We start from the raw sequence: 133,919 nt of genomic DNA, 5'->3' as shown, positions 1-133,919 counted from the left end.
ACCTTGAAAATAATCTCCAAGGCTTTCCTTGCCAGAGGAAGCCAAAACTTTGTCTGAAGTTAATATTAGCAAAACTGATAAACACTTATCCGAGGTCTCCGTCCGAACCTGCCTTTCCTCATATGCCTACATCCATTTTCTTGTTTAAGGAAGTACCAGGAGGGGGCTCCACGAACCCCGTGGACCAGTGTTACCAGAGAATTGTTGCACCGTACTGGATAATCTGCAGTGTGGATAATCAAGGATTAGACAAACCTGTTGAGAACTTGACATTATTCGTTTACACAGCCTTAAAGGCTAGATGCTGAACTGCAAACGTGAGGATCAGATAGCAGCTTAGTTATAACATGTGATTCTTTCTATAAAGGAATTTATCAAAAGTATCCCCTTGCAAAATAGGTTTTTAGCAAGAGTGAGAAAGGCTAGAAGAGTTAGGTTTAGAAAATAGGTACAGGAATGTTATTATACTTCAAATTATTCTTACCAGTGGATGTGTAAGCATAAAAACAGACACGTTCTCAATCTGCTACCAACCTCCCCTCAAATTTCTCCCTTTCTCGTTCCAAAACTCTTTACAAATAATGCAGGATAGTGATATTTATAATACAGGCACAGCTCTGATATACCATGAGTTCAGTTCAAGGCCACCACATATAAAAGTTATTTGTACTGTAATCTGTTCAGTGTGCAGTTGCTATTGTATCAAAGAAGCAATGTACATACCTTAATTTTAAAATACTTCATTGCTAAAAAATGCTAACCAGTACCTGAGCCTTCAGTGGGTCATAATATCTTTGCTGGAGGGTCTTGCTTCGATGTTAATAGCTGCTGACCAGGGTGGTGGTTGCTGAAGTTTGTGTCATTTTCTTAAGACAACAGAGTTTGCCACATCAGTTATGTCTTCCTTTCACAAAAGATTTCTCTGTTGCATGTAAGGCTGTTCAGTAGCATTTTACCCACAGTTGAACTTCCTTCAAATTTGGAGTCAATCTTCTCAAATCCCATGCTGCTCTATCAACTAAATTTATGCCCTGTTCTTAATCCTGTGTCGTCATTTCACCAGCCTTAACGTTATCTTCTCCAGGAGGAGGTTCCATCTGAAGAGACCTTATTATTTGCTCATCCATAGGCAACTCCTCCACTAAAGTTTTTATCATGAGGTTTCAGCAACTGAGTCACATCTCGAGGCTTACCTTCTAATTCTACCTATGTTGCTGTTTCTACCACATCTGCAGTTATTTCCGTCACTAAAATCTTGAACCCCTCAAAATCATCCATGAGGGTTGGATTAAACTGCTTCCAATTTCTTAATGTTGGCATGTGGACCTGTTCCCATGAATCATGAATGTTTTTGATGGCATCAAGAACTCTTCCTAGGTTTTCAGTCAACTTGGCCCAGATCCATCAGAGAACACACTATCCATGGCAGCTATAGTCCTAATAAGTTTATCAAAAAATTAGACTTGAAAGTGGAAAGTCCTTGATGCATGGGCTGCAGAGTGAATGTTGTGTTCATCTCATTGTACAGCTTCCATCAAAGTTCTTGGTTGACCAGATGCATTTTCAATGAGCAGTAATATTTTGAAAGAAATCCTTTTTTTTTTTTTTCTAGCAATTGGTCTCAGTGATGGGCTTAAAATATTCAGTAAACCATGCTATAAATAGATGCGCTGCCATTATAGAGCACAGGCAGAGTAGATGCAGATGTTAAGGACCCTACGATTTGTGGAATGGGAAATGAGTGTTGGCCTCAACTTAAAAGTCACCAACTACATTAGCACCTGAGAGTCAGCTTGTCCCTTGAAGCTTTTTGAGACCAGGTATTGACTTCTGTTTAGCTAGGAAAGCCCTAGATGGCATCTTCTTCCAATATAGGGCTGTTTACATTGAAAGTCTGTTTAGTATAGCCACCCACATTGGTTACCTTAGCTAGATTTTCTGGATGAATTTGCTATTTAGCTTCTACATCAGCACTTGCTGATTCACCTTGCACTTTGATGTTATGGAGACAGATTCTTCCCTTAAGCCCCATGAGCCTACCTTTGCTAGCTTGAGTTTGTTTTTTTTTTTCTGTAACTTTCTTAGCCCTCATAGAATTGAAGAAAGTTAGGGCCTTGCTCTGGATTAGGCTTTGACTTAAGGAAATGTGACTGGTTGGTTTTCCTTCAAGAACTTTTCCCTCGGAATCACAACTTGACTGACTGGCATAAGAGAGCCAGCTTTCAGCCTGTCTCGGTTCTTGACATGCCTTCCGCACTACATCATTTCTAGCTTTTTATTTAAAGTTCAAGTGACTTCCTTTCACTTGAACACTTAAGAGGCCACTGTAGTGTTACTAATTGGCGCGATTTCAAAATTACATCTCCAGGAATAGGGAGGCCCAAAGAGTGGGAGAGATGGAAGCATTCTTATTGGCGGAGCAGTCAGAACACGAATCAAGTTTGCCATCTTTTATAGGCACAGGCCATGGCACCCCAAAACAATTAGAGTAGTGACATCAAGGATTGCAGATCATCATAACATAAAACAATGAAACAAATACTCCAAGAACTACCAAAATGCGACACGCAAAGTGAGCAACTGCTGTTGGAAAAATCATGCTGACAGACTTAATGCATGATTGCTACCAACCCTGAATTTATTTTTAAAAAGTGCAGAAAAGCGAGACGCAATAAAACAAGGTATGCCTGTATCTTTTGAGCCTCTTTTCCATTGTCAGTATACTTTCATAGCATAATTTAATGGTTGCAGTAATACTGTTTTATGGCTATTCCATACCTTAACCATTTTCTTTTAGCGGGTAAATAACTATAGGCAGTGGAGCATTGATGAAATAGGAAAGGACATTGAGAAACCTAATAAGGAGATTCCATTTAATAAAATTAAGAAGAATTGTTCTCTTTAAACTGCCAGCCTTCCTCCTTGAGTATCAGAGAGTAGTTATTCCCAGTAAGTGTCTTCAGCTGACCACATGAAATAGTTGAAAGTTATGAACATGACATTTTCTTGCCATTTGGGGATTTTCTATGCTGTTTCCATATTAATATTTTATAAGATTAATAATGGTTTATAAGAAGCATTTGCACACCAGTGCAAGAGTCCTTCCGTATCGCTTGGCTAGGTATCTTGAACAGTAAACAGAGCTCAGTGATCAGAGATCAGGATTGGAAGGCAAAAGAGGAAAACAGTTGGAGAGGAGCTACGTTTTTAGGCCCTTGAGGTGTTTTTAGAGGGCTCATGGGAAATGGAGATGTTTGTCACCTGACACCTAACAGAGTCCTTGCTGCCTTTGTAATTAAAATTATAAATCTTCAATTTTGCAAGAGCATGTGCAAAAATACCTTATTAAGTATGAAAATCTTCAGAGCTATGACACTCAGCTGAAAACGCAGCAGTGAAAAACTGAAAAGAACTGGCTTAATAATCTTGCTCGTTTAAGAAGAGACAGTAACAATACTGTAAATCAGCATACTTCAATATTTCAATAAACTAAAAAAGACAACAAAGGCCAAGATTATATAAATCTTTGTTCAGTGCCTACCAGCAACATTTCAATATTTACCTAAAGCATCTAACAGTGTCATGCATGATTTACTGCATGTTTTAATTTTGAACACCAAGATGGGAAAAATCACCATCTTAAAGGATGCACAAAACCTCAAAATACAGAGATGACCTATGCCGAGACAGATGAGTTCTGTTAAAGTGGAATATTCTTCTTGGTATATGTGCTGCTGAAGCAACCACGGAATGTTCTTGGAGAAGTCAACAATAGCCTCTATTCAAAATGAAAATTTGAGGTTGTTTTTAAAATGTGATCCTGGAACTATATGAATATAATGGTTATTTAAAATGAAAATAAATTATAGGCATTTCTCTATTTTAAAACACTGAGGTTCATATCTATTCCATGACATTATGGTGGAATTTTTTACAGGATCTTTTACTGTAATTTCAAGGGAATTACCAAAGGCATTTTAACAAGAGAGCTGAGTAGGGTAGAGGTTTCAAGTCTACTTGACTCATAGATGGAAAATGCTAACGTATGGAAATTAGGCATTGTACTTTAAAGATAAATCTAAAACAGAGCTAAGATTTCCACAAAGGTTGAGGGAATACTTGATAGCTTATGGACTTCACTAATGTTAAATATCTGAAAATTACCTAGATATAAAGCCTGTGAGGTTCAATATTGGGTGACAATTTTTTAAATATGAGTAATAAAACTAGGAAGAAAGAGCCAAACCTACTACTCTTAAGAAATTGTTATTGGAATTCTTCGTAAAGTAAGATTTTCTGAAAGCAAGATCACAGAGAAAAACTGGAGAGATGGACCGTTTCATTTCTTCCACACTGGTGGAGTCTACTACAAGACCTTACTGTAAATTTTAAAAATTTTGTGTGTGAAAGTAATTATGTGGGTTTTCTCTTAAAGAGGCTCTTAAAACTACTTTCTTGCTAGTGGTAAGGAACCCATCAGCCAATGAAGGAGATATAAGAGACGGGTTCAATCCCTGGGTTGGGATGATCCCCTGGAGGAGGAAATGGCAAACCCCCCCACTCCAGGATTCTTGCCTGAAAAATCCCACAGACAGAGGAAGCTGGTGGGCTACGGTCCATGGGGTGGTCGCCAAGAGCCGGACATGACTGAAGTGACTTAGCACTTCAGTTAAGGACTTTTTTCCCCTATATTGATAAAAACCAAGAATGGACTGTGAGTGGGTTTTTGGTTGTATTTGGATTAAAAAGAAACTTTCCTTTGTTATTCTATACACTGCTGAATATAAACTTCGAAACTGCACACTGTCACCCAATGGCATGGCTGAGAATGTTGCTTTTAATTCTGGTAATTCCAGTTATCTTGAAGCCGGACATATCTTCCGGGTCTCCTGGGTACACAGATGAACGTTCTCAGAGAGCCACCATCTCACTGGAAGTGAAAAGAACAGGCTCCAAACATGTCTAATTTTCCTGGCCTGTTCCCTGTGGCTTTTCTTGAGCCGCATGAAAACCAGTGAGATCTTATTTTCATGTGACTGTGGTGAGCACTCGAGTCAGAATCATATTTTATGTTTTCTCTTCCCAAGCAAGTGATGCCTAGTACTTTTTGGAAAATATGCCCTCAATCAAAGATTCTATTTGTGGTCAAGGATGACAGAAATGTTTCCTTTACTTTTACTTTCTTTACTAGTAGACAAGTCTTTCTAAAGGTTCTATTCCATTTTCCTCGATGTTTTCAGCCCTCTCCCTTCAGCCCTCGCGCCTTCCCTTTCTAACCTTCCCCCAGGAAACAGCATCCTTCTGCGATCCTTTGCACTGCACCTGCCATTTGGGCACCTGTAGGTAAACCCTGCCCAGGTGGCTCAGTAGTAAAGAGTCCTCCTGCCAGTGCAGGAGACCCAGGAAATTCGGTTTCAATACCTGGGTCGGGAAGATCCCGTGGAGGAGGAAATGGCAACCTGCTCCAATATTCTTGCCTGGAAAAAATCCCGTGAACAGAGGAGCCTGGCGGCTACAGACCATGGGGTCACAAGAGTTGGACATGACTGAGCGTGCACACACACAGAGGTAAACCATTCCAGGTGAAACATGGAATCAATTGAACTGCAAGTCTCTCTCTGCTGCTGCTGCTAAGTCTCGTCAGTCGTGTCCGACTCTGTGCGACCCCACAGATGGCAGCCCACCAGGCTCCTCCGTCCCTGGGATTCTCCAGGCAAGAACACTGGAGTGGGTTGCCATTTCCTCCTCCAGTGCATGAAAGTGAAAAGTGAAAGTGAAGTCGCTCAGTCGTGTCTGACTCTTCGCGACCCCATGGGCTGCAGCCTACCAGGCTCTTCCATCCATGGGGTTTCCCAGGCAAGAATACTGGAGTGGGGTGCCATTGCCTTCAAATCCAAGTTAAAGGACTGAAGGGAAGTGGGTGTGCCCCCTTTTAGAGGTGATTTTTGACTGATCATGGCTGATTTTCAGTCATTTCCCATGTTTTCCTGGTCAGGGGGGAATTGCTCCTGGACTAGGCCTGCACAGCCTATTTTCCAGCTTTGGACTCTATTTCACTTCCAGCTCTCTTATTATCTGGCTTCGATAAAGGGCATCTACTGCTATGCTTGACAGATTATCTACTTTGAATCTCATTTTCCTCACTTCCATAAAATGGAAATGATTTACCCACATTCAAGTAAGAAACTAAGACCTGGAGACACTGTGAAATCATGTTCCCTCCTTGGCAGTATCCTTCTTGTTCTTCCAGCTCTTTGTAACACCCAGCATGACCCTGAAAGAAAATGTTGAGGTGCTGCTGAGAGCAACGTGAAGTAAAAGTAAAGAACCTTCAGATTTTAAAGCTCGACCTTTAATTGAGTGACCCAGTTAGTACAGAGTGAACTCAGGTGCATAATCTTTTTTTTTTTTTAATAAATTTATTTATTTTAGTTGGGGGCTAATTACTTTACAATATTGTAGTAGTTTTTGCCATACATTGACATGAATCAGCCATGGGTTTACATGTGTTCCCCTTCCTGGACCCCCCTCCCTCCTCCCTCCCCATCCCATCCCTCTGGGTCATCCCATTGCCCCAGCCCTGAGCATTTGTCTCATGCATTGAACATGGAATGGTGTTCTGTTTCACATATGATAATATACATGTTTCAATGCTATTCTCCCAGAACGTCCCTCCGTCAGAGTCCATAGACTGTTCTATGCATCTGTGTCTCTTATTCTGTCTCGCATATAGGGTTATCGTTACCATCTTTCAAATTCCGAATATATGCATTAGTATATTGGTGTTTTTCTTTCTGGCTTACTTCACTCTGTATAATGGGCTCCAGTTTCATCCATCTCAATAGAACCGATTCAAATGTATTTTTTTTAATGGCTGAGTAATATTCCATTGTGTATATGTACCACAGCTTCCTTATCCATTCGTCTGCTGATGGACATCTAGGTTGCTTCCATGTCCTGGCTATTGTAAATAGTGCTGCGATGAACATTGGGGTACATGCGTCTCTTTCAATTCTGGTTTCCTCGGTGTGTATGCCCAGCAGTGGGATTGCTGGGTCATATGGCAGTTCTATTCCCAGTTTTTTAAGGAATCTCCACACTGTTCTCCATAGTGGCTGTACTAGTTTGCATTCCCACCAACAGTGTAAGAGGGTTCCCTTGTCTCCACACCCTCTCCAGCATTTATTGCTTGTAGACTTTTGGATAGCAGCCATTCTGACTGGTGTGAAATGGTACCTCATTGTGGTTTTGATTTGCATTTCTCTAATAATGAGTGATGTTGAGCATCTTTTCATGTGTTTGTTAGCCATCTGTATGTCTTCTTTGGAGAAATGTCTGTTTAGTTCTTTGGCCCATTTTTTGATTGGGTCGATAATTTTTCTGGAATTCAGCTGCAGGAGTTGCTTGTATATTTTTGAGATTAATTGTTTGTCTGTTGCTTCGTTTGCTATTATTTTCTCCCATTCTGAAGGCTGTCTTTTCACCTTGCTTATGGTTTCCTTTGTTGTGCAAAAGCTTTTAATTTTAATTAGGTCCCATTTGTTTATTTTTGCTTTTATTTCCAATATTCTGGGAGGTGGGTCATGGAGGATCCTGCTGTGATTTATGTCAGAGAGTGTTTTGCCTATGTTTTCCTCTAGGAGTTTTATAGTTTCTGGTCTTACGTTTAGATCTTTAATCCATTTTGAGTTTATTTTTGTGTATGGTGTTAGAAAGTGTTCTAGTTTCATTCTTTTACAAGTGGTTGACCAGTTTTCCCAGCACCACTTGTTAAAGAGATTGTCTTTTCTCCATTGTATATTCTTGCCTCCTTTGTCGAAGATAAGGTGTCCATAGGTGCGTGGGTTTATCTCTGGGCTTTCTATTTTGTTCCATTGATCTATATTTCTATCTTTGTGCCAGTACCATACTGTCTTGATGACTGTGGCTTTGTAGTAGAGCCTGAAGTCAGGCAGGTTGATTCCTCCAGTCCCATTCTTCTTTCTCAAGATTGCTTTGGCTATTCGAGGTTTCTTATATTTCCATACAAATTGTGAAATGATTTGTTCTAGTTCTGTGAAAAATACCATTGGTAGCTTGATAGGGATTGCATTGAATCTATAGATTGCTTTGGGTAGTATACTCATTTTCACTATATTAATCTTCCAATCCATGAACACGGTATATTTCTCCATCTGTTTGTGTCCTCTTTGATTTCTTTCATCAGTGTTTTATAGTTTCTATATATAAGTCTTTGTTTCTTTAGGTAGATATATTCCTAAGTATTTTATTCTTTTTGTTGCAATGGTGAATGGTATTGTTTCCTTAATTTCTCTTTCTGTTTTCTCATTATTGGAGTATAGGAATGCAAGGGATTTCTGTGTGTTAATTTTATATCCTGCAACTTTACTATATTCATTGATTAGCTCTAGTAATTTTCTGGTAGAATCTTTAGGGTTTTCTATGTAGAGGATCATGTCATCTGCAAACAGTGAGAGTTTTACTTCTTCTTTTCCTATCTGTATTCCTTTTATTTCTTTTTCCACTCTGATTGCTGTGGCCAAAACTTCCAAAACTATGTTGAATAGTAGTGGTGAAAGTGGGCATCCTTGCCTTGTTCCTGACTTTAGGGGAAATGCTTTCAATTTTTCACCATTGAGGATAATGTTTGCTGTGGGTTTGTCATATATAGCTTTTATTATGTTGAGGTTCAGGTGCATAATCTTATTTAATCTTGACCACAGCCCTAGAGGTAGGAAATATTATCTCCATTTTGCAGAGAAAAAGAAAAAGCTGAGCCTTAAGAATCTAAGTAACCAACTTAAGATAAAGATTTAAAAAAACCAAAATCTAAAGGCATTTTCAGGAAGATTTTGTGGGAAATGTCTCATGAGTTTCTTGCAACTGCAGCATGAGCATTTTTCACGGAACGAGTGGTCCTCTAATTCCTGGGCATGCCAATCGAAAAATTTCAGCAGCGCTTCTAAATATAATCGGGTTCATTTGTAAATATTCTCAAACTATCATGAGCATGAAGGACTGGGACTGGATTAAGGCTCCACGTTTTCTTTTTTTTTTAATTTTATTTATGTATTTTTGGGCTGTGCTGGGTCTTGGTTGCTACATGGACTTTTCTCTCACCAGCAAGCGGGGTCTACTCTCTAGTTGTGGTGTGAGGGCTGCTCATTGCAGTGGCTTCGCTTGTTGGGGAACATGGGCTCTAGGGTGCATGGGCTTCAGTCATCGCAGCACGTGGTTTCAGGAGTTCCTGGGCTCTAGCACACAGGCTTAGTGACTCCGCAGCATGTGGGATCTTCCCGGACCAGGGATCGTTCGATCATCTCCTACAGTGGGGATTCTTCACCACTGAGCCACCAGGGAAGCCCGCCATATCTTCTTTCAAAATTGATTTGTGGGCTCAGGCTGGGCACTAAAGTGCTCTGACAAGCAAATGGAATGTCAAAATTGGCTGGAACTGTAGTCAAACCAGAATTTTTACTTTAGGTTTTTAATTTCTCCTTTAAGACCATAGCCATGAGCAGATATTGGCCCAATCAGATAACTGTTGACCTTCTGAGGAATTAGTCTTTCCAGAATCATGGAAACTTTCCTTTACTTATAGTCTCTTAGTATGTAATTTGCTTTGTCCTAGAAAGAAAATTTTTTTAAATGGGAGAGAGGTCTCATCTATTTTATTACCATGTGATGCCTTTTTTTTTTTCCTGGACCACGTTTCAACCCCCAGTTGCTTTCCCTTTCTGACCCTCTAATTTTTACTGCTTTTTCACGGTTTACAGCTTCCCCAAAAGCTATTTGAATCAGTCTGCTGAGTTTTAATTCTGAATCCAGTTTCTCTGACTTAACACTGTGAGTGCTAACCACTAAAAGTGTCCTAATTGAGAAGAGGGTTCCATTTTTAGGGATGTGTTTAAGAGATTTCATTTGCTGCCAGATCCGAGACTTGGGGGTCGCATTTGCTTCCCCCACTCCCCTTGTCTGAGTGGGCTAGCCTCAGCTTCACCCTTTACATCAGGGGCTTTCAACCTCAGCACTGTTGATATTTGAGGTTGGGTAACTGGGACCAGAGGGTGGGGGGTGCTGTCCTGTGCATTGTTTAGTAGCATCCCTGCCCTCCGCCAGTCAGATGTCAGTTGTACACACACACACACACACACAGTTATGACAATCCAAAATGCAGTCACACATTGCCAGTGGTACTCTGGGGTGCAAAATTTCCCCTGATTGAGAACCACTGCTTTTTTTTTTTTTTTGATAATTTCATTCTGTTGGAGAAGAGTTGATTTACAACACGGAGTTAGTTTCAGGCATACAGCAAAGTGAGAGCCACTACTTTGAGTTTATTAAATAAACATTCGACCAAGCCCTCATTTAGCCCGTCAACTTGAGGATGTTGACTTACTAGGCATTCTATGGGCAAGCGACAAAAAAACATTTTTAAATGGCTAAAATACCCATTGAGTTCCTTAGGGTAAGTGTGCTACCAAATGTCCCAGGCCAGAATACTGGAGTGGGTAGCCATTCCCTCCTCCAGGGGCTCTTCCCAACCCCAGGGATTGAATCCAGATCTCCTGGATTGCAGGCAGATTCCTTACTGCCTGAGCCACCAGGGAAGCCCCATTTTATATACAGTCACATTTAATCCTTATACTCTGTCGGGGAAGAAGCTCCCCGCCCCCCTTACAGAGAAGACCACCTCAGATGGATGTACTTGCCAAGGTCACACGAACCGGCATTCGGCCCAGGTTGGTGGGACTCTGACACCCACGGTCTTCACCCCTCTTTGTTCCGTGCCCTTGCCCTCCGGCAGCTGACATTCTAATTGAGACGCCACAGTCAGTCAGCTAGCCTTCCTGAGTCCCAGGCCCCCTTCTTATAGGGCTGTCTCACCCTCTCCCGGTCCTCCGGAGGCCTCTCTGCAGCCAGGCCGCAGACGACTGTTCCCCAAGGGCTGGCTTGAGAGCTAACCAGACCAGCCCTGGACCGCCCTCACCACCGAGGACACGCTATCTATCAACCTGGCAGCTTCTTCAGAAAACTGCCTCAGAAGTCTATTTGATGAAAGACACTATGTTCTTTGTGGAACAAACAACGAAGAGCTAAGCTGCCTGCTTAAGAATCCATGTTCTGGGTGCCAAGAATTTTTTTTTGAAAACTTAGGACCTGCACCTCTCTGGGAAATCTCATTTTTCTGTGGTTTTCCCATCTGTCCCTGGTCCTGTGAAGGAAGCATCACCTCCAGGCCTCAGTGGGGGAGGTAGGGGGGTACTTTGTGGGATGCTGTCTTACCTTTCTTTACCAGGGTTTTGAGAGGTATCCCTAGATCACTCGCTCCCCATTATCAGAAGATGGAAAAAGTCACCCAGGCGTGAGCCCTGGGTCCTCTTCGGCAGACCTGTACCCAGAGTCTCGGGCATGCTGTGCGGCTTCGAGGCCGTCTGGAGCTGACCCCTCAGGACATCCTCACCCTCCAGGGTGTGATGTTCACACTGTTTTGATCCGGCAAAGCTCCCCAATAGACTTGTCAGTGTATTGCTGAGATCTTGAAGAAACCACTAGCTCATCTGCAAAAAGACCAGAAGCCACCACCAAGGGAGTACCTTCCAGATCTTTCCCTCTAAGAACAAACACCCTTGAGCCGGCATTGCTAATTCTATCTGAACCTTAGAGCCACCCCAGAGCCCTTTGAGACACACCTCCCCCTTAAGGTCCCAATTCAGTGGGTATGGGGTGGGCCAGGTGAGGCTGCGTGGAGGCGACGGAGTGGGGGTGTTCCCTGGGGGTGGGGGTGTTACATACACTCTCCTGCGCGAGCCTTGTTAAACCGCAAGTCCGAAACCTCCCTGAAGCTTTGTGTTTACTCTTGATCCGTGAAAAACCTGCATTTTACAAACATCTTTATTTGATAACTGAGGCTCTGTCGCTCAGTCGTGTCCGACTCTTTGCGACCCCATGGACTGTAGCCCCACCAGGCTCCTCTGACCATGGGATTTTCCAGGCAAGAATATAGGAGTGGGTTGCCATTTCCTCCTCCAGATATTTGATATTAAAATATCTTAAATTACTAAACTTCTCGCATACACTTCGAAGAGTGAAATCGATGAGCCTGGAAGCTGTTTTTCGTGTATCACATACCTTCATTTGAGGCAGATGGGATCCGGATCTTTACAGTCCCTTCACGCTCTTACTGTGTGCAAAGATGTATCATGAGAGAAATGAATGACTGTTGGCCCCCTTACTTGGGCCTCTGGGAACCCCCTTCCTCATTTGAACCAGTGCCTGGACTTCCCCAGGGTCAGGTTCTTGATTCTTGAGGGCTTCCAAGGCTGCACAGGTAAAAGAGGAACGAGAAGTTCTGCTTGGGTAACAAACATATTTTGACCAGGAAAGATGACACAGATGGGGAAAACCCTGACTGTACAGCCAGGGACCCTGAGCCCCGAGCCAGGGAGAGAGGCTTCCTGCTCCACAGTCCGCACACGCAGGGCTCTGGCATCTCACTCAGTGCCTCACTTTCTTTCCATTCATTCCAGAACGAGTTCCTTATATATTATCTCTGAACCTCCTGCTGGTCCCAGAGGCAGGGCGCAGACCCAGTTCTGCAGAAGAGAAGGGAATGAAACTCAGCGAAGCTTCCAGAACTGGAGAGCTGGAGGCTCCAAGGCCAGAAGCAAAGCTTGGGGAAGCCACGCCCAGGTAGCACATTTGGTTGGAACCACCTCCCATGGTGCCAACCCAGAGCCTTCCTCTTATTGGGACGTTTGCAGCGTCTAAACGCTCTCTGTATTCACCACTTATATTAATTATGGTAAAACAGAGTCCCTGGGTGGGAAATACTTTCTTAATTAAAAAAATACCTGTCTGTTCTGCAGTGTTCATAGCAATAGACTCTCCTGGACATCCGGACATCCATCACTCCACGTCACTGAGCCCTGCAAGGACAGGGCGGGTCACACAGGACAGGACGTCCTGTCACCTGCCTGGGTGGGGCTGGCCCCCTGGGCAGGTTCAAGCAATAGAGGAGACCCAGGTTCAACCCCTGGGTGGGGAAGAGCCCCTGGAGAAGGAAATGGAAGCTCAGGGCAGACTCCCTCCTACACCATGGCCCTCCCACCATCCCCACAAGAGACCCTGTATTTTTGACATCCTGGAGGCCCATTAGGTCCCTGAGGAGACCCCCTATCCTGCCTAGATGCAGCAGGATAGGCCTGAGGATGGCACTCTTCAGAGCTGGGGGGCAGGCTGGGCGGGGTCCTCTGCCCCCAAAATGAAGCGGAGCAGGGGGCTGGGCACGTGGAGCTGTCAGCGCGCAGGGAGCACGGCCAGCCCAAGCCCTGCGTGAGTGCGGAGCGGGACTCACGTGCCATTTCACAAAAGGGGGAGGCCGCGAGGAGAAGAAAAATGTATCCATTCTGAGACTCCCCAGGCAGAGACGTCAAGAGAAAAAGCCGACCTTCAGCGCCACAGTCCGGGTACTTGATGGAAAGAAAGTTCAAGTATTACGTGTCCGCCAGTGTTCATCGCAGCACTGTTTACAATCGCCAGGACATGGAAGCAACCTAAATGTCCATCGGCAGACAAATGGATAAGAAAGCTATGGTACATATACACAATGGAATATTACTCAGCTATTAAAAAGAATGCATTTGAATCAGTTCTAATGAGGTGGATGAAACTGGAGCCTATTACACAGAATGAAGTAAGTCAGAAAGAAAAACACCAATACAGTATATTAACACATATATATGGAATTTAGAAAGATGGTAACAATGACCCTATATGCGAGAAAGCAAAAGAGACACAGATGTAAAGAACAGACTTTTGGACTCTGTGGGAGAAGGCAAGGGTCGGATGATTTGAGAGAATAGTATTGAAACGTATATTACCATATGTGAAATAGATCGCCAGTCCAGGATTGATGCATGAGACAGGGTGCTCAGGGCTGGTGCACTGGGATGACCCTGAGGGATGCGATGGGGAGGGGAGTGGGAGGGGGGTTCAGGATGGGGGACACATGTACACCCATGGCTGATTCATGTCAATGTATGGCAAAAACCACTACAATACTGTAAAGTAATTAGCCTCCAATTAAAATAAATAAATTAATTTTTTACAAAAAAAAGTTCAAGTGTTAGTCGCTTCAGTCGTGTCTGACTCTTTGCAACACTGTGGACCGTAGCCCACCAGGCTCCTCTGTCCATGGGATTCTCTGGGCAAGAATACTGGAGTGGGTTGCCATTTCCTTCTCCAGGGGATCTTCCTTACCCAGGGATTGAACCTGAGTCTCTTCTATTGCGGGCAGATTCTTTACCATCTAAGCCACCAGGGATCTTGATGGAGGGTCAGATAAAGAGAGCAGCTCGGTTCGATCAACTTTCTGACCAGGGCTGGGGGTTCTCATAAGGAGAGAGGATTAAAGGTCCCACCTGCAGCCATGCTCCCAGGGCCCATAGGACGAGGCCAGGCGAACAGTGCAGGCGGCAGCTGAAAACTCGGGGCAGGATGAGTCCTCAGGAAGAATGCCTCCACCCTCTCCCCAGGCCCACGGCCCTCCCACTGACGTGTGTCAGCTGGGCCCGGCTTTGGGCCTGGGAGAAAGTCACAGAAAACAAACATGTCCTACTAGCTGGGTCTTCCCCTCCTGCTCAGGTCTCCCCTAGAATTCAGGAAACAGGACTTCAGTGCATTCTTCTGATGCTGATTGAATTCCTTCCTTCTGGGCAGCTTGGTGCACTCTTGGCACAATGGGAAAAGGAGTCGGAAGGCTTCAAATTAGCACACAACTCGCCAACGGGCCCTGCCAACATGGGCTAACTATCCCAAACCAAAAAATCCAGGTGATGCAATTTGTTGCAACTGTCTCTGGCACAGATTCGGGTGTGGCCTGCATTTTTAAGAGCACACATGTTCACCGGGTAGAATGGAAACAAACCAGTGCAAATGCTGCTACAGGCTCTGGGGTCATTGCAGCATGTGGTTGCAAGTCAGACTGTAACCCCCTTTGGTGTCCAAGTAAAATGTGGCTGTCACCCACTCCTGGCCTCAGGTCTCCTCAGGTGACGCATGGTCATTGGGTGCCATTGGAATCAGCTGTTTCTGGGAACCGGACACTATGACACCCATAAAAGGAAGCCACTTCCTGCGGCTGTTCTTCAAGGCATGTTGGACAGCTTCTAGAGATGGCTGTCACAGGCCAGTCTCCTGGTTGCAAACAGTTTACTGGAAACACATGTCCCTCATGAGTAATCTCTTCTGAGACTTTTGAGAGGGCCAGTGTCATGAATACAGAACACTTATTTACAAAGACCAATTTTTAATCACTTTATTAGTTACTCTGTCTGTTATAACAAAAGAACAGTGAACCATCCTGGACTAGGTCTCCGGACAGTCCACTAGATTCACTCCATAGCAAGTGAGTAACTCAGATCTGTGCCCTTGCAAAATGGCAAATACACCAGTTGAGGACCTTCCAGGAATGGCTACAAGGCCAGCTGTACAAATGCCAAGGATCTACAACAGTGTTGTCATCAAACCAAGGGTCTTAATCTGGGATGAGAATAGGGTGGCTACACCTGCGCACAATCTGCCTGCAATGCAGGAGATGTAGGTTCAATCCCTGGGTCGGGAAGATCCCCCTGGAGGAGGAAATGGCAACCCGCTTCAGTATTTTTGTCTGGGAAATATCATTGATGGAGGAGCCTGGTGGGTTATAACTCAAGGGGTCGCAAATGAATCAGGCATGACTTAGCAACTTAACAACAACACCAGCACACACCTTCGCTCCCTTTGCCTTGGAGGCAAGCAATCAATGTACCTTCTCAGGATGCACTGGAACTGGCCAATTTTCATATCTGAGTGACGCTGTCAAAACATTTCACAGCTATTACCTTCCTATGTGACGTGGACAGGGCAGATCTTGGATGGATGAGAAAAGCATCAGAACGTGAAAAGGCTTTTTGCTCAAAATCACATAATTATGAATTAGTTGAAGCTGGAATTAGGAATTCCAGTCTTCTATCTGACATCCTGCTGCCTCTTCCTTTTTGTTGGGTGGAAGTGTTAGTCTCTCAGTCGTGTCTGACTCTTTGCACCTGGCTCTAATCCCCCTGACACACCCTCCCTGGAAAGTTCAGTCACAGGAAGCCACCTGTCAGAGATAGATGCCTAAATTCCACCATTAGAGCTTCATTTCTTTTGCTTAAGGCATGAGTGTGAATTAAAGTGCAAATGCTCCTGGAAGGAAGGTGTCTCAGGTATCATCACACACTTTCTGTGAAAGGGCCAGAGTATAAATATTTTAGGTTTTGCAGGCCACACAGTCTTGGTCACAACTTTTCCACTCTGCCACAGTAGCACCAAAAGCAGCTGTGGACTACAGAACAAATGAACAAATTACTATTTATGGACACTGATGTTTGAATTTCATATGATTATCACATATCAGAGAATGTTATTCTTCTTTTGAGAAGCATTTTACACTGTTTAAAAGTGTGAAAACCATTCTTAGCTCACAAGCATGCGAAAAATAGAGCCAGACCTTTGCTCTAAGGTGTCCCCCGGTCAGGGCTGTGCTTTGTGGGCCAAGACTCTGCAGAAAGGATTGGGGGTTAGGGAGCAGGAGGTGACCAGGAGACCCCCGAGTGCCTCAGGCAAGGAAGGGGCTGGTGTGGACAGATCGCTGCCGTCCGCAGTCTGTCCTAGTGCAGTACCCTGGGCCCATCTAGAAGGAGGTGGCTGCCCACCAGGCTGTCTGAGCAAGCCCTGCATTTTGATCACCGCTGGAGCTGCAGGGAGCTGACGAGAGTGGTGGTTTTGATGCCGGGGTTGGCCGGCCCCAAGGGGGAGCCGGCTGTTCCAGTCTCTGGCGCACAGCTGCACAGATATTCGGTTTTTTTTCCTCTCCCCACCACGAGGAGGCTGAAAGGTCAGATTGCTCCATGGTACTGTTACATTTGAGGGCTTTTGTCACTGATTTAAAAAAGAAAAAATGCAAAAGTCCATCAGAGATCACTGCTATGGGCTGACACTTTGACCTACCACCTGGTAGACATGAACTATGAGATGCCATCGTCCTGAAAGCGCTTCCTCTTACAATCCTATCTGGTTCTCCTAAGTGGAATGAACAGTGAGATGTAATTACCACCATTTTACAGATGGAAAAGCTGAGGCCCAGAGCACTAAACTGACTTTTCCCAGGCAGAGCAGGGGCACCAGGGGCAGGGGCATCCAGGTCTGAGTCCAAAGCCCTGACCCAGTTTCCAGGATGACCTGAGGAGGGATGCATGCAGACCGGCAGCCTCGCCCTGATCCAGAGCAAGGAGGTGCCATTCCAGTCTCCTTGGGTATAGCCTCCAGCCTCAGCCTCCCTCTCACTTGGGCACTTACGCCTAGCAGCCCCTCTGTGGTTCTTCTGCGGCCTGGGGGCTTCCATCCACCTACAGGGCGCGCTGCCTGCCCGTCCTCACCCCACCCAGCACCACAGTCTCCAGGGAGGCCCACGGGAGCCCCAAGACCTGTCTGCCATATATCCCTTTCACTGCATTTTCTTCTTATATGTTTACTATTTTATTGCCTGACATGCAACCAGCACTCAATATTGATTTGCGCTAGAGGTGTGAATGAGTTAATACTTCTTACCTTCAGATACCCCAGGAACGCCAGGATATGATTCTTCATGATTAGCTTTCAGTGGAATGACCCACAGGAATTTTTTTAATTTAGTTATTTTGGATCAGCACATAATAAGGATTCAAGGGAGCAGTCGAAAGACTCGGCACTACACACACATTCGCTTCATTCTCGTGACCATCTGCACTAGGCACCCTCATCACCCCATTTCACAGATCAAGGAACTGAGGCTCAGCGTGGGGCCCAAGGGTCTAGACCCTGGTCTCACTGGCTGTCTCCACACCGGCCTGATCTGGGTACCAAGCGTGTAGGTCAAGGAGGCTCCATAATCTACCTTGAAGTTCAGGCCCCAAGAGGAAGAGGGCTGGGGAAGGAAGGATCCCCTGGTCCCCATACCCCCATCCCTGTTAGACCCCCTACCCCCTCACCCAAGCAGGGCAGCACCTGCACAGGTGTGTCGAGGCTGGGCAGGAGCCCAGGACAGCCTGTTCCCTTCCCTCCAGCCTGGGTACCTGAGGCTGAGATCTTAACACTTTTCACTGGCAGCCCGTGTAGACAGGTGCAGAAAAGTGCCCGCACAGTGGGCCTTCCCTCACATGGCATGATTGGGGTCCAATGTCAAAGACCCTGACTCTTAACTGCCCAGCCTGTGCTAGAAATCCTGCCCTGGATGTGTTACTGCTTCCAACTTCCAAGCATAGAAAAATGCTGTGGGGAAAAAAAAAAAAGAAAAGAAAACTGGATGTGAGTATGGGTGGGAGGGGGGTGGCGCGGGGCAGAGGGCCGGGAGGGCTCCATGGCCCGGCCACCGGATGCGGGTGCTAGACCAGCCTCCTGTCCCTGACCCTAGGCCTAACTAAGGGTGTGGAGGGGATACAGAAGCAGCAAGTGGCCCGCCCCCAGGGCCCCCGGCCCCTTCTCCCAGCTCCCTCCTCCCGCCTTCCCCTCCCAGCCGGCTCAGCCCATCCGGACTCTGACAACAAGAGCCTTCAGCCAGCGAGACCCACCCTTCTGAGAAGGCAGCAGGGGTCCTGTGGCACATACATTACCTTATTGAAGATCTGAGGTCAAAAGCTAGGGCGAGGCCTCACAGAACCCATCACATCTCTCTGACAGCAAAGCCTGGGCGACCCGGGCCAGGTCCTCGGGGTGAGGCCAGCGGGTGGGCTACAGGGCTCTGCTCCCCACCGCCCCAGGCAGCCAGGCGGTTCTCGCCCAGATCTTCCCCTCCTTCTAGGGTGTGCTCAGTTGTGTCCAACTCTCTGCGACCCCATGGACAGTAGTCCGCCAGGCTGCTCTGTCCATGGGGATTCTCCAGGCAAGAACACTGGAGTGGGTTGCCATTTCCTTCTCCAGGAGAACTCCCTTACCCAGGGATTGAACCTGCATCTCCTGCACTGGCAGGAGAATTATTTACCGCTGCACCACCTGGGAAGCCCTTTCTAGATGTAGCTGAAAAACCTCCGACGAGGGGATCCACCTCTGAGGGGGACATCTGGGCCGTGGCGGGACAGGGGGTAGGGAGGCTGCCACTGGTCTTCAGGGGGACACTTGTCTTCCACTGCAAGGAAGGTGACCGGGCAGCGGGGGCCTTCAGAGCAGGTCCCCTCAGGCGGTGGTCATTTCTACAGAACAGAGGGTCCCAGGCCAGCGGCATCACCTGGGAACCTGCAAATTCTCACATCCCACCCCAGACCTCCTCAACCATACCCTCTGGGGTCTGTGTCTTTACAAGCCTCCCAGTGACTCTGAGGCTCGTGAAGTCTGAGGTCAGCTGTCCTCAAACTCCTGTGTGACCCACTCTTCCCTGGGGGCGAAAAGCTGTTTACAAGCTCTCATTGCTTTATTTTATCAATGATGGTGAGGTACTATTCTATCATATTATGTACAAAGTAAAGCATCCAAAAAAGATTTTGAAGGACGAGATACAGCTGAAATTAACAGTATCTCGTAACGCAATATATACTGGAGGCAACATTCACCATGAACCGTTATGGATGCAAAGTCTTCTGGATAATTTCAATTTTGTCCAGCTCTTGGTCAGATCTGCTTAAAGTACATGGCTGACGATGAACTCCTACCAGCGCTTGGGGATGGGTCAACTCAACTCTGCCACCAGGAACTGTTCCCTGTGATTTCCATGTTAGTGTCAGCTCCACTCCAAGTTTCCTTTCAACAATGTTTTAATGTGCTTAATCGCTCAGTCATGTCTGAATCTTTGTGACCCCATGGACTATAGCTCCTCTGTCCATGGGGATTCTCCAGGCAAGAAGACTGGAGTGGGTCGCCATGCCCTCTTCCAGGGGATCTTCCCAACCCAGGGATCGAACCCAGGTCTCCCACATTGCAGGAGGATTCTTTACCATCTGAGCCACCAGGGAAGCCCAAGAATACTGGAGTGGGTAGCCTATCCCTTCTCCAGGGGAACCTTCCGACCCAGGAATCGAAGTGGGGACTCCTGCATTACAGGCGGGTTCTGCACCAGCTGAGCTACCCAGAAAGAGGCCACTTGTTATTTTCATGAGAGTTTGTTTACTCCAAAAGAAATAACAGGATCTCTCAGTTCCCCTCAGTGGACACATGTAAGTTACAATGTGCTGAGATACCCCCTCCCCAGACAGGGCCCCCTCCTCCCTCCTCCAGGACCCCCTCAGGCAGATGCCCCCTGCCGTCCATGACGACCCAGGAGGCCAGAGTTCATCAGCACTCAGCCTTCCTAATGTTGCCAGACTTTCTCTTTTGCTTTTGAAGTAAACCATCAATCCAAATAGAGGGACTGTTCTTTTCTTTCCTCAACCCCATAAATCATCTTCCACACCCTCTGGGGTGCATGTCCCCCACCTTGCCAGACTGAAAATAGCACCTCTCCACTTCCCCCCAAAGCCGGTGGATGCCCCTAACGAGCCATCCTCTGTCAAGAGAGCCTGCCGGGAGCTGCCCAGGCCACCAAGGGCAGGTCGGTCGGGGTGGTCTCAGGGCCACACGCCCCCTTCGCTCCAGCACCTGTTACCCTCCTGGAGCCGGAGTCTCCCCAGGGCCAGCCTGGGTGGGCCGCGCTTTTCTGGGAGGGGCCGCTGCCCCCACCACAGCCCCTCTGTGGCATTTCTGAAATCTCATTTCCTGTCACAATTCAGAGGCAGGTGTTTCTGTTTTTAAATCCGTCTCCAGTTGCTATTCCGGTCCATGTGAGTCGCTCGTTGTTTTTTTTTTTAAGGGACCGAAGTGCTATTTTTTCCCCCTGGGGGAGGCACAGTGAGCAGCCAGCCCCCCACCTTCAGCCACCCACCCACCCGGGTCAGCTGTGTGGCGGAAGCCCCTCCCAGAGACCTGAGGACCCTCCAGGGACAGCTGGGGGCCCAGCGGAGTGGAGCCGGAGCCAGTCCCCCCGGGGCAGTTAAGAGCCATTTGTGTTTTGGTTGAATTTCAGATGTGCAAGCCTTCTGGCTCCAACCAGGGAAGGCAAAACAAAAACAAGCCAGGCCTGCACCTTAGGGGGAAGCCGGGTCCCACAGGATTCAAGAGTAGCTGGAGGCAACAGCAAGAGAGCTTCTCACAGGACACCCAGAACCTCAAATCCAGGAGTTTTCAAACTGGGGTCTGCCAATGATCCAAGAAGCACCTCCCCTCCACTCAGGGGGTCCGTGACCCCCACTATGAGAAGTTTGACTTTCATCTGGATGGAAATCTTAAAAATTAATGTCAACATGTTGCATGTCACATGAAAGATTATCTCATGGGTAAATATTTCTGGAGACTTCAGGACCAATTACTATTTCTAAAAAGAACAGAGGCTTTTCCTCATGAACATCGTGGCATCCTACCCAAGGGAAAGGTGTGTGGTGAAGTCTTCACCTTCCAATGCAGGGGGTACAGGTTCAATCCCTGGTCAGGGAGCTAAGATCCCAAGGCCCAAAAACCAAAACTTAAAACAGAAGTAATACTGTTACAAATTCAATAAAGACTTTTAAAAAAAGAGTCAGCTAAGAGGAATTTCAGCAGCAGCCTCATAGGGACTTTCTGTATTTCATTTGCAGGCTGGCTTGGGTTTGAGAGTCATGTAAGAGCTATTAAGCATACATAGTTTAAATAATTCTGTGTCCAGACTTATTTAAGTAATATTATAAGCAAAATCATTTAAATCAGCCCTGAGGGAGCATAAGACTTTTGGTTTCATTTGTTTGAAAGAAGTTTGTACCTGACTCAGAATTTAAAATTACCACTTTGGCGTTTGAATCAAATATCCAGAGTTACCTAAAGCAAGGGTTTATGCGGGGAGAATTCCGGAACAGTCTCTTTAGGGTTTAGGACCAACGAAGAGAATGAGCCTGCAGGAGGTATGTGATCACTTGTGTGTTACCTGGGAGCTCAGTTTAAGCAGGGGCTGTTTATTACCATCATCGTTACTTGGGCCTGAAATCTTAAATTCTAGTGCTTTGTGGTTAATGAGTAAAAAGTGAATTTCTTGTATGTGTTGTTGCCAAATGAAGCACGCGCGATGCGATTTGAACACTCAAAATCTCCAGAGAGCAGTTGCAGGCAGGTGAGGTCACCGCCCAGGGGTGAAGCCAGGGCCTTGCCTCCGCCCTGGGAACTGAAAGACTCCCTCACCTCCCCTGCTGCTGGGTTGAGGGTTACCAGGTCAGGTCTGGCTGTCAGGGCCAGGAGAGCCAGGGCCACAGCTTGGTTCGGGTCATTCTCAGACTTCCCAAGAGCCCTGGTGTGCACAAGAGCAAAACAAGAAATGCAGCCGTGCAGGGGGTGCTAACGAAGGAGCCCACAAGGCAGCTGTGTCTCTGCCACTGCGATGTGGGGAGCCCGAGGGCAAGTCCAACCAGCGGCCCTGCTTGTGCTCCCCTCACAGCCAGGATCTCAGATCCCAGGTCCCCTGGGTACAGAACTCCAGCCATGTGGGCTCTCGGCCCCTGAGACAAGAACTTGCTCGAGTCTCCTCACTGGGAAGAGGGTGGTTGGTAAAGGAAGATGAAATAAGCGTTGGCAAACAAACCCAGACACAAAGAGAGGGAAGGAAGCCCGAGACCCCAGGACAGGCAGGGGTGGGGGTGTTTCCCAGGAGGACAGAGGTTCTCAGCATCACCTTCCCATCAACCAAGAGAGGGTGTGAACCCAAGTGTATTTGTTGGCTAAGGCCACCATATCAAAGACCCACAGCCTGGGGGCTTGATAGGTATTTACTCCCAGTCCTGGGGGCTGGAAGTCCAAGATCGAGGCCTGCGCAGGTTTCGTTCTGAGACCCCTCTCCTTGGCTTGCAGGTGGCTGTCAGCTTGCCCTGGTCTCATGCAGCCTTTCCTCTGGGCATCTGCATCTCTGGTGTCTCTCCCCCTTCTCATACAGACCCCAGTCCTACTGGATGAGGGACCACCCATCTGACCCCACTGACTTCATTACTCCTTGTCTCCAAATATAATCACATTCTCCAGTATTGGAGTTCAGACTTCAACATACGAAATCTGGGGGGACACCATTGAGTTCATGGGCTTCCCAGGTGGCGCTAGTAGTAAAGAACCCACCTGGCAAGGCAGGAGACATAAGAGACACAGGTTTGATCTCTGGGTTGGGAAGATCCCTGGAGGAGGGCACGGCAACCGGCTCCTATATTCTTGCCTGGGAAATCCCACAGACGGTGGAGCCTGGCGGGCTTCAGTCCATAGGGTCGCAAAGACTTGGGCACGATTGAAGTGACTTAGCACGGAGAAGGCAATGGCACCCCACTCCAGTACTCTTGCCTGGAAAATCCCATGGACGGAGGAGCCTGGTAGGCTACAGTCCATGGGGTCGCTAAGAGTCGGACACGACTGAGCAACTTCACTTTCACTTTTCCCTTTCATGCACTGGAGAAAGAAATGGCAACCCACTCCAGTATTCTTGCCTGGAGAATCCTAGGGATGGCAGAGCCTGGTGAGCTGCCATCTATGGGGTCGCACAGAGTCGGACACGACTGAAGCGACTTAGCATAGCATAGCATAGCATAGCACGCAAGATTCAGTTCACACCACCAAGAAATGGCTTTGTGTGAGGTGTGGAGTCAGACCTGAGCTGTGCCCTTGCCAGCGAGAGTCCTGCAGAGCCCCCAGCTTCATTCAGTCCCAAGAAGATGAGGCCGGAGCTCCAGGAATGGCCTCCCACCTTGCCTCAGCCCTGGCAAGGGCAGCCTGACTCTGACCCTTGGCCCAGGTCTTTGAACATGCACTGAGCTCTTGCTGTTTCCATCTTTGTGAAAGTGGAACAAAGAGTCTATTTTCGTACTGACCTGTAGAGGCTGGGGAGGCCCCCGTGGCACCGGGCCCTGGGCTCTGAGCCCAAACCTGCTCAGGACCGCGCCGGCCACCTCGGATGCCCTTTGGGATTGTGTTTATTCAGGGAGATAAGCGCTACGTGCAGCTCCTAGGACCGGCAGACACACCCCCCCGCCCTGGAACAGCGGCCCCTGCTGGGTCTGTGAGTCACCCTTCCCAGACACCACAGGTGTTTAAAGCTGCTCCACAGGCTCTTTGTGACCCCATGGACTGTAGCCCGCCAGGCTCCTCTGTCCATGGGATTCTCCAGGCAAGAACACTGGAGTGGATGCCATGCCCCCCTCTCTATAGGCAATACCTGCCCTCATCCTTGCCCAGTGGGTCTCCTTTGAGTACAGTACAGTTGAGAGCACCACTTCCACTGCCATTAATGACAAAATAAGTAAATCAGACCAGTTGTTTCATCAAGGACAATGGAAAATCAGGATTAGATATAAAAATCTTTGAATGCATCAGAGAGCTAACAGGAGAGTGAAAAATTACCGGGCCAAGATCTCATGGAGACCAGAAACTCAGGTTGGTGAGAGGCGTCCAGAGCCTGGGTGCATTTGCTGATCCGCAGAGAGCAGAAGAGAGACTGAACATAGCTTTTCAAAGCTTATAGACTATTGGGTGGGCTACCCTGGTGGCTCAGACAGTAAAGAAACTGCCTGCAGTGCAGGAGACCCAGGTTCGATCCCTGTGTTGGGGGGATCCTCTGGAGGAGGGCATGGCAACCCACCCCAGTATTCTTGCCTGGAGAATCCCATGGACAGAGGAGCCTGGTGGGCTACGGTCCACAGGGTCACACAGAGTGGGACATGACTGAAGAGACTTGCAAGCACAGAACAGAATATAGGGCAGGGATCCATAAAAATAGTGTATATCAGAAACAGAATAAATGGAATTAAGGTTTTTCTAAGGTATTCATATTGTCTAAAAAGCGGTAAAAGTACAAATTTCTTTTAGAATTTAATAATGCAAAAAAAGTACTGTAATCTCTAAGTTTGACCACTAAAAACCATATATTTTTTAAAGAACTATAACTACCAAACTAAGAAAGGAACAAAAAAACAAAATAATTTTAAAAGAACTAAAGAAGGCAAGAAAGTAAAAGGAAACATAGACTAACTGGGACAAAGCGAGAGCAAATAATAACATTGAAGCCCAAGTGAATTAGTAATTATATTAAATGGAAATGGACTAAATGCTCCAATTAAAAGATAGTCTGACTTGATAAAAACAAAACCCAGTTAAAAGCTGCTAATAAGAAGCACACCTAAAATAAAAGATACAGAAAGGTTAAAAGTTAGAGTACTATAAAAGATAAAGCAATCAAAAAATCTAAAGAAACTCAGAGTAACCATATTAATATCAGAAAAAATAGGTTTAAAATCAAGCATTACTGGAAGTGACCCAGTGTTTCAAAATAATAAAAAGTTTGACTCACCAGAAAGATCTATCAGTAACAAATCTAAATTTGTATGTATATGATAAAATGGCCTCAAAATGTAGAAAGAAAATTTGGCAAGTTAAAAAAAAAAGGCAAATCCAAAATTGTAACTACAGTTAAGAGATGGTAACATATTTCTCCCAAAAATTTTGGCGAAGTCTGAAAGGAATTAAAAGGATAACCACTTAAGTTACCCCAGATAACCAATACCAAGACATATTCTAGTAAAATACTGGATTTTAAAAGTAAAAAGGAGAAAATAAAAGGAGTATACTATGTATTAACTATTTGTCATTGTTGTTCAGTTGATAAGTTGTGTCCAATTGTTTGTGACCCCATAGACGGTAACACACCAGACTCCTCTCTCCTCCACTGTCTCCCAGAGTTTGCTCAAACTCATGTTTATTGAGTCAGTGATGCTATCTTGTCATACGGGATGGAAAAGAAGCTACAAAGACTCAGGAGCCAAGTAGAACTCCAAATGGTCAAATATGGGACAATGTGAGCATTAAGGATAATTAATGGATGAAACACATCAACTGGATTTTATTCTCTAAGTAGCACTAATTTATATGCATAAAGAGCAACCCCAAGTTGTGGGGAGCTCTCGATGGACAAGTCCACGTGAGGCACCGTGAGGAGTTGTTGGAAACCGAAACCTTAGCCCAGACCTCACCCTAACTGTTAGGGGAGGAGTGGGTGCAAGGGAATAGCAGGAATTAGGAGAGTTAAGGAAAAGGTCCTACCCAGGGACAAGATACACTTTCTGGTTTGGGGGGTTTTGCCTGCTTGCCATGTTTTATTTGTTTTATATTATGTTGATCTGATTCAGAGAGCTTAGAGCTCGGTTGGGGAGATATATATTTGTGAATAAAGATCTAACAATTCCTCACTGACAGGTGAATCTTAAAAAGACACTACTGGGAGTAGAGTTAGGGAGGGTGGGTAACGGGAGTGGAAAGACTCTGGACTCAGACAATTCAGGTTTACATCCTGCTCTGTGTGACCTTGGAGAAGTGCATTCCTCTTTTCTGCATCCTCATCAGTAAGTTGGCAAAGGAAGACTTGGAGGTTTGCACTGAAGCTCCTGGTCAACAGGAAAGCAGGCCCCTGAGTGAGGACAGCCAAGTTTCCAAGCAGGCTGGTAGCGGGCAGGAGAGGGGCAGAGGCCATGGAGACACAGCAGAGGAGGAGAAGAAAGGCCAAAGAATCAAAAGCTCCAAGAAACCAGAAAGGAGCAGACAGGGCTTCCTGCCTCTGGGAAGGGGACTTCTCTTTGCCCCAGGCTCCCACTGGGAGCCAAGATAACCTTGTGGCTGGCAAGTCACAACCCCTCCCCACTCCACCCACCTCCCCACTTAGATCTTCCTCAGCCTCTAAGCAAGGAGGCCACAGTGAATTCTGTGTTCCTGTGATGGATCTAAGTATTTCAAGAAAATTCCAGTTTAATTAGTTCTAAATCATCATCCAGCCGGGCATTGTCTGCATTTATTGAAATCTGGACCTGGAAGCCTGCTCATCCAGACGGATGCTTGCACAGTCTGATGAATCCAGCTCTCACGCTGCCCTCATTTTCCAAAGTGACTGACGATAAAGTGTTTTGTGTACTCATCAGCAAGAAGGCCTGGGAGGAGGGACGGAAGGGGGATGCTTGACCAGAAATCCTGAAGACACACAGGGTGGTTGTACAAAATCCCATCCATTTGGCTTCTCCTTTCCCATTCCTTTTTCTTTTTTAAACTGGAAAATCTGATTTTGAATTTGTGGTTTGAGTCCTGGCTATGCTGCCGGGCAGGAGCTCTGGCCACCACAGGCTTCTGCTTCCTAATCTCTCTTGAGAGTCTGAAAGGCTGTATCATGGAGAGAGAGGCAAGATGGTGTTAGAAAGCATTTTGTAAACTCAAAAAGTGTTAGACATTCTTAGTTCACATACCAGACTTTATTTTCTTGGGCTCCAAAATCACTGAGGATAGTGACTGAAACCACTAAATTAAAAGCCAAGTGCTCCTTGGAAGAAAAGCGATGACAAACCTAGACAGCATCACTTTGCCAACAAAGGTCCCTACAGTCAAAGCTATGGTTTTTCCAGTAGCTATGTACAGATGTGAGAGATGGTCCATAAAGAAGGCTGATAGCTAAAGAATTGATGCTTTTGAACTGTGGTGTGCTGGAGAAGACTCTGGAGAATTTCTTGAACAGCAAGGAGATCAATCCTTGAATATTTATTGGAAGGACTGAGGCTGAAGCTGAAGCTCCAGTACTCTGGCCACCTGATGCGAACAGCGATTCACTAGAAAAGATTCTGATGCTTGGAAAATTGAAGGCGAAAGGAGAAGGGGACAACAGAGGATGAGATGGTTGGAAGGCATCACTGACTCAATGGACATGAGTTTGAGCAAACTCCGGGAGATAGTCAAGAACAGGGAAGCCTGGCATGCTGCAGTCCGTGGGGTTGCAAAGAGTCAGACACAGCTTAGTGACTGAACAACAACAAAGCTCATGTCTCTGATGGACCCTGCAGGGCCACCGAAGGAAACGTTTGCTAAGCCAACGAAGGGTGTGGCCCCCCGGGCCGGGAGGAGAGAAGAGTTACACAGAAAAACATCCTCTCCCACTTTGAAAGATCTGACCTCATCACAAGTCATTCTTACTCAGGGCTTCCCTGGATGTCCAGTGGTTAAAAATCCACCTGCCAAAAATCCCACATCTACGGGGCAACTAAGCCGGTGTGCAACAACTACTGAGCTGGAGCTCCCTAGAATCCAGGCTCCACAGCAAGAGAAGCCACTGCTACACTCCCACACTGCTACACTATAGAGAAGGGCGCATGCAGCAACGAAGATCCGGCACAGCCACAAATAAATAACGAATTTTAAAAAGCAATTAACTAATCCTTAATCAATTCTTCTCCCAGGTCACCCAAGAACCCCTGATTGGCAGGGGTCACACGTCGCCAGACATGTATTGGAATGTCCCGTAAGAAACACCCTGCGGCTAGACTCTTCCACAACTTCAGCTGGGAGCCTCACCCCAGAGTCTTCCCACGCATCCGGCACTTTTTGGTTTGTCTGTGTAATGAGCCTGGTTTCCTGACACTCCCTGGAAGGCAGGCTTCCACAGTGGTTGCTGAACTGTGTGGTCACAACTCACTCCCTTTTTGTCCTGGGACAAGTCACTCACCAGAAACCTCTGGGTGCTCCTATTTGTCATCTATGCAGCCTGCGTGCATGCAAAGTCATTTCAGTCGTGTCCAACTCTTTCTGACCCCAGAGACTATAGCTCGCCAGGCTCCTCTGTGTATGGGATTCTCCAGGCAAGACTCTTGGAGTGGGTTGCCAAGCCCTCCTCCAGGGGATCTTCCCAACCTAGGGATCAAACCAGAGGTTTTTGCATCTCCTGCTTTGGCAGGTAGGGTCTTTACCCCTAGTGCCACCCAGGAAGCAGGGAAATGATAATGCCGTCCTCACGGTGTTTCCCTGCAGATGAAATAATTCACACAAAGCATTGGACAAGGCCTAACACTCAGGAAGTCTTCACAAAATAATAGCTATAACACTCAGGAACAAAAGTTCAAATGCTAAGTGAAAGGCTTCTTTCTCAGAGAGGCAGAGAAGTCTAGAGAGGCCCAGGTTGTGGGTTTTCAGAGACAGGTGCTCCAAATGGAGGAGACTTTGTGCACCAGGCTGCTCACTTTACACACATTTAGACATTTTATCAAGCATCCCAGAGCACTTCAGCTGACCTCTAGCCACCACCTCCCTGCTCCAGGCGTGATTCGGTGTTTGAGCTTATTTATGGGAGAGCGTGAGTTCATTTCAAAATGTCATATGCTCCCTGGTGACTAATGGTCCCTGCTGTGCTCAATATCTTCACAGAGGTTGTCCTTCCGTGACCCAAGGGCCTCTGCACTTCAGGAACATCCATCTGAGTGTCTGCCACAGGAACTACTGCGTCACAAAACCATCCAAAAAATTGGGGAGCCCAGGCCTGCTGGGGTGAGCACTCAAGGAGTCAGCCAGAAGGCACAACCTCAGGAGTGGGGATGGTTGGAGGGTGAGGACCTATAAATTCCACCACCCCACTGGACAAGTGGACCTCATGAGATGTGCCCAGAAAACAATTTTATTATGTTACAATTCTGGCTTACATTTTTCACCCATTGAAACCTGCTCTGATCCTACCCCATAAATGACTCTCCAGTAGATTCTGTGCCTGTCCTGTTCACTCCCAATTTCAAAAAGTCCTCTGGTCACCTCTAAAAATGTATATTATGAAGGGACTCCCCTGGTGGTCCAGTGGTTGAGAACCTGCCTTGCAAGGCAGGGGACTTGGGTTCTATCGCTGCTCAGGGAACTAAGATCCCACATGATTCAGGACAATGAAACCCAAGTGCAGCAAGTCCAGAGTCTGTGAGCCACAATGAACGGATCCCTCGTGCTGCAACTAAGATCTGATACAACCAAATAAATAAATACTTTTTTTAAAAATTGTATTTTGGAAATTTTCACACACCTCCAAAACTAAGGGAAATGGTATTATGAATCCCCATATACCCAATCACCCTGCTTCAACAATTATCAACAGTCCTACTTGCTTTATCAGTTCCCATTTCCCCACCCCAACCCTCCCCCTGACAACATACACACTTTGTCTTCGCTGAAATATTTAAAGCAAATCCTCTGATTACTTTCAGAAACAAAAGTAGCCTTAGTTCAGGAAAGAGTACCCTGTGCAGTGCAACAATCAAGGACTTCAAAACTCCATTTCAATTTCAAGCTCATTCTCCTATCCAGTCAATCCAAAAGGAAATCAGTCCTGAATATTCATTGGAAGGACTGATGCTGAAGCTGAAACTCCAATACTTTGGCCACCTGATGCAAAGAACTGACTCCTTGGAAAAGACCCTAATGCTGGGAAAGATTGAGGGCAGGAGGAGAAGGGGACGACAGAGGATGAGATGGTTGGATGGCATCATCGACTCGATGCACATGAGTTTGAGCAAGCTCTGGGAGTTGGTGATGGGTCAGGGAAACCTGGTGTGCTGCAGTCCATGGGCTCGCAAAGAGTCAGACACAACTGAGCGACTGAACTGAACTGAACTGAACTCCAACCCAGGGTTGCTGCTGGCTGGAAGACTGCTTTTGGGAAGGCGGTGTGGTGGGGGTCTTCTCTGTTCCCCATCTCAAGTTTCCTCTCCTCCCACTCACAGCTGCCTCTGGCTCCTTCAGGGTTCACACTGGTGAGGTAAGGGCTGGGGGAGAGGTTCCCAGTGGCTCTCAAGGCTAGAGGTGGTGGTAGGCTAAACACCCTGAAGTGGACACTCCGTCTCTCCTCTGCAGGGCTTGCCTTCCCAGAACGGGTCCCAGGGCTAAGGGACCGATGGTGGAAACAGACAGCTGCCTGGGGTGGAGAGCAGTGCATGCTGGGTAAACGGAACATGGCGTGTCTGTCCGTCACTGTGAAGATGGTGTTTCATTGGGAAGGAAAAATCTCGTCAGAGGAGGGGAGGATATACACTGTTTCCCCCCTCCCTTAGGTGACCTGGCATCTCACTTGGGAATGGGGGATGAATAGTTGGCACCTCTTGCCTCAGAGCCTCACTGTCCAATATGGCAGCCACTGGTCACGCGTGGCTACGGAGCACATGAGATATGCCCTAAGCTGAAACACACACTGGCTCTCCATGACTTGGTATGAAAAATAATGTAAAATATCTCATTAACACTATAAAATGACCAAAAATATCTTATTTTCTATATTAATTACATGGTGAACTGATACTATTTTTATATTACATTAAGTAAAATGTATTACCAAAATTGATTTCAACACTTTCTTTTAATTTTTTAATGTGGTTATTCAGTTCAGTTCAGTTCAGTTGCTCAGTCGTGTCTGACTCTTTGTGACCCCATGGACTACAGCACGCCAGGCTTCCCTGTCCATCACCAACTCCAGGAGTTTACTCAAATTCAAGTCCATTGAGTTGGTGACGCTATTAGAAAATTTTAAATTATATCCATGGTTCATATTATATTTCTGTTGCATGGGGCAGCGTCAAGGACTCAGCTAAAACCATGAGTGAAATTTGTTGCATTTTAATTCTGTGTTATGAAAACTCCTTCTCCTCCCCCACCTAAAGCCAAATTGGTCTTAAAGCCAACAGAGGTTTGATCTGGATAAGTCTCTAGGTGAGGGTCTGCCCATTTTACAGATGGTGAGACGGGGGCCTAGAGAGCAGTGACAGGCCTGGCTCGAGGTCACCAAGTGTCACTGCAGAGCACACCCGCCATTTCAAGCGGCTCCTGTGAAACCGTGGGAAAGACAGGGACCAGACTTCCAGAAAATCCTTTAAACACGTGTGCCTCAAAGGGATTTCCCCAATGGCTCAGCGGTGGAGTCTGCCTGCCATGCAGGGGACACAGGAGACTCGGGTTCGATCCCTGTGTCAGGAAGATCCCCTGGAGAAGGAGATGGCAACCCACTCCAGTGTTCTTGCCTGAAAAATCCCATGGACAGAGGAGCCTGGTGGGCTATAGTCTACGGGGTCGCAAAGAGTTGGACACAACTGAAGTCACTTAGCATGCATGCCTCAGAATGGAGTATTTTATAAGTCAGACTGAGAAACATAAACACTGGGTGGTATCATTTATATGTGGAATCTAAAAACACAACAAATTGGGAATATACCGAATATAACAAAAAAAAAAGAGGCAGACTCATAGATACGGAGAACTAATGGTTACCATTAGGGAGACGGAAGTGGGGAGGGGCAAAGCAGTGGTCGGGGGTCGAGCAGCACAAACTATCAGGTGTAACATAAGCTACAGGGATGTATTGCACCACACAGGGAATATTGCCAGTACTTTGTAATAACTATAAATGGAGCATAGCCTTTAAAAAGTGTGAATCACTGTGAAGACCTTACTATATTGTACACCGTTAGCTTATATAATATTGTACAGCAGCTATACCTCAACAAAAGTAAATAAATTTTTTTTTAAGTAGTAATAAATAAATAAAATGCAGTATTTCAGTGTCTCATAGCTCAGAGTGGGGAGCACAAAGCCGCGGACCTTTGCCCACTGCCGGGGGAGAAGGCTGGGTTCCTGCCCGCAGACATGCAGTGCCCGAAGAGGTCTGGGTCTGAGGTCAACGAATTGGCGGCCTGAGGCCTAAATCTGGCCCTCTGACCTGTTTTGATTGGCCTGCGATGTTTGACAATTTTTTAAATCATTTGCCAACGTTCCAACTTTAGGAAACATCAATAGAAATGCGGGTTCCCACTTCTCCTAAAAACTTAGATCTGGTGACAGTGGGCTCATGGTCCTGCTTAGCAGCCGCCTGCCAGCCCCATGGCCACAGCCCCTTCGGGTGTGGGGTCTCACCCTCTGTTCCCTGTGGTCTTCGTGCCCTCTGGAGGCCCAGATGTAATCACCGTGACCTCTACTTTCCTTAGGGCAGAGGTAAGAGGCAAGTGGGGCTTCCCAGTGCCCCTAGTGGTAAAGGACCCTCCTGCCAATGCAAGGAGACCTAAGAACCGTGGGTTCAATCCCTGGGTCGGAAAGATCCCCTGGAGAAGGGCGTGGCAACCCACTCCAGTATTCTTGCCTGGAGAATCCCATGGACAGAGGAGCCTGATGGGCTCCTGTCCATGGGGTTACACAGAGCCTCACACGACTGAAATGACTTAGCACACACACACACACTCAGTCACATCCAACTCTTTGTAACCCCATGGACTATAGACCTCCAGGCTCCTCTGTCCATGAGATTCTCCAGGCAAGAATACTGCAGTGGGTTGCCATGCCCTCCTCCAGGAGATCTCCCCCGACCCAGGGATCGAACCCAGGTCTCCTGCTTTGCAGGTGGATTCTTTACCATCTGAGCCACAGAGGAAGAGATAAAAGCCACAGAGGAAGAGATAAATCTCAAGATGGCATCATGTTTCAGGGGGGAAAAATCTTTTTTACGGGCTGTTGCCCCCGTTTGCATCACCTCCCTCCTCAGTGGGGACACCTGAGTTTGCCGTCTGATCTGATCTACTTCTGCTGCGCCCCAGGACAAAAGGGAAGGCGGCCGTTTCACCCATTTTCCAGGGGGAAACAGGAACCACCCACTGAGTACAAGGAGCTGGCTCCAGAGCCCGCTCCTGAGGGGCTCCTTTCCAGCTCGCCAGCATTCCGAGGCCAAGTTATCCGGGTCTGTTGGCCCCGGGGTGCAGCTGCCTCCTATCCTGAGGACAGATAACGTACCTCTAGGGGCAAATTCCGTACAGTCAGCCTCCCCAGGGCTCCTCCCAAGAGCCAGATCCTGGCACAGGAAAGAGAAAGACACAGCTGTACTGAGGTCAGGAAACAACAGAGAGGCTGTCCCTGCTGGCATTTCTGCTGCTTTTGGGCAGCAGTATTCTTGCCTGGAGAATTCCCATAGACAGAGGAACCTGGAGGCCTGCAGTCCATGGGGTGGCAAAGAGTCGAACACAATTGAGCGACTAACATCATTCCTGGTATCAGGCTGCCCTCCCTCCGTCCCTGATGGCATACTGCTGTCAGGATCCTGGAGCCCATGCCTGTCTCCCAGGGCGTGGGGCCAGCCACGCCCAGACTCCCCCAGTGTTCAGAACCTAGATCCAGACAAGGCTTGCCCTGAGGGGGTCCCGGCACCCTGACTGGAACGGGGCAGCCCCGGGGACCAGGGGTGCCTCTCAGCTTCCCCACCAAAGGGCTTGGAAGCTCTTACTTGTCCCAGGAGACCCATGGATTGGGATCGTTTCTTTAGCCACATGCACAGGCAGGAGAGGGCAGGCTGCCTTGGTAGGAGAGGAGAAGGGGGGTAGGGGGTGGTAGTTGTAATTAAGGCCGCTATTGTGGTTCAAAATTTGGGGGATGGGGGCAAGCCGGTAATGACAAGGGCACAGCAGAGAGAGGCCCTGGCAGCTGGCAGAAACCCATTCATGTCTGTCCCCAAACCTCGCGAACCAAGAAGCCCACAGATACCTGCCCAGCTCTGTGGACTGGGCCACAACACCTGCCAGGTAAATGGCAGAGAATGGGAGCCCTTCATTTCCCTAGGAAAGGAGGGGGAGAAAGATGGGGAGTGGAGGGAGGTTGGCCTGGACTCTGCCAGCCAAGCAGGCCCCTGAGGGCTCCATCCGAGTCTGCTGGCTGTGTGGGCAGTCACAGTATTGACACGTCTATGCTTGTTTGGGTTTTCCCCTTTGTTTGCGTGTTTGTTTTGGGGAAAATGTATCATGCAGGGATTCAGAAAGATTGCTAAGTGGAAAAAAAAAAAAGCAGAAACAATTCATTTAGCTCCGTTTCTACAGCAGAGTGGAGAAAAATAAGAATCTTCCTCAGGCTTGCTTGGATTGACCCCAGGAAATCATGCAAGGGGACACTAGAAGCAAACAGAAGTGGCTGCTGGGGGGCAAGGTACAGGGACTGTGTCTCAAATTGTATGTTTAGAAAATAAAATGAAACTTAAAATGAAACACCACAAACAACTTTAGAATTTAAAAAGCAGATGAAGGGCACGTGCCCTTAATTCTACTGCTGTCAAAGCACAGACGCATTCATTCCTTTGTGCCTGCCTCCTTCCTGCTGTTATCCACATGCTTTTATCTTTTACATAAAAGACACAATCACAAGACACAGAAATCTGTCACAATCACAAGACACAGAAATTTGTCTCCTGATTATTTCACTGTACATCATCAGTGTTTTCCAGGTTGCCGGGTAGGATTCGTTTGGGTTGGACACAGAAAATTCCATCACCTTGGGACTTCCCTGGCAGTTCAGTGGTTAAGACACAGGCTTCCACGGGAGGGGGCCTGGGTTCGATTCCTGGTTGGGGAACTAAGAGCCAGCACACCTTGTGGTGTGGCAAAAAAAATATATTTTTATTAAAAAAAAAAAAGAAAATTCCATCACCATTCCTGCTTCTAAAGACCCACTGTGTCTATCTCTCTATTTCTAAAGTTCACCAGGTTGATTAGCTCTGAAGTTCATCACCCAGCACAACTATGGCTGCAACTAATGGCGCTAGTGGTAAAGAACCCGTCTGCCAATGCAGGAGACATAAAAGACATAGGTTCGAGCCCTGAGTCAGGAGGCTCCCTTGGAGGAGGGCACGGCAACCCTCTCCAATATTCTTGCCTGGAGAATCCCATGGACAGAGGAGTCTGGTGGGCTATAGTCCATGTGGTCGCAAAGAGTCGGAAACGACTACAGCGACAGCATGTAATGTTGATGGGAGAGCAAAACGGACATTTTCTTCTCCCCGGACACAGGCAGGAAAACACAGCCAGGACCCATGCCTCCCCTGCAAGGCAACTATGACTGTTCATTGACTTAACATCGGAGCCCCAACAAAGGCTGTTTTTGTCCTCTCAGAGCTAAGAGCCCTTTAAGATCTGCTTACTCTTTATTTTGAAATAATTACAGACTCACAGGAAGCTGGAAAAATAAGACAGAGAGGTCCCAGGTACACTTCACCCAGTTCCCCCCAGTGGTGATGTTTTACATAACTATGTGCCAAGTCACTTCAGTCCTGATTCTTTGCAAGCCTATGGATCATAGCCCACCAGGCTCCACTGTTCATGGGATTCTCCAGGCAAGAATAATGGAGTGGGTTGCCATTTTCTTCTCCAGGAGATCTTCCCAACCCAGGGGTGGAACCTGCATCTCTTTTGTCTCTTGCATTGGCAGACAGGTTTTTTTTACCACTAGCACCACCTGGGAAGCCCTATACATGTCTATACATAGCTATCAGTCAGTTCACTTCAGTTCGGTTGCTCAGTTGTGTCCAACTCTTCACAACCCCATGGACTGCAGCACGCCAGGCCTCCCTGTCCATCACCAACTCCCAGAGCTTGCTCAAATTCATGTCCATCGAGTCGGTGATGCCATCCAACCGTCTCATCCTCTGTCGTCCCCTTCTTCTCCTGCCTTCAATCTTTCCCAGCATCAGGGTCTTTTCCAAGGAGTCAGTTCTTCGCATCAGGTGGCCAAAGTATTGGAGTTTCAGCTTTAGCATCAGTCCTTCCAATGAATATTCAGGACTGATTTCCTTTAGGATGGACTGGTTGGATCTCCTTGCAGTCCAAAGGACTCTCAAGAGTCTTCTCCAACACCACAGTTCAAAAGCATCAGTTCTTTGGCACTTAGTTTTCTTTATGGTCCAACTCTCACATCCATACATGACTAATGGAAAAGCCATAGCTTTGACTAGACGGACATTTGTCAGCAAAGGTAATGTCTCTGCTTTTTAATATGTTGTCTAGGTTGGTTATAGCTTTTCTTCCAAGGAGCAAATGTCTTTAAATTTCATGGCTGCAGTCACCGTCTGCAGTGATTTTGGAGCCCAAGAAAATCAAGTCTGTGCTATAGCTATAGTAGATCAAATACATCAACGCTAGGAAATTGACATTGAGACAATATGCGTGTAGTGCGATGCCATTCACCACATGGACAGGTTCCCATCACCACCACCCCATCGAGACAACCACTCCAGCCTCACAGAGGTTTCCCTCATGCTACCACACTTACACACCTTTATCCCTAACCCCAGGCAGCCAGCAATCTCTTCTCCATCTCCCTAATTTTCTCATCCAAGAACGTTGTATAAATTGAAAAGGGTGTATTTGAGACTGGCTTTTGACTATTCCAAATAAACTGTTGTGAATATTCATGTACAGGTTTGTGTGTGGGCATGCACCTTCATCTCTCTAGGATAAATGTCCCATTGCTGGGTCATAGGCTAAGTGCTTGCTTACACGCGTGCTCAGTCATGTCCGACTCTTTGTGACCCCCATGGAGCCTGCCAGGCTCTTCTGTCTATAGGATTCTCCAGGCAAGAATTCTGGAATGGGTTGCCATTTCCTTCTCCAGGGGATCTTCCCAAACCAGGGACTGAACCCGCGGTTCTTACATCTCCTGCATTGGCAGGCAGATTTTTTACCATTGAACCAACCTAGGAAGCTTAAGTGCTTAGTTTTTTGAGAAATTGCCAAACCATTTTCAGAGCATCTGTACTATTTTGAATTCCCATCAACAAAGGATGAGAAACTTAGGTTTTCCATGTCCTTCCCATGGTGTGGGTCTAAGCACATCATAAGAGTGGCCCAATCAGAAACCCTCCCAGATGTCAGTCAGTGATGCTGAGAGACAAGTCCTTTACAGGGTGGCTAGCTGTCAGCTGTACTCACTAGGGAATTTTTTCTTAACTTTTTGTATTTCTGATGCTTTGACATCTGGGGCCTTGCTGACCCTGACAAGACTGCCTCTCCCAGGGCTAGCCAGTTCCAAGAGATTGTAAACCAGCGTGCCTTTCATATGCAAATTAACCAATCAGGCCCTCCACCCCCTTCACCAGCTCTTACACTCTGGGGCCTTGTTGTCCCTCTTCTAATCATCCCAAGGATAGGTGTCAGACATCCAGGGGCAGCCCCTCTAGTTGAAGTTATTCCAACCAGCCAGTCCTTGCTTAGCCTGCTCACCCCACTTGTCCATTCCTTCCCACAAACACCAGAACACAGGCTCTTGCTCTCACGTTTGTTTTCCAGCTACAAACAGGGAAGACACTGCAGAGGCATCTTCCTGACCCACTGTGATTCTTCGCCACGCGGTCCTATATGTATGGTGCAGTCAGCCCCCTCCTCTTGGGAGCTGTGAGAAACGAAGTATCTTTTCAATAGCGATTGTGTCCGCATCTGTTGCCTTCCCATAGCCAGTAATAAATCCTACATTTTATTTTTCTTATTGGAGTATAACTGCTCTACAATGTTGGGTTAGCTTCTGCTGTACAATGAAGTGAATCAGCTCTGTGTATACATATACCCCTTCCCTTCCACACATACCGCCCTCTCCAGCCCTCTAGGTCATCGCAGAGCAGTGAGCTGAGCTTCCTGGGCTTTATAGCTATTTTATACGCAGGAGTGTATATGTGTCAGTCCTAATATCCCAATTCGTCCCACCCTCCCCCATGTCCATGTGTCTACATCTGCATCTCTGTTCCTGCCTTGCAAATACCTTCATCTGTACCATTCTTCTAGATTCCACATGTATGTGTTAATAGACATGGATGGACCTAGAGTCTGTCATACAGACTGAAGTAAGTCAGAAAGAAAAAAACAAAGCTTATCTTTTAAATGCAAGGACAACGTGAGCTTAGAGTTGCAGGTGGTCCCCCATACCTCCCACATGGAGAGCCCACCTGAGGAGGAAGCCCACCTACAGAAACACAAAGGAGAGACAGCGACCCAAGGGGATCTCTTCACGCCCTGGATCCACCTGTGCCTGAAAGGCACCTTAGGCTCCTTGGTACAGGAGCAATAGTCTCTTTTTCTTTTTTCCTTAACCTATTTTGAGTTGGACTGTCCATCCCAAGTCTTCCCAGGTGGCACTGGTGGTAAAGAACCCACCTGCCAATGCAGGAGATCTAAGAGACTCTAGGATTCGATCACTGGATCGGGAAGACCCCCTGGAGGAGGAAATGGCAACCCACTCCAGTATTCTTGCCTGGAGAATCCCACGGACAGGGTGTCCATCATAAGCACCATGACTGATGCACAGCAGGCCACGGTGACCTTGCCCAGGTGCTGCGTTTCAGCAAGACCCAGTCCCCCAGAGTGCTGTGGAGGCAAACCTAACGGTTCACCAAAGAAGGAGCTGGTGGTGGGCGTGAGGCTGGAGCATCCACACAGGGGCTGTGGGGAGAGCAGCTCTCTGGGCTCAGATTGCTCACCTATAGAAGAAATGATTAGGCTTGGTGTCCCTGTGGCCGCTCTGCTCATGTTCCCAAATTCTCTTAAGTTTTCATTCCAAAGGAAAAATAACACTAGCCAGCGCTCACAGAGCCCTCAGCACAAGTCAGGCACTGCGAGGTGATTCACACACATGAATTCATTTCAGCCTTGTAACAGCTCTCCAAGAGGTATGACCATCCCCATTCTACAGATGAAGAAACTGAGGCACAGATGCTCGAAGGTCAAGCTTGTAAGTGCAAGAGCTGGGATGAGACCTGAGTTTCCCTGATGGCTCAAGCGGTAAAGAATCTGCCTGCAATGCAAGAGACTCAGGAGACATGGGTTTGGTACCTGGAAGATGTTCTGGAGGAGGAAATGGCAACCCACTCCAGTATTCTCGCCTGGGAAATCCCACGGACAGAGGAGCTTTAAAAAAAATAAAATAGTGGCAAAATATACATAAAATTTAGGGACTTTCCTGGTGGTCCAGGGCTTCCAGGTGGCACTAGTGGCAAAGAACCCACCTGCCAATGGTGGAGACATAAGAGATGCAGGTTCTATCCCCGCATCGGGAAAATCCCCTGGAGGCGGGCATGCAACCCACTCTAGTATTCTTGACTGTAGCTTGGGAGGGGCTACAGTCCATACAGTCGCAAAGTCAGACAGGATGGAAGTGACTTAGCATGCACGCACGTACTGGTGGTTCAGTGGTTAAGACTTCACCTTAAAATAATGGTCCACATCAAAATACATATTGAAAAAAAAAAAAGAGCTGGGATGAGATCCAAGCAGTCTGGCTGCAGAGTTCTTGCTGATGACCACTGCTGAGCGCCTTGACCCCCTCCTCTGATGCTTCGATTCACAGAAAATTCTCCTGTGTCTGACTTGATCTCTCAGTCCCTTTCTTCAGTTCTCCCTAGTCTTTTCCACCCCAGACTTAACCGTCTGACTTTTTTTAGATTTCCATCAACTATATGAGCTGCCGTGACTTTAAAATCTTCTTTTCTCTCTAAATTGCCTCCCACGTGGCCCCCTGTGTAAATCCCATACAGCTGAGGGCCTTTGTTCTGGAACCAGGTCAGGCAGAGGCCTGCGGCAATGGAGCATCACAGAGTGTTTCCAAGACCAAAAGCCCTGCAGGGGAGGGGGCTGTCAGGGGGCAGAATCCGAAATCCTGCAGGAGACACCGGGCCCCTGAAGACTCAGACACCTGGATTGCCCCTGTCTCCTGTTCGCAAAATCCCACCACAGGTGTTCATTTCATCTTCTCAACGTTGCAGCAGACAATTTTCACTCCCCACCATCACCACCACCACTATTTATAGATGAGGAAACTTGCTCTGATCACATCTGACTTCAAAGCTCACATTCTTTCCACTAGGTTATTAAATAAACATTTTCAAATACCACTCAGTGCTGGACACTGCATGGCTGATGACTAGTTTTGAGGGTGGGAACTGGCCCCAAGCAAGGCAGCTTCTTTATCTGGGAAGAAGCTGAAGTCAACATGTAGTAGGTGAGAACCATGCCAGGTGGTCTGAGTAGAGATTCCCCAACCATTCGGGCAGCAGCATGAGATGGGAGCCCTGCGCCTTAGAGCTGGCAATCATACTAGGGGGCCAGCTCTTCTGTAACAATAGCCTTGAATTTCCCTTCGTCCTACCGTGGGGGTACATCAGTCTCAAAGACAAGTGGTTGTTGTTGTTTACTCGTCCAGTCGTATCCGACTCTTTGCGACCCCATGGACAGCAGCACACCAGGCCTCCCTGTCCCTCAACATCTCCCGAAGTTTGCCCCAGTTCATGTCCATTGCATCCGTGATGCCATCCAGCCATCTCATCCTCTGACGCCCTCTTCTCCTTCTGCCCTCAATCTTTTCCAATAAGTGGACCCAACAGCTCTTTGAAGGGGGTGTGAGGACTCCTGTGACAGTGCTCCCACGGCCACACCCAAGGCAGGAGCTGGTGAGGGTTTGAGCTCTAACTACAGAGGCAGCTCTGAAACAGGTCCAGCATCCCTCTCCGGCTGTCCCAGGGGTGCCCCTCAACTGCACCCTCGAAAGTATCCGATGAGTTCATCCCTCCTGGGGCATTAGATGCCATCTCTGGGGAAGCAGGGCTCTGGGCCTGCAAGGAAGTTTCTGGGAGGCAGGCCTTGTCTCAGCATCAGGAAGAATTTTCTAGGTTCAAAGGGGGGCAAAATTGGGACCCAGCCTTGTGCCACCTCCAGGGCTGGAGCTTCTGACAGCGTTAGCAGCTCTGGGACTGCTGTGGAGCTTCACACCACTGCTTACCACCCCCTCCAGTTCCACCTCTGCGGGGACATGGCCTCTGCCACGTGGTTCGCACGTCACAAATAAGGCGCCCAGTCCTCTGTTCAGCCTCAAGCTGGTTGTCAGTAGCTGATCCCTCTCAATGGGCCATCAGTCAGCACTGTGACTCAGTGACTGTCCCCTCCAGCTTCATGTCAGCCTGCCCTTTGCCCTCACGGAGAGGCTCTCACACTCAGGGCAAAAGTGGTTACTTCCATCAACATCCCTTCTAGGGTCGACCTCCAAGGTACCTTGTCAAGGTGGTGGCCTTGCCCACCCTTTCCATCAGGGGGTCGCCTTAAGAGAAAACTTCAGGGGCAGCTCATTTCCAAGCCGTTTCTCCTCTAGGCGCTACAGCAGTTTTTCTACTGCAGCGGCGCATCCAGAAAACACATTCTCCTGGTCTCACCCCTGCACTTTGCCACTTACCATGAACTGGCTGCTATTTCAGTAAAAATAACTGATGACTAACCTGGTGGGTCACTTTCCTTCACAAGTGTTGAAGTTTCAGGAAACTGAGACCCAGACAGATTGACAATTCTGGGCCTCACTTTCCCCATCTGTAAACCAGTCTGATATTCCCTCAGAAAATGCTTGTCAGGATGAAACGAGTAACTGCAGGTAAGGAGCTCAGAACTTTGCCTGCCCCGTAGTAAGTGCTGACTCAGTGTCATTAGGTATCACTGTTATTACTGTTGCTGTTAGTTCATGCCTCCGGGGCCTGGCCCTAGAATTTCCTCTTTGGCTCCCTGGGCTCGTGAGGGGGCGCGGGCGGGGGCGGGGGGGAGTCCCCAACCTTTCAGTAACAGGAGGGTTTTTTTTTGGAGGGGGGGTGCTGATGAGTAGAAACTTTCCTTCCGATGTCCGAGAGTCCAGCAAGCCATCAGCATGGGGACGGTGGAGGGTGGGCTCCATTCGGGGAGGGACCGGGGAAGGGAAGGGGCTCCGACCTCCAAGGTGGCCCGTGCCCTGCGCGCTCAGACCGCAGCTTCCCAGCGAACCAGGGCCTGGTCCAAGCAAGCCCAGCAAGGCCGAGGCTCCGGCGGAGGAAAACGAGAGCCATCTCACGCTGGCTCCCGGAGTCCCTGCGACATCGAATTAAAGATTCCTAATACCCGAAATCGAGGGGCGGGCGCGCCGGGGTTTGTCCGGTTCCCGGCTCCGCCGTCGGGCTCGGGTACCGGGCGAGCGGCTCGGGGCTGGGACGGGCGCGTCCTCCCCGCGTTCCGCCCGAGGGGAGCTGCGAGGAGCGGCCCCGGCGCTGGGCGCTGCGCGGAGCGATGGCGGCCCCTGGCGGTGACCGTGGGAGGCGGCCTCCCGGCCCCGGGGTCCGCCTCGGCCCCGCCTTCCCCACGGACTCGCGCCCCGTTCCTCCGCCCCTCCCGGGCCCGGTCCGGACGGCCCGCGCGCAGACCCGGACTCACCGTACCGGGACGCCTGTCCTCCTCCGGACGCCTGTCCCCGGCCACCTGCCGGCCTCCCGGTGCGCGCGGCTCCTGGTGGCCGTTCTGGGCACGCGGCGCGGGACTGATGGAGAGCCTCCCGAGGGGACCGTAGTGTCCTCGGCCTCACGCCGTCGCCTGGCTTCTGAGGACCCGAAAGTCTGCCGCCGCGGACTGTGAACCCCGCTGAGGCCGGAGAAGGGACACCCCCGCGAGATGGCACCTCCCCCCTGTGTGGGGGAGGACGGGAGGCCCCCTAGGGCGGAATGATGACCCCCAACAGCCCACCTCCCGCGGGCACGTTGATAGACCCGCGCATTTCAGTGGTGACGGGCAGCCCCCAGACACTGATCAGTAGCCCGCCCGGCCCCAGCCCTAACCCTGAACTGGGAGATGCGCAGACGTGCTGTCTTCCGAGTTTGCCTCTCAGCCTTTGTCCTCCAGACTGAGTCCCCGGTTCTCAGAGGGGCCCCCTAGGGACACTGCTACCTGTCCCCGGACTGGCCTCCAGCTGACTCCTCCCTGGAGAATCCATGCGTCCTGTGCTGCCCCCATCTCACCCCTCCAAGAACCGTGAGGCCCCCAGCACAGGCCCCGTGGGTGGACACTTGTTACCTGTTTCAAGAATCAAGAAGTGAATGTTGCCTTAATTTCCTGGACCTGCTGTAACAAAGTGCCACAAATCAAGTGGCTTAAAACAGCAGAAACTTCTCTCGGGGCTCTGGGGGCCGGAAGTTTAAAATCAAGGTGTGGGCACAGACATGCTCCCTCCTCCCAAGGAGGAGGGTCCTTCTCCACCTCTTCCAGCTTCTGGTGGTGGAGGGGCGGTCTTGGCAACCCTTGGCTGGTAGTGCATCACTGGGGTCTCTGTAGAGCACCGCGCCCGCCCCACCTCAAAGGCCCTATTTCCAAATTAGGCCACGTTTACAGGTAATGGGATTAGAACTTCAGCATATCTTTATGGAAGACACAATGCAACCCCAAACAACTGTTAAGGGCAATTTTCTAGTGGTCTGATTTTCCAGGAAGACGAAAGCTCTTGGGGCTTGGCTTGCCACAGCCAGTAAAAATCACCAGTGTTGGTGAGGTGGTGCTGCCCTGCACACTGCAGAGAGGTACTTGTTTCACCCGTGATTCCTTTCCCTTTTTTATTAGTCCATCTGTGATGCTTTTGTGGTCAACTGTGACTGTGTTGGAACTTCCCTGGTGGCTCAGACGGTAAAGAATCCGCCTGCAATGTGCGAGACCTCGGTTCGATCCCTGGGTTGGGAAGATCCCCTGGAGGAGGGCATGGCAATCCACTCCAGTATTCTTGCCTGGAGAATCCCATGGACAGAGGAGCCTGGTGGGCCACAATCCATGATGTCACAAAAGAGTCAGACACAACTGAGCGACTAAGCACATAGCACAGTGACTGTGTTTACTCCAGGCTTAAATGCCTCTGTTTCCCTTTCACGTTAGGTGTTAAAATGGAATATTAACTTAGAATATAGCCTCTCCCTTCCCAGCCGTGGCAAGAAGCATTCTGATGTCAAAATAATTCAGGCTGACCTCAGGCATTCACTGAAGTCCAGAGGCCTCTGCTGGTCCTTAAGGCTCACCGCAGTCCAGCCCCAGCTCCCCTTTGATGGAGCTCCCTGCACGTGGCCGCCTGCCCTTCCCAGAAATGCCACTGGGGCTTCCACATCCATGGCTTTGCTGTCATTCCCAGAATCCCCTTCCCATATCCAGCTTTTCTGTTGACATTCCCTCAGTCTTTCTTTTATTTAATGTTTATTCTTATTTATTTATTTGGCTGCACCAGGTCTTAATTGCAACATGCAGAATCTTTTTTTAGGTGTGGCATGTGGGATCTAGTTCCCTGACCCGGGATTGAACCAGGGCACCCTGCACTGGAAAACAAAGTCTTAGCCAGTGGACCATCAAGGAAGTCCCCTTCCCCCTAGTCTTAGAGGCCAACTTCAAAGTCTACCTCCTCCAGGAAGCTTTCTTGACCTTCTAGCTCCTCCTCAGAAGGCTGGAGGCCCTGGTTGACCTTCAGTTAAGGCACTGCTTTGAAGGAAATTTATGTCTTTCCTTCACTCCCCCTACTCCTACTTAAGCAGTAATGGAAAGGTGTCTAGAGACCATTTCATATAAGGAATAACTGAGGTTGCTCTTTTACTTGGAAAAGAGAAGACTTCCCTGAGTCATGTGCCCCAAGTTTCTTTCAGTTGCTAAGATTCTGTCAGACCATGAGATCCTTATAAAAACTATACCTGGACTTCTTTGGAGGTCCTTTATACACAGACACACAGACATACACACACACACACACACCCCTGTGCCCAGCACAGACCAGTGCTCAAATATAACCTCCTACCCAACATAAAAGGTCTCTCTTTTGTGTCCCCCTTTTTGGGGCTTCCCTTGTGGCTCAGCTGGTAAAGAACCTGCCTGCAATGCGGGAAACATGGGTTCAATCCCTGGGTTGGGAAGATCCCCTAGAGACAGGAAAGGCTACCCACTGCAGTATTCTGGCCTGGAGAATTCCATGGACTATATAGTCTATAGGGTTGCAAAGAGTCGGACACGACTGAGTGACTTTCACTTTGACTTTTAGGTGGTGTGGTAGGCAGAATTCTAAGATGGCCCCCAAGATTTCCTGCACCCCAGGAAATTCCTGCACTGAATATCCCCAGGACTATGACATGACGCTTTCACTCCTGTGATTAGGCTATGTTCTATGGTACAGCTGACCTTAAAATAGGGAAGTTATCTGGGTGGGGGAAGCCCTAATCACATGAGTCCTTTAAACGCAGAGTCTTCCTCAGGCCACACAACGGGAAGTCCAAGAGCTCTCAAAGTGTGAGAGGGATTTGACTCGAGACCAGAGGGGACCTGTGGCAGTGACCTGAGAGCAGACTCTGGGGGTAGAGAGCTGTCCACACCAACTGCTAGCAAGACAGGGGAACCTCAGTCCTACAACCACAAGGAAGTTAGTTTTTGAGCTGGGAAGCTGCTCATTCCCTCAGGGAGCCTACAGATGTGGATGCAGCTGGTGAGGCCCTGGTTTCAGCCTCAGGAGACCCTGAGCAGAGGGCCAGCTAAAATGTGTTGGACCCGTGGAAACCATGAGGCAGTAAATGAATGTCATGCACTCTGTTCTGTTTGTGGTCATTTGTCACACAGCAGTAGAAAACTGATCCGACCCCTGGGCCCCTCCCAGGGCAGAGCGTGCTCAACTCCGCTGCAGGCAGGCAGCTCTAGTGGCCAGAGGCACTTTCTCCTTGCAACTTAAAAAAAAGAAAAGCGGGCTCCCCTCGTGGTCGAGTGGTTAAGAATCAGCCTGCCAATGCAGAGGACACGGGTTCAAACTCTGCTCTGGGGAGATCCCACATGCTGGGAGGCAACTAAGCCCCTGCACTACAACTGCTGAGCGTGTGCTCTAGAGCCCACATGCCACAACTACTGAAACCTGTGCACCTAGACCCTCTGTTGCGCAACGAGACAAGCCACCAAATGAGAAGCCGGTGAAACACAACTAGAGAGTAGCCCCAGCTCTCCACAACTAGAGAAAGCCCTTGAGCAGCAATGAACACCCAACGCAACCAAAAATAAAAACCTTAAAAAAAAAAAAAAAAGACATACTTCTAACAAAAAAAAAAAGAAAAGCAATGAGGAGAAATTTTGCCCTATGAGGTATTTAAAATATATTTTAAAGCCAGAAGAATCAAAATTGCCTGGAATTGGGCTCAGGGATACAGGTAGATTAGTCCAATCATGCAATACAATGGACCCAGAACTAAATATATAGATATGAAATCCTTGTTTGTGATAAAAGAGGCATATCAAGAACTAAATTAGTGAATAAATTATGTTTAATTAATGGTGTTGGACCACTGATGTATCCATTGAACTAAATTAGTGAATAAATAATGTTTAATTAATGGTGTTGAACCACTGAAGTATCCATTGAACTAAATTAGTGAATAAATAATGTTTAATTAATGGTATTGGACCACTGATGTATCCATTGAACTAAATTAGTGAATAAATAATGTTTAATTAATGGTGTTGGACCACTAAGTTACCCATTTGGAAAAATTAAGTTAGATCCTTCAACCACAGATCACATATAAATTAAAAATGGATTAAATGACTAAAATGAATAATTTAACAACCATACAATCTGTAAAATACTACAGTGTTACAAAACTGTAGAAGAATATTTTTATAATCTTTGAGTAAGGAAGGCTTTTCCTACACAAAACATAACACACAGAAACTGTAAAGGAAATATCTGAAAAATTCACATCAATTCAAACCTTCATGTAGACACTGGGACCAATAACACAACTAAAAGCAACAATCAGGCTGGAAGAAATCATTTATACATACGTAACAGACAAAGTAGGGCTTCCCAGCTGGCTCAGTGGTAAAGAATCTGCCTGCCAGTGCAGGAGATGCAGGAGACACAGGTTCGATCCCTGAGTCGGGAAGATCTCCTGGAGGAGGAAATGGCGACCCACTCCAGTATTCTTGCCTGGATAGTCACATGGACAGAGGAGCTTGGTGGGCTACAGTCCATGAGGTCGCAGAGTCAGACACCACTGAGTGACTGAACACACACTCAACAAAGGATAAATATCTAGGTCCAGAATATAGAAAGGCTTACACTGATAAATTTAAAAAATTACAATTCACCAAGGAAGTAAATCAGCTATAAACATATGAAAAGCATCTAAACTTACTAGTAATCAGGAAAAGGCAAACTAAAACAACAGGGAGACATCACTCTTGACCCAGTGTGACTGGTACAATTTCTAAGTTGATAATATCCAAAGTGGGCAAGGGTGAGGGAATACAGGTACTCTAATGCTCATTTGTTGGGACTACAAAATGATAAGGGCTTCTGGGGGACAATTTAAAAATTTAAATCGGCAAATTCTTTAATCCAACAATTCTACTCTAAATGTCTATCCTAGAGAAATATTTTAAAAGGCCTGTGAAAGATATTTACTGTAGTATTTTCATAATATCCAGAAATGTCAAATATCCAATAATAGAACAGTGGTTAGATAAATTGTGGGACATCCACATGATAGAATACTGCAGTTATTATGTTAAAATAAGGCAGGTCTATATAGACTAACATAAAAACATGTGTATATATCAGTAGATGAAAACAGGAACTTTCAGAATACTGACATGTATTTTCTATTGTTTCTGAGACCCACATTTTATCACCTTTCAATGTCCCCAAAAATGAGAAGTCACCTTACAATCAATGACATGTGAGTGCTACTGGCCCAGTGCCTATACTGTCTGAGTGTACGTGAACTCTCAAAATTTCAGTTAAATCATTAAAGGACTGTTGGGTGAAGAAACAAGAATCTTATCTGTTGTCAGAAAACTTTCTGTTAAACATCTCATAAGATTAAGAAAGTGACAGCTTTAAAAACTGCAGAATGGGTGTCAACAACTTGGAAGAAACTTCCTGAGACAGTCGTGAAGTGGTCTTTTAAGAAATGCTGCATCCAAGACTCTTCATGGTGTGAAGAGGACATGGTATGTATTAATAGTCATGGGCCATTCAGGGTCAGAAGAGATTCCCAAGAGTCAGATTCTAAACATTCAGAAATTTTAGCAGACGCCTGAACCAACTTATTTATATCTAAAATATGTATTTCATGTAAAATATGTATTTCATGTATTAACATGAAATACAATGTATTAACATTGAAATACGTGAAATACATGTATTAACATGAAATACAATACAAAAAAAATCCTTTGTGTAAATAAGTCTAAGATTCTTCCAATAAATGTAAAAGAAAAATTATAAAGTGAAAAGAAAGCATGTGGTAAAATTTTGTTTAGATTTACAAAAGGTTTGTGAAGTTAGTTCAAAGAGCTCCCATGTACTCCACCCTAGTTTCCTTTATTATTCAATTCAGTTCAGTCGCTCAGTCGTGTCCGACTCTTTGCGACCCCATGGACTGCAGCACGCCGGGCCTCCCTGTCCATCACCAACTCCTGGAGCTGCTCAAACTCACGTCCATCGAGTCGCCGATGCCATCCAACCATCCCACAGTCCGTCGACCCCCTCTCCTTTATTATTAGCATCTTATATTAGAATGGTACATTCATTGCAATTAATGATATTAACATTATTATTACCTAAAGCTCATACTTTATTCCGATTTCCTTTTTTAAAATTATTTATTATTTTGGCTGTGCTGGGTCTTCGTTGCTCACATGGGCTTAGTCCAGTGGCAGTGAGCGGGAGCGACTCTGTGGTTGTAGTGGCGTCTCTTGTTGCGGGGCACGGACTCTAGGGCACGTTGGCTTCAGCAGTTGTGGCCCACGGGCTCAGTTGCTCCAAGGCATGTGGGATCTTCCCGGACCAGGGATTGAACCGGAGTCCCCTGCTTTGCAAGGCGGACTGCCAACTGCTGGACTATCAGGGAAAATGAAAGTCACTCAGTCATGTCCAACTCTTTGCAACCCCATGGACTATGCAGTCCATGGAATTCTCCAGGCCAGAATAATGGAGTGGGTAGCTGTTCCCTTCTCCAGGGGATCTTCCCAACCCAGGGATCGAGCTCAGGTCTCCCGCATTGCAGGCAGATTCTTCACCAGTTGAGCCATCAGTTCAGTTCAGTTCAGTTCAATCGCTCAGTCGTGTCCGACTCTCTGCGACCCCATGAATTGCACCACGCCAGGCCTCTCTGTCCATCACCAACTCCCGGAGTCTACCCAAACCCATGTTCATCGAGTCGGTGATGCCATCCAACCATCTCATCCTCTGTCGTCCCCTTCTCCTCCCGCCCCCAATCCTACCCAGCATTAGGGTCTTTTCCAATGAGTCAACTCTTCGCATGAGGTGGCCAAAGTATTGGAGCTTCAGCTTCAACATCAGACCTTCCAATGAACACCCAGGATTGATCTCTTTTAGGATGGATTGATTGGATCTCCTTGCAGTCCAAGGGACTCTCAAGAGTCTTCTCCAACACCACAGTTCAAAAGCATCAATTCTGCGGCGCTCAGCTTTCTTCACCATCCAACTCTCACATCCATACATGACCACTGGAAAAACCATAGCCTTGACTAGACGGACTTTTGTTGGCAAAGTAATGTCTCTGCTTTTAAACATGCTATCTAGGTTGGCCATAACCTTCCTTCCAAGGAGTAAGCGTCTTTTAATTTCATGGCTGCAATCACCATCAGCAGTGATTCTGGAGCCCAAAAAAGTAAAGTCTGACAGTGTTTCCACTGTTTCCCCATCTATTTCCCATGGAGTGATGGGACCAGATGCCATGATCTTAGTTTTCTGAACGTTGAGCTTTAAGCCAACTTTTTCACTCTCCTCCTTCACCTTCATCAAGAGGCTCTTTAGTTCTTCTTCACTTTCTGCCATAAGGGTGGTGTCGTCCACATATCTGAAGTTATTGACATTTCTCCCTGCAGTCTTGATTCCAGCTTGTGTTTCTTCCAGCCCAGTGTTTCTCATGATGTACTCTGCATATAAGTTAAATAAGCAGGGTGACAATATACAGCCTTGACGTACTCCTTTTCCTATTTGGAACCAGTCCGTTGTTCCATGTCCAGTTCTAACTGTTGCTTCCTGACCTGCATACAGGTTTCTCAAGAGACAGGTCAGATGGTCTGGTATTCCCATCTCTTTCAGAATTTTCCACAGTTTATTGTGATCCACACAGTCAAAGGCTTTGGCATAGTCAATAAAGCAGAAATAGATGTTTTTCTGGAACTCTCTTGCTTTTTTGATGATCCAGCGGATATTGGCAATTTGATCTCTGGTTCCTCTGCCTTTTCTAAAACCAGCTTGAACATCTGGAAGTTCACGGTTCACGTATTGCTGAAGCCTGGCTTGGAGAATTTTGAGCATTACTTTACTAGCATGTGAGATGAGTGCAATTGTGCGGTAGTTTGAGCATTCTTTGGCATTGCCTTTCTTTGGGATTGGAACAAAAACTGACCTTTTCCAGTCCTGTGGCCACTGCTGAGTTTTCCAAATTTGCTGGCATATCGAGTGCAGCACTTTCACAGCATCACCTTTGAGGATTTGAAATAGCTCAACTGGAATTCCATCACCTCCACTAGCTTTGTTCGTAGTGATGCTTTCTTTTTTGCTTTCTAAGGCCCACTTGACTTCACATTCCAGGATGTCTGGCTCTAGGTGAGTGATCACACCATCGTGATTATCTGGGTTGTGAAGATCTTTTTTGTACAGTTCTTCTGTGTATTCTTGCCACTTCTTCTTAATATCTTCTGCTTCTGTTAGGTCCATACCATTTCTGTCCTTTATCGAGCCTATCTTTGCATGAAATGTTCCTTTGGTATCTCTAATTTTCTTGAAGAAGTCTCTAGTCTTTCCCAATCTGTTGTTTTCCTCTATTTGTTTGCACTGATCGCTGAGGAAGGCTTTCTTATCTCTCCTTGCTATTCTTTGGAACTCTGCATTCAGATGAGAATATCTTTTCCTTTTCTCCTTTGCTTTTCGCTTCTCTTCTCTTCCCAGCTATCTGTAAGGCCTCCTCAGACAGCCATTTTGCTTTTCTGCATTTCTTTTCCATGGGGATTTTCTTGATCCCTGTCTCCTGTACAATGTTACGAACCTCTGTCCATAGTTCATCAGGCACTCTGTCTATCAGGTCTAGTCCCTTAAATCTATTTGTCACTTCCACTGTATACTCATAAGGGATTTGATCTAGGTCATACCTGAATGGTCTAGTGGTTTTCCCTACTTTCTTCAATTTAAGTCTGAATTTGGCAATAAGCAGTTCATGATCTGAGCCACAGTCTGCTCCTGGTCTTGTTTTTGCTGACTGTATAGAACTTCTCCAGCGACGGCTCGGCGCAGAAGCGAGGCGGCTGCGACGGCTCGGCGCAGAAGCGAGGCGGCTGCGACGGCTCGGCGCAGAAGCGAGGCGGCTGCGACGGCTCGGCGCAGAAGCGAGGCGGCTGCGACGGCTCGGCGCAGAAGCGAGGCGGCTGCGACGGCTCGGCGCAGAAGCGAGGCGGCTGCGACGGCTCGGCGCAGAAGCGAGGCGGCTGCGACGGCTCGGCGCAGAAGCGAGGCGGCTGCGACGGCTCGGCGCAGAAGCGAGGCGGCTGCGACGGCTCGGCGCAGAAGCGAGGCGGCTGCGACGGCTCGGCGCAGAAGCGTGGCCGAGAGGAGCTAGGCCGGGCCGGGGGCCGGGAGCCGGGGGCGGCAACCGAGAGGGGCTAGGCCAGGCCGGGGGCCGGGGCGGCAACCGAGAGGGGCTAGGCTGGGCCGGGGGCCGGGGGCGGCGGCCGAGAGGGGCGAGGCCGGGCCGGGGGCCGGGGGCGGCGGCCGAGAGGGGCGAGGCCGGGCCGGGGGCCGGGGGCCGGGGGCGGTGGCCGAGAGGGGCTGGGCCGGGCCGGGAGCCGGGGGCGGCGGCCGACAGGGCCTAGGCCGGGCCGGGGGCCGGGGACCGGGGGCGGCGGCCGAGAGGGGCGAGGCCGGGCCGGGGGCCGGGGGCGGTGGCCGAGAGGGGCTAGGCCGGGGCGGGGGCCGGGGCGGGGGCCGAGAGGGGCTAGGCCGGGCCGGGGGCCGGGGGCGGTGGCCGAGAGGGGCGAGGCCGGGCCGGGGGCCGGGGGCGGCGGCCGAGAGGGGCGAGGCCGGGCCGGGGGCCGGGGGCCGGGGGCGGTGGCCGAGAGGGGCTGGGCCGGGCCGGGGGCCGGGGGCCGGGGGCCGGGGGCCGGGGGCTGGGGGCGGCGGCCAACATGGGCTAGGCCGGGCCGGGGGCCGGGGACCGGGGGCGGCGGCCGAGAGGGGCGAGGCCGGGCTGGGGGCCGGGGGCCGGGGGCGGTGGCCGAGAGGGCCTAGGCCGGGCCGGAGGCCGGGGGCCGGGGGCCGGGGGCTGGGGGCGGCGGCCAACAGGGGCTAGGCCGGGCCGGGGGCCGGGGGCCGGGGGCGGCAGCCGAGAGGGGCTAGGCCAGGCCAGGGGCTGGGGCCGGCGGCGGCGGCGGTGGCGGCGGCAAGAGGAATTACCCAAGGCCCAAGGTAAGAGAAACCCAAGTAAGACGGTAAGTGTTGCAAGAGGGCATCAGAGGGCAGACACACTAAAACTAAAACTACAGAAAACTAGCTAATCTGATCACACGGACCACAGCCTTGTCTATCTCAATGAAACTAAGCCATGCCGTGTGGGGCCACCCAAGACGGATGGGTCATGGTGGAGAGGTCTGACAGATTGTGGTCCACTGGAGAAGGGCATGGCAAACCACTTCAGTATTCTTGCCTTGAGAACCCCATGAACAGTATGAAAAGACAAAAGGATAGGACACTGAAAGATGAACTCCCCAGGTCAGTAGGTGCCCAATATGCTAATGGAGATCAGTGGAGAAATAACTCCAGAAAGAATGATAGGATGGAGCCAAAGCAAAAACGATACCCAACTGTGGATGCGACTGGTGATAGACGCAAAGTCCGATGCTGTAAAGAGCAATATTGCATAGGAACCTGGAATGTTAGGTCCATGAATCAAGGCAAACTGGAAGTGGTCAAACAGGAGATGGCAAGAGTGAACGTTGACATTCTAGGAATCAGCGAACTAAGATGGACTGGAATGGGTGAATTTAACTCAGATGCCAATTATATCTACTACTGTGGGCAAGAATCCCTTAGAAGAAATGGAGTAGCCATTATGGTCAACAAAAGAGTCCAAAATGCAGTACTTGGATGCAATCTCAAAAACGACAGAATGATCTCTGTTCGTTTCCAAGGCAAACCATTCAATATCACGGTGATCCAAGTCTATGCCCCGACCAGTAACGCCAAAGAAGCTGAAGTTGAACGGTTCTATGAAGACCTACAAGACCTTCTAGAACTAACACCCAAAAAAGATGTCCTTTTCATTATAGGGGGCTGGAATGCAAAAGTAGGAAGTCAAGAAACACCTGGCGTAACAGGCAAGTTTGGCCTTGGAGTACAGAATGAAGCAGGGCAAAGGCTAATAGAGTTTTGCCACGAGAACGCACTGGTAATAGCAAACACCCTATTCCAACAACACAAGAGTTGAGCCATCAGGGAAGCCCTATTCAAACTTCCTTGGTTTTTACCCAATGTCCCTTTTCTGTCCCAGGAGCACACCCAGCATCCCATCCAGGATCCCACATTCTATTTATTTGTGATGTATCCTTAGGCTCCTCTTGGCTGTGACTCTTTACAGACTTTTCTTGGTTTTGGTGACCTTCACAGTTTTGCAGAGTACTGGTATTTTGTAGAATGTCCCTCAACTGAGATTTTTGATGTTATTCTCTTAATGAGACTGGGAAGATCAAAGGTGTAAAGTCCCATTTTCATCACGTTCTATCAAGGGCACATGATTTTATCAATATTTATGTGAACTTTGATCATATGGCTGAGGTAAAGTTTGTCAGGTTTCTCTATTGTAAAAGTCAATTAATTTTTTACAAAGATGTCAAAATAATTTAATGGGTGAAACAGAAAACTTTTCAATAAATGATGCTTGGACAATTGGATATTCTTATAGAAAAAAACCTTGACCCTTACAGCACAGATAAAATCAATTTGAAATGGATCCTACACCTTAATGTAAAAACTGAAACTATGAAACCTCTGTAGGAGAAAATCTTCATGATAAAGTAGGCAAAGAATTCTTAGGACACAAAGAACATAAATAATAAATGAAAAACTTGATACATTTGACTTAATCAGAATTTTAAAATGCTCTTTGAAAGATACTAGTAAGAACAAGGTGGGCTTCCCTGGTGGCTCAGTGGTAAAGGATCCACCTGCCAATGCAGGAGATACCAGTCCCTGATTCCGGAAGATCCCACATGCCATGGATCAACAAACCCCGTGTGCCACAACTATTGAGCCTGTATCCTAGAGCCTGAGAGCCAAAACTGTCGAAGCCTGTGTGCCCTAGGACCCATGCTCTGCAACAAGAAAAGCCATCACGATGACAAGCCTGAACATGCCAACTAGAGTAAGCCCAGCTTGCTGCAACTAGAGAAAACGCCCAGGTGCAGCAACAAAGTCCCAGAACAGCCAAAAATAAATAAATAGATAAAATCATTTTTAAAAATACATTCTCTTTGGAAAAAAAGAACACCAAAAGGCAAGTCACAGGTTGAGAGAAAATAGTCACCATATGTATATCTGATCTAGATCTTTCTATAGAATGTATTTTAAAATCTTATAGTTCAGTCCGAAGGCAAACAATCTGAAGATTTAAACAGACTCACACACACACAATATATATATATATATATATATATAAATGGCCAATAAGCACATGAAAAGATGCTCAACATCATTAGTCATCAAGGAAATGCAAACTAAACCCACAATAAGATACCACCCCATATTCACTAGCATGGGTAAAATGAAAAAGACTCACAATACCAAATGTTGGTGAGGATGTGAAGCAACTGGAATTTTCATACTTTTCTGGTAGGAAGGTAAAATGATGCAAACACTTTGGAAAAAGAGTTTGATACTTTCTAAAAATATGTATATTGTTGTGGTGGTGGTTTAGTCGCAAAGTCGTGTCTGACTGTTTGCACCTCCATGGACTGCAGCATGCCAGGCTTCCCTGTCCTCCACCGTCTCCCGGAGTTTGCTCAAATTCGTGTCCACTGAGTCAGTGATGCCATCCAACCATCTCATCCTCTGCTGGCCTCTTCTCCTTTTGCCTTGGATCTTTCCCTGCATCAGGGTTTTTTCCAATGAGTTGGCTCTTCCCATCAGGGTTTTCTGGTGTTTTTTTTGTTTGTTTGTTTTCCTTTTTTACTGTACAAAAAGGCAACAAAAAAATTTATGTATATACAAGCAATCAGTTTCACTCTGAGGTGTTCACTCGAGAGAAATAAAAACAGACATCCATTCAAAAACTTGTACATCAAAAACTTGTTCATAGCAGCTGATGCATAATAGTGAAAAACTAACACAATCTTGACATTATGCCAAAATATTAGGCTTCTGACATTCTTAAGTGCCTCCAGGTGGGCTGGTTCAATTAAGTTGAAAACCACAAACAGTGACAAATGCCATGCACCCTCTATTACTTTATGACTCATTCCTGGGCAAGGTTTTAGTTGAGTCCGGCCCTGATCACAAGTTGGGAACAACCTACTGACCACATATGACAGGTACCATTCTAAGCAAAGCAGTGCCAGTTAGGGCCCCTGCCTTAGACTCTAAGCACTCTCTCTAGTCTTGGGGAACTCCCACCTGCCAAGCAGAGCCCACCTCCCACTATTGAATCAGAACCTGACAAATATTTGCTCTCCCAGCTTCTCCTGCAGCCAAGACGTGGACACAGTGATCTAGGCTCTCCAATCATGTGATCTCGATGCAGACTTGGTGGGCCACCGACAGTACACGTGGGAATGGTGCAGGGTCCGTGCTGGCGAGGGGGGCTATGTCAGGGGCAGATCCCTCCAGAATCCAGGGGCAGCGACAACATTAGGGGCCCGTGTGTACAGTGCAGGCAAAGCTTGCTGCCCTTTCAGGACCCAGCAGACAGGTTCTGCCATGTGATGTGGGCAGTGCCTGGCGCTGTGGGCTCCAAGCTCGCGTCTCCTGCGCTAGCGCTGAGTCGCTTCAGTCATGTCCACCTCTTTGCGACTTCATGGACTGTAGCCAGCCAGGTTCCTCTGCCCGTGGGGCTTCCCTGGCAAGAATACTGGAGGGGGTTGCCATTCCCTGCTCCAGGCGATCTTCCTGACCCAGGCATCCAGGTCTCCCATGTTGCAGGCAAATTTTTTACTGTCTGAGCCACCAGGAAAGCCTTCTCTAGCTAGGATTCTACTTACTAGGCCAGATCCTTTTAATATATTCATTTTCTACTCAACCAGAGTTGGTTTCTTTGCTTACTAGATAGATAATCCAGGTCCTTAAAAAATTCACACTCTAGACAAAATGTTTACACAGTCTTCCTGAAACAAGAGGGAACAAAGATAGTGAAACAAAGACAGTATTACACAAGTGTTAAATTGAGTAGAATAAGCTAGAAGCTCAGACCCAGGGCTGTTGCTCAGGGATTGGGAAGGGCATGGATGACGGCATGAAAGAGCCACCATAAAGGTGGGAAGTGAGGGGTGCCCTGAGGGCTGTGAGACCTGCGGGTTCCGGAACACTCTGTTCCCCAGGATTGTTTCCGGTCTGGAGGGATGGATCAGAGCACCCCTTTCTCTTCAGAGCCAGACCCCTGGGCAGCATGGTGATGAGCTGGGGTTGACTTCAAGAGCGCTTCTCAGGGCTCACTCCCGAGTAGTTCTAGGGTGTCCTGGAGAACCCGCTGACGACATCATTTGGGGAGAACAGCCCTACGGGAGCAAGTCCTAGTTCCTAGAGATGAGCCTCCAATGAAAGGGGTACAGAACAGACAGGGACGCAGCTGGTTTCCAGTCCTCCCATCAGCACGTCGGATTGAGCATCTAAAACAAGAGATTCCATGTGCAGAACCCAGCGCAAACTGTGAGGACCTGGAGAGGCCACCGGCTCACAGGACGACAGCCTCCTTTAGCAGACAGGAGCTCTGAAGGGCTGCCTCCCAGCCTAGGTGGGCTTCCCTGAACTGTGTCCTACGGGAACCCCAGAGGGGACAGCAGTGCTCACAGGTGTCCTGGCCCCCCAACCCGTGTTGTCTGTGACCCGCGCTGTCTAGGGCGGCAGCTGTGTGCCACGGCCGTTTCTGCAGGGTTGTCTCAACGAAGAAAGGTTTCCCCCAAGGTCCCAGCAGCCCTAGGCATTCAAACCCACATGAGACGTGTAAAGGTTGTTCCTGCCACAAGTGCGCTCGTTCTGAAGGAGGGGAGTGAGTTTGTGGGTGTTCATTTTCTCATTATAATCCATACATCTGTGTATTATGGTCATTCATTTTCGTTGGGTTTTAATTTAGTTAAAAGCTTTACAGGCAAGCACTATAGCAAATAGGGCTGCCCACGCAGCACTAGTGGTAAAGGATCCACCTGCCAATGCAGGAGATGTGGGTTCAATCCCTGGAAGAAGGAAGTGGCAACCCACTCCAGTATTCTTGCCTGAAAACTCCCATGGACAGAGGAGTGTGGGACAGTCCATCGGGTCGCAAAGAGTCGGACTTGACTGAAGCAACTTAGCATGCATGCACTATAGCAAATGGGATGTCTGCAAAGTTCTAAGGTATCTTGGGACACACACGAGTTGCAGGCACTGGACAGTGTGCTCTTGACTCCTGGTTGGAGGCTGGGTCAGACGCCCCACCAGGCTGCTCTGATTGCAAGCTGCTGATGCTAGCTGTCACGGCTGCCAGGACCAGCAGGACGGACTCTGTCCCTCCTGGAACCCCGGCATCCTGGTCGCATCAGCGAGCCGTGTGGCTGTCTGGCCTGTTCTGAATCTCACCCTGTACCTTCCGTGAAGTGTCTGTGTGACAGAGGACTTCCTCTTTGGCCACTTCTCTAGGGTTTTCACCAACAACTCATTGCGATGTCACATCCTCCACTTTCTACCTTCACCTTCTGGTCCCAAGGAAGTAACTCTTGAGAATCCTATCACTGACAGTGAAGAGATGACCATGGATGACAACAGGGAGGCAGGCTTCATCCAAACTGGAGCAGCAAGACAGAAGGCCACCTCCAGAAAGGTCACTAACTACTGGAATTGAAAGGTTATCTGATGTGACTGACCATAATGAAAGGAATTTCATCATTATTTTGCAAAGTTGGAGGCTAAAACAAGAGCTACATAGAATAAGCAAATAAGCATATTAAAATATTGAGGCAATTAATTTTCGGGAAAAAAGCAAAAGCAAAATAAAATTATCCAAGAAAGAAAATATACACCAAGTGGTTCAATGGTGAATACTGAATTAATCAAAGTTATGATGCAACTCGATCAGTAAATGGGAAATAATGGTGGTAGTGATGGTGTGAGAAAGCCAGATCTTCATTTTCCAGAGTAGAACATCGGTGGATGTCTAAATTGTTTTTTTAATCAAGAAATGGCAACACAAGTAAGCGCTTAAGAAAGATGGAGATAAACCCAGAAAAAGAGCTAAGAAACAGGAATGGGAGTAGGGAGGGGTGAGGTGAGAGACCTGTCTTTTCGTGATAAGCCTCACAGTATGGCTTTTTTAAGATTAAGCTTTTTATTTTGCAATAATTATAGAGTCACATGCAGCAGTAAGAAATGATGCAGAGAGATTCCCCAACAGTAACATCTTGCTGAATGATACAGCAATTCCACACCAGGTTATCCACATTAATACAGCTGACCGTTGATCAACACAGGTTGACCTGTGCTGGTCCAGTTATATGCAGTTGATTGAACCCGCAGATGTGGAACCCAGGGAAACTATAATGTGATACACAAATTTTCCACTGCTCAAGGGTCATCACCCCTCACCCTCGGGCTGTTCAAGGTTCACTGCACAGTCAAGGTACACATTTCCATCACTACAAGGATCCCTCTGTTACCTTTCAACTTTCTACTCATTAACCTCCCACCTTGGCCTCTAGAAACCACTACTCTGCACTCCATTTCTGTGATTTTGTCATTTCAGGAATGTTCTACAATTGGAATAATTTGTAATTTGGAGGAATTGTCTTTTTTCATTCAGCAGCATGCTCTGGAGATTCTTCCAGACATGCATGTATCAACTATTTGCTCCTATTTATGGCTGAGTTGGGGCTTCCCAGGTGGCGCTAGAGGCAAATAACCTGCCTGCCAATGCAGGAGACGTAAGAGATGTGGGTTCCATCCCTGGGGCAAAAGATCCCCTGGAGGAGGACATGGCAACACACTCCAGTATTCTTGCCTAGAAAATCCCATGGACAGAGGAGCCTTGCCTAGAAAATCCCATAGGGTCGCACAGAGTTGGACACAACTGAAGCGACTTCACATGTACGCACAGTATTCCGTGATGTAGCTACATCCCAGTTTGTTTAACCTATTCGTCTGTTGAAGAACATCTGGGTTGTTTCCAGTTTTCACCTATTACAAATAAAGCTGCTATAAACATTCAGGTACGACAGGTTTTCTGTGTGAACATAAGTTTTCAGTTCTCTGGGATAAATCCCCAGGAGTGCAGTCAGTGAGCTCTGTGATCGTTGCATATTTGTTTGTTTAAGAAACTGCCCAAGTGTTTTTAAGAGCCAGCCGTAACATTTTACATCCCCACCAGCAATGTATGCATAACTATTCTCTGCATTGCCTTTAGCATATGATGTCACTGTTTTTTTATTTTACCCATTACAGGTATATAACGATATCTCATTGTGGTTTTAATTTAGATCTAGTGATATTGAATATGTTTTCATGTATTAATACTTAAATGCCACCTGTATACCCTCTTTAGTGAAATGTCTCTTCATGTCTTATGCCCATTTTCTAATGGAATTATTTGTGGGGTTTTTTTTTTTTTACTCTTTTGAGACTTCTTTTTCTAGATATTGTCATTTCATTCTCTTAACAGGGTCTTTCACAGGAGCAAATATTTTTAGTTTTGACAGAATTAAATGTATCAAATTTTCCACTTATGGATCTTGATTTTGGTGCCAAGTCTAAGAACTTCTTTTAGGGAAAAAAAAACTTTAGGGTTTAAGAACTTCTTGCTTAATCTTAAATCCTAAAGTTTGTTTTCCCTACAAGTGTTACAATTTAAGGTTCTACATGTAAGTCTATGATTGATCTTAGTTAATTTATGTGTGAAGGGTACAACTTAGGTCAAAGTTTCTTTCTTTGTCTGTCTGTATCAAACTTCTCCATCACCAGTTGGTGAAAAAAGCTATCATTTCTCCATTGAATGGTTTTTGTACCTTCATCAAAAGTCAGTTGTGCATATTTCTGTGGGTCTATTTCTGGGTTCTTTGCACGCCTGCTATGTCACTTCAGGCATGTCCAACTCTGTGCAACCCTATGGACTGCAGCCCACCAGGCTCCTCTGTCCATGGGATACTCCAGGCAAGAATACTTGCCTGCAGTGGGTTGCCATGCCCTCCTCCAGGGGATCTTTCTGACCTAGGGACTAAACTTGTGTCTCTTACATCTACCTGCATGGGCAGGCAGGTTCTTTACCACTAGTGCAACCTGGAAGTCCCCATCCATCATATTGATTTGTGTGTCTGTCCTCCAATACTGCAGTCTTGATTACAGTAATCATGTCGGACCCTTTGTGACCCCATAGACTGTAGCCTCCCAGGCTCCTCTGTCCATGGAATTCTTCAGACAACACTACTAGAGTGGGTTGCCATTTCCTTTTACAGGGGATCTTTCCTACCCAGAGATGGAACTTAGGGCTCCTGTATTGCAGGCAGATTCTTTACCATCTGAGCCACCAGGGAAGCCCCCTCTCTCTCTCTCTCTCTCTATATATATATATATATATATATATATATATACATATATACATACACACACACACACATATATTCAGTATACACACACACACATATATATGCTATATTTATATTATTTTGAGTAAACTAACTCTTCCTACTTCTCTGTCAAAATTGTCTTACCATCTGATTGCCTTCCCATGTACATTTTAGAATAATCTTGTCTACATATACAAAAAACAATCTTGCTTGGATTTTGACAGGATGTGTATTAAATCTGTTCCAGTCTAGGGAGAACTGACGTATTTACTATGTACAGTGTTCCAATCCATGAACACACAGCCTGTTTTTCCATTTATTAATATTTAGATGCTCTTCGATTTATTTCATCAGCATTTGTAGTTTTCAGCATTCAAGTCCTTTACATGTTGTCAGATTATATCTGTGTTTCTTTTTCAAGTGATTACACATAGTACTATATTCTAAATTCCATGTCAACATTCATTGTTTATAATAAAACTATGGTCAACTTTTGTATGTAAGTCTTATATTCAGTGACCTCACTGGACTCATTAGTTCTGAGAGTTTTTAAATACATTCCTTGGGAATCTCTACATAGACAATCATGTCATCTATATATAGGGACTGTTTTACTTCCTCCTTTTCAGTCTGTAGGGCTTCCCCGATAGCTCAGTTGGTAAAGAATCTGCCTGCAATGCACGAGACCCCAGTTGGATTCCTGGGTTGGGAAGATCTGCTGGAAAAGGGATAGCCTACCCACTCCAATACACTTAAGCTTCTCTTGTGGCTCAGGTGGTAAAGAAACTGCCCGCAATGCGGGAGACCCAGGTTCAGTCCCTGGGTTGGGAAGATCCCCTGGAGAAGGCAAAGGCTCTAGTATTCTGGCCTGGGGTCACAAAGAGTTGGACACGACTGAGTGACTTTCACTTTCACTTTTCCAATCTGTATGCCATTTATTTCCTTTTCTTGCTTTATTACGCTAGCAAAAACTTTCAGTGCTGTGTTGACAAGAGTAGTGAGAGTAGACATCCTTGACTTGTTCCTGATCTAAGATGGAAAGCATTCATTTTTTCACCATTAAATATTGTTAGCTGTAGGTTTTCTGTAGATGTGCTTTGTTACATTGAGGAATTTCCCCTCTATTCTTATTTTCTGAGTTTATCATGAATGGGTATAGAATTTTGTCACATGCTTTGTCTGCATCAATTGCTAGAATATGAGGTTTTTTTCTTCTTTAGTCTGATAACTTGGTAGTTAGACAAATTGACTTTCAAATATCAAAACAGCCTGGAATTCCTAGAAGAAACTCTACTTGGTTGTGTATAATTTTTTGCATATTTCTGAATTCTATTTGCTAATATTTTGTTAAGGATTATTGCATATCTATTCATGAGGGTTATTGGTCTATCATTTTCTTTTTCTTTTGGTATTGTCTTTGGTTTTGTATCAGGGTACTACTTGCTTCATAAGATGAATTAGAAAGCATTCTCTTCTATTTTCTGGATAAGATTGTGTAATTGGTATTAATTCTTCTGTAGTAGAATCTTCAGTGAAACTCTGGGGATTGGAGATTTCTTTTCAGGGATTTTAAAATTAATCCTATTTCCTCAATAGCTGTCAAATAACCTATTTCATATTGAGTGAGTTCTAATAATTTGTGACTTCAACAAATTGGTCAATTTCATCTAAGTTGTCAAACTTACAAGTGTAAAGTTGTTTGTACTATTCCCTTGTTATCCATTTGATGTCTAGAGTGGCTGTCCTAATATCCCATTTTATTCCCTAAAAAAGAGCTTTTGAACTGTGGTGTTAGAGAAGACTCTTGAGACTCCCTTGGACTGCAAGAAGATCAAACCAGTCCATCCTAAAGGAAATCAACCTGAATATTCATTGGAAGGACTGAAACTGAAACTCCAATACTTTGGCTACCTGACACGAAGAGCCAATTCATTGGAAAAGACCCTGGTGCTGGGAAAGATTGAAGGCAGGAGAAGGGGAAGACAGAGGATGAGATGGTTGGATGGCATCACCAACTCAATGGACACGAGTTTGAGCAAACTCTGGGAGATGGTGAAGGACAGGGAAGCCATGCAGGGAAGGGTCAAAAAGAGTCAGACACGACTGAGCAATTGAACAACAATTCCCTATATTGGTAATTTGTGTCTTGTCTTTTTCTATCAGTCTTGCTAAAGGTTTGTTGATTTTACTGACTTTTCTAAAGAATCAGCTTTTGTTTCATTGATTTTTCTCTGTTGGTTTTGTTTCAATTTTATTGATTCTTGCTCCAACTTTATTTTCTTACTCTGCTTGCTTTGAGTTTTTCTAGGAAGCTTTAGAGTATTGAGATTTTTTTTTCCCATTCTTCTCTAATATTTGCATTTAATGCTATAAATTTCCCTTTCAGCAATGCTTTAGCTGAATCCTACAAATATAAACATTCTAGTTTCATTTCTCATTCGGTTCAGTGTTGTTGGTGAGTCACTAAGTCATGTCCAACTCTTTGCAATCCCATGAATTGCAGCACACCAGGTTTCCCTGTCCTTCACTATCTCCCAGAGTTTGCTCAAACTCATGTCCATTGAGTTGGTGATGCCATCCAACCATCTCATCCTCTGTCATCCCCTTCTCCTGCCTTCAATCTTTCCCAGCATCAGGGTCTTTTCCAATGAGTTGTCTCTTCACACGAGAAGGCCAAAGTATTGGAGTTTCAGTTTCAGTCCTTCCAATGAATATTCAGGACTGATTTCCTTTAGGATTGCCTGGTTTCATCTCCTTGCATCCAAAGGACTCTCAAGTGTCTTCTCCAACACCACAGTTCAAAAGTATCAATTCTTTGGTGTTCAGCTTTCTTTATGGTCCAACTCTCACATCTGTATATGACTACTGGAAAAACCATAGCTTTGACTATACAGACCTTTGTTGGCAAAGTGATTCCTCTTAATACGTTGTCTAGGTTTGTAACAGCTTTTCTTACAAAGAGCATCTTTTAACTTCATGGCTGCAGTCACCATCCACAGCAATTTTGGAGCCCAAGAAGATAAATCTGCCGCTGCTTCTACTTTTCCCCCTTTTATTTGCCATGAAGTGAAGTGATGGGGCCGTATGCCATGATTTTAGTTTTTTGAATGTTGAGTTTTAAGCCAGTTTTTTCACTCTCCTCTTTCACCCTCATCAAGAGGCTCTTTAGTTCCTCTTTGCTTTCTGCCATTAGAGTGGTATCACCTGCATATCTGAGGTTGATATTTCTTCCAGCAATCTTGATTCCAGCTTGTGATTCATCCAGCCTGGCATTTTGCATCATATACTCTGCAAAGAAGTTAAGTAAGCAGGGTGACAATACAGCTTTTACATACTCCTGTCCCAATTTCATGTTTGCTTCTGTTGCTTCTTGACCTGCATACACGTTTCTCAGGAGACAAGGTGGTCTGGTATTCCCATCTCTTTAAGAATTTTCCACAATTTGTTGTGATCCACACAGTCAAAGACTTTCACATAGTCAATGAAATAGAAGTAGACGGTTTTTTGGAATTCCATTGCTTTCTTTCTGATCCAGTGGATGTTGGTGATTTGATCTCTGGATCCTCTGCCTTTTCTAAATCCAGCTTGGACATCTGGAATTTTTCAGTTCATGTAAAGGATTTTGAGCATTACCTTGTTGATGTGAAATGAGCACAATTGTACAGTAGTTTGAGCATTCTTTGGCATTGCCTTTCTTTGGGACTGGCATGAAAACTGACCTTTACCAGTCCTGTGGCCACTGCTGAGCTTTCCAAATTTGCTGGCATATTGCATGCAGCACTTTAATAGTATCATCTTTTGGATTTGAAATAGCTCAGCTGGAATGCCATCACCTCCACTAACTTTGTTTATAATAATGCTGCCTAAGGCCCTCTTGACTTCACACTCCAGCATGTCTGGCTCTAGGTTAGTGACCACACCATTGTGGTTATCTGGGTCATTAAGATCTTTTTTGTACAGTTCTTCTGTGTATCCTTGCCACCTCTTCTTAATCTCTTCTGCTTTTGTTAGGTCTTGGCTGTTTCTGTCCTTTATTGAGCCCATCTTTGCATGAAATGTTTCCTTGGTATCTCCAATTTTCTTGAAGCATCTCTAGTCTTTCCCATTTTATTGTTTCCCTCTATTTCTTTGCATTGTTCATTTAAGAAGCCCTTCTTATTTCTCCTTGCTATTCTCTGGAACTCTGCACTCAGTTGGGTATATCTTTCCCTTTCTCCTTTGCCTTTCACTTCTCTTTTGTCAGCTATTTGTAACGCTACCTCAGACAACCACTGTTCTGTTCAGTTCATTATTTTTTTTTAATTTCCCTCAGGACTTCCTCTTAATCCCATAGTTTAGAAATATTTTGTTTAGTTTCTAAGTGCTTGGAGATTTTCCTGTTATCTTTCCATTGATTTCCAGTTTGATTCCCTTGTGGTTGGAGAAATTTACGATTTAATTTTGTTGAGCTTTGAGTCTATCCGGGATATGGTTTGTGTATGTTCTGTTTGCATTAAAAAAGCAAAATACTATTTTGCTATTGTTGGATGACTTGTTCTATAAATCATATTGGTTGATGGTGTTGTTCACTTCTTCTATACCCTCGATGATTTTGTTTGGTTGTTCTAGCAGTTGTTTAAAAAGCTGTCTTGAAGCCCCCGGCTATGGTAGTGGCTATATTTCTCCATTCAATTCTTTAAAATTTGCTTCTCGTATTTTCCTCACACTTAGGATTAACTCTGTCTTGATGAATCAAACTTTTTTTTATCATTATATAATGTCCCTATCTCTGATATTTTTCTTTGCTCTGATATCTCCTTCATCTGGTATTAACATAGCCATTCTTGCTTTTGTTTACCTAATATGTATTTTCCTACAAACTTTCTTTCAGACTTTGTTTCAGATATTATTATATTTGAAGTTTCTTGTAGATAGTATATAGTTTGGTCATGTTACTAATATCTGCCTTTTAATTGGTATATTTAGACCATTTATTAATATGTTAGAGCTTAAGTCTGATTTTTTAAAAAAATATTTCTCTTTGTTCTGTTTTTGCTTGTTTTATTCCACCTGCCCTCCCCCACCCCCGCCTGCCTCATTGTGAGTTACTTGACCATACTTCAGAGTTCCATCTTGATTTATCTATAGTACTCTGAGGTCATCTCTTTGTTTCATTGTTTCAGCAGTTCTAAATATTTATTCTGTATACATTTAGAATCACCTTAGGTAGTGTTACAATTTTGCTTCAACATTCAAACATAACTTAGAAAACTTGAGATTTACACATTTTTCCTTACTGTATTTTTTGCTTACTATATTTTAAATTTCTTCTTTTATAATTTCCTGTTTAAAGAAACTCCTTTGCCATTCTTTTAGGGTAGATCTGCTGATGAAAATTCCCTGAACCTATTCTGTCCATCTGTCTGAGCCCAAGCGATGGCCCAAAAGGACTACATCAAAATGCCACCCCATAGCAGGGCCAGAACGAAAAGAATTGCTCTTTTAGAACAGAAAGGGCTGAGGAGTAAAGAGCACTACAATTTATCACAGTTAGAAGATGGACTGAGAAGGATTTGAGAGGAGCTGGGGCTTTTCAGGTTGTCATTTTTGGGGAGCCGTGGTAAGGCAGGAGATGGAATGAAGCACAGAGTCAAGGGTCAAAAGCACAGGGCAGAAAGAGATGAATACTTAAAACTGTCCTTTCTCCTGAAGTGTTCCACAAAGAAATGTTTTTCTTCCTCCCAAGAGAATGCCAACTGACAACCCTCCTCAAGTTCTGGCTTAAAATACTGTGAACTTTAAGTCAGGCGAGGACAAGTCTCGTCCTGATAAACATCTCTAGAACTTACATCAGCAAGATCAGCAAGAAAATCCTGATTGGTCATCCTTTTTTTTTTTTTTTTAAACAAGTCACTGCCAAAGAATTACCTTACCTGACCACTCCCTGCCCCACAATGACCCTTCATTTCATAGAGGAGGCAGCTAGAGGGGAATAGCTTTCCTTGCCTTTAGTTAGGCAATGATAGGGTTCCCAATTTCCGTCTCTCCTTTAAGCATCTTGGGCTTCCCTTGTGGCTCAGCTGGTAAAGAATCCACCTGCAATGCAGGAGACCTGGGTCAAACCCTGAGTTAGGAAGATCCCCTGAAGAAGGGAAAGGCTAGCCCATGGGGTCGCAAAGAGTCGGACACGGCTGAGCAATTTTCACTTTCACTTTTAAGCATCTTGGTTCTAAATCCCTAGCAGCCACCTCTTCAACCACCATCACTTCACTCTCTTCTTTTAGAAGTAAGAATGGGGCATACTCTCCCATGGTCTTATTTGAAATGCTTCAGTTCCCATTTCAGTGGTCACAAAGCAATAAAGGAAAATGTTGTCCTCAAGTCTGAGAATTCACAGTGATTAGGAATTATTTTTAGATCTAAAACACCCACAAGCTTAAGAAAAAGAATGAGCACATAATGATTTAATTGGCTTTCTCTTTTAATCAAAAACATACTTTGTTACAGAGTTCTCAGGAAAGGTTCAACTGTTTTTTAGCCACAGACTTCAACCAGGCAAAAGCATACAGAAAGCCACAAAGGACCTACCAGAGCCCTTAGCTGATCAGTTTTCCCCAAAGCAGAAGCTAAGTGTGGCTCGCCTCTGAGTTATGGCATGGCTCCTCTGACTTCAGGAGAGGAGACAGAGTTGGGAGATACTACCACCAAATCTGTCCCCAACCCCGTCACCTCTTCCAAATGGTTCTGCAGCCCACCAGGTTTTCATCATCTACAAGCTTTCACACTTTTCCCTTAAATCACACGTCCAAGGCATTGCCAGAACCCAATACTTGGAAGAAGTTTGTTGACTCCATGTTTAGCCTCTTAACCAATCCAAGCCCTGAGTCCTTCTATCAATGACAAGCAGCCATAGCAACAGCAGCTGGTTTCATCCCTTCCTTTCCAGCTACCACTGAGCTGGCCTCTACCAGGACTCCCCAACCCCCTACCCTTGACCCACTCCAAAAGGCTTGATCCTTGAAAAAGCCAAGTCCATTAATTATACTAATCCAAGGATAGGCTGGAAGAGAACTCTGAAAGGAATGCTCCAGCCAAGATTTCTCATCAAAACGGACCTATCAAGAGCCAAAAATAAAGTGAATAATCATCTACTGGTATTGTTTTCTTGAGTCATATAAACCATTTTAATTGATACAGTTCAAGGGAATTTCCCTATTTTGAGAAGAGTTAAGAAACCAAAGACCCAAAGCAATGACCTCTAACATCACTAGGCATTTACAGTAAGTTTCCAACCCATTTTAGTTTTAAAAAATTTTACCAGCACACAGCACTTAAGAAGATGGTGTCACATACATACCCAAAAGGTAAAAATATCATGACTCAAAAGAAGCCTTAATACACCATGAAAACAGATGATGGGAAGATAAAATGAAGGCTTTGCTCCCTCTTATTATCATTTTTTTTTTTTAAGTATTTATTGCAGCCCCCAAGGTGGTGGTAGGCCTTTGGTTGAATTTAAGTCTTAAGGACATATTATGTAACTTCTTGTCCACAGAACAGTAATAAAATATCAAGCCTAGTCTCATTTGAATAATGTGGAAATAAGTAAAAAGCCCCCTCAAACAGCAGACCAAAGTAAGGAAGAACTCCCAAACTGCTGCAAGGTAGGCAAGGTCACTTAAACTTCAGAGCTGGAAGAACTCATCTAGTCCAACTCCCTCATTTTACAGATGAGGCAACTGAGGCCCAAAGAAGGGAAATGACTTGCCCAAGGTCATACATCAAGTTTTAGTGGCAAAGCGCAAACTAGAGGGTGTGGCTTCTGGCCCCATCCCAGAGCCACTAGTTTCAGGCTGAGCAAGAACACTGGTTCTGAGACCTATTTGAGAAAGCATCTGAGATAAACTGAAAATTATCCATATCAGTAGAGAGAAATGATTGTCTTCATCAGTTTTCTCCTTAGTTCTTCCTACATTAAAAAAAAAAAAGAAATGATGAAAGGGGAAGAAAAAAGATTCATTCACTCATTCAAGGCTGATGTTAAAATCCCTGAAAACATCAGCAATCACTTTAGCTACTCCTTGGGGCAGGTTATTAGACCCTCAATTCTCATAAAGGCACCTAAAGGTCAAAAATATCTGCGAGGAGGAAGGCCAGAAGATAGGACTCAAAAAGGGACACCAAAATAAAACAAAAATAACCCTCTCATTTTCCAAGCTTTTGGTTTTTTGCTGTGTTTTTTTCTTTTTTTGCTGGTGTCCTCTAGGCAGGGAAGCTGCCTTTGACTATCGATGCTCATTTTGTAACCAACCAACACTTGTAACCCCAGTTTTTGTTTGAGCAGCACTCAAGTGGAAGCAACAAAACCTTTCAAGGGGGAAACAAAATATGAATATGACTCACTTCTCTCTATTCTCAACTACCTGAAACTCAGCAAGGATCAGGAAGCACACTCAGCAGTCAAACTAATATCAAATGCCAAAGCCCTAAAGTCCTTTTCAATACTTTACAGGTAAGTTTCTTGGGTCCTGTCCCAGTTTGCCCGTGTTTTAAAGAAAGTTCTAATAAGTATGGTTATCTGGTTTTCTTGCCTAAGCAGTCAGGACAATCAATGAGAAAGGGGAGAAGGAAGAAAGTGGAGGTATACTGACAACACACAGGAAGTGGCTGCTGTCATTAACTGGGGGTTGGGGGGGAGGGGTCTGTGTATAACAAAACCAAACATTCCAAACCATAGCAGCCTGTGACCATTTAGTGAAGGCAAAACGTCCCACCTCTCTTAGCAGCCCCTCAAGTCTACAAGCCAGGAGGTACAAGAGAAACACCGTATCCAGTATGTTCTCTGTACACACATCAAATAACTCCACCCCAGAAAATGAGCACAGTAAAAAAGGTTTTACTGCTTAAATAAGGTAAATTTGGATTATGCAAAAATTTCCATTCTGTGGTGATAGCAGAAGAGTAAGATAAACACTCTAGCAACACTAGGGCAAGTGCTTAGGGACAAGGCTGGGCCTGAGGATGCTGTGAGTAAGGTCACTAGTTTTTTATGTCCTTCCTAATATATCTTAGGAGAAAAGAAATTATCTAGTTGTCCGAGAAAAAAAATGAAAAGGCTGCACACAAGGTTCTCATACCCCATTTTCTATCATCTTGCAAAGGAGGGTTTAGGCGATTATTTTACAGATAGCTATCTGCAACAAGAGGGGTCCTGCCTTTAGGAAGGAAAAAAAGCATTTCTTCCATCTGCAAGTCTTAGCCAAACCCATCCACAGGAGTTGTTAACTGACTTTACAGGTAATTACTTTCATATACTCATTTACCCTGGTAACTTAAACACTCCATTTTCCCAATCTGCCGTCATTAAATACAATACCAGTAAAATGACTCAGTGATAGTGCAAACAACCTTTAGAAACTATCAACAAAAAGGATTCTGCCATACTCAGAATAACACCGTTCCTTCCAAAAGGCTCTCAAAAAGGTTCAGAACTAATCTGATTTTGCATAATCACTAGTGAGTAACTATTAACTAGTTACCACCAAATCAAGAATAGAAATACTTCACCATATATTCTTTAACCTCCACAAATACTTAAGGAGCACCATGTGAAAAATGTAAAATTTCCCTTCTTTAGGTGGGCATGGTCAAGAAGACAACTGCAATTAAGCTTTTAAAATAAGATATTTATCATCTGGAAGACAGGACATTTTATTCTGCCATCAAATGTTCTATCACAAATACCCCTTCTTTACACTACACCCTTCCACATGAAAGTGGATTTTTGACTTTGAAATGCAACACAACTAATACGTGTTCAGTTTATCTGGATATTTTGAGTATGGTTCTCCTTAAGCCAGGTCACCTAGACTGTAAACCTACAATGTTTACAAGAGGAATGGGATAGGCAACCTATTTAGTGGTTAGGTCAATACAAATGAGCCATGCTTCTAGAAAAACAAGGTTATATGGCAGTGATTTATTATCATTATCTTTGTATAACAGGGGTAGTATACTATAAAAAATGAGATAAGACTATATATCCCACAAAAGAATCTACCCCCTGGAAAATAAAGGCAACACCATTTTGGATTTAAGGATTTCCCTTTGATAATGCACGGAAAGGCACTAGACGAAGTGGAAAGGGCCTCATACTGGATTATAAAGGTTCATACTTGGTTTAACTCTCACTCAGTTTTCACTGAAATTCAACATTCTAAGCATTTTTGAGATATGGGCTAGCTAGAGAAAACCCAGAACCCTATCCTCATAACAATCGGATTCCAAAAAATGTGGAAACTATTCTACTCTTAAAATAGCCATAAAATCTTAAACCTAGTGGTTCTTTTAGTCTTACTCATCAAAGATGACTACCTCTAAGAAATGTAAATACTGTTCAACAACTAAGACCCTCAGAAATAACTGATTATAATATACTAAATGTTTTCTTAAAAGCATGTGACTGAACCTAGGCACAAATAGAAAGCAATTAATAACTAGAAGTACTTCTATGTACTTATAGTATTTTTATGGCTCTTTGCAAAAAGCAACCAATGTGAGTGGCCTGGCCTCAAAGACAGACAACTTAGCAAATATTTTCCACAATACTTCCCCCAGATGAATAAACACGTAAACTTTCTTTAAAGTAGAAAAGGAGGCAATGTATTATATCATAACATGCTTATAGTTCTAATCAAATAAACTCAGTTTTTAAAATCTGTCACTCTAAAATTCTCTCCTCTCGCTCCTATTCTTCATTCACAGTCAAATAGACCTAAAGTCAAAAATTCCTAGAGAATGAAGATACCTTTTTAGAAAACCTGCCAATAAAGCATAAAATCACCACACTTTTACAGGTTAGAATTAGGTCTTTAACAGAAGTGTTTTTAAGAACTCAAGAGTATAAATGAGTTGGTAGAAATGTTATTTTAAAAAACAAAAGATATGTAGCTTGGATTAAGATATGTTTAAATCACAGAAATAAGCACACTCAGTGGTTTCTAGGATGGCCTTATTAAGAAGACCTAAGCAAGGAAGTAGAAGACTTGTTGATTTAAGTTGATGTAAGGATGACTATCATGCATAAGTATTTCTCATGTCTCAAACTTGTAACACACCTGAAATAATCTTATTACACTAAGAAAGGCCCTCCATGAAAAAAGCAAAAACACCTGAAAGATAATCTTCGATTTTATTTCACACTATTTATCCTGCAGACAACCTATTTATCTTATAGACAATCAGGCCTAGCTTTGCTACAGTAAAATAAAAGTGAAAAAAATAACCAACCCTACACTTGATACGTAACGTCCATGGGGAGTCCTAGTAGAGTGGGAGAAGAAAACCAAAGCTGCCCAATAGTACTAGCTGTTGCCTGTCATTTAGTAGAAGGTGTCACACCACTAAGGTTGGACTCAAAAGTGCAAAAGAAAAAAAAAAGTTAAAAATCAAACCTAGAATTCAACTTTGCATGTTGAGATTCAGTTTTATTTATGCTACTAGCTAAGTAAAAAGCATACATATTGTGTCTGTGGTACAGTCAATACATTTGCAACTTTTCTACTTAAATTCTCTATACAAAGTCACTGCCAACTGATATGATCATTGATGGCAAAGGGCTTAGAATAACCAAAAGGTATAAAAAAGTTTGCAGTCTTGCCCCAAGATACAAAAACTGAATTTTAAACAATGTCGTAACATACATGATTTAAACAGTATACGAAAAAAAAAGTCACACATCAAATCAAGTACAAAAATATCCAAACTACCTATCAATGAATGGTAATGTTTCTATTATTCTGCACAGTACTTAACACAGAATTTAGCAGTTTCCAAAATACTCATTATTTAGCTTAGCATTGCCACCTGTGCAGAACAGTAAGCTATTAGATGGAGTGACACTGCTTTTAGTGTTTTTAAAAACATAAAATCTTTCCCTGTGTTAAGGAAGGAAAGAAATTTCCTCTTCTAGGCTCCTTAGTAGCCAACCCTGTGCCTAGAAATACAGAATACATCTACTGTTTAACAGGGCAAAAGTATATTTATTGATAAATAGTTATCCAACAAAAATAACAAGTGAATTTTAAATGATACTCCTTTGTCTGGTAATTTTAAGGAATTCTCAATATACACAGATTAGTGTTTTGCCTTGGCAAAAGAAAAATTGAAGTCGCAAGACAATCTGAGTTAAAATCATCTTCACTAGTTTAACTTGAAAAAAAATATTTTGGATAAAAGGTTATAATACACTACTATCTTTTTTAAACACAGAGTAAAGTTGCTCTTGGTAAAATTAACTCACCCACATGGCACAATATTTCGGAGTAAAGTATGTTCAACAATAACAACTCACACACAAGATAATATAGGTGAATTAACTTTGAGAACTTCTCTGCCTTTAAAATCAGCAATATTAAATTTATTCTGTAGAATAACACACATGTTCTGCATATAAAAGGCTCTAAAACATTTTAAAGGGCTAAATTTTCCAGCATTGGAATGATTCCTTCAAACATAACTGGTGAAGATTTAGTAAGAATGTATTTGTCCCAATCTTCAAGCTCTGAGCCATGCCTGAAAAGTTCTAAGTAGGAAAAAGAAAATTGTTTTAATCCAGTTTCTGTCTGCTAGGAGCAAGGCAGCAAACACATTTTCCAACCCTTTATGAAAAGATAAAGCAGAACAAAAGTGAAATATATCTTCAGATTATAAACAGGATTGCATCTTATAGTCCACCATCCTGATAATGGTAAGGGCCCCAACATTAAGTTAAAAGACCTCAGTCTAAAGGCTGTGGGTCGGCAATAGGCATGGTGTGAAGGACTTCATCAAGGAGCTGGAGGGCCCGGTGTAAGTGAATCTCAATCCAACAAGGCGTTTCCTTGATGCTCTGTCTTGGGTAATCAGGTCCCCAGCCTTTCACAAAACTCATCCTGAGTATGCATAAACGACGGAGGTCATCCACACCGATTCCGGCAGCAGCCGACAAACCTAACAGAAAAGATTTGGAAGACGTCAGCGGGACAGGTTGACCCCTTCCCATCCCCCCTAAATCTTACATTAACAAGGTAACCAGCTTTCTTTACTGCATTCTCCCAGCACAAGACTTCTCTGTCAAAGTGCCAAAAAGTAAGTACAGATCTATACTTTGTCAAAAGGGACTGAAAACTTTTGGTTAAGACAATGTATACTCCACATGGGTCTTCTAGCTACCATCAATTATAAATTACCACAATCCACCAACACCCCATCTGTTTTTTCTCTTTAGAAGTGGAGGTGAAGGGATAAGAAACAACTTGCTTTTAAGAGGCAGTGCATGTCTACACGTTGGTTCTAAGAACTTTACTCTCTGTCTAAACTGACTAGTTCAGGGTAAGACATGACTAACAATGAGACAGAAAATAGTCCTGGTTCCACTAAGACTTCTTGGATGACCCAGATGATGTCTGTCTCTTGTTTCACAATGTAACAGAAACAGCATGTAACTACTCAATGGGGGAGCAGTAGATGAGGAGGAGAAATTTAGTAACAACTCTGGATTCTTCAGTAAGAGCATATTTGTAACATCAAAACTAGCAAATTAACAGTTTAGATGCCCAATTTTTTTAAAAAAAATCAAATTCTATAAATGAGTATGCCTTATCTACCTCGAAATTGTAAACTCCTGAGCATAAATCACAACGCAGACTCTGCATCTAATTCTCCAGTCAAAACATACAGTCATAAAGTCAATCTGCATTCATCAATATTACAATGAAACTAATGGGAGGAATTTGCATGTACTGTAGAGAAACCTGCAGGGCCACTGCAGTTTTCTTAGCCAGTGTGATTTGCTTACCACACTGAAGAGGTTAAGAACAGGGGTTGAATGAATCACTAGTTATGCCTTCAGACGTGGAAGATGGGTGCCACGTGTTTCCATCATAAAAGTCTATAGTCAGGAGTTTAACTCTGCAGTAAAAAATTCCCCATCAGTGTGAAACCTGGCACACAGTTCAATTTTACCCTAAAATTAAAAAAAAGTCTACAAGTTATCAAAATACCACCCTCACTTAATTTTCTCTCCATGCTTAGTATACTTAAAAAAAAAAAAAGTTGGAGAGATGTCTAATTCTGAAATTGAAATATGCTTTCCTTCTAGAATAAAGCAAAGCACATCGGTGATTACAACCCACCCTGGCTGGTGAGGCAAGAATTAAAAGCATCAACAAAAATAGGGGAGACTGATCAATATAATAACAACCCCCTTTCTTCTGTATCCCACAGTCCCTTTTTTGATACAACAAGAATGAACACAGGGCTGTAAACAAAGGGCAACTATTATAGACGAACAGCTTTTTTTTTTTTTTGGTACAAATTCAAAAATGTTATTATCCCAGTAAAAAGAACTTCACTTTCTATTATTGGTTAAAGTAACTAATTAACTGAGTCAATCAAGATAAAGCACAAACTACTACACTTGAAAAACACAAAATCGAAAGCATACTTACTGATGGCTGGGGCTATTCCACCTACTGACCCTGGGCCCGGGATGTTTCCTGCCACGGCCGCTGCCTGGGCAGCTGCTGCAGCTTGTGCAGTGGCCGCCTGCTGCTGCATCTGACGATGACACTGACGCAAATCAAAGACCTTAAAAGAAATAGTAAGTGTAAGTTTCATGCCATGAGTCCAGCAGAAATATTCCATATATCAAAAACCAATGCACAATCTAAAACTCACAGCTTGATTTAGCTCTCAGGATTAAAGAATTGATTCAATTTTTAAATTTTTTTATGTAGATGGTTGAAGCTCACCAAAGAGGCACAGCTATTAGGATAGTTTTGGTTGCCACGGGCCTCTGTATCCTTTATCTGAGTTCAGTGTGGGTCAGCCATTACTGCCTTTGTGAAAAACCACACCACTGTGTAAAACGAAGTAAAGAAATCATCCCACCCTTTCATAACTAAATGAAGAGTTTTCTGTAGGTTGAATTGAAGGCCTAGGTCATATGGACAGCTTCTTATCTTTATCATTCTAACTATTTGGAGGAATGAATAAAAGGCATTGTCACTATATAACAAAACAACAGCTTATCTCAGAAATGCACAGAAGCAATCTAACCCAATATTTAGGACTTGTTTTAAAATACTTTAGAAACAAAGGAAAAAGAACTGATCACGTAAATGTAAAATCTTAACAACTACTGAATCTCAGTGATGGATATATGGGATTCCATTAACTAGTTTCTCATTAATTTAACAAATGCTCATGATTTTTAAAAAATTGCTTAGCTTTGAATCCTGTCATTCATATCTGCTACTTTTGTGGGTTAAATTTCTTAACCTTTCTGAAGCCTCAACTTTCTTATCTATAAAATGGGAATGCTAAGGGAGCATGCTTGTTCATATTATTGTAAACTTGGCATAGTATATAGTAAGCTCTCAGTAAATGTTATTTATTATTTTTTATTTTGTTTTCGGTCTCCCAGGTAGCCACCAACCTTGCAGGATGAGTTAAGGAGCTTATAAGTAATTTCAATGCTCTTTACCAACCACGCCAAGGGCTGGCATTTTTTAAAGCATTGGGAGGTTACACAAGTAGAGTGGTCACCTTGAGAAGTTAGTTGTAGGAAAGGAAGAGAAGGACAGAGTAGAAGCAAGACTGCTCAATGCACTTTTTAAACAGCATTTTAATTTCTGAACCATGTGACTATACTCCTTCAACAAAAGTAAAGTACAATTTAAAACAATCCAAGTATGCACAAAACCCAAATATGAGTGAGCGTAATTATCTTTGACAATGAAAGAAATCGAAGAATGCGTAACACAGAACTTTATCAGATAAAGAACAGGTCTGAAACCCAAGCCAGTGATTTTCAGATTCCTGAAAAAATTCTGATTGTCTTTAGTCACAGTCTTTACATGAACCATAAGGGCATACAACAAAAACAAACAAAAGAATCCTCTCCAAATAGCAAACCAAATTCCTATTTACTTATTTTTCTACTCAGTGCCTATCTTCTAGCATCAACGATAGACAAAACTTAGACTATCTCAGTCTCTGGATCGAAGTTTGTCAAATATGGATGTATTTATTACCTGACCAAGCTACTAGTCCTAAAAGGGACAGGAATCATGACAAAGTCAGGTCTGGAAATCAGAAATCCCACACGCCCAGAAAAAAAACTGCTGTTTTTTCAAGAGTCCATCAGATTTTGAACTTTTCCATTGCGCTCTGACCTCTTAGAATGCCTTACCCAGCACAGCACAAAATAGGGATGCAAATATCTGAAAAGCCAATTAGCTCCACAATGACTTTTTTTTAAAAGAAGGAAATTGACAAATTTTATCTTTTAGAGTAGTTTTAGGTTCATGATAAAATTAAGCAAAAAAGTCAAGAGTTCTCTATTTCTACTCAGGTACAGCCTCTCCCACTGTCACATCCCACACCACAGAGGCACACTTGTTATCAATGAACCTACACTGACAACATTATCACCAAAAGTCACAGTTTACATTAGGTCTCACTCTTGGTTTTATGATTCTATGGGTTTAGACAAATGTATAGTGGTATGTCGGAGAAGGCAATGGCACCCCACTCCAGTACTCTTGCTTGGAAAATCCCATGGACGGAGGAGCCTGGTAGGCTGCAGTCCATGGGGTCGCTAAGAGTCGGACACGACTGAGCGACTTCACTTTCACTTTCCCTTTCATGCACTGGAGAAGGAAATGGCAACCCACTCCAGTGTTCTTGCCTGGAGAATCCCAGGGATGGCGGAGCCTGGTGGGCTGCCGTCTATGGGGTCGCACAGGGTCGGACACGACTGAAGCAACTTAGCAGCAGCATAGTGGTATGTGGGCTTCCCTGGTGGCTCAGATGGTAAAGAAACTGCTTGCAATGCAGGAGACTCGAGTTTGAACCTTGGGTCAGGAAGATCCATTGGAGAAGGGAATGGCAACCCACTCCAGTATTCTTGCCTGGAGAATTCCATGGACAGATGAACCCGGTGGGCTAGAGTCCATGGGGTTGCAAAGAGTCAGACACGACTGAGCGGCTAACACACACAGCATAGTGATACAGTATTTTTGCTGCCCTAAAAATCCTCTGAGCACTGCTGCTGCTGTTGCTAAGTCGCTTCAGTCGTGTCTGACTCTGTGCGACCCCACAGACGGCAGCCCACCAGGCTCCCCCATCCCTGGGATTCTCCAAGCAAGAACACTGGAGTGGGTTGCCATTTCCTTCTCCAATGCAGGAAAGTGAAAAGTGAAAGTGAAGTCACTCAGTCACGTCTGACTCTTAGCGACCCCCTGGACTGCAGCCCACCAGGCCACTCCGTCCATGGGCTCTTCCAGGCAAGAGTACTGGAGTGGGGTGCCATTGCCTTCTCCGCCTCTGAGCACTGCCTATGCATTTTTTCCCTCTTCTCTATGCCTGGAAACAATTCATCTTCTCACTGTCTCCATAGTTTTACCTCTTTCAGAGTATCAGTTAGAATCATATAGTATGTATGTAGCCTTTTCAGATTGGCTTCTTCCACTTAGTAATATGCACTTAAGGTTGCTCGGTGTCTTTTCATGACTTAATAGCTCGTCTCTTTCTCAGTGCTGAGTAATATTCCACTCTGTGGATGTAGGATGTGTTGGTTGTGTCTAAGTTTTTGGCAGTTGTGAATAAAGCTGCTATAAACATCCACGTGCAGGTTTTTCTGTGGACATAAGCTTTCAAATCATTTGGGTAAATATTAAGGAGTGTTGACTGATGGATCATATGGTTAGAATATGTTTGGCAATGTAAGAAACTACCAAACTGTATTCCAAAGTGGCCATACCACTTTGCGTTTCTACCAGTAACGAATGCGAGTGTCTGCTGCTCCACATCCTGGCCAGCACCTGGTGTTGTCGGTGTTCTGGATTCTGGCCATTCTCCAAGCATGCAATGGTGTCCCAGTGCTGTTTTAATTCACAATTCCATAACGGCATATGAAGCTGAATATCTATTCATATGTTTACTTGTTATCAATATATCCTCTTTCCTGAAGCACCGATTTGGGTCTTTTGCCCCCTTTTAAATTAGGTTGTTTGTTCTCTTATTGTTGAGTTTAAGTATTTTCTATATTTTCGATAACAGTCCTTTATCAGATGTGTCTTTTGCAAATATATTCTCCCAGTCTGTGGCTAATCTCATTCTCTTGACACTGTCTTTCATGGAACAGACAGTTTAAATCTTAATGAAGTCTCGTCTATCAACTGTTTCTTTCATGATTCTGACTTTGATGTTATATCTAAAAAGTCACTGCCATACCCCAGGTCATGAACATTTTCTCCTATATTATCCTCTAGGTGTTTTATGTTTTACATTTAGGTTAAGTACAACCACTTAAAAAAACCATCATTAACCTAGTATGGCCCATATATAATCTTATATCATCTGGGAGGAGGGAATACAACTTACTTATAATTTCCTGGGTTCAAATATGTTCTCAACATACCCCCACTTCCACCAAGAGTAATTAAAAATTAACCAAGAGACCTTCACACATAAGTTTTTTACAATATGTTATAAACAATCGTAATTATGACGGTCTTAAAATCTATGCTAATACCAGGAACACATATACAGTTAACCACAAAGATGAAATTTTAAAACACTGTGACTCTTATCTACAGATGTAGTAAAAATGATTAAGCACCTCAGCAAACCTTCTTTCCACATGGGTTATTTATGTAATTACAGCACTCACACCAAAAGACATAACTATTGAGTATACTGCTAAACTGAAACCTGGGCTGCCTCCTCACTGTACACTGTCTATACCACAATAGGTTTCATCTGTTATGCTGCTGCTTAGTCGCGTCAGTCGTGTCCGACTCTGTGCGACCCCATAGACGGCAGCCCTCCAGGCTCCCCCGTCCCTGGGATTCTCCAGGCAAGAATACTGGAGTGGGTTGCCATTTCCTCCTCCAGTGCATGACAGTGAAAAGTGAAAGTGAAGTCGCTCAGTCGTGTCCGACTCTCCGCGACCCCATGGGCTGCAGCCTACCAGGCTCCTCTGTCCATGGGGTTTCCCAGGCAAGAGTACTGGAGTGGGGTGCCATTGCCTTCTCCGTTCATCTGTTATACTGGATGGTAAAATTAAGGCTTTCACTGAAAAGGAAACATCTTCCTTTCAGAATCTAAGTTGTTGATAAAGACAATTCAAAGTAACCAAAGGTTTTAAATATTCGTTTTGGCTCAGATCCAAACGATATTTCTGATCTCCACCCCTGGGCTAATCAACAATTTACCTCCGATTTCATCTGTTTAAACATATTTCCTTACTCTCATCTAAGTTTATTACAAACCCATTACTTAACAAAGGTGTCTCATAAAGATCACTGTCAACACCTTCAGGATATTCTCTTTCAACCAGGAGTCAAGTTTTAGCATTCTTTTTTCATAAGGCTCAAGAATAGTATACTGTTTATATCAACACCAAGAAACAGTAATCCAGGAAGAGAAACAGGTCACTGTGTTGGTGGTGTATTGGGCATCTGAACAAAAGACTGCACTAAAGACTTGCTAAGTTATCCGACCTGGGCATGTAAGAGTCATGATATCTAGTGACTGGGAATAAATTTAAGTGGATGATGATAACCTTCAACCTAGTCCAGTTGTGATTTAGAAGCACTGCCTGCCCTCTGTCCCTTACATGTATGTGTGCAACAACAAACCTGACTCAACGTCAGAGAATGCAAATCAAACCCACCATAAATGAGATACCACGTCACATGCCCTTAGGAAGGCTAACATGGAAAAGACAGATAATAGTAAGTATTCATGAGACTGTAAAGAAATCAGAAACTTCATAAACTGCTGCTGGAAATATAAAATGGTACAGCCACTTTGGAAAACAGTTTGGCAGTCTCTTAAAAAAAAGTTGCACATAGAGTTACTTTATGATCCAGAAATTCCACTCCTTGGTATTTGTAAGAGAAATGAAGATGTACATTCACACAAAAATCTGTACATGAATGTTCACAGTGGTATTATTCATAATACAGCCAAAACTCATATGTCCATCAACTGATGAACAGATAAACAAAATGCAATGTTTGGAATGTTATTCAGCCCTAAAAAGAATGAAGTACAGATATATGCTACATGAATGAAGCTTGAAAACATTAGACTTAGTAAAAGAAGTCACAGAAGACCACACTGGATGATTCCATTTACAAAAACTGTTTTGAGTAGGCAAATCCCTAGAGAGAAAAAGTAGATTAGTAGCTGGCTAGGGCTGGAGGGTACAGGGGGTTGGGAGGTAGCACATATCAGGTACAAGATTTCTTTCTAGGGTAATGAAAATGTTCTAAAACGGACTGTGGTGATGGCTGCAGCTCTGTGAATATAATAAAAATCACTGTACTGTACACTTCTAATGGGAGAATTATATGGTATGTAAATTATCTCTGTATCTCAATAAAGAGCTCTTAACCTGAGTGTCCAGTGCTTAAGCAACACAAACAGACTAGATCTTACTTTTGAAAGCAAAAGAGCAATGACACTTAAAAAGAATTCAAACACCTGCTCATTTAAAGCTTGTAAAATGCTATTTTATTACATCAAATTTTCATAAATGTAAGGTGACTACTATGTCATGAGAGAAGTAGGAAAAAAATCAGTATCATAGAAGAAAAAAAAAATCCAATTTAGTCCTAGCTTCTTAGTTTATAAAAATGAAAGAATGGCTCTCCAAACCTATGTTTTCCTCATTTTAACTGAAAAGAGAAAAATATGTTTGTGTGTATGTGTGATTGGGGCTGGGCTGGATTCCCCCATGTAAAGGCACTCTTTCCACAGGTTCATATATATGCACTCAACTCACCCCAGTAACGTCACCTCTGGTAAAAGTCTACCTGACAATCTAAAACACTAAAATACAGATCCTTTGGGTTACTGGTACCCCCAAAAATTAGTAAGTGAGGAAAACGCTAATGGCCAGATTTAGGATATACTTGAATCTCCTTCTGGCTAATAAGACTCTTCTAAAGAATAATATACTTAATAAACAGTAAATTAAAAATAATTGTTTTAAAATCTTAGTTAATAAACCAAAATTGGGATTTTTTTTTCACTCCACAAAAATGTACCAGGAGATAATTTATTTATTGTTCAAGGCAAAAGTCTGAGTTTGCTATAAAAATCTATCCACGATATAGTGGTTTATCAAGTGATGACAAGTCTCATATTTGGGGGGCTTTTCAAGGACCATTTGTAACAGAATAGAGATATTACATTATTTGACAATCCTAGAAATTAAATTATACAAGATACCACATTTTTAAAGCCTAAATGTTTTAAATACTACTTCATATCTGCTAAGTTCATAATTACTGTCAGGCACAAAGTATATATTCAACACTGTAGCCCTCTGTCCATCGACTTCTAATTGTACAAATAATCTAGAGACTTCTAGTCAAGATGGATACACAGGTACAAACACATCAAAAGGCTAGAAAAACTATTAAAAATAAGTTATCTTCCAAACCAATCATAAAATTCACATGGAAATCCAAGGGGCTGGCAATAGCCAAAAGAATCCTGAAAAATAGCAAAGCTGGAGGGCTATCCTTTGCCAATTTCAAAACTTCCTACAAAGCTACAGCAATCAAAACAGGGTAGTACTGTCCTAAGGACAGATATATAGTTCAATGAAATAAATTGATGACCCAGAAATAAATCTTTACCATTTAAGGTCAATTGAATTTTCAACAAGGGTGTCAAGATAATTCAGTAAGGGGAAAAAAACAACAACAGTCTTTAGAATAAATGGTTACTCAAACAACTGGTTCTCATGCCAAAGAACAGAGTGGGATCCTTTCCTCACAGCACACACAAAAATGCACTCAAAATGGATCACAGACCTTAATGCAAGACGTAAAACTATAAAATACTTAGAAGAAAACATAGGTGTAAATCTTCATAACCTTGGATTAGGCAACAGTTTCTTAGACATGACACAAAAAACACAAGCAACGAAAGAATAGACTACAACAAAATTTAAAACTTTTGTGCTGCAAATCATTATCATGAAAAGAGTGAAGGATGAGACAAAAAATGGAAAAAAATATCTGCAAATCAAGTATCTGATACAGGACTGATACCCAGAATATACCAAGAACTCTCACAACAATAATAAAAAGACTAAAAAACCCAATTAAAAAATTGGAAAAGATGGGAACAGACATTCTCCAAAGAAGATACACAAATGGCCAAAAAAGAAGTTTAACGTTATTTGCCACTGGGGAAATGCAAATCAAAACCACAATGAGGTAGATACCACTTCACATCCAATAGAATGGCTAAAATAAAACAGATAATAACAAGTGTTAATGAGAATATAGAGAATATAGAGAAGCCCTCCATGTACATTGCTGGTGGAGAGGTAAAACGGCACTGCCATTTAGAAAATGAGTCTGGCAGTCCCTCAAGTAGAGAGACATAAGAGCTACCTTTTGATTCAGGAACTACACTCCTAAGTATACATTCAGGAAGATAAAAACAAAAACCTACCTAAAAACTTGTACATGAATATTCACAGCTGCATTATTCATAATAGCCAAAAAAAGTATAGCAACAATCCATGGATCCATTAACTGATGATGGATAAACAAAATCCACAGTGGAGAGCAGGGTCTAAAGACAGAAGGTACTTAAGGTACCAGCACCAAACAGAAGGTGTACAGGATAGGAAGTGATATGGAAAGAGAAAACAGGCAGGCTCTGTGAGGGCTGCACTGGAAACCTGACCAAGAATCAAGTGCTGGTAAAACAGTTTGACAGTTAATTCAGAAATGCATCTAGGAATAAAATTCTTGTCCATGGCATGGGTAAGCATCAGAGAAATTTATGCAACAGGATTTAGGCCCTGAGCATACCTGGGGATTTTAACTCAATATTCTCAAGGGACAAAATTCCTCTACCTTGTAAATATAAGAATTGGTTCTGAGATGTGTATCTCAGCGTGTGCCAGACTAAGCCAGAACTGCCCTACAGGGAGAAACGACGACAAGGAGGAAAAACAAAGTCTCTTGAGACAACTTGCCAACAAATACTAAACAGATTACACAAAGTATATGAGGAATCCAGCACCACTTAAAAATAATAACAAAGCACAAATAACTAAAACTCCTTGTGGAAAAATTAGAAAACGAGAATAAAGATAATTCTATCTGTGTGCTAACCAATTTCCTAAGGACTAAGTAATGAGAGTTAAATCTACTAACTTACAACTGCTAACCTTAAAGACACTTAGGATGACTGTGAAAAATCTAAATTAGAAATACAGGACTTCCCTGGTGGTCCAGGGGTTAAGAATCCACCTTGTAATGCAGGGAACACTGGTTGGATCCCTGGTCCAGGAAGATCCCACATGCCATGGGAGAACAAAGCCTGTGAGCCACAACTACTGAACCCGTGCTCAGAGCCCGGGGGCCAGACCTGCCAAGACTGTGTGCTCGAACAGCTGAAGCCCATCCGTCTAGAGCCCGTGCTCGGAACCGAGAGAAGCCGCCACAATGAGAGGCCTGCACACTGCAATTAGAGAGTAGCCCCTGCTCTCCACAAGGAGAGAAAGCCAGCGTGCAGCAACAAAGACCCAGCACAGTCAAATAAATACATAAATTTTTCTTTATTGAAAAGAAAAGAAAATGTTTTTGGTTTCTTTAAAGAAATATATTTAGGCTATCTAATTACAACTTTCTCTTTCAAAAACAGTCTATGTTATATATTAAAACTGAAATGGGTTGAACATGAAACAGTTAATGAAAAATACCTCAGGTTTAATTTGCAAAATGATACAGCAAATAAAACTCAAAGAACAAAATAACTAACCTTAAGAAAACATGGTTTTGAAGAATTTTTCATTTCTCAGTTCTTAAGTCAAAAAGCTTTTACTTTTAGGATTTTCTTCCATAAAATCCTGAAGATTGGCTAAGATGAAATTTCAGAGGCTGATTTTTACGTATTTTAAATATCAAAGGAACACAAATTTGGAGGTTTCACTCAGTATTTCCAAGAACTTATGTATTTCTCTAAATTTAACAAATTTGCTAATACAAACATAGTTTCTTTAATACATAAGACATTTTTACATTTCTCCCACATCCATCTCAATTCCTTAAACAACATACAGAGCTTTCCAAGTCTAAAATATTTGGGTAAAATTACAACTAACCTTTATATATGCACTTGGGTAGATCTTATGAACAGCATCTCCAGGTGCACGTCCAGCTTCTCTGTCTAAGTAGTAGCTCTGTACAAAGACTGCGTGGTCACTAAGGCACCTGACCCAAACATCACCTTCACCTTTACATTCCAACTGCACACCTTTGCCTATGTGCAACCTTAGGAAGAAAAAGTGAATCATATTTCATTTTGATAGGTATTTAAAAATAAATTTTAGTTCAGACTATACAGCATACCCAATACTGAAAATTTGTAAAGAATAAAGGACATTATATTTTGGTTATAAACCATAGCCAAAAAAAAAAAAAGATAGCCACTGTTTAACATTTTTCTGTTTCTTTTTTTAGTATCCTATTCACATGTAATGATGATGAGCATTCACATAATGCTTATTATGTGTCAGAAACACTTAATATAAATTCTCATTTAACCTTTGCATTCAATTAAAATTAATTTTACAATTCAGTTAATCGTATGAACCAAATTTTAAATGCTCAATAGCTATGTGTGGCCAGTAGTTTACTATAGTGGACAGCACAGGTAAACCACTTCTTTCGTCACAGAAAATCCTACTAGACAGCAGTGGCTTGGAGAGCAGATAATTTGCCAAAGGCACACAAACAGTGATAGAGTCAAGATTATGTGCTTATACACACACATATTTCCTTAAAGAGTTGAGATCACACAATACTTAAGATTGTGTAAGTTTTCCTATAATATTTCACAAGTATTTACATTTGATTATACAAACTTCAAATGACTGCATAAAAACAAAGGTTTATTAAAATTTACTGAAGCATTTATCTTTTATTATCAGTCTTTCATTATAAATAACAGTTGCAGAAACATGTCTTCATTTTATGTTATTTCCTCTCAGTAAATTTGTAGAAATACTATACAATCAGAGGAAATAAAAACTAGTTTTCAAACTGGATTCCATAGGGTCCAGTTACTATTCAAAACATAGAAACCTCAAGAACTTTTAAAAAGAGACTGTATTTTATCAAATAACAAACATCTACACTTAAAATGAAATGCTTACAAGTTCTAAATGTTTAAGATCATCTTTATTCCTTTATCTATATTCAAAAACATAAGTTACACTGAAAAATATAGCTTCAAATAAAGTTCAAATTTTAAAATGAACTAACTATACAACAATACCTTGCTCTCTCAATGGCTTCTGTCCTGTGGACATTGGAGAGTTGACCCAAGCAAAAGCGATCTCCTCCGGAAGGGTCTACATATCCATCAACAGTGACAACAGGGCAGCTTGAGGGGACCTTAAACGTCTCTCCTACTTGAACATCCATCTCAAAGTAAGCAATGGAGCACCAATACTCAGGGGCTATAGGAGACAGATGGGAGAAGACCGTCACTCATGTGAGAAAGCTGCAAGGCTCTCACTTTCACTCCACATGACAAAGCTTTTCTTAAAGGCTAAAGGAAGGGGAGAGCATCCAAAAGAACTGACAATGCGTTACAAAGTAAGCACGGCCATGTCTTCTATTTTTCAGCTTATTACCTAGCATTCTTGAAGTTTAAAAAAAATCATTTTTAAAATCTGGAATTTTGTTCTTACTTCAAAGTACCCAATCAACAGGGAATTTAAAGAATGTAAACAATTAGAATCATAAAATCTTTACCATGATGTTTCATCTGACTGCACATAATATTTTCTATGTAGTCTGAACTTTAAAATAAATAAATAAATAAAACACAGATTCTAATACATATTTCAGAGACGTGTTCTTGAGTAACTCAATCTATGGTATATATTTATAGATCCCTAAATGAGAGAAAGGACATAACCAAGTCAGACATTCAAAGCTAGAGAGTCAAAGTTAATTACACTCCAACTACATAGCTTCTGTGAGCAGGAAATTTCAGTTGTCTCTGGGATGAAAGGTCATTTGTCCCCTCTGTATTTTTGGTGAAGTCCATTCATGATAACTACTACAATTTTACCTTTGAGAATGTGTGTAGCGTATTCATTTAACAACAATAAATGATTTTAAATAATTTTAAATGATTGGGGGGAAAGAAAGTCACTATCTGGTTTGGTATGTAAATATAGCTAGTCAAGTATTTCTAATTTTTGTTTGAATACAGTTATTACATAGAGTCCACATACATGGAAATTATTTGATTTTCCTTTTTGAAATAACAAGTATTTATGGGGTACATGGGAATTACTGTAGGCACTACATATACAGCAGTGAATAAGGCAGCTATTGTTAGCTACTGCCCTTATTTTCATGGAAGTGCAGCAGACAAATAAGTGAACAAATTAGCAAGAGAACTCAGGTAATGACAAACACTATGAAGAAAGGGTATGGGACAGAAGAAGAGTGAGAAGGTCCTTCAAACTAGACAGTAGGGGTACACCCTATCTGAAGAAGTCAGACCTGAAAGACCACGTATCTATGTGGAGATTGTGAATATAAATCTCAAGAGAAAAGCAAATGCAAAAGCCTAGACAGTAGGGTACACCCTAAACATGAAAATTAGCAATATATTAAAGTGCCTTCTTAAAAAACAAGTTTTGAAATATTTATAAAGTAAAACTTTATAAATATTTATATAGTAAATATTTACTTTATAGGTAAAACTTTATTAAAGGCATTATATTATGCTATAGACAAAGAAGTTTCATCCAACATAACAGGTAGATATACTGGTTGAAGCTAAAACTGAAGAGGTAGCCTAAGACAACATAAGAATTACCCAGTGTTTTAGCAGCAAACAATGGTAATAGCACTTAAAAAAGATCTTTAAATAATCAGCCCAAACAGTAAATTTTGTTACAAATAATATCCTGAAGTCATGAATGTTTTCAATGCTACTTAAATAAATGAGATCCAAGAACATGCATTTCCTAGTTCATACTAAAGAACACTATTTCAAGTAAAGTGCCATAGCAAGCAGTCTTTTTTCCATGAGAGTCAACTGAGGGGGGAAAAGAGGGCTGTATTATCTTCATGTTTAAGTAAGAAAAATATACTTTCATCGTCATAAATTACAACATCTGCAACTACACTTAAACCTTACTTTATTATTTCCAAGTCACCAAAGGGATTTGTTTGCCTAATATTTCACACTATACATTTTCCAGTGGCTCAGCAGTAAAGAACCTGCCTGCCAACGCAGGAGACGTGGGTTTGATCCCTGGGTTGGGAAGATCCCCTGGAAAAGGGCAGGTCAACCCACTCTAGTATTCTTGCCTGTGGAATCCCATGAGCCTGGTGGGCTATGGTCCACAGGGTCACAAAAGAGATGGACAAAACTGAAGTGACTGAGCTCAATACAACAATGACACCACACAATAAAGCTGCGTTTTGGCAGTTGTGAGGATAAAATGAAACTGACATCAGAGTTGTACCACAGACCAGGAATAAAAACAACCATCTAATTAACAGGATTATTAAGGCCCAGGAAAGCAAGAGGAAAGGGGTTATCTGTGAGGAGGGAGGGTGCTAGAGGTAACCAAAAAGGCAATCCAGAGAATTTGGTGGTGTGGGGATATAAAATACTATGTGAGAACATTTTCTAGTCTACTCTAAACCTGCTATACAACTAGGAGGGAACCTTCTTATTTTTAAAACAGGAGAAGGTAATAGGAAACATGCATTAAGCCTTTCTGGATCTCTCTGTGCTCTTTTGCTCCAAGAACCAAATGCCATATAGGTGACAAGCCTGCAGCCTCTCAAAGCTAACAGCAACAGCAACACAGAATTTACTCAGCTCCAAGCTGCTACTGCTACTGCTAAGTCGCTTCAGTCGTGTCCGACTCTGTGCGACCCCATAGACGGCAGCCCACCAGGCTCCCCCGTCCCTGGGATTCTCCAGGCAAGAATACTGGAGTGGGTTGCCATTTCAGCTCCAAGAGAGCATCTTAATGTCCCAACTCACGTGAAAGGGAGAGAGACTCTTAGTGTCTGCTGATGTAGCTATTTTTAGTTTCTTGTTCCTCAAATTAGTGAGGTTGAACTGGTCTCGTGAAGTCTATGGGGTGCTCATCACTGACCAGGGGAAAGGCTTTGAAGACTGACTTAACAACATGAATTTCTTTAACAATATATTAAAAACTCAGCTAAGTATTTTTTGTAATGAGGAAATGTATTACAAAGCACAGCTTTATCAAAAAATTGTTGTTCAGTTATAATAGAAAATATGTCTCCGAGGCATTATCTTTAATTTCTTAAACAAAAGTCATTCAGGAAAAAGTTAAAAATTTGGTTAAAGAACCTAGTGGCTCATTATGAATTACTCTTGTTGTTATTTAGATCTGAATGAGATGTCCTGCGAGAATCTTTTATGAACACCTAAAATTACTCTCTTAAATGGTAGTTCCAGAGTACTAGAATACAACCTGAATCTGAAAATCTGTGAATTCTGTATCCATGTATCAATGACCAAAACCACCTCAAGACACTGAGGAAAACTCTTCACTTTAATTTACAATCAATATTTAATGAGTATTATCTCAGTTTCATAAAAAAGGAAAAGGGCATCAGTCAAAAGAAATTAGAAATGAAAGATTAGCTTTTTCCAAAAATATTCTTCAACTTAGCCATCAAAGTCAAAGCACATAACTCACCAAGCAGATGTCCTGTTTGAAACCCTTTACACCAAGTTAAAGACCAACACTACCTGGTCATTTCCCATTCTACTCATAAAACAGAAGCCTTAAGCAAGGCGCTACAAAGGCATATCCTCGTAACTAATGAATGGATATTCCCTAATCACCAGGAGGTGTTAAGTCTCAACCTCAGTTCTACAATGAGAAAAATGAAGTAAACCCATCAAGAGGCCAAAGCAATTGATGAATCCAAAACTGAACCCAAATAACTAGCTAAATGCCACCATCCCCAACCCCACTCCACTGCTCATCCAGGGTAGGTCTTTCTTCAGAGCCCTCATTACCCTTGCTCCTGTAGACCGCCCGCAACCAAGCCCTATGAACACTGAGACCCTCCAAGCTGCCAGGGGCCACAACTGAATCTCAGTGATGCTGCCTGAAGCCAGCAAAATTCTCATTAAGCCTCTCGATTTTCCTGGCTTCTCACAATATATTTATTAACACAAAGTAAGATTCTGATACAATGATTCCATTTATGTAATTTCAAAAAGCGGTAAAACCAAACTACTAAACTGGATTGTCTAGGGATGCATTCATCGTAAATGAAACACAAATCCATAAAAAGCAAGACAGCCGTTACCTCCAGAGGCGGGGAGAAAAAGCCTTTGAGACAAAACGGGCAGGGTAGGGAGATTTCTGGTAGTGCTGCAATGTTTTAATTTTCAGTCTGGGTGATGGTTACACAGGTGTTGGCTTTCACATTATTCATTAGACTATATGTATAGTGGTCTTATGTACTGCTCTGCTTATTACATTTCTTAATTAAAAATGTTTACAGCAAGGCAAGACCCCTTGACTCACAAAAAAATATTTAAAATCACAAAAATGTGCAAATAAGATTGAAAATCCACTAAAAAGGATAAGTTAACTAGTAAATATATATGGTCAAAAACTGTATATATGTAACTAGTAAATCGTTGCTCTTGTTTAGTCACTAAGTCGTGTCTGACTGTTCGTGACCCCACGAACTATAGCACGCCAAGCTCCCCTGTCCTCCACCATCTCCTGGAGTTTGCTCAAAACTACTTCTGTCCTACCAGCAGCATTTTTCTCCTTATCAAAACAAACATTTGCCTCTCAAATGAGTAAAAGTTAATTAAAGTATCACATCTACTACTGGTGAGCATGGTAAAATGGTTCTCATACTTTGATGTGATCACTAAAGCAACTTGACCTTTTGATATAGAAATTCTTCAAATCTCCTAAACTGAAATATGAAATATTAAAGAATAAAGATCCTACCCTCAATGCTTTTCTTTAACTGCTAGACGTCAGACCCAACAAAAAAAATAGATAACTGAACACTATTTAAGAAGATAATGTAGATCTACTTGAGGAACTATGAGTTACCCTCTAATTTGATCTTATGGTTACTGTAGTTATATTTGTAAAAAATCTTCACTGGAAATAAACATGGAAATATTTATGTATCAAATGATTATATAGGATTTCTACCTTAATAGCAGGTGAGGGTATGAAAAGTAGGTGAGGGTATGAAAGAAATAAGACTGGCCAGTAGTTGATAACAGCTGAAACTGAGGAATGAGAATTTTCTATACTGGTATTTGGTATATGTTGAAATTCTTCATAATTAAACAAAATTTTTTTAACTGGGGAAAAACTAAGGTAATGAATTGAAATTATGTACCTGCATCTTTCTAAGCAAAGAAAAACAGATACAATAGGACAGAGGGAAGAAAAACAAATCAAAATCCTATGTTTATGTTAAGAAGCCTTCAGTATTTTATTTCCAAACTTTCTGTTTTATTATGTCTATAGTTGAAATCTACTGAGCTATTTAATCTACTCTTTTGAACATAATTTAATGCAAATAGTTTCTAAATTCCGGTTAACCAGAGATTCCTGAACCTACCTAAGACAGATATAGTGAATTACTTTTCTGTCTGGCATCTACTTCAGATTCTTCCCGGCTTTTTAAGCTACAGTGTTACAGCTGTTCTACTTTGAAACTTGCACATTTATGTACCAAATGTTTATCTTAAAGCCAGCATTTTGGTACTTTATATTTTAGCCAAAAACACGAATCTTGTCATTTCTTTCAGACAGTTAAAAAAAATCAAATATGGACAGTTTATGTGTGATTATATCCATTACTCATAAACTGCTGATTAACTAATACCATAATGAATATCGTACTTATCTGAAAAGTAAAGTTATTCTGCAATTATATTAAAATCTGTGTGCATATATGTCTCATTATCATAAAGAAAAACTAAATGTAGGTAATTCATTTTGAAATACACTTACCAGGATGATTAGAAATGGGAGGCTGGAATGCAAGCTCATTGTGAACTGGTGGCCCTAAAGAAAACACAGTAAAAAATCCCATTTATATTTATTAAAAGTTTTCCAGTGCCAAAACTTTTAATAAACCTTTAAATATAACTATTATATCTTAGGAATTGTTTAGATCAAGTTTATACAATGTCTAAGAACTTAAAAACTTGGTTTATTTTAAAATTATAGTATACAAATACTCTTGAATCACTTTTTTTCTTGAATTGCTTTTATAGACATTTAATAGCCAACACTTTAATGCCATGTGACAACTATTAATTTATAATAACTATACCTGCAAATAGTTTAAATACATGCAAACTTCAATGCAAATTATAAGTAAATTATTCATGTAACATGTAATACAGTATAATTCATACTGTAAGATATAATTATAATCCAAACTGTTAGGTCCATTTTAAAATAGGTGTTTATGATTTATTAAGTTAAGAATATTTACAAACTGGCAATAACTGAGAGTTCATTATGTGTTAAGACAAATTGTGTCAAACAAATCACATGAATTAATACATTACTTCTTACAACGTCCCTTGAGACATATACTACTATTATTACCCTTAAGGCTTAGGGAGTTAAATAACTTGCCAATGGTCACACAGGTAGTTAAGCGTCCACACTCAGCACCCTTAACAACTATGCTGGCCAGGCAGCCAGTAGAAGTTACACTCTCTTAAAACAGGGAAACATAGTAACATAACTATAAAAAAGCAAGGTACGGTAACATATTCATAGTCTGATAGCCTCCTCCCCCCAAATTAACACATATACCAATTATATGACTGGAAAGAAAAATGTGACAAAATATTAGGAGTAGATATCTCTGGGTAGTAGAATTCTTGGTAATTTTTATTTTCTTATTTACTCCTCTGTGTTATTTTCCAAGTTTCCTTTGGTACTATTACTCCTATAATGGAGGAAAAGGGTTTAATATATATGAAAGATTTATACTCTTGATTTTATTAGGCCAAATGAACAATGTTCCTATTATGCCTGAAGCTGCAAGCTACAGTTGGTTATCAGTAGGGTACCCCTCCCAATCAAGCCTGCACAGAATAATGACAGATTCAACATCTGTGTGTCTACAGTATGCTGAACTCTACGGTGAGAGAAACCTTGAGATCGTGACTCTCAAGGAGTTTCAGTCCACTTAGGATGGATATACAGATACACATGGGATCTAAGAACATATACAAAACAAATGAATGGCAATCAATGTGGTGTTAATGAAACATCAGCAAGGAAGAAATAAAAGTGTTTTGTAAATATCAATCCTCTAGAACAAAGCTATGATAACTATGAAAAACTGAAAAGCACTAATTATTTAATGAAACTAAATTGTAAGATGAACAAAAGATGTAAAAACATTTTTTAAAAAACAGAAAGAAAACAAACTTCAAAAAAGAAAAGGCCCTTACAACAAAAACAAGAGCTTACAGTAATGTCCGGGATGGGGCGGCATAGGCGGGTGGTGCTGAAGATGGCCGTTTTGGTGGTGAGGCAAATTAGGTGTGTATGGTGCAGTCCTACTTCCAGTCCAGGTGGTAGTGCTGTCTAAAAATTAAGGCCCACATGGATTAATTTGCTTTTATAAAGTCTGCCTGTTTTTTCTCAACTACTTAAAAGATTTTAAAAAGTATGTACATACTATGATGATAAGTAGCTGGCTGACCAGTAAATCCATTCTGCTGCTGTCCTGGCTGAGGCCCTGAAGCTATCTGCAACAATCCTTCACTATGGCTGCCTGCCAGTATACTGGCGGGCTGACCTAGAGGAACAAGAAGACATTAATATGGTACATTTATAGATGCAATCCTATGGCTTTATACAGTAAATGAAGGATAATTACACCTGAAAGTCACAACTATAAAGATGAGCAAAGAGTGGAACTCACCCATGGCCTATCAAATAAAAAACCCTACAGTCATCTATACAGGCAACTCTTGAAGTTCAAAATTATTCTATCTTTAAGTAATATCTAGCTAATTTTAGTGGCCCATTCTTCACAAATATTCTCCAAATGCCAGCAAAACCTCAGTACAGGTCTAGCCTATCTTAATAACCTCTTCAGAAGTACATTAGCTCACCCACAGCCACTCCACCTAACTTTGCATCTTTCTGTTAGTACTCCACAAGTCCAGGCTCAAGGAAATGTTGAAAACTGGAAAGTTCATTATTATCAGCAATGGTACTAGTAATGGCAGAATGCTAAAGTTCAATAAAAAAGCAGAGCAGGCAAGTCTTTTAAATGGAATGTAATGGGTAAGGTGAGAAGGTTAAGGGGAAAAAAGGTAAGCTCCACTGTTCAGTTAGTGCAGCATCTGTGAGTTTTAATAAATAAACCAAAAAAAAAGTCTATTTTGAAACTTTCTCATGTACTTTTACAAATCAAGAATTGCCTCTAAGAACACTATCATATTCCTGGATTTACAGGAAATTAGTTGCCCTCTCTGTATGTAATATAACAGAACTATTCTATTCAAAATCATTCTATGAAATTGCTTACATTTTTAAGGCTTTATCTTTTGTGTGGAAAAAGCTAAATTTTTTCAAGCAAGTATTAAGTCAACTGTGCATCTCACTTGGAAAGCACTAAAATTCCATAATTATTATTTGTTACTGGCATTACCTCAATCTTTTCTCATCCATATGGGAGTATAATCGGATAGAATTTGCTCAAATATGCAATGAACAGCTCAAAGTATCATGAAAAAAGAATTTTTCTTCTTGCTACAAATCAGATTTCTGTAAGGCTGAGATTATAAAATTAAAAGCTAAAGAGACTATTTCAATACTCCCCAAACTATTTATTTTTAAAGATGATGTTGTTAGCAGCCTCCCTTCCTACTTATCCCCCTCAAATTTTTACAGGTTACCTTTAAAGGTTAATTACATATTTGTTCTTGTATTTAACAACTGTACATGTTACATGCTCTTAGCTATCTTACAAAAATTGTCACTATACAGGAGAAATTAAACTATTTTAATTTAGAAAGAATCCCTGAAGATATTCAGGTTCCAACTGAACATAACGCCCACTACAGTTATCTGTACTGAATACTTTCATTACACAATTCCAAGTACATAAAATGAAATTAAACAACTCATGAAGTCTTTCAATTCCTCTATTTTAGTCCAATTTTTTTTCCTTTTTTCTAATTTTATCAATATACTTTTTAAGATCTAAGGAAACATTATGCAACAAATTCTAAAACTTACAGTTAATTACTACTCATTGTGAAAATACATCCAAAAAAATACCAAGACAAAATTACCCATATTTCATTCATATCACTTTTTCTGATCTTGACTAGGACTTGGTCCCAGGGAACATTAATGGTTAAAATGAAGGTGCATGAGCAATCATCAACAAAGGCATGCCAACTTAATCTTCAGATAGTATCAACAGAGGTAAGTGGCACTAATCTATGCTCAAGTGCCTATAATGTACCTTCTTTTATTTTCCTTCCCTACCCACTCGTTTATCAACTATATTCCCAAACTGGTCAATACAGAGGTAACAGAAGCATCAAGTGATTAAAGGTTCAGGCTCTAAAATGTGTGTTTAACCTATATGGTCCAACCTATTTGGAATACGCTGTCTATATGAAGACTGTCATCTTGTGTAGGAAATACAAAGGATATTATTTGAAAAGGTAAAATACATTAAAGTGGGGGAAATTCAGTGCACTTTATCTGAAATTCAACTGTAGAAATAAATCCTCCATTTATTACAAAGATCAAATTTCTATATTGAATTTGATCTGATATTAAAGTAAACACAATAATGCTTCCTTTGATTATCAATATACAAAGTATCAGTCCAGATGCATCAACAATTCACTGCTGCTGTAGGCTGAGATACAATCTCCTTAGCATCAACGTACAAATAACACAGTAATACAAATACCAAGACCCTGTTCTGTGATTAATGAAAAAAAAAAAAAAGGAACACTGTGGGGTGGGGACAAATTGGGAGACTGGAACGAACATACACACACTACAATGTATAAAACAAGTAACTAATGAGATCCGACTATATAGCACAGGGAGCTCTACTTGGTGCTCTGTGGTGACTTAAACGGGAAGCAAATCCAACAAAGAGGAGATACACGTATACATATGGCTGATTCACTCTGCTATACAGCAGAAACTGACATAGCAGTGTAAAGCAACTGAAACCCAATTTTTTTTTTTAAAAAAAGACCTCTCCACTTGCCAAGCTGAAAACTGTCCAACATAAGGTCATTATTGCCTTGACCAGGCCAAGAAGAGCTGAACCTAACAGCCCTCTGCTTCTATGACAGGGCAGAGAAGGCAGTACCTCTAAATTGGGAAGAATCTTTTTAAAATAGACTTCTTGTTAGGGGAAAAAAAAGAGTTTAGACACATATAATTCAGTTTTATTTCAAAATTGACTAGAACACTTAACATCTATCTTGAGGGTCATGTTACAAACAAATTTGTCAAGATCTTTTTTCTAATAAGCTTGTACAACTGGAGACTGAGATGATGATTATAAAGTAATCTGCCGGATAAAGCAAAATAAAAACACTGATTAGAGGAAAGCTTCAATTCCATTAATACAGATTTCTATTAACATCTTGGTTCAAAACTGTTCTCTACTTAAACATTTCTCTAAAACTTATGTGAAAGCTCAACAGACTTCTTCTCCACGTAATGAAGTACACATTAGACCACTAATTTAAAGCATTACTTAAATTCCAACGGACTAAACATCAACATAAGACGGTTTATGTTCTGTTACATTAAGATAAATTTAAACTTTTTAAAATTACAAATAATTTTTTTCCAGGACATCTCAAAAACCTATTTGATACTTGTTAACCTACGAAAGATAACCACAGTACTTTCAATATTCACTTACTCGGAGGTTTCCTCCAAGTGACTACCTATAAATATTCAATGGTTAGGAAAATTCATCTTGCTGACTACATCTGACTCTACAACTCACTTGTGGAAGCCACAGGAATGTTGGGAAAATTGGTGGTGCTGGTAGCATTAGACTCAGATGAAGCTAAGAGAGCTGGGTTGCTGTATGTCTCCGTCGCTGCACGATTACTTGGTGGGTGCTGGATGGTCTGAATCGAATGCCCTTCAGTGGATAATGATGGCTGTCCCTCAAAGTCATGAACATATTCATCCTTCACCAACATGCTTGGTGGAGCTACACAGGAAAACAAACATATTTTAAAGTCTTATAAGCTTCTTTTCTAAAATCAACTAGGGCGTAACTCAGAATTTTTTCATACTAGTTTAAAAGCATTCTACTTTATCAGCGAAAGCTATTTATTTAGATAGTAGCATCAGATCAATCTGATTAACTCCTTGAAATCTGAAGGCGACTAAATTCCAACAACCTCCAGCTATGGTCCTGAAAAGGTATTTCTAAGCTTCCCGATTAATAATTCAAAGGTAATAATCACCTTAAATATATAACATAGGCAAAAATCAAGTGGCTGGAGAAAGTGTTTACCTCATTAAGAAGACCAAATTTGAGATCGAGTAATTAATTTTTTTCATCTTTTTGCTAATTTCACAGTGTAAAAATGAGTGGGATCTGTCAGCTATCCAATGCCAGGATCCAGCATTATTAAGTAATGTATTCTTTCAAAGTGAAGCATACTAAATGTCCCCTAAAAAATTAGAACGCGCAGAAAAATCTCAAATGGTAAGTCAAACTGAAATTTCCTTCTAGAAATCCAATCCAAATGATGTTTGATAAATATGTAGTGTGAAAAAACTCAATAAACAACATCTTTCTCCTATATGGTTACACCTTAATGTAACCCTGTAAACTGACCCTACTTGATACAACATCTTTTTCTTGAACAAACCAGGAATAGTTAGTTGGCTTTACTGTGAGGAAAAAAAGAAAACTGAAATTGCATTTATAGTATCAGTGGCTCTGCCCAGAACTTCCCAATTCTTTTTAGGTAACAGTTTTGGGGTTTGCTTTTTATCTTTAGCAAGCAACCCTTAACTGCACCTGAACTAACACTACCCTAGAATTGTACAATCTACCAAATTCTTAACTCTAGGTTCTGTTCCTAGAGCAGTCAACAGTCCACAAAAAGCCATTGTCTTTTCCATTAAGAATCAGCATGTAATGCTCCTTATCCTTCTCTATATCAATCTTTGAAAAAATCTATTACACATAAGTACTAATTCGTTACATGGCTATTTTTATTAAATTGAGAACATTTCAAAGAGGTAAGAATAATCTACTGTTCAGATTTCCACATATAATCTCTTAAAGGACTTTGTCATGCATCATAATGAAGACACTGATATTTTTAAGACCCATAAATTCCACTCCAAAGGGTTTCTCTTTAGAAAATTGTATGGAAACAAAAAGGAGCTTAACATATCATTGTATGTCAGTTAAAAAAAAAAAAAGAATGGATCTAACCATTCATCACTGCTGCTGCCGCTGCTAAGTCACTTCAGTCGTGTCCGACTCTGTGCGACCCCATAGACGGCAGGCCACCAGGCTCCCCCGTCCCTGGGATTCTCCAGGCAAGAACACTGGAGTGGGTTGCCATTTCCTTCTCCACGCATGAAAGTGAAAAGTGAAAGTGAAGTCGCTCAGTCGTGTCCGGCTCTTAGCGACCCCGTGGACTGCAGCCTACCAGGCTCCTCTGTCCATATGTTGGCCAAATTATAAAAATGCAAAGAAAAAAACATGTGGGTATGACTGTATTTATTCAATTTTTTTAAAATTACACTCCCTCAACAAAGTCCTATGATTTTCTCCATAAGATCCAAATATCTCTATTTAATTTTTGGAAATTTTAGGGCTTTTGTTGTTTATAGTGACTGGAATCTTTTTATCAAGATATTGGTATTGCTAGTACCTAAGGAGAAAGTTAATAATTTGAGGATACAGCTGGTTAACTTGATATTCATTGCTTCTGCTTTTCAACTGACATTTTGGCTTACTGTGTAATCATAGCACTTGAATTACGGGAATTCCCTGATGGTCCACTGGTTGGGACTAGGTGCTCTCACTGCCATGGCCCAGGTTCAATTCCTGGTTGGGGAACTAAGATCCTGCAAGCCGCACAGTGCAGCCAAAAAAAAATATCTGAAAATAATTGAATTCTGTTTTTAAAAAGTTATGTCTCATAACTTTTTCTTGCCTAACACATTGACTAAACCTTCCCAAGTGTAAGTTCGGAACTTCTACCAGTCTACATGTCTCTTTAATCAAATAATTTAAAACAAGTTTCTTAGGTAAAACTGGTATCAACGAGGAGAGATGTCTGTAATACATTTTTTCCAAGAGCAAAAAAGTTGGTTACAAAACACTACTGTACAGTATAATCATACTCATGTTTCAAAAAATCATATATTCTAAGCAAAAACGCAAGGTCCAGAACAGTGCACAATATGCTTTTTGTGTAAGAAAGGAGGGAAATAATACATGTATTTTTGCAGAGACCCTGGAAGGAAACACCAGAAACTAATAACAAAGTGATTACCTGAGGTAGGGGGGGATGGGGACAGGGGTGGGAGCACTTCTTTTCACTGTATACCTTTTTATAGTATTTTGATTTTATGGACCATGTATTGCCTATTCAAAAAAATAAAATTAAAAAAACATATAGTATATATTTTTAAAGTCCAGGAAACAGACACCAAACTACTATGTATTTCTCTTTATGGACTAGCATTCAACAAATTAATTCATTGAAAAAAACATTTATTGAGCACCTATGTTCCAGGTACTGTTCTAATACTTGGGATACATCAGTAAACAAAAGAAAGATCACTGCCTTCACAGGGCTTACAGTCTTTTATGATATTTAGGTATTTAAACAATAGTGAGCCCCTCCCAGCTGCCTTAATCTTGGGCAAGTTCCCTGACCTCTCCAGGAACCAGCTTCTCTGTATCTGATAAAATGTGGATAATGCCACCTACCATGTAGGAGTATTACGACAATGATGACACAATATTTGTAGATCATTTTGATACAGAATAAGTACCTAGCAAGTGTTAGCTATTATGATTTAACCATATTTTTAGAGCAGTCATACACGTATATAGATTGTAAAATGCGCTAAGAGGAGTAAAGAACTCACAGCGGACGAAAGAGCTGAAGACACTGAGCTCATCCTAGGTCTCTGCTCTTTAACACTACTAGCAAGCAGGGCACAGCTTGTCTGATGGTACTGCCACTGTCTTATTTACCTTTTCTGTCCTCCATTAGACAACATGCTTCCTTGAGTGGAAAGAACATACCTTATTTATCCTATCGTCCCTGGAACCTAACACAGTACCAGGCAATACATGCGCATTAAATATTTGTTTAAACCAATACACAAGTGGATGTGGTCATGGAAAGTTTCATAAAAGAGATGAGACAGGCTGGAAATAATTACCACCAAGATCCCAACTCAAAAGTGAAGGAATTACCCCATTTGCTTAACTTTTAGCTACCTGGCCTTATATACTTTGTCCAAATCTAAGAGGACCTTGTGAGAAACACCTGTTGTTTTCTGAGCAAAGAAGCCACTGAAGCCAGCCTTTTTTTTATAGACAGCCACCACTAGGGGGATCCATAAGGCTGAATACAGGGCTAGAGCAACTGAAAAGGGGCTATCAACGCACACAAGTCCACCAATGACAAGCACTCATAACACCAACAGTTTAGGACAGGAAGCAGTGTAATGAGTCTTCAGAATTAGATTGCATCACAACCACTCCCTAGGGGCATTCTAATACAGTTATCACCATTAACACCCACTGAGTTAAAAGCTTTCATTTTCCAAAAACGCAGATGGAGAACAGCGAATATATGAAGGGTGTTTACTTTCAAAAACAGGTGACATGGTATCAATGTCTGGGTGATGAATAAGCTGGGCTTAACCAATTAATCTTAAAGCTACCCTTTTAGACCACAACAGCTTCCATTATCAACCCACTGTTCTCAGAAACCAACTAACCCTTAACAAATACCAAAAGGCACTAGTCTTCCTTCATTATTACTGACATGGAAGAGAAGTGGAGAATAAAAACAAGTAGCCTTTCATGCTCTTCCCAAATTGTAAGGTCAGATGATACTTCTGACCCATTTCTAGGATACTGTAGCAAAAGTGCTGCTGAACCACTAATTCCCCTTCAGAACAACGGCACACCTTTGTAAGGTGATAGTATTGGTTTAGTTGCTCAGTCGTGTCTGACTCTTTGCAACCCCAGACTGTAGCCACCAGGCTCCTCTATCCATGGGATTTTCCAGGCAAGAATACTGGAGTGGTTTGCCATTTCCTCCTCCAGGGGATCTTCCTGACCCAGGGTTCAAACCCAGGTCTCCAGCATTCCAGGTAGATTCTTTACCATCTGAGCCACCAGGGAAGCCTTCTAAGGTGATAGTGACTTTTTATCCATTTCTGTTCAAAGTAATTAGTTCTTACAAAAATTTTAGCTCATTAACATGTTCCAAGAAACAGAGATAAAGTTTTAACAGATCTCTGTTCTCAAATACTACACAAAAAATAAAAAACACCCTCTTATTTCATTTTCCTATCTCAAAACTTTCTCCTTTTAAAAATAGGCTTAGAACATCTGTGATTGCCATACACTTTAAAGTAGCCTTGTTTTATTTACTCAAAATATAACAAGACTGAAAAAATTAATATAGCATACAGTTTTAAGTCATTCACAAAATTATCAATCATAAAAATAAGTTTGGCTAAAAATGAAGAAAGATGAGAATTTTGGTGTTTTTAAACTGTGTTACACATGATTCTAAATTATCAAACAGGTTATTTATACCTACTGAAACTGGTTCTGTGAGATTTACTTCTAAAATAGCCAGTTTTTGCCAATTCAAAAGTTACTCTTTCTTTGTATGTTTTATGTTCTCCATCACATTTTTTCAACTACTTGCAGTCATAAATAGCAGTTCAAATTCAAAGAGTCAACAGCCTACTAAATCCAGTTTTAAATGCTGATGCATGCCCCCCACCCCTGCAAAATGTACATGTTCAAAGCAGAAAGTACTTTTCTTGTAAATGTTACCAGCACCCACCCATACAGACTAGTTCTAGGTCAATAAAAAATAAAGGGGATGGAATAAAAGAAAAGAGAGAAAGTTAAAAGAAAGGGATTACCTACCATTACTCTGCAGTGTTAATCCTGAGAGATCTTAAATTTTTAAAGGGGAAAAAAAAAAACATTAATCATTATCATGAAAATAATTTCCACCATATTTAAAATTACAGAATGTAAATTTAAGCCAGGGATTCAAAATTTCCATGAATCATTTCAATTCAAGAATAGTAGTACAAATGCTATCTAACAATGCAAAAGTGCTTTCCATCTTATTTTTCAAGAACAGTGTTCTAAACGGGCAAAATACCAAGTATGTACACTTAGTTTTAGCAGTCAAAATATAAGCTTGCTCAGAATTCAAATTTAAATACTAATATTTCATTAAAAATGTCTGACTTTTAACATTAGCTGAAATCCTGGGCTACCTCCCAATTTACAATTTAACTTAGAAAAATTAAAACACTATTGATATCTTTTCCATTTATACTTCTAAGCATAAAAGTAAAGTCTACTTACCAATTCCAGGTGATACAACTCGTTCATAGTGATACGGATTCACACAGACACTATCACATTTTAAGTCAAATGCATACTGACAATATTTAACATGTTTTAGTTCATTTTTGTGAAGGTCAGGCCACCTCCAGAGACGGGCATAGATCACATGAGGAAATCCCTTCCGACCAGCCACCTAAGAAAAGTAAATGACCATTTAATAAGCATCAGTTATGCATCACACATTATATAGGCACTTGATACATTCTCATTTAATCCTTACAATACTACAAAGTCAGTATTATAATTCCTATTTCTTAAATGAGAAAACTAAAGCTCAAAATAACTTCATTGGACAAGGTCACAAAGTAGTAAACTTAAGTATGATTTCAAGGCTATGCTCAGGTTTTAAAAATACACACAAAAAGTATGCATTTAATGAAGAAATAATACTAAAATCTAGAAATTAAAAATTTTAAACCTAACAATAAGTTTTCTATATGTTTCTTTAAAAATATTAAACACATGAGATTATGTAATTCTACATGAAAAATCTGACCCCTGAAAATAAAAGGTAAAGACTTGTAAACTTAACTCCATAAGTTTTAAAAATATTGTTGAATTCCTCTGGATTGTTTTTCACATAAAAGTACCAGACATACAATATCAGATTTCTAAATTATAAAAAAAAACAAAACTGAGTTGTACATATAATACCAAAAAAGAAAAAAAGGTTACAAGGATGAATATCAAAGTGCTAAAGATGTAGGTTTTCTTCTGATTTTTATTTTCCAAATTTTCAATACTGAACTTTTTAGTCAAAACATTTTAAAAAGCTTTTAAGCTATACCTCTATTGTAAAGAAGATACATCCTTCCATATGTTTCCATATAGTGTATCAGTACAGGATCCTGTATTGATAATATCTGTACTACAGGATGTACTACAGTATCTAAAGAGACGGAGCAAGCATGAAATTTCCATAGTAACTTAAGAGGAAACAAGAATTTGTAAAAACCTGCCACTACAGAGTACAGAAGAAACTCTGGAACAAGACTAACCTGAAGCCTTCCATCCAATGTTCTCTGTATGGTAACACATTTGCTAGGGTGAGCTCCATTTGTAGTTATAGCTGTTATTAAAGAATCCAATTCATCTTTTTTCTCCTTCAGCTTTTTTACCAAACTTTCAATTGCTCTTTTGGCAAATGTTTCACTCTCTCCACCTTGTCTATGGCACATCAAACTATGTACAATGCTCAGACAGGCATCATTACTTGTTGGTGTATTCGTAATAGACATATTGTCCATTTGTTAAAGTTATTTCTTTCAAATCAAATGTGTCTCCAATTTCCGGAGCAATTTTGATCTTTCGGAGGCAGCGAAAAACAACAGTTAACGTTGCAAGAAAAATTGTTAGACATGTAGTATTCAGGATAATCTAAAAAAAAAAAAAAAGACACAGATATCAGAACACATTTCACAAAGCAGATTCAATTACTTTGGAAAAGATGGAATTGCTTCAGTTAAGTCACAGACTCAATGCACATAATTAAATGTGGTGCTTAGAGTTTTAAATGACTTAATTAAAATGTTGCCGTTTTTTCACATTCCCAAAATATTAAAGTTAGGCCTTCTCATTATTATAGAGGCATGTTCAATCAAGTCTTGTTGACTGTACTAGTCACCCTAAAGTAAAATCTTAACAGAACTTTTAAAATGGATTACTTCTGAAGAGCAGCACTTTAAAATATTCTTGATTAACTAGCTAAACCTAAAAGTCTACCACTAATACACATGAAAAATTCTCCATCACCTGATACCAAATGCTGTTTATCCATCAGCAACAGCCATCTTTGTTATAAGAGACCACCACCAACAATAAAAAGATGGAATAATTTTTAAATGGGCAAAGGATTCTAATACTCATTTCTCCAAAGAAGAATGGCCAATAAGCACATGAAAGATACTCAATATCATTAATTACTGAATTGCAAATCAAAACTACAAAGAGATACCACTTAACATTCACCAAGTTGGATAAATAAGAATAGACAAAAAGCATTCATGAGAAAATGGAACTCGCATACACTGCCCGTGGGATTGCAAAACGGTAGCCACCTTGGAAAAGGACTCTGACAATTCCTCAAAATGTTAAACACAGAGTTACCATATAATCCAGCCATCACACCCTTAGCAATTCCATCCAAAATTACCAAAAACCTATGTCCTCACAAAAATATGAACATAAATGTTCATAGCAGTATCATTCCTAATAGCCAAAACAACTCAAATGCCCATCAACTAATGAATGTATAAATATATACAATGTAATATTATCTAGTCATAAAAAAGAATGAAGTACTGGTACATGCTTCAACATGGATGAACCTGGAAAACATGCTAAGTGAAAGTCACAGAAGGCCACATGCTGTATAATCCCATTTATATGAAACATCCAGAACAGGCAAAGCACCAAAAAAAAAGTGGATTAGTGGTTGCCAAAGGTTTAGGGGGGGAGGGTGAGGAGTGATTGCTAATAGGTATGGAGTTTCCTTTGCGTCAGTCACTCAGCCCTGTCTGACTCTTTTTGACTCCATAAACTATACAGCGTGTTAGGCTCCTCTGTCCATGGAACTCTCCAGCAAGAATACTGGAGTGAGTTACCATGTCCTTCTCCAGGAGATCTTCCCAGCCCAGGGAGTAAACCTACATCTCCAGTGTCTCCTACACTGCAGGCAGATTCTTTACCATTGAGCCACCAGTCCTTTAGGGGTAATGAAAATGTTCTAAAATTGATACTTGTGATGGCTGCATAACTCTGTCACTATAGTGAAAGCCATCAAATCATACACCTTAAAAGGGAGACTTTTATAGCATGTGAATTAACACATCATTAAAGTTATTATTAAAAAAAAGACAGAAACCACTGAATTCCTAAGATTTTACCCATAAAAGCAACAAAGTAAATTCCTTTCAAAAGAAATTAAAATATAGGAAATTAATATTCATTAAAAATCCATTCAACATCTGTAACACAAACTAACTTATCTAACGTCAAAATCTTACATGGAATAAAAAAGGCCATCAGCCTAAGAACAAATGTGATGAAGCAGGAGCGGAGGCTGTTCTCCTCATGCCGGGTTGTTCTGCACGCGTTTGATGTGTTGCTGTGTCCCATGCTTATTTTACTTTTCTTTGGCTATTTACTTGAATTTTAAAACCCCACTCTACACTACCAAATTAATAAAACTAACTCATCAGTCTGCCAAAATCGATTCCTCTTCTGACAACCTTTACTTGCACAGCTTGCTGATGTGCTGTCGTGGCCGACTCTGCGACCCCCTGGACTGTAGCCTGCCAGGTTCCTCTGTCCATGCAATTTTCCAGGCAAGAATACGGGAGTGGGTTGCCACTTCCTTCTCCATGTTCAGCTTGAACATCACTCAATTACCCAGCTCTGGAAAGCCTGGTAAATCACCTCTGACCTACCTCTGTCTCTGATCTCCCCTAAAGTTTTAAAGTTTAGTCGCTCAGTCGTGTCGCTGATCTCCCCTACATTCTCTCATAAAGTTACACGATTCTTTACCTTGGTCATTTCTATCAGTTCCTATTCTATCAGACACTGATGTAGTTCTGGGCTTCCTTTAAATTTATATTACTTGATATTTAACACGTGCTCCCTTCTATTGTTATCTATTTTATACAAACACCTGCCCCAGGCAGACAGAAACACATTTTTCGTGTATCTTTGAATACTGAGCCACTTGGCCACATTCAATAAATACACGCTGAAGATGTACTTTTCAGATAACCAGAGATTACCTGCCTGGCAGGTTCTGGAGTTAAGAGATATGGATTAGAATCCCAAGTCTCACACTAAATAGTGGGACAAATTAAGTTACTTAAACTCTCTCTCTGAACCTGGATTAAAAGGAGAATATACAGAGCTCAAAGTGGAAAAATCTATATAAATGTGTCTAGCACATAATGCTGAGTAAAAAGCAGAACTTTCTGAATACCAAAATGTTTAATTGTTTTAAAGAGATTTTCCTACAACACATTATGCATTTTTCTGCATTTTCTCTTATTAAAATTTGTCCAAGAAAATTCAGTAGGGCAGGAACAGCAGTAAACCACCCATCCAGGACTCACAACACAAAGGCATACAGGAGTCAGGCAAATTATATAAATGAATAAAATGTGGCAGGTATAAAGAAAAGTACTAAGGCAAGCAACTGCATGTCCATCTAAGGTGAGCAGCGGATACTCCCAGCAGAAGTAGCATCTGAGTTGCCACATGTTCAAAGCCCATTTGTATGTCAAAAATAAGTACTGGCAACTTACTTGCAGGGAAAGGGGAGGAAGGAATGAGAAAGAGAAACTACTGTGAATGCCAAACCAAACACACCTTCAACTCAAATCCGTCCCAAGAGAATCATCAGTTTGAAAACTCAGAAAGCCAACCTCATAACAGTTTTAATTTCTAGACTGAAAGCTCTCAGGGACAGGGAGTAATACTTGTCTTACTAATCATTATACGCCCATAGGACATATAAGTGCTTCTTCTTATTAAATGAATGCAGTTCTGCGTATGTTTTAAGATTCATGTCCAGGCTATTTCTTTTGCCTAACAGTCCCATATCCAGTCCCATTTTACCTACTTAGTAAATTCCTAGCCACCTTTCAAAGTGCAGTGTAAATGTCTCAATGCCTCCAAGACTTTCCCCTAACACACTGTCTCCTCTCACCGCAATCCTGAAGGAAAACTAGTTCCCTGGTATGTTTACTGTGTGTCGTATTACATTACTTGACACCACTCTCAAAACCACACCCCCATTACAACTCAACACACTGTATTGTAGTTATTTGATTATGTATTTGCTTTACAGCCTGGTGCCAAAGTTTAGAAAACGGCAATACTTTCTCATCTTAGAAATTCCCAGTACAATGCCCTGTTCTTTTCATATACTAGGCAAATGCTTACAAGTTGACTATAGCTTTTTTATTCAGTATCATTACCTTGCAACAAATTTGGGAGAATGCAAACACACATGTCGCTGAATTCATTCTGATATGTCCAAAAGACTTGTTCCAGCTTATAATGTAATTAAGGATGTATTAAATTCAGATTACCATCATATCTACTACTGTGGGCAAGAATCCCTTAGAAGAAATGGAATAGCCCTCACAGTCAACAGAAGTCCAAAATGCAGTACTTGAGTGTGATCTCAAAAACGACAGAATGATCTTGATTCATTTCCAAGGCAAACCATTCAACATCACAGTAATCCAAGTCTATGCCTCAATCACTTATGCCAAAGAATCTGAAGTCAAAAGGTTCTATGAAAACCTACAAGACCTTCCAGAACTAACACCAAAAACAGATGTCCTTTTCATCACTGGAATGCAAAAGTAGGAAGACAAGAGACACCTGGAGTAACAAGCAAGTTCGGCCTTGGAGTACAGAATGAAGCAGGGCAAAGGATAACAGAGCTTTGCCAAGAGAACGCACTGGTCATAGCAAACACCCTCTTTCAACAACACAAGAGAAGACTCTACACATGGACATCACCAGATGGTCAATACCGAAATCAGACTGATTATATTTTTGCAGCCAAAGATGGAAAAGCTCTACACAGTCAGAAAAAAACAAGACCTGGAGCTGACTATGGCTCAGATCATGAGCTCCTTACAGCAAAATTCAGACTTAAACTGAAGAAAGTAGAGAAAACCACCAGGCCATTTAGGTATGACCTAAATCAAATCCCTTATGATTACACTGGAGGTTGACCAACAGATTCAAGGGATTAGATCTGGTAGACAGAGTGCCTGAAGAACTATGGATGGAGGTTTGTAACACTGTACAGGAGGCGGTGACCAAAACCATCCCAGAGAAAAAGAAATGAAAGAAGGCAAAGTGGTTGTCTGAGAGGCCTTACAAATAGTTGAGAAAAGAAGAGAGGTGAAAGGTAAAGGACATAGGGAAAGATATACCCAACTGATTGCAGAGTTTCAAAGAATAGCAAGGAAAGATCAGAAAGTCTTAAGTGAACAATGCAAAGAAATAGAGGGAAACAATAGAATGGGAAAGACAAGAGATCTCAAGAAAATTGGAGATACCAAGGGAACATTTCATGCAAAGATGGGCACAATAAAGGACAGAAACAGCAAAGACCTAACAGAAGCAGAAGAGATTAAGAAGAGGTAGCAAGAATACACAGAAAAACTGTACAAAAAAGATCTTAATGACCTAGATAACCACGATGGTGTGGTCAATCACCTAGAATCAGACATTCTGGAGTGTGAAGTCAAGTGGGCCCTAGGAAGCATTACTACAAATAAAGCTGGTGCAGGTGAAGAAATTGCAGCTGAACTATTTCAAATCCTAAAAGATGCTGCTGTTAAAATGCTGCACTCAACATGACAGCAAATTTGGAAAACTCAGTCTTGGCCACAGGACTGGAAAAGGTCCGTGTTCATTCCAATCCCAAAGAACATTCTATCATACAGTTGCACTCATTTCACATGCTAGGAAGGTAATGCTCCAAATCCTTTAAGCTAGGCTTCAGAAGTACATGAACCAAGAACTTACAGATGCACAAGCTGGATTTAGAAAAGACAGAGGAACCAGAGATCAAATTGCTAACATCTGTCGGATCATAGAAAGAGCAAGGGAATTCCAGAAAAACATCTACTTCTGCTACACTGACTATGCTAAGTCTTTGACTATGTAGATCACAACAAACTGTGGAAAAATTCTTAAAGAGGTGAGAATATCTCACCACTTTACCTGTCTCCAGAGAAATCTGAATGCAGGTCAAGAGGCAACAATTAGAACTGGACATGGAACAACACACTGGTTCAAAATTGGGAAAGGAGTACATCAAGGCTGTACAATGTCACCCTGCTTATTTCACTTATATGCAGAGTACATCATGCAAAATGCCAGGCTGGATGAAGTACAAGCTGGAATCAAGATTTCGAGAGAAATATCAACAACCTCAGATATGCAGATGATACCACTCTAATGGTAGGAAGGGAAGGGGAACTAAAGAGTCCCTTGATGAGAGTCAAAGAGGAGAGTAAAAAAGCTGGCTTAAAATTCAGCACTCAACAAACTAAGATCATAGCATCTGGTCCCATCACTTCATAGCAAATAGACGGGGAAAAGTGGAAACACTGACAGATTTTATTTTCTCAGGCTCCAAAATCACTGTGGATGGTGACTGCAGCCATGAAATTAAAAGATGCTTGTTTCCGGGTGGGGGGGGGGAGCTATGATAAACCTAGACAGCGTATTAAAAAGCAGAGACATTACTTTGCCAACAAAGATCTGTACAGTCAAAGCTATGTTTTTTCCAGTAGTCATGTACAGATGTGACAGCTGGACCATAAAGAAGGCTGAGTGCCAAGAATTGATGTTTTTGAACTGTGGTGTTGGAGAAGACATTTGAGAGTCTCTTGGACTGCAAGGGGATCAAACCAGTCCATCCTAAAGGAGATCAGCCCTGAGTATCACTGGAAGGACAGATGCTAAAGCTTGAAGCACTAATAATCTGGCCACCTGATGGGAAGAGCCGACTCAATGGAAAAGACCCTGATGCTGAGAAGATTGAGGGCAGGAGGAGAAGAAACAACAGAGGATGAGAGGTTGGATGGCATCACTGACTCAATGGACATGAATTTGAGCAAACTCAGGGATATACTGAACAACAAGGATGTGAACAACCTGGCATGATGCAGTCAATGGGGCAGAAGAATCAGATACACTGAAAAACAACAACAAAGTACCTGAGTGTAACTATTTCATCACAATATCACTATCAGATGTAACCAATTCTAAAATTTAAGCTATTCTTGGCCCTAACAGTATCTCAGAAAACGTTTTAATTGCACATTTCTCTGAAAACTAGTAGAAATACTCCTATGACCACAAGTATCTGAAACATAATTTAAAAGCTCCTTGTTTAAAAAATAATACCAGCAGGGGTATACAGGTGTTTTCCTAAATTAAACAGTTCTAGATTATAATTTTTTAAAGAGTGGTATGGAATGACAGTAGACAAGAGCATTTAAGTGGTATAAACAAATGCATAGAGTTTAATCAAAGTTCTAGTAGCATGACTGTGTAAGTCAACATCTCTCTCAATCCTCTAGTGATAAAATGGAAACAGTAGCTGCCTTCCCAAGTTTACAGACCGGCTATAGTAATCAAATGCAACAGTGTATATATCAAAGCAATCTGGGGACCATTAATTGGCCAATTCAACAAACAATGTATTTCCTCTGAGCAAAGCACTTACAGATACAAAAGCAAGTAACAGGCAGTCAGAAAATGGTTCTCTACTGAGCACATCCCATTTTTGTAACAATTTATATCACCTCATTAGCTATCCTGAAACAAAGCTCTAACCTACTTACAATTTTTAAAATAAACAATACCCTAATTTCAAATCCTGAAAGATGATGCTGTGAAAGGGCTGCATTCAATATGCCAGCAAATATGCCAGCTGTGGCCACAGGACTGGAAAAGGTCAGTTTTCACTCCAATACCTAAGAAGGGTAATGCCAAAGAATGCTCAAACTACCGCACAGTTGCACTCATCTCATATGCTAGTAAAGTAATGCTTAAAATTCTCCAAGCCAGGCTTCAGCAATACGTGAACCATGAACTTCCAGATGTTCAAGCTGGTTTTACAAAAGGCAGAGGAACCAGAGATCAAATTGCCAATATCCGCTGGATCATCGAAAAAGCAAGAGTTCCAGAAAAACATCTATTTCTGCTTTATTGACTAAGCCAAAGCCTTTGACTGTGTGGATCACAGTAAACTGTGGAAAATTCTGAAAGAGATGGGAATACCAGACCACCTGACCTGCCTCTTGAAAAACCTCTATGCACGTCAGGAAGCAACAGTTAGAACTGGACATGGAACAACAGACTGGTTCCAAATAGGAAAAGGAGTACATCAAGGCTCTATATTGTCACCCTGCTTCCTTAACTTCTATGCAGAGTACATAATGAGAAACGCTGGGCTGGAAGAAGCACAAGCTGGAATCAAGACTGACAGGAGAAATATCAATAACCTCAGATGTGCAGATGACACCACCTTTATGGCAGAAAGCGAAGAACTAAAGAGTCTCTTGATGAACGTGAGAGAGGAGAGTGAAAAAGTTGGCTTAAAGCTCAACGTTCAGAAAACTAAGATCATGGCATCCGGGCCCATCACTTCATGGCAAATAGATGGGAATACAGTGGCAACAGTGGCAGACTTTATTTTTCTGGGCTTCAAAATTACAGCAGATGGTGATTGCAGCCATGAAATTAAAAGACGCTTACTCCTTGGAAGGAAAGTTATGACCAACCCAGACAGCATATTAAAAAGCAGAGACATTACTTTGCCAACAAAGGTCCGTCTAGTCAAGGCTATGGTTTTTCCAGTGGTCATGTATGGATGTGAGAGCTGGACTATAAAGAAAGCTGAGCACCGAAGAATTGATGCGTTTGAACTGTGGTGGTGGAGAAGACTCTTGAGAGTCCCTTGGACTGCAAGGAGATTCAACCAGTCTGTCCTAAAGGAGATCAGTCCTGGGTGTTCATTGGAAGGACTGATGTTGAAGCTGAAACTCCAATACTTTGGCCACCTGATGTGAAGAGCTGACTCATCTGAAAAGACCCTGATGCTGGGAAAGATTGAGGGCAGGAGGAGAAGGGGACGACAGAGGATGAGATGGTTAAATGGCATCACCGACTCAATGGACATGGGCTTGGGTGGACTCCGGGAGGTGGTGATGGACAGGGAGGCCTGGCGTGCTGAGGTTCATGGGGTCGCAAAGAGTCGGACATCACTGAGCGACTGAACTGAACTGAATATGTGGGGGGGGGGGAGATTAATATGTAATGCAGTATATATTTCAATAAAAATGCTCAAGCATATCAACAGAATTAGAAAGTATAATAAAGAGGTCAGATGCTAGAACGTATATGGTAGATCACCATAAATACGACAGCTGTGAATTTAGACCTTCCAAGACAGGTATGTTGTTTTGAAACAATGGCACTGTAGTCGGTGACATGGATTTTCCAAAATGTTAACTGCTGATAAAGTTCCAAACAAAACAACTTCAGTTAAGAAACTGAATTAACAGGCTTGACATGTATACACTACTTTATATAAAATAGATAACTAATAAGAACTGACTGTTCAGCACAGGGAACTCTATTCAATACTCTGTAATAATCTATATGGGAAAAGAATCTAAAAGAGTGGATATATGTATAACTGATTCACTTTGCTCTATAGCATAAACACGACATTGTAAATCAACTATATTCCAATAAAAAGTAAACAGAGAAACTTAATTCCCCAAAATTGAATATATATTAAGATGGAGCTAGGGCCTACGCTAATTGTGTTCTCCTTCTACATGAATATTCTGGGCATTTGAAAGCACTGTGGAAAGCAAAAGATTCTTTACAGTCTCGCCCATGCAGGATGTCATGCTCATTCCCCATGCAGCCAAGTTCCTCCCACTAACTTCCACAACATCTCTTAAAGAACAGTTGTTGTTGTTCAGTCCTTCAGTCGTGTCCAATTCTTTGTGACCCCATGGGCTGCAGCACACCAGGCTTCCCTGTCCTTCACTATCTCCCGGAGTTTGTTCAAACTCATGCCCATTCATTCCGTGATGCCATCCAACCATGTCATCCTCTGTCGCCCCCTTCTCCTCCTGCCCTCAATCTTTCTCAGCATCAGGGTCTTTTAAAATGAGTTGGCTCTTTGCATTAGGTGGCCAAAGTGTTGGAGTTTGAGTACTTACTCCACTGAGAACCACTGACCTAGACAATCCAAACATATCATTACTCTAAGTAACAGATGCCTAAAAGAGGCAGGAATTAAAGTGATCTGGAAATAGGAAAGCATGGAAAATGCACATGTAAGCTAAGTCTTAGCATGATGTATCAGTCAGGTGAGGCTAGTCTATGTCATGGTGACAACCAACTCCCCAAAATCAGCAGCTTAAAATAAAGCTTTGTTTTCTGCACAAACTAAACAGCAATCACAGATAAATGCCCAGAATAGCAACGTTCATCAGTGTTCGTTGTCATCTCTCACGGATTAGGCTAAGAAAGCTCCATTTCTACATATGTCCTAAATTGACAGGGGGAAAGATCAGTTCAGTTCAGTCGCTCAGTTGTGTCCGACTCTCTGCGACCCCATGGACTGCAGCACGCCAGGCCTCCCTGTCCATCACCAACTTCCAGAGTTTACTCAAACTCATCTCCATTGAGTCGGTGATGCCATCTAACCATCTTATCCTCTGTCATCCCCTCCTCTCGCCTTCATCTTTCCCAGCATCAGGGTCTTTTCAAATGAGTCGGTTCTTCACATCAGGTGGCCAAAGTACTGGAGTTTCAGCTTCAGCATCAGTCCTTCCAATGAACATTCAGGACTGATTTCCTTCAGGATGGACTGGCTGGATCTCCTTGCAGTCCAAGGGACTCTCAAGAGTCTTCTCCAACACCACAGTTCAAAAGCATCAATTCTTCAGCACTCAGCTTTCTTTGCAGTCCAACTCTCACGTCCATACATGACTACTAGAAAAACCATAGCTTTGACTAGACAGACCTTTATTGGCAAAGTAATGTCTCTGCTTTTTAATATGCTGTCTAGGTTGGTCCTAATTTTTCTTCCAAGGAGCAAGCGTCTTTTTATTTCATGGCTGCAGTCACCATCTGCAGTGATTTTGGAGCCCAGAAAAATAAAGTCTGCCACTGTTTCCACTGTTTGCCCATCTATTTGCCATGAAGTGATGGGACCAAATGCCATGATCTTAGTTTTCTGAATGTTGAGCTTTAAGCCAACTTTTTCACTCTCCTCTTTCACGTTCATCAAGAGGCTCTTTAGTTCTTCTTCGCTTTCTGCCATAAGGGTGGTGTCATCTGCATATCTGAGGGTATTGATATTTCTCCCGTCAATCTTGATTCCAGCTTGTGCTTCATCCAGTCCAGTGTTTCTCATGATGTACTCTTCATATAAGTTAAATAAACAGGGGGAAAAATAGGATAACTCATACTCTGGCTTTTAAAGGCTGACTATCGCTTCTTCTCACACTTGATGGGCAAAGTCATATGGCTGTGCCAGTGGTTCTCAACCAGAGCAACTCTGTCCTTCCAGGGACATTTGGAAATGTCTAGAGACATTTTTGATTGCTACAACTGGAATGGGGGAGAGGGGAGGAAGTGGCAGAGGTGGAGGGCAGAGTACTACTGAGTATCTAGTGGGTCAAGACCAGGGCTACTGCTTAACATCGTGCAATGCACAGTACAGCGCCCCATAAAAAAAATTTACCAAGCCCAAAATGTCAACAGTGCCGAAGCTAACAAACCCAGGACCAAGGCTAATTTCAAGGTCGGGGAGGGAGACAGAAGTACAATATTACCAGGTGCCAGAAGAGCCATGAGAATATTGATGAAATAGTACTACCACATGTGAATAATAATTTGCTAGGCTGAAGGAAAATCATAGGAAAAAGCAGAGGGACAGGAGTGTAGATGTTTCTCCTTGAGCAAGTTTATGGTAGGAAGGGTAGGGGGAGGAGAAACAGCACTGGATCTGCATTAGAAAGAAAACCTTAGTGACAGCACGGAGACAGCTTTGCAAAGAGGAAAAGAACCAGTTAGGAGACAGCGATTAGAAGAATGAGTGGGCCCAGACTAGGGGCATGGGCAATGGAAATCAACAGGATGCTTCTAGGCAAAACAGATGAGAATTTTTTAGTCAACTGCATACAAGGAGTGAAAAGAATAAACAGTCAAAAGATGGCCCATTTTCTAGATAGGTTTACTGAAAGATGAAGAAAGAATAAAAAATTTAAAAGTGGTTAAGTAACAAATTCAGCTTTAAATATGCTTTATTAACATTAAAGATGTTAAGCCATGTCAAAGTCTCTAACACAGAGTCATCAGATGAAGTCACTGTAATAGAACAATCCCACTGCAATGGGAAGCAGGAAGTCAGCAAATGGTATAGAGGTTTGTTCTTACATCTACCTATTTTGTGTTTTGTCCCTAGCCTTGCTATTAAACATAAGGTGCCACATGAAGTTGACCATAGATCTAAAAGCAACTCCATGAAGTATAAAGCCACAATAATTAAAATACTCAGTAAAATTAAACAGGCTGAGTGCTGCCTGGAGAGGCTCTCATGGAGATTCATGAACTTTAATTAATGAATGCTGCCATTTTTTAATTTCTCAGATGTCTGTTTACTTTTGGATGATTACATTTGTAAAACAAACACAGAGGCATATTTTTTAGAAGTTAGTTAAGGATCAAGTATGGGAATATTTGAGAAACTGCTTAAGTTTAACAAGGAAAAAAAACAGCCTGGCCTGGTAAAGTATCATTAGAAAGAATTCCAAGCATAGGCGTACACCAGGGGTGGGGTGGGAGAGGGCACAAGCTTAATTCAATTACCTGAAGACACAAGTTACCCGAAGCACAAGTTACAGCCTAGACTGAGCCTCATCAAAATGAGGGCAGCTGGAAGAAAACCTCCAAGAGTGCAAGGAATTATATGCACAATATTAATTGGCTCAGAAGGTAAAGAATCTGCCTGCAATGCAGGAGACCCAGGTTCAATCCCTGCATCAGGAAGATCCCCTGGAAAAGGGCATGGCAACCCACTCTAGCATTCTTGTCTGGAAAATCCCATGGACAGAAGAACCTGGCGGGCTACAGTCCATGAGTCACAAAGAGTAGGACACAACTAAGTGACTAACACTTTTCAATGATTATAAAGATTTAAGATAAAAATAATACAAAGAAACAAAAAGAACATTTTTTGTGATAACTTTTAAGGTGAACTACAAGGGACAAATTTAAAAATATTTGTTGTTCACCCTCTGGGCTTAGATTTAAATGTCATACTGGTATACCAATTTCATAAATAATTTATTAATAAATAATTTTATTGTAAAATTATTTTTTTCTGAATGAATATATTAAAGGTTGCTAAAAGAAGAATCAACAAAGTCCTCTAGTTGACATGTTTTTTGTCTGCCAGCATATATTTTCCTTTCTGTAACAGTACTCTGATTTCCCAAGGAGAATCTACCCAGGCAGGTGGGATAATCCCACTTCTGCCTAACCAGAGTCACCTCCATGGCATATCAGCTGTTTCAAAACTGGGAGAGGACCCAAGTCAGGCTAACGACACAGCTCTAGGACTTCTGTTGGAACTACAGACAGAAAAAAAAAAAAAAGGCCTTTCTTTGCTGGACCTGAACTTGAAGCTGGGAGCAGTCAGTCTGGAGTCTGCCTGCTCAGTCACTCAGTCGTGTCTGACTCTTTGCAACCACATGACTGTAGCCCACCAGGCTCCTCTGTCCTTGGGATTCTCCCGGCAAGAATACTGGAGCGGGTTTCCATTTCCTCCTCCAGGGGATCTTCTCGATCCAGGGATCAAACCCACGTTTCTTATGTCTCCTGCATTGGCTGGTGGATCCTTACCACTAGCACCACCTGAGACTTAAACTAACAGGAAGAGAAGCACAGCCAGAAGACAGAATCCTGATGATACTGGCTCCTTGTGACCCCAGACCCAGCACTCTGAGCCCAGCTCTGATTCCACACCAAATCAATGCATTCCCTTTTCACTTGACTGCAACATATTTCCCAAATTAACTGAACAAAAATTGACTTAATTGAGGACCTATTGTATAGCACAGAGAACTATACTCAATATTTTATGATAATTTATAAGGGAAAAAAGCCTGAAAAAAACATATATATATCTGAATCACTGCACTGTACACTTGAAACTAACACGACATTGTAAATCAACTCTATGCTTCAATTTTCTTTAGAACTGAGTTAACAACATTCTCAGAGATAAGAGTAATATAATACAAAACACATATATCAACAATAATAACCAATAATTTTGTCAGTAACACAGATAACGAGTACTTTAAAACAGCAGTTGCCAAACTGGTCTCCAGTCCACTTACTTACATGCTTAATTATTGAGAATTCCAAACAACCTTTGTTTACATGAGTTACATCTATTAATATTTACCATATCAAAAGTTAAAAATGTTTACTCTATCCAATTAACTTAATAAATCCATTACATATTAATATAAATTTTATGAAAAATAAGTATTTTCTAAAACAAAAAAGTCAACATTCTGAATGACAAGATTTTTGTTTTTGCATATTTCTTTAATGTCTAGCTTAAAGAGAGGACAGCTGGATTCTCCTAAGCGCTGCTGCATTCAATCTACTGTGATGGTTAATGTTTATGAAGAAAATGAGCCTCACACAGACAAGTAATTGGAAAAGACAGGAATATTTTAATGGCCCTTTTATATAATGATGGCTGTTCATCTTTTATTCAACGCAAAATGCAACAGATGGCAATTCCTAAAAGTTTGTTGCAATGTGGAATCTGAAACTGTATCAATGAACTTCTTGGCTCTGTTACATAAAAATCCATTGGTCCATATTACACTTTGAATGGCTCTCCTACCCGCACATGATTTGTAACATCATCCATTGGTCATCTAGAAAAATACTGGTTCAATGAGTTATACAGACCTTCCCAGGGTTGACACATTTCTTATAGAATACATTTTTAAAAAATCACATTCCTAAATATCATCACCAATCTCATCAGAAAACTCTTTTAAGTACTGGGAAGCTAGCAAGCCCATGGTGGCAGGTACACATTTTCCAGAAATCTAACTTTCACTTGAAAAGACTAGATTCTTATCACTGGTAGCAACCAGTTATTACCCTTGAATGGCAGGCTCACTTCATTCACTTTCAACGGAAACGCCTGCCAAATATCCAAGTCTAAGTAATGACAGTTTACTATTCTTTTAAGTAAAAATAAAAGTAGTGTTCCATTTAAAAAGCGGCGAGTGCTTTTCCTAGAGATGAACTTTGTACGTCGATGTGCAGAAGAACTTTATGCACACCTCAATTTTTTAAATATTTATTTATTTATTGTTGTTGTTTAGTGGCTAAGTTATGTCCGATTGTTTGCGTCCCCATGGACTGTAGCCCCACCAGGCTCCTCTGTCCGTGGGATTTCTCAGACAAGAATACTGGAGTGGGTTGCCATTTCCTTCTCCTGGGATCTTCCCCACCCAAGGATCAAACTCTATCGTCTCCTGCACTGGAAGGCGGATTCTTTATCACTGACCCACCAGGGAAGCCCACTTTATTTATTAACTTATTTAATATTTATTTGGCTGTGTTGGGTCTTAGTTGCGGCATGCAGGCTCTGCTGCGGTGAAGAGACTCATTGTGGTGCGTGGTCTCAGCAGCTGGGCTTTACTTGCTCTGTGCTCAGCATGCAGCATGTGGGACCTTAGTTGCCAGTCCAGGGAATCGAACCCGTGTCCCCTGCACTGCAAGGCAGATTTTTAACCACTGGACCACCAGGGAAGTCTCCACACATTTATTTAATCATACTGAAAGGATATGCACTCCAGGGTATAGATTTTGAAAATTAAAACATTTTACTGCTTTACCAAGGAAATTTTTAAGTGAAATTGGCATTTTTTTTCAAATGCTTAACGTGTGTTTGGTACCACTGCCTTGCTTCAAACTAAGGTGCCAGCAGTCTACCCACCACTGCTTCCTCATCATCAGTGCAAACGCCAACATAGCAACAGTGCACATAACGTCTGTTTTATTATAAGAATGATTTTGCTTTCATGAACCCCTAGAAGGGACATGGGGATTCCTAGGAGTCTGTCAACCACACTTTGGAAAACACTGTTTTAAAAATTCGTAAAGTAGGGTGGATTTTAAAAACTGGAAACTGAAAAATACATTTCATAAAACTTCATAACTGAAGAAGACTATCAAGTCATCAAGCCTATTCTTTCAAACAGGGGCTATACCAGAATTCCCCCGCAGGTCACACCAGCCCTACTAAATCTACACTGAGTGGGGCCCTAACTTTAAAAGCATCCCGAGTCTGAGGTGCTATCAATTCCACAAAGCACTGATGTAGTCTGTACTAGTCTACATGCTTCACTTTACAAATTACCAGAAAGACAGTGGAACAAACTGCAATGTCACGGATATATGAAATGATTAAAAAGACTAATTACATAGAAATTGTGCCATTTTTATTATTAGCCAGCTGCTTAATTTCAACATCTGTATACATAAAATTCTTCCTTCAACTAGTTTTGGTAGACCTGTATGACACAGATGCACCGAGTGTTACTTTAAACAGTGATTCCTGTTTATCTCACCACATTAAGCACTACTTTCAGTTGTCCTCTCATCAGATGATTCAATTATTACAATGACTGGCCACCTACTGATATCAAATGCTCCAGAATTCATTAGTGAATACCACAAATAACCTTAATCCAGTCTTACATTCAGAAATACATTTTGAAAAACGTAAAAGATCTGAATTACACACATTCATCTACATTAAGATTAAAAAAAATTATACCTCACTCATACCAAAGACAAATATTCAGGAGTCCTTTTTTTTTTTTCTAAACATCATAGAAGATTTGCATTCTAAACACGCAGATTGGGGTTTGATGAATTTTAAGTAAATTACTCCAGTGCACCAATGACTGCAAAATAAAGCTTATATTGCATCAAAACAAATGAAGCAATAAAGATAAGCATACTAACATATCCAAAGACTTTAAAATCAAGAGGTTCTTTTTTTTTTAAACAATATAGATTCCCATGCCTCCTCCACTCCATTCTCATCCTGAATCCATGTGTTTGGGGGTATTGGGACATGCAGAAGGGACAAAGAATATTGTTTTATTTTTTTAAAATAGCTCGTCCAGATGCAACTACTGGTAAATCAGCACTTGTGAACTACTTCAGGTAATGTAATTGGTGAACTGATCATGCTCTCCTGGATGATCTCTAAAGAACTGCTAATGGGGCTTCCCTGATGGTCCAGTGGTTAAGTAAGAATCTGCCTTGCAATGCAGGGAACACTGGTGTGATCCCTGATCCACGAAGATCCCACACGCTGCAGGGCAACTAAGCCCACGTGCCACTGCTACTGAAGCCCACGCCTAGAGCCTGAGCTCAGCCCCAAGAGGAGTCCTGGCCACGAGAAGCCCTTGCACTACAACCAGAGAAAGCCTTCACCCCGCAACAAAGACCCAGCACAGCCAAAATGAAAGAATTAATTTTTAAAAGAACTCACTAGTTGGGCTTGTTGAACAACCATCTCATAGTGTGTATGTTAGTTAACCTCTGACAGTAAAATCTAAATCAATGCAACTCGCTTCTCAGGAACTAATGAAGTGACTGGTTAACTGCTGCCTACAAAATTCAATGGTTTCCAAGTAGATCAACCCCCTATGAAGACCAAATTCCCACTGGGAGTTTAGATGCAAAGTTCAGCATCTAACTCAAGTCATTAGTCGTTAAAAGGAGCCCAAGTAAGCATTTTAGAATGTGTTAAAATATCAACTTCCTATTTAGGATAGCAATGATAAACCAACTTCTCAGCAGGGGAAATACAGCTTCCTAAAACTTGGTACCAGACAACTCAAATGAAATGTAAAACGAAGAAAGGTTCAAACAGGAGACAGACAGAGGGACAGACTTGGAAGCAAAAGAAATATGGCAATACCTTCAAGGAACCATGTGAATGTCTAAATCACTGTATTAAAGAATGTAAAGCTGACACAGTGAATCAGTTAAAAAATTTTAAAAAGAAGTCAGAGGACCCTAATAGCTCAACCATTTTGGAACTCTGATCTGGCTGCACCCCAAGCCAACTGAGTCACAATTTCTGGAAGTGCGATCCAGCCATCAGTATTTTGCAAAACTCCCTAAGAGATTTCAAAACACAACCAAGGTTGAGAATCACTGCTTTAAACCTTGAGAGTAAAAAAAAAAAACAAACAACAAAAATATGAACCCCACACAGTAACAAGTTGACCAAAATGCAAACAATTCTCATTTAAAATGTAAATAATGAAGTATAGACTTTAAATTTAAAGGGTATTTAGAATTATCACCAACTTTAAATTAAGACGTAAAAACAGACTCTTTACAGTATGTAGTAGCTACCTGACCTATAATTCGCAGTAGTAAATACTCAAAACTTAATTATAAGATTCTGATGATCTACCATCTCAGTTCTACGTAGGTAAGTGCTACCCTCGTTTTTATCCACTCTCACAGTTAAACAAATTTTCCTGGATGCCAAGTACACCATGTAATAGTGTCAAGGTGACACAACCTAAAATACTTTGTTCCCGAGAAGCTGGAATTTAGCCACATTTCCTATCACCAAAATTACACATTTTAGGATGAGGGGGGAAAAATCCAAAAATTCTAAATATGACTCATTACTAAGCATATGTTTGGGCATATTATTTATGCCTGAAAGTTGCTCAAATGAATAATATCTAGACTTATTTGTCAACTGCTTGAATTTCCTTTTTTGATTTTTTTAATTTCTCTTTTTAAAACAATTAAACTCTCATCAACTGTGGAGCAAAGAATCCAAAATTTAATTTAACAAAATGGTATTAAATTCTGGATTAGGTTTATCTAACAATGAAATCAATCGAAACCATTTCCATCAGATTAGTTTTACACATAATAGTCACTTTTAATCATCACTGAAGCAAAACAAAAATTTCTGCCTAACTACACAATCTTGTAGTACAAAATATAAAGGAAATCCAAACATGTACAAAGAACACTGAAATGACTAACATGTTCAATGAATGAAAAAATCTGGGGGAAAAAAAAAGCATAAGCTAGAGGGGGACACAATAGAACTAAGTTTACACATAAGAAAAATAATGTATGTTCTCACCAAAATGGACAAAATTTTAGATGAGACTAAATATGCATTTTACATATAATGAGGCAGATCCTGTAGGGTTAACTGCCCTAGTAGAGGCCTCAGCAATTCACAGCTCAATTAGAATAGTGTCTAATGATGTTACTATAACACCAGCTGAATCAGAAAAAAACTTCCAAGCCAGAGAGCTGGAGTGTGACTGGACAGCATAAATTAGTTTATCACTTGGGCGGGCGGAGGGCGGGTAGGGGGGTGGAGGGGAGGATCTGAAGGAGAATGCAGGAAAATAAATTCACACACAAGTGGTGAAACAGCTCAACTAAAATGTGGCTTAAGAAAGTGAAGCACAGGTTTTTATAAGCAAATAAGACTTGCTGCTTCCCAGTATAAGCAGAATTGCTTCGAACAGCAAAGCCATCGAAAAAGGTCAATGATGCATATAAAACTTATTTTAAAAAACTTCACAATGACTTTCTCAGCACAGGTTTTCATTAAATCTGAAACCGACTTGCAGTTTTTTCTAAGCTTAAGATTTACAACTAAGGAACTTAACTAAACAAAGAAGTTTCTACATAGGCACTTAATTTAAAAATTAAGATGTAATACCTCTTTAAATCAAGTTCCCCCCAAAACCTGGAAAGCAAAGAAAAAGACACTTCTATTAACAGACTCACAAAATGTTATATCAATTTTCTCTAGAAAGAGTTTGTTTTAACTCCAACAACTTAAACCTACGTAATTCATCACCACTCTTAGACCTAAATAGACTCCAAATTTTAAAAGCCTGGCCTACCTGTAGTATTTGTACTGTAACAAACCCATTTAAGAAAGTAAAATTGTAACATTAAGGAAGAAACATTAATAAAAAAAATCATACTTTAAGATGATGATATCAATCATTTACAACTTGAAATGTCAAATACTAATCATATCAGAACTTTCCAAAAGAGAAAATAAATCCTTTAGCAGAAAAAGAAAAGCTGCACACTAGCACTCCCCAAGCTGAAATAAATTCTAAGTACAACATAGCAAAGACAACATATGAAAACTGCAATAAAAATTACTGAAATGCAATGGACAAAATCCAGTAAAGTTCATAAACATATTTATTTCTGTATTTTCTATTAGGACTAAATAGTTTCTACCAGAAAAAAAGTACTGAACCTACTTTTTAAACGCCCTGAGACTGAAAGGATGCTAACTAAGCCTTGCAAAAGTCAAAGGTTGTTAAAATCAGCCAAGACGACGTGCTTTCAGAAAGTCAATTCAGACTAATTAAAATGATTCCCCATTATATTTATTATTCCTAAATAAGCTGGCAGTTTCACCTTAAACTATAGTCCAAAAAACTAAAGGCATCAAGAAACTAAATTTAAAATAAACCATTTGGAAACAGGCAAATATACTTATTTTCAAAAATTTTACTACGGTTTTCAAGGGGGAAATATTAATAACCATCAATTTTCAGCAGTTTTTTTTTTTAAACCTCTCTATATTGCCCCCCCCCCAAAAAAATCTTTCAAGTTAACCAAACACACCCACTTCTTCGAAAATCTCAAATTCAGCTTGAGATATCACAAGAGCAGTTTGGGGCTTGAGATGGAGCCACCGCCCTACACAGCCTACACCGATTTCACGCTCAGTACTTGCAGTCGGAGCAATAAAATAAGTTGGCTATTTTTCACTACGAGTGCGGGGCGGGCTGGTCAGTTAAATGCTAATCATGTTTTCTGCACACCGCCATCACCCACGATACTCAAAAAAGTAAAGTCAACAAACCAAAGCCAGAAACACGAACTGGAGGGACACAACCAGGAAGAGAAAATAAGGGACAAAGAGAAAAAGAAAACAACTGCTCGAGAAAAGAAATGAAGACAGACCATTCACAACTTTCATTCAGACCGAAGGCAGCCCGCTCCCGCCGGGGCCGACAAGCTCCGCCGTGAGGGACAGGGTAAACTACCTCAGAACAACAAAGAACGGCGACGGCCGCGGCAGCACGCCCAGCGCGGGCTCCACTCGGCTCCGCGGCGGACCGCGCGGGCAACTCGGGGCCGCAGGACCGACTCTAGAGCCCGAGGGACGCGAGGTGCCGCGGCCCGGCCCGTCAGGCGGCCGCGCCGGTTCTCTGGGCCGGGCCCGCCGGCCTCCCGCGCGCGCTCCCCGCCGCCGCCACCGCCGGGAGCCCGCCCCGGGGCGGGGAAGCCGCGAGCGGGGGCGCGCGGGCCCGGCCCGGGAGAAGGGGAGGGGGACATGGCGCGTTACCTGGGCCCGGGCGACGGCGAGGGGCTTCCGCTCTCCCGCCGCGGCTCGTCCCTCCGCCCGGCGGGCCCCGGCGCGCTCCTCGCCCCCCACCCCGAGGGGTCCGAGCCAGGCCGCCCGCTTCTCGGCGCCGCGCCGCTGCCCGCGCGGGCCGGGCCGCCTCCGAGCTCCCGGGCCGCCCCGCGGCAGGGCCGGGGCAGGGGGGTGCCCCTCTCGCGGAGCGCCCGGCTCCCCTCACCCGCTCCCGCCCCCTTGGGCGGCCGCGGAGCTGAGGGGAGGGCGGGAAGGGGGCCTCCGGACGACAGCGGGCGGCTACGAACGCGGGCTCCGCCACTAGAGCCGCTCCGTTACCGCAGCGGCAGCGGCGGCGACGACGACCAGGGCCGTGTTGTTGCTGCCAACTTGTCGGGAGGACACTGAGCATGCGCGCGCGGAGACCACATCCGGGTAATTTCAGGGTTTGGCCTTTTCTCCCCCCGCGTCCCCGCCCCACGCAGCTTTTCTTTCTCTCTCTGCCCCCGCCCCGCCCCCTCCCCGCTGGCGTGACCGGAGGGTCGCTCTGCGCAGGCGCCAGCGGGCCAGGGCCGGCGGCGGGGAGCTCCAAATCCCCGCCTGGTCCCAGGCCCCGGCGGGGTGCGCTACCCGCAAAGGTCGGGGGAGCGGCTGCTCCGTGGGCGTCCCTTTGCCACAAAGTACCCAAACAGCGCTGGAGAGCTCGGCGTGTTAGTGGGTGTCTGCACTGGAGAAGGAAATGGCAACCCACTCCAGTATTCTTGCCTGGAATCCCAGGGATGGGGGAGCCTGGTGGGCTGCCGTCTATGGGGTCGCACAGAGTCGGACACGACTGAAGCGACTTAGCAGCAGCAGCAGCAGCAGCAGCAGTAAGTTTATAAACAACGATCAAGCGGGCCTCGTGTTTTGTTTTTTTTTTTTGAGGGGCTGCGTGGCCGCAAAAAATGAGACTTGGTAACAGCTTGCTTTGGGGAGAACGTAGCGGGTTATTTGGGAAAGAAACTGGGGTGACCGCACCTTCCCTCTCCGCCAGCCCTGGGTCCTTAGATCCTGCTGCTGCTGCTAAGTCTCTTCAGTCGGGTCCGACTCTGTGCGACCCCATAGACGGCAGCCCACCGGGCTCCCCCGTCCCTGAGATTCTCCAGGCAAGAACACTGGAGTGGGTTGCCATTTCCTTCTCCAATGCATGAAAGTGAAAAGTGAAAGTGAAGACGCTCAGTGGTGTCCGACTCTTAGCGACCCCATGGACTGCAGCCCACCAGGCCCCTCCGTCCATGGGATTTTCCAGGCAAGAGTACTGGAGTGGGGTGCCGTTGCCTTCTCCTTAGATCCAGAGGTGTTTAAACTCACGAGATGCCTTCTTAGGTTGAGCAGGACAGATCATGGAACCACAGATTTGAGAGTCTGAACAGGTGTTGTAGTTCCTGAATGGTTCCTGTTGGAAGAGGTTTAGGCGGAACCTCGGAGCTGGAAGGGACTTTCGGGGTCCTACAGCACACCTGTTAAGTACGTTACCTGCTGGATAAAGGAAAGGTGTAAACTCCACTTTTGACCTTATACTTGTGTTATTTGAAAGTTTTACGAGATGAATGCATTTACTCGATGTTTTTAAAGTTTCAGAAAACACATACTATTTACATATATCTTTTCCTCACCAACCAGGAAATAAGAAGAGGTGGCAAGAGTACACAGAAGAACTGTACAAAAAAGATCTTCACGACCCAGATAATCACAATGATATGATCACTCACCTAGAGCCAGACATCCTGGCATGTGAAGTCAAGTGGGCCTTAGAAAGCATCACTATGAACAAAGCTAGTGGAGGTGATGGAATTCCAGTTGAGCTATTTCAAATCCTCAAAGATGATTCTGTGAAAGTGCTGCACTCAATATGCCAGCAAATTTGGAAAACACAGCAGTGGCCACAGGACTGGAAAAGGTCAGTTTTTGTTCCAATCCCAAAGAAACGCAATGCCAAAGAATGCTCAAACTACCACACAGTTGCACTCATCTCACATGCTAGTAAAGTCATGCTCAAAATTCTCCAAGCCAGGCTTCAACAGTACATGAACCGTGAACTTCCAGATGTTCAAGCTGGTTTTAGAAAAGGCAGAGGAACCAGAGATCAAATTGCCAATATCCGCTGGATCATCAAAAAAGCAAGAGAGTTCCAGAAAAACATCTATTTCTGCTTTATTGACTATGCCAAAGCCTTTGACTGTGTGGATCACAATAAACTGTGGAAAATTCTGAAAGAGATGGGAATACCAGACCATCTGACCTGTCTCTTGAGAAACCTGTATGCAGGTCAGGAAGCAACAGTTAGAACTGGACATGAAACAACAGACTGGTTCCAAATAGGAAAAGGAGTACATCAAGGCTGTATATTGTCACCCTGCTTATTTAACTTCTATGCAGAGTACATCATGAGAAACGCTGGGCTGGAAGAAACACAAGCTGGAATCAAGATTGCCGGGAGAAATATCAATAACCTCAGATATGCGGATGACACCACCCTTATGGCAGAAAGTGAAGAAGAACTAAAGAGCCTCTTGATGAAAGTGAAAGAGGAGAGTGAAAAAGTTGGCTTAAAGCTCAACGTTCAGAAAACTAAGATCATGGCATCTGGTCCCATCACTGCATGGGAAATAGATGGGGAAACAGTAGAAACAGTGTCAGACTTTATTTTTTTGGGCTCCAAAATCACTGCTGATGGTGATTGCAGCCATGAAATTAAAAGACGCTTACTCCTTGGAAGGAAGGTTATGGCCAACCTAGATAGCATATTTAAAAGCAGAGACATTACTTTGCCAACAAAAGTCCGTCTAGTCAAGGCTATGGTTTTTCCAGTGGTCATGTATGGATGTGAGAGTTGGACGGTGAAGAAAGCTGAGCGCCGCAGAACTGATGCTTTTGAACTATGGTGTTGGAGAAGACTCTTGAGAGTCCCTTGGACTGCAAGGAGATCCAACCAGTCTGTCCTAAAGGAGATCAATCCTGGGTGTTCATTGGAAGGACTGATGTTGAGGCTGAAACTCTGATACTTTGGCCACCTCATGCAAAGAGTTGACTCATTGGAAAGGACCCTAATGCTGGGTAGGATTGGGGGCAGGAGAAGAAGGGGACAACAGAGGATGAGATGGTTGGATGGCATCACTGACTCGATGGACATGGGTTTGGCTAAACTCTGGGAGTTGGTGATGGACAGGGAGGCCTGGCATGCTGCAGTTCATGGGGTCGCAGAGAGTTGGACACGACTGAGTGACTGAACTGAACTGAAGGAAATATTTCTGTTGGGGGTCCCACCAAGATGACTGTCGGAAGGTTGTAAAGTCATTTCTTAAGTCTTGTCACTCAAAATCTATCTTCTCCCCCAACTAGGTTTTACTCCCAGGGCCCTAACCGCATCCTGTGCTCTTTCCTTTTCTCCCCAGAAGCCTCTAAAACTGTCATCTTTAAACTGGTGTCCCCTGGGCTTTATGAAGACTTTCCAAGACCAGTTTTAAGGTGTTCATTTCCAGATGCCTCACCAGCATGTGTTCTATGGTCTAAAATTGCTCAGCTTGGGAGTTCCCTGGCCATCCAGTGGTTAAGCCTCCAGGACACAGGTTCAATCCCTGGTGACAGAACTAAGATCCTGCATGCTGCATGTGACCAGAGATTTTTTTTTTTTAATTGCTCAGCTTAAGAAAGCACCTAAAGACACAGCATCCCCTTTCAAAACTGTTCAACTCCCACCATACAAACCCAAGTAAAAACCCACCCATTACTCAGGCGCATAGATCCAAGATGTAGAAAACCTCTAGGACAGTTCAGAGGAACATTCAGAAATTGGTGTCCTGCTAAAAAGTGACTCAGAACAAATGGGTTATAAGTTATCTTACAAGTCAGGTGGCTTCCAGTTCTTTGCTATCAACAAAATTGAAGGAAACTTTACGTGATTTGATAACAGATCACCATGTGATTCTTGGCAGTAAACTCGGAAGAACTTAGAGAATTGAGTAACTTTGCTAAATCTAAACTTCTTCCATTCCTGTCTCTAGTAGTTATCTATACACATGCATCTTGTCACCTTTGCCGTACTCTATTGGAAGCAAATCACCAGTCCCAGCCCCATTCAAGGGGAGGAGACCACATCAGGCATGTGTTCCTGGAGGCCAGATCCTGTGGGGCCACATTAGAGTCTATCTGTTTACTCATGCAAGAGACAGTTCCTATAAACTCAACCTCCTCAGGATTTCTTCGGATTCCTTTCAGGTCCTGGTTTAAGGGAAAACTGACTTCCCTGGGGCACTGTTTACCCTTCCCCTCTCAAGTAGTAGATCCTGTTTTTTCAACCATGAGCCTCATAGACTGGGCTTGGAGATGAGGTGAGCATCCTGCTTGCGCTTCCACGGTGTTTCTAGACCATCCTCTCTTCTTCCTATTCACCTGCGGCTTTAAATCTTGTCATCCAGTGTCCCTCATCATCGCTCACGTTCCCCCTCATTTTTTCATCATTTGCTCTCATCAGGCCCTCCAACACCATTTCAGTCCTAACCCTAGGCAGTTATACTATAATACGTATATACTCCGATGATCATCCACCTTCCCTAACCTCTCAGTTCCTTGACTTCTCCTCTGAGGATCTAGTCCTGCCCTCACTGCGCCTCTCATTCCCTTGGCATAATCAAGGAAGTCTCGTCAAACTTGGCAATTTTCTCCATTATCACAATTTCAAACACCTCACTCTGAATACTACGTCTTGTTCCCATATTTCCCTGTAGTACTCTAACTCCAACAGTTCTGCAACCCACTTACCACTCTCTCCCATCCTTAAAAGTGAGTCGCTCAGTCATGGCCAACTCTTTGTGATCCCATGGACTATACAGTCCATGGAATTCTCCAGGCCAGAATAGTGGAGTGAGTAGCTGTTCCTTCTCCAGGGGATCTTCCCAACCCAGGGATTGAACCCAGGTCTCCCGCATTGCAGGCAGATTCTTTACCAGCTGAGCCAGTCCCATCCTTAGCCAACTTAAATTCCTGGCCAGTCATCCCACAGTCACTCTCTTGCACACACTCTCAACCCTCTTCCCTCTTCCCAGGCAAAACCACAGTCCTGATTCAAGCCCGCTCTCCATCTGTTTCATGTCAGCCCCGTGCATCTGAGTGTGGCTAAAGAAGAACACAGTCACTAACCGGCTTCACTTTGATTTCATCACCATGAACTGCCCGTGGGCCCTTAGTGCTTGCTGCCCAGGAATCCTCCTTCCCTCCTCCGTTCTTCTAGATGTCAGACCTCCTCTGTCCTCCAACCTGTACCCTCTTCCCTCCCATCCTCACTGATTCACGACCTTGCTTCCTATTCCACTGAGAAGGTTGAACTAATGAAACAAAAACTTCCACGGCATCTCACTATCTCATCTACCCATAAACCACATACTAGCCTCTGTAACCTCTTCTCCACCCTCCCTTCCATTATGTAGGTGAATTTTCCATGCTCTGAACTAAAGCTAGTGCCTCCACTAAAGGCAAGAGACCCCAATATTGTCTTGATTAATCAAGATTATCACCACGACTCCACCAATTGTCCCCCCTCCTCTTGTATCAATGTTTCCCTCTCTAGTAGCTGATTCCCATAAGCTTATAAACAGCTCTTATTTCTCCAGTCCTACCAAATCTTCTATTTGATCCACTTCCACTGGCAATAACCTTCCCATTTCTCTGCTTCCTTTACAACAAAACTCCTAAGAGTTTCCTGTGCTGTCTCTTGTTCTTCTCCCACTCTAGAGCAACAGAACACATACCATATGGTACAATTAATGCAAAGATCAAAAGCATGCCAAATATAATGTGTATGTTACGACTGTACACGTATGTAATAGAATCGTATCAACACACATGAAATTACATATGTGCATATTTTATGTCTTGAGCCGAGAGGGTCTCCCACACTCTCTTAAACCCCCTCCATTCATGCTTTCATCCTTATCAGGTTATCAAAACTGTTCTTGTTGAGGTGAACAGTGACTTCACATTGCCTAAGTCCAATGACCTATTCTCAATTATCATCTTAAATTGACCTGTCTGTAACAGCTGACACAGCTAACCACTTGATTCACCCTTTAAAAAAAAAACAAAAAACTGTACCCTCTTGCTTTTCCTCCTCATCACTTCATCAGATCCTTCATTCCCTGACTTCTTTCTTTTTTGTTGATTCTATCTCTTCTCCCAGACCTTGTAAAGGCCCAGGGCTCATTCCTTAGATTTATTCTGTTTTCTTTATCTACTCACATTTCACTGGTGATCTAATCAGGTCTCCTGACTTGCAGTACCCTGTAAGATATATGATACCATCGTATAGGATGACAACTCCCAAATTTATATCTTTATCTCCGACCCTTCATCTGAACTCCAGATGATGATACCAGCAGCCTGCTACACGTCTTCTCCCTCAGATCTCTTCAGCCCAACAACTTCCCTATCTCTGTTGATGACATGTCCATCCTTGAAGTTCCTCAGACCAAAAACCCTGGAGTCATGCTAGACTTCCCTCTTTCTTATCCATCCCACGTCTAGTCCAGAGTCAGAGTATCCCTTACCACCTCCACTGGTCCCCTGGTCCATTCCACCACCACCTAATGCTAGAGTTAGTCTTCTCAAAGCTCTGCCTGCTTTCATGCTTGCCCCTTAGAGTCTATTCTCAGCATAACAGCCAGAGTGATCCTCCTAAAATATACATCTGCTTAAATCCCTTCTGTGGCTCCTCATTTCATTCAGAGTAAAAGTCTATATCCTTAAACGAGTCTGCAGGGTTCTGTGAGATCGACACCACCGTCACACTTCTGATCCTTACCTCTCTGATCTCATCTTCTGTTCCTCCTCTCCTGGATGACTCTGCTCTGGCCTTACTGACCTCCTACCTGACCTCAGAAGACACCAGCCAAGCTCACAAGGTAGGACCTTTGCATTAACTGTTCCCTCTTCTTGCCACCCACTTCCCCAGATATCTGCATTGCTAACTCCCACACCTACTTCAGTCAAATACCATCTTCTCCCTGAGGCCCACTCTGACCTTTTTAAAATCACAGCCTATTCTGAACCCTCACTCTAAACCCCAGGTCCCGCTTCGCCTGCTGTGTCTTCCCACAGCTGTTATCTTCTAACAGACTGTACTGTTTACTTGTGTGTGATGTGTACTGCTTATTGTCTGTCAGTTATTATTCCCCTAGAATGTCGGCTCCACAAGAGCAGACATTTGTCTGTAGTGTTTACTAGTTTATCCCAAGTGCCTAGAGTTCCTATTGCCATGTAGGAGGTGCTCAATAAATATTTGTTGAATGAATGAACAAAATGTTTCATGCTTCTATCCTTACAAGCGTAAACTAGAAATAGAGTTGACTCTGAACCCTCTTTTATTCCAGCAAAAATATTTTACACTTTAACAGTTGTTTTTTTTAATTGGAGGATAATTGCTTTACAAAGTTGGGTTCGTTTCTGCTGTAATTTTAATAGTTGATTAAAATTCATAATATGTAATTTAGATAAATTGGATATTCAAAATTGAACCAAAAATAACAAAATTGTATTGGTAATACAATCAACATAAATGTTTTAAACTTAGGGACTCAAAGCTTTTTTTAATTTTTTATAAGGAAATACAATAGGCTGATCAATAAAAGACTTTGCAGCCTAAAATATCACATTAAAATATTCAGGGGCAAGTGGAATAGAAATACAAGATACAGGGAAAAAGTATTGTGTTAAATTTCTCTTAAAGAATTGCTTGTTCATGTTTTTTTAAATGGACGCTAGATGCATCATGGTATTTAGATTCCATTGGATACATTTAAAGAATGATGTAACAATCTTATTTTTAAACGACAATACCTATAATATGCCAGAAATATCAAACTTTTCCATTATTTAAACTTAAGATGAAATATTTTACATATGACCTTTAAAAATACGAGAAGAAACATAATTTGTCAAATTTCTTTTAGGAGATAAGTAAGAAATTTTGAAGACCACAGCCCCAGAGGAGATAAGCTGCCCCCTTTCCTGAAACCTCCCTGAATAAAACACCTCATTTCCCAGATCCATCCTGTCCTGGGCAGGCAAAGGTTTGAAAGCTTTCTTCCTCTTTTATCTTTTTTGATGGCTCCACCTCCTGTGAAATGGACCTTCCCCAAAGACCCTGATGGGTGGGAAAGATTGAAGGCAGGAGGAGAAGGGGGCGACAGAGGACGAGATGGTTGGATGGCATCATCGACTCAATAGACAGGGATTTGAGCAAACTCCAGGAGATGGTGAAGAACAGGGAACCCTGACGTACTGCAGTCCACGGGGTAGCAAAGAGTCAGACACAACTTAACATCTGAACGACAGGGTGAGGAGAATCCAGAGCTTTAACTTTTTCATCCCAGAAGTGGAGACAGAGAGCTCTCACCTCTTGCACTGCCCACCTAGGAAAGAATAGGATAATACAGTATTCCTCTGGAAATGGCCTAGTAGTTAATAGCTCACAGCTCCAGGCAAGAGTTAGTACATAGATATTTTAGAGTTAACCCAGCGTTTTGAATTTTGTTTTTACAGTTACCCAAGTTGCCTTTGAAAAATCACTTGACATTGATTAACCTGAATACTATAAGTGATTCTCACATTCCTAAAAGCACTATAGTAAACCCTGTCATCTCCTTTGACTTAAAGTATGACTGACGTGCATTTGACTTATCAAGTGATTTGTTCTTTTAGCTTTGTTTTGTTTAGTCACTAAGTCGAGTCTGACTCTTGTGACCCCTGGGCTGTAGCCCACCAGACTCCTCTGTCCGTTGGGGATTTTCCAGGTAAGAATATTGGAGCAGGTTGCCATTTCCTTCTTCGGGGGCTCTTCCC

The 133,919-nt window shown here is 42.7% G+C and overlaps 1 protein-coding gene and 2 long non-coding RNA genes across 9 annotated transcripts; 1 reads left to right on the top strand and 2 right to left on the bottom strand.

The window, feature by feature from the left end:
* Positions 1-10,317: 10,317 nt before the first annotated feature.
* Positions 10,318-43,310, bottom strand: LOC145534511 (uncharacterized). Its single transcript, XR_014074677.1, has 4 exons — positions 42,852-43,310; positions 13,358-13,472; positions 12,855-12,929; positions 10,318-12,596 (listed from the first exon to the last, which is right to left on the bottom strand). It is a non-coding gene; the product is annotated as an uncharacterized LOC145534511 (long non-coding RNA).
* Positions 43,311-72,670: 29,360 nt separating this feature from the next.
* On the bottom strand, positions 72,671-125,451 carry SMAD4 (SMAD family member 4). 7 transcript variants are annotated; one of them, XR_014074672.1, is made up of 13 exons: positions 125,037-125,451; positions 103,999-104,377; positions 102,959-103,133; positions 102,506-102,535; positions 97,340-97,552; positions 94,013-94,132; positions 93,802-93,918; positions 92,317-92,370; positions 86,571-86,754; positions 85,396-85,564; positions 75,695-75,833; positions 75,043-75,155; positions 72,671-74,195 (listed from the first exon to the last, which is right to left on the bottom strand). XR_014074672.1 is itself a non-coding variant. In XM_081562133.1 (12 exons), exons 2-12 carry the CDS (start codon positions 104,245-104,247, stop codon positions 73,984-73,986), a joined length of 1,662 nt encoding a protein of 553 aa, XP_081418259.1. In that variant the 5' UTR covers positions 104,248-104,377; positions 125,037-125,451; the 3' UTR covers positions 72,671-73,983. The 7 variants fall into 7 exon arrangements, 5 of the variants coding, with proteins under 5 accessions (XP_081418259.1, XP_081418262.1, XP_081418260.1 ...); XR_014074673.1 differs by having other exon boundaries at positions 125,385-125,451; XM_081562133.1 differs by lacking the exon at positions 75,043-75,155.
* On the top strand, positions 92,743-118,859 carry LOC145534507 (uncharacterized). Its single transcript, XR_014074674.1, has 3 exons — positions 92,743-95,775; positions 97,928-98,056; positions 118,177-118,859. It is a non-coding gene; the product is annotated as an uncharacterized LOC145534507 (long non-coding RNA).
* Positions 125,452-133,919: the final 8,468 nt, after the last annotated feature.

This window comes from Giraffa tippelskirchi, chromosome 14, assembly GCF_054371585.1.
Source record: "Giraffa tippelskirchi isolate mGirTip1 chromosome 14, T2T-mGirTip1v1.2.pri, whole genome shotgun sequence".
Lineage (NCBI taxonomy): Eukaryota > Metazoa > Chordata > Mammalia > Artiodactyla > Giraffidae > Giraffa > Giraffa tippelskirchi.
Note: the sequence above shows the minus strand (reverse complement) of the source record. Positions and strands in the feature narration are given on the sequence as shown.

Excerpts from the sequence above, each read along its gene's own strand:
- SMAD4 (XM_081562133.1), bottom strand. The coding sequence starts at position 104,247 with ATGGACAATATGTCTATTACGAATACACCAACAAGTAATGATGCCTGT. Across the intron at positions 93,919-94,012 it reads GCCAGCTACTTATCATCATA|ACAGCACTACCACCTGGACT; the intron begins GTATGTACATAC and ends CTTAATTTTTAG. Across the intron at positions 85,565-86,570 it reads GAAGCCATTGAGAGAGCAAG|GTTGCACATAGGCAAAGGTG; the intron begins GTATTGTTGTAT and ends TTTCTTCCTAAG.